The sequence below is a fragment of the Neoarius graeffei genome, chromosome 4 (assembly GCF_027579695.1).
Source record: "Neoarius graeffei isolate fNeoGra1 chromosome 4, fNeoGra1.pri, whole genome shotgun sequence".
NCBI classification, from domain to species: domain Eukaryota; kingdom Metazoa; phylum Chordata; class Actinopteri; order Siluriformes; family Ariidae; genus Neoarius; species Neoarius graeffei.
Window position 1 is genome coordinate 105,539,629 of NC_083572.1, and position 126,319 is coordinate 105,665,947.

General features: G+C 42.5%; 3 protein-coding genes across 3 annotated transcripts in view; all 3 read right to left on the bottom strand.

Annotated features, from left to right (window-relative positions):
- The window catches only part of col7a1 (collagen, type VII, alpha 1), a 519,627-nt gene extending 495,648 nt beyond the window's left edge, over positions 1-23,979 (bottom strand). The window contains exon 1 of the mRNA XM_060918496.1: positions 23,750-23,979. The gene's annotated coding sequence lies outside the window, so the exon portion shown is untranslated. The remainder of the gene's footprint in view (positions 1-23,749) is intronic.
- Positions 23,980-29,410: 5,431 nt separating this feature from the next.
- On the bottom strand, positions 29,411-31,291 carry LOC132884659 (zona pellucida sperm-binding protein 3-like). Its single transcript, XM_060918497.1, has 8 exons — positions 30,770-31,291; positions 30,566-30,681; positions 30,374-30,477; positions 30,131-30,308; positions 29,936-30,053; positions 29,774-29,859; positions 29,606-29,700; positions 29,411-29,478 (listed from the first exon to the last, which is right to left on the bottom strand). The coding sequence occupies exons 1-8, from the start codon at positions 31,289-31,291 to the stop codon at positions 29,411-29,413; spliced, it is 1,287 nt and encodes a 428-aa protein (XP_060774480.1).
- Positions 31,292-62,088: 30,797 nt separating this feature from the next.
- ttll3 (tubulin tyrosine ligase-like family, member 3) lies at positions 62,089-98,250 on the bottom strand. The gene is given in 13 exon segments (XM_060918499.1): positions 62,089-62,252; positions 62,255-62,771; positions 66,038-66,473; positions 74,734-74,977; positions 75,133-75,281; positions 84,020-84,212; positions 92,238-92,351; positions 92,435-92,549; positions 92,666-92,794; positions 95,279-95,334; positions 95,563-95,743; positions 98,037-98,140; positions 98,232-98,250. Coding segments are annotated over 13 exon segments (2,421 nt in total).
- Positions 98,251-126,319: the final 28,069 nt, after the last annotated feature.

Below are 126,319 nucleotides of genomic sequence, written 5' to 3' on the forward strand. Positions count from 1 at the left end.
TTAATTGTGCGACAATAATGATGTAAATGCCAGCGTGACGGACTCGTCCTCATCCTGTCGTCTTTCCGACTCTTCTCTACTCCACGTTGGTTTGAAGTCGTATGGAATAATCTCCATCACTGATGAAGCTGGCAAATCTTGAAATTAATCTAAATTGGAATGATATGGCGACCTGGCCGCTGTGTAAACAGTTTTCAAAATGGCGGCGCTGACACTTCACATTTGAAGTCTCGCGAAGATCGCGCCGATAAGTGACGCCTGCCGTGGACCAAACGCACTACATCCAACGTGGCTAAAAACCGAATAGGCCGATAAGGTTAATATGCTAATACGAGTCACGATATGAGGTTAATAAAACCAAAAACGCAAATAAATAACATGTTAATTAAGAAATAAAGCAAGTTTAAAAATGACATCAGTTACCCTTTAAATAATAGTTGAAGCAATGAAAAAATTACTTTATAAATGTCAGCAGTTTTGGAAATGAAAATTAGCACCAGCAGACCTCAATTTGTAAATCTATTTACAAATCATTTAATTTCCTAATTAAGAATAACTGGTGGTGTCTGTCCTGTTGCAGCTTCATAATAAATCGCTCATGTATGTGAGAGCATGTTCCAAATCTTGAAAATAAATATATTAATAAAAATGGTATAAATTAAGTAATGTCTTAAAACATTAAAATCTATTTTTTTGATCAGCAAGTAGCATTATTTTCCTAGTAAAAAGACAGTGGCGCGTTTCAGATTTGAAGGACTATATTAAAAAAAAAAGGCTTTCAAAAAATATATATCATGATGGGTTAGTCAGGGCTCGACATTAACTTTTAAACCCACTTGCCCTGGGGGGCACAGCAAACGGGGGTTCATTTCCACTTGCCCTGGGGGGGGCACAGCAAACGGGGGTTCATTTCCACTTGCCCCCCAATATTATCACCTGCCCCCTATTTTGCAAGTACTACTTTTTTTTAATTAGGAAAACCATAGAATAGTTGTGAATTGCAACATAAAATGAAGATCACACATTGAGTTGAAGTTTGGTTATTGATCAAGTTTATCATCAAGTTTGGTTATTGGTTACTTTTTACTTAACAATTTTATCCAAAATAGTTCTTTTTTCCCGCCTTAGTTAATTTATATCCATTTCGCATGCATGCAGCTGTTGTAAAGTTCAGTGTGTTTGTGTAGAACTCACTCTCTCTCTCTCTGACTGTAGAAATCTTAAAATAGAAATCTATAACAAAGTTTGTATGAAGAAAACAATAGGGTGCCAAGACTTTTAAACAGTACTGTGTTTGAGAATATTTATATATCTTGTTACATCATCCACTTCTAGGTTAAAAAAAAAAAAAGTATCGGTGCCAAACATAATGGTGATAAACGGACACGCCCAAAGTAAATGTGAAGTCACCGAGGCCTTTCCTGCAGCGGAACTGCAGATACCAGCGTTGTAGTCGAGTCACTAAGGCTACGTTTACACTAGACCGTATCTGTCTCGTTTTCTTCGCGGATGCACTGTCCGTTTACATTAACCCCCCTGAAAAAGCGGGGAAACGGGAATCCGCCAGCGTCCACGTATTCAATCTAGATCGTATCAGCTCCGGTGCTGTGTAAACATTGAGAATACGCGGATACGCTGTGCTGAGCTCTAGCTGGCGTCTCATTGGACAACGTCACTGTGACATCCACCTTCCTGATTCGCTGGCGTTGGTCATGTGACGCGACTGCTGAAAAACGGCGCAGACTTCCGCCTTGTATCACCTTTCATTAAAGAGTATAAAAGTATGAAAATACTGCAAATACTGATGCAAATACTGCCCATTGTGTAGTTATGATTGTCTTTAGGCTTGCCATCCTTCCACTTGCAAGTAATAAGTGATATGCGCTGGGATCACACACACAGCGGCTCAGTCCCGAATCACTGCTCGTGCGCTTCACTCGCGCGCTCTGTGAGCTGCGCAGGGCCGGAGTGCACACCCTCCAGAGGGCACTCGCTGTTCAGGGCGGAGTGATTTGGAGCGCAGGATGCCTGCGGAGCCGAGCGTATCCGCGTATTGGTGTTGCTGTGTGCACGGCTAACGGTTTTAGTGTAAACGCGAATCGTTTTAAGAACGTTAATCTGATGATCCGCTGATTCGACTTAATGTAAACGTAGCCTAAACCTCAAGCCCAGTTCCAGTCTCGAGTCCCTGGTGTTCAAGTCCAAGTCAAGTCCAGGTCATTCGAAAAAATTTCAGAGTCGAGTCCATGATCATGGGCGGCACGGTGGTGTAGTGGTTAGCGCTGTCGCCTCACAGCAAGAAGGTCCGGGTTCGAGCCCCGTGGCCGGCGAGGGCCTTTCTGTGCGGAGTTTGCATGTTCTCCCCGTGTCCGCGTGGGTTTCCTCCGGGTGCTCCGGTTTCCCCCACAGTCCAAAGACATGCAGGTTAGGTTAACTGGTGACTCTAAATTGACCGTAGGTGTGAATGTGAGTGTGAATGGTTGTCTGTGTCTATGTGTCAGCCCTGTGATGACCTGGAGACTTGTCCAGGGTGTACCCCGCCTTTCGCCCGTAGTCAGCTGGGATAGGCTCCAGCTTGCCTGCGACCCTGTAGAACAGGATAAAGCGGCTACAGATAATGAGATGAGATGAGTCCACGATTGATCCGAGTCCAAGACTCCACCCGCACCATGTGACGGTGTCTGTTTCAGTGCCATTAACATTAGTTTGTTCCTGAACATGCCGTATGAACAGGTGAACGTGCTTCTCTTTGTCAGGAAGTGCGAAGTATTCTGTCAAAGATGGTTGGGAGACAGATCTAAGTGCAGGAAGTGTGTTTATTAATACAAGTGAAGACGGTAAACAATCCAGAACGGCAGGCGAAATCGTAAAACAGTGAAACAGGCGATAGGTCGAGCGAGGCACAAACAGGTTACCGTAGACTCGGCAGGATCAAAGACGAGAAACAGGAAATCAGGGATCAGGAAACCAAACAAGGAAATAAGGCTCGGTAATGTGTCAGCAACGTAACTCAATACTTCACAAAGTAAGTGTGTTTTCACAGATTTTATATTGGTGCGCTGATTGCGCCTTAATCCTGCGCAGGTGCGAGTCGTTTACAGCGCACACGAGAGAGTCCACTTGGCAAACACACTGTCCAGAGTGCGCCCGAGAGTCTGATGCACGTGCGACACTCTTATACAAAATTAATAAAAAAATTTATGTTGATATAAATATCTTATGCCAAATTATTATGGCATGTTACAAAAAAATAAAGAAAAAAAAAATCAGTGTCCTTGTCTGCAATTTACAAGTCCGAGTCATCAGTGATCAAGTCCAAGTCAAGTCACGAGTCCCCCCCCCCAATCTGTCCCTCTGAGTTACATGTTGGTCCTGGGATTGAGATGCTGACCTCTTCTGCCCCTCGGACCTGCTTGATCCATCCTGGTGCCCTGTGTCTGGTCAGAGTTTTATCGCATCGCTCCTGTGGAGGACGGCCCCATGAGGACAGTTGAGGGTTATACCTGGAGGACGCTCTGGACTCTTACAGTAATGCTTTTATGGCTGAGGACTACAGTTGACTTGCTAACTTTAGGACTGCAGTTGTCATGAACAGTTTTGCACTCAAGTTTCCATCAATGAAGAGTTATAACATCAACGAAACTGACTTCATGTTAAAATTGTTAATGTTATAGTCATGCTGTCTGTTGTTGCCCAAATGAGGATGGATTCCCTTTTGAGTCTGGTTCCTCTCGAGGTTTCTTCCTCATGTCGTCTGAGGGAGTTTTTCCTTGCCACTGTCGCCACAGGCTTGCTCATTGGGGATAGATTAGGGACAAAATTAGCTCATGTTTTAAGTCGTTCAAATTCTGTAAAGCTGCTTTGTGACAATGTTTATTGTTAAAAGTGCTATACAAATAAACTTGACTTGAGTCCTAATCCTGGACTCGAGTACTACAAGCCTGGAAGTTACCATGCACAAGAAAGGGCTGGAGTTATTCTGACCAGAATTATTTACATTTATTGAAAATCACGTGAAAATCAGCTTCTCCCAGCTGACTATGGGCAAGAGACGGGGTACACCCTAGACAAGTCACCAGATCATCACAGGCCTGACACGTAGAGACGCAAACAACCATTCACACTCGGTCAATTTAGAGCCACCAATTATCCTAACCTGCATGTCTTTGGAGGAAACCCACACAGACACGGGGAGAACATGCAAACTCCACACAGAAAGGCACTCGTCAGCCGCTGGGCTCGAACCCAGAACCTTCTTGCTGTGAGGCAACAGTGCTAACCACTACACCACCGTGCCGCCCAATGAATATACAGAATCACTGCCATGATGAGGTTTTCTGTAAAGAGATGCTTATTATCCTTTAAGGAAGGAGTCTCTAGTTTCAGTAAGAGAGAAACCAGAGGCTGGTCAGTGAAAGATTGTCTATAGACAACTTGCAACCACATGATCAAAATGTGCTACATCATGAGCGTCCGCCATGATGGTGGATTTACAAAGCAACTAGAATGTCAGCCGCTGAAAGTGTGTCTGTAAATTCAGTATTGTTTTCTCAGTATCGCCATGATTTGAACAGTCAAGTGAAGATTCGATACAAAGAGAAGATAGATGTGTGTGGTTTTGACCCATATTATTTAAAAAAGTCAGATTTTTCTGAAGATAAGACGCTTCTACTGACCATCGAGTACCCAGATATCGCGTTCTATCTGGTTTGGCTGACTTCGTGGGTCGACAAATCTCAAATGAAGGCTTAGAAGTCCGTGGAAGCCTCTAACTTGGTCTCTGGATGGGTAAAGACCTTATTAATTACACCAATCAATGATGACAAAGCAGTTGTACTTGCAAGATTCAGTTAGGGCTTCTTTTGCGCTTAGTTTACGTCAATGTGTAAACAACAGACGAAGTGTGAAATTTTGACGTCTCTAGCTTTATAGCTCACAAATCACATTTCAATTTATTTCAGGTATAATTTTGCTGGCGCTTCTAGAAGCGAAATGGTAATACATGTGTTAAAATTATAACAACGAGCGAGTGAACCACGACAAGAGAACACTCATTTTATAGCAAAATTATAGCAACACGAAATAAAATTCTTCCACGATATTATCAAAAAAGCTTTGCAATTTCACCAGAGATAAAATGATCACTGCAAACACGAGCTGTTTTGGTTTTAGTCTCTGTTAGATCAGCCCTGCCGATGTTGTTCAGCCATGCTCGTCTCCTCTCCGTACTAAGCCTCAGAGTTTCCTCGCCCTCTTTCTGAATCATCACTGGGACTGATGATCAGCTGGAACAAAACAAAGATCCAAAGCCTAAGCAACTTTGAACTATCCCCAGCTACACCAGTAATCAGCACCCAGGAGGTGTAAGTGGTGGAGAAGTTCAGCTACCTTGGCAGCATCCTGACCTCCGACTGCAAAAGCACAGCAGACATCAGGACCCGCATTGGCCGGGCTACTGCAGCCATGGCAGCCCTTTCCACCATCTGGACCAACAGTCATCTCTCTCTCCACACCAAGATCAGACTGTACAACAGCCTGGTACTGTCGATCCTGTTGTACGGAGCAGAAGCCTGGACCCTGACAGCCACTCAAGAACGGCTCCTGGACGCCTTTGACAGCAAGCGTCTGCATAGGATACTGAGGCTCCAGTGGTACAACTTCACCTCGAATGCCACAGTACGCCAGCTGACCAACCAGCCACCAGTCTCCAGACTAATCCGATCAGCCCGCCTCCATTTCTTTGGCCACATAGCCAGAACACCACCACCTCTTGAGTTGGCCAACCTGATCAGGGAACCCGCCCCACGCCACTGGTCCCGCCCTAGAGGCAGACCCCGGACCAGGTGGTTTGACCAGCTTAAGGCAGACCTGAGAGAGGCCAGACTTAACCTCCGCACAGCCTGGCTCGCTGCTGAGAACAGAACAAACTGGAGGGTCATCTGCCGAGGTGCCACGCTCTCATGAGCCAGCAAGGATGAGTGATGAGACTTTCTGAATCGCGGATGGAATTCTAAAAAAATCAGAATGTGCCACTGTCACAAGTCCTGCTGTGACCACAACCATATACAGCACAAAGATATGGCAGAGCTAAAAGAACGCTTAAAGCAGCAGAAAAACAGAGTTGCGCACGCGTGACTATGTTTTGTATAGAATGTCACTTGACCCCGCATTTGTATATCCACCAACATGGCCGACATCCGGGTTTCTATTTTGCTTTGTCGGCACTTGCCAGTGGAGGATAAAAAATAGTGAACAGATTTGGATGAAATTTGGAGGAAAGGTAAACCATGGGCCAAAGAACAATTGATTAGATTTTGATGCATATCCGGATGTGTGTAGATCCGGAATTTCTTTTTTTGTCTTTTCCCAATGTAACTCAAAAAGTAATGAACAGATTTGGATGAAATTTGGTGGACAGCTTTAGTATTATCCTAGGCGCAGTTGATTTGATTTTGATGTTGATAATACAGTATGTGGCTTGGTGGAGAGATGGACTCTACCGAGTGCCCTTCTCGTTCCCTATTTAATGTTACACTCACAGAACAGAGAGCAGTAGAGCTACACTGAGTTTGTATAATTGTCTCAGGAACATAACATACAATATCATTGCTATAATAAACTATAATTTTTCGGGTTTGTTTAATTTACTTTCATTTCTTTGCCAACGTGATCACCTTATTATTATCTCCTCTTGTAGCACTCTAGAACCCAAGGTGTGTCTCACATCAGTCAGAGATCACCGCTACACCAGACCAACCCTTACACAAACGAATGAAGGAGGAAGCCATCGTCTCTTAATATCTTTCTAAACTGGTCTATACTGAGAATTCGCTCCAAATCCAAACCCTGTTAAAAAAAAACAGTCACAACAATCATGAGCTGAAATACAAAAATGAGTCCGCGAAGGCTTTCAGTCGTCTAATGTTTGGTTATTTTATTCAGTCTTGATACCAAGTTCAAACAGAGTGACAGTAAGCTGTATAAACATATATTCACTTCTCTCCAGGTGTGCTTCAATAACGTTACCTGAACAGCGCATGAGTGTGGCTTTAATATACGTCAAGGCATGTGGAACTGGAACACGTGGCAATATACTAATCACAATACTGTAGGTTGTGTTTTGTATTGTCCCGGAGGTGGAAAAAAAAAACAGGAGAAAAGGAGTGAAGCCAAACAAGGAAAAGAGGTGATGAAACCATTCAATTTCTTTCAATTACATTTTTTTTTAATATATCATTTTCTATATTTCTGTATAAATATGACCTAAAACATCAGATTTTCACACAAGTCCTAAAAGTAGATAAAAGAGAAACCAGCTAAACAAACGAGACAAAAATATTATACTTGGTCATTTATTTATTGAGGAAAATGATCCAATATTACATATCTGTGAATGGCAAAAGTATGTGAACCTTTGCTTTCAGTATCTGGTGTGACCCCCTTGTGCAGCAATAACTGCAACTAAACGTTTGCGGTAACTGTTGATCAGTCCTGCACACCGGCTTGGAGGAATTTTAGCCCATTCCTCCGTACAGAACAGCTTCAACTCTGGGATGTTGGTGGGTTTCCTCACATGAACTGCTCACTTCAGGTCCTTCCACAACATTTCAATTGGATTAAGGTCAGGACTTTGACTTGGCCATTCCAAAACATTATTTTATTCTTCTTTAATCATTCTTTGGTAGAATGACTTGTGTGCTTAGGGTCGTTGTCTTGCTGCATGACCCACCTTCTCTTGAGATTCAGTTCATGGACAGATGTCCTGACATTTTCCTTTAGAATTCGCTGGTATAATTCAGAATTCATTGTTCCATCAATGATGGCAAGCCGTCCTGGCCCAGATGCAGCAAAACAGGCCCAAACTATGATACTACCACCACCATGTTTCACAGATGGGATAAGGTTCTTATGCTGGAATGCAGGGTTTTCCTTTCTCCAAACATAGCACTTCTCATTTAAACCAAAAAGTTCCATTTTGGTCTCATCCGTCCACAAAACATTTTTCCAATAGCCGTCTGGCTTGTCCATATGATCTTCAGCAAACTGCAGATGAGCAGCAATGTTCTTTTTGGAGAGCAGTGGCTTTCTCCTCACAACCCTGCCATGCACACCATTGTTGTTCAGTGTTCTCCTGATGGTGGACTCATTAGCATTAGCCAATGTGAGAGAGGCCTTCAGTTGCTTAGAAGTTACCCTGGGGTTCTTTGTGACCTTGCCAACTATTACACACCTTGCTCTTGGACTGATCTTTGTTGGTCGACCACTCCTGGGGAGGGTAACAATGGCCTTGAATTTCCTCCGTTTGTACACAATCTGTCTGACTGTGGATTGGTGGAGTCCAAACTCTTTAGAGATGGTTTTGTGACCTTTTCCAGCCTAATGAGCATCAGCAACGCTTTTTCTGAGGTCCTCAGAAATCTCCTTTGTTCGTGCCATGATACACTTCCACAAACATGTGTTGTGAAGATCAGCCTTTGATAGATCCCTGTTCTTTAAATAAAACAGGGTGCCCACTCACACCTGATTGTCGTCCCATTGATTGAAAACACCTGACTCTAATTTCACCTTCAAATTAACTGCTAATCCTAGAGGTTCACATACTTTTTCCACTCACAGATATGTAATATTGGATCATTTTCCTCAATAAATAAATGACCAAGTATAATATTTTTGTCTCATTTGTTTAACTGGGTTCTCTTTATCTACTTTTAGGACTTGTGTGAAAATCTGATAATGTTTTATGTCATATTTATGCAGACATATAGAAAATTTTAAAGGGTTCACAAACTTTCAATCACCACTGTGTCTGTGTGTATATATTTATTATTGATAACTATTTAATTTGCAGATACACTTACAGACTGTAAAACTTCCAGGAATCACAGGTTGCTGCAGCTCAACCTGCAGCCTCGCATCAAACTAATCACTCTTTCCTAAATTTTCTGTCCAAGATGTCTTATCAGAGTTGATTTCTCCTCATGTGTTGCCAAAGTATCTGGGTCTGTCTCAGAAACTGGGTACTGTGGGGGTGGCCCACTAAATATACTCACAGTCAATAAACTATACGGTTTTGAATGGTGATGTTGGTTTTAGTTTGAAATAAAATGAAAGAAATAATACAGATAAAACTAAATCTTTGATGTGAATACTCTATTCAGAATTTGGCAAAAATTCTGCAAATTTGTTGAAAAATGGCGGCTTGATCTAGGACATGATAAACGGTCGACTACATCGCATTCCCTTAAAAAGGTTGTAGTCCACTGAAAAGTCTACAATTATCACTAATTGTATTTTAAGTTGTAACTTTATACACCTAAGGATTGGTGCGCTCACAGAATAATCATAACCGTAATAAAACATCATGCAAAATATTTCATCACCGTCGTAACTCCATTTTCCGCAAACCCAAAACCAATACGATCGTGTGTTTTGATCTAAACGGAAAGCCTCAGGGTCGAGGTCACGACCTCACCAAAAGTAGGAACTTAAAATCACTACGCCGTATAAAAATTTAGTTATAAATCTGCGATTTTGTTTTTTAAAACGAAAGCTGAAAGTTAGGTATAGAATATGTTTCTTACAGAATATGTTACGATGGTAGCTGGTCTTGTATGAATTTCTGAGCTATAAAATGAGTTGTGGTCTATTTTTTACCGTAGCGTGTTATTTGTGTGCGGGGAAGGACACACATTAACAATTTGCATGTGTAGAATGGAATTTTCCACTCCAACAGTTAGAAGTTGATCGTGCTTCCATTTGCGGTCTTTCTGTTACGCGGGTGATCTGTTCGGTGCTGGTACCTCGTATAGTGAAGGCTACATCAGGGGGCAGAGCCTTTTCTTACAAAGCCCCACTGTTATGGAACAGCCTTCCAAGTAATGTTCGGGAATCAGACACAGTCTCAGCATTTAAGTCTAGGCTGAAAACATATCTGTTTAGTCAAGCCTTTTGTTAATGGTGTTTATGAGGTAAAGGAGTAGATCTGGAGGGTCCTCAGACATAGAGTGTTTTGGTAAACTGGGATGTATGGATGCTGTCAGTCCCCACTCGCTTGCTCACTCGAGTTTGTTGACGGTGCAGTGGCTGGCTGCTTTATGTCCCGGGGCTCCCTCATGCCTGTGTTACCTTCTGGCTCTCTCCTTTTAGTTATGCTGTCATAGTTAGTTGCCGGAGTCCCCGCTTGTACTCGGTGCAATATGTATACTGTTCCTACTTATTCAGGTGACATTGGGCATACCTAACCACCTGTGTTTTCTTTCTCCCCCCCCCAAATCTGTCCCTCTGAGTTACATGGAGTCAACAGGAAATCTTTTGGTGGAGACGGTGGGGACCTCGACTGGCTATCGTAGCCTGCAGGGAATCGGCCGTCAGACATTCTGTCGCATGTCCCAGACCCGGTGAAATGTAACTGAATTGTCTTGGCCAGGCCTAAGGGTCCCATCTGCATCTCATCATTGCTGAGGAGTGTGCTCCCATCACCCAATCAAGCATCCAGCCAGAGCAGGTCATGATATATTTTTTACCATATTAACATGCCATTGTGCGTCATGCCTCATGTAAAGACTCTCGTCTCTGCGAGCCTACCACACAGATTTAATACTTGTCATTTTTAGGGCATACCTAACAACGTGTTTTCTCTCTCTCCCCCCCCCCCATCTGTCCCTCTGAGTTACATGTTTATCCTGGGATTGAGATGCTGGCCTCTTCTGCCCCTCGGACCTGCTTGATCCATCCTGGTGCCCTGTGTCTGGTCGGAGTTTTATCGCCCCACTCCTGTGAAGGACGGCCCCATGAGGACAGTTGAGGGTTATACCTGTTAAAACTGTTAATATTATAGTCAGGCTGTCTGTTGTTGCCCAAATGAGGATGGGTTCCCTTTTGAGTCTGGTTCCTCTCGAGGTTTCTTCCTCATGTCGTCTGAGGGAGTTTTTCCTTGCCACCGTCGCCACAGGCTTGCTCATTGGGGATAGATTAGGGATAAAATTAGCTCATGTTTTAAGTCGTTCAAATTCTGTAAAGCTGCTTTGCGACAATGTTTATTGTTAAAAGCGCTGTACAAATAAACTTGATTTGATTTGATTTGATTTGATTCGGGCGTTATCACTGAAAAGGTGAGTTTTGAGAGTTTTATTTTGTTTTAGTCTTGCAGTATAAGGCAATAGAATGTTTCTTTTTCATCTTACTTTCATATTTTGTAGTGTTTGCGTATTTTTGGCCAATATTTTGCAACCATGGTCAATTTAGATCGAACTTTTGATAGAATCTACGGCCAGTCATTTTGCCTCGCGCTCCGTCCGGTGCGGTAGTGATGTCCTGTTGCTTGCGCGCCACAGCAGAGACCCGCGCGACCTTCAGCCGGTACAGTCACTGTTCTTTTACCACCGCCGTTATTCTCATCTTTCCGGCGTGTTCTTGATTTTTCCATTGTGCCCCATTTTGCCATATCAAATACCCAAAATGTATCATATTATTCATATTTAAGTGAATAATCAAGTCAGTCATCATAACTTGGCATTTTTAACCCAAGCAATCAAAAAGAGGAAATTTATTCAATATTTTCACTCATCTGTGAAGGAGGGGCTTTAATTCTTCATGATGGAGTTATTTTATATGGAAATCAGTTTTACAAAAGCATTTGAATTGTAAATCAAAAAAAATTTCCACAGTGGAGGCCAGATAAAGCAAGATACCATCTTTATTCTTATTAAACATGACAAAATTGAGTGTTAGGTAAATGCAAAAAAAAATTGTAAAATTAGAAAATTTATTTTTTGACCATAATGTCCCAAACGAGAGACCAGTTTCTGAGACAGACCCATATACTTTTGGCACAATGTCTTGCAAACTGTGCTCTTTTTTCCCCTCAAAACCAACAGCCTCATTGACTCCAAAGTGTTTCCAAATGTCAGCTCATAAAAAACAAAACGTGTTCGTTTGAATTGAGACGACCTGACATTTCCCACTCTCGCTCAGACTTTGAACATAAACATGACTCTTAGAGAAGCAGTGCAAGTCTGCGCTTGTGAAATTTAAAAAAAAAAAAACATTTAAAAGGGCTGTTGATGATTATTTTCATAACCAGGTCTTTTGCAAGAAAGCATCGTGATGCATCATACGGTACAAATGATTATTACCATCACTACAAAACATGCAGCTTTGACAAATACACTCTGTGGTAAGACGATTCCACATCACCAGGACTGAAAAGCCACACTTTGCACATTCCTGTTTTCCCTGTTAAACACAGCGCCAAAACTCGGTTCATAATTCAAGCTGGATGGCCTTTCGATTTCATAAAATCGGTGGGATTTAGTTCGCTCTGAAATGTGGTCATTGTGACACGTTTATTTCTGTAATATCTCACAAAATGTCAGGTCATTCTATGGCTGGGAAGTTATTTAATTTGAGGGGATTAAAGCAAATAACATGCATGAAATCGCTCGCAGACAGAAGTCGTCCGCGTGCAAAGGTTTACCGTTAACCGTGCACGTACAGTTCCATCATTCTGTCGCTAAACGAACAGCTGATCACACCGAGGTGCTCGCTGAGCGCCAATATTTATTAGTTTGGTCCTGCGTTTCCTTTCCTTCGTATATAACATAACGTCTTTTCTTCTCGCTTTCTTTCCGCTACTGTAGATGGTCTTTCACGTTTCATTCGCACACTCAGGCCCTGTCCACACGGCTTTTATCGGATTCAGGTGAATCTGATAAAATTGTTTATCGTTTCGGCCTGGTGTCCACACGGCACCGGCGTTTTGGGTGCCCCACAACGATATTTTTTGAGAACGGGTTCCAGAGTGGAAAAATCTGGCAACGGCGCCGTTGCAAAGTCATCTGGATGAGTAGAACGGATTTGTTTACGATGACGTCACAACCACATGACTAGAACAAGCAGCACTCTCGCTGTTTTGTATGAACCACTGCATTGCGTTCACTTTTGTATACAGCTTTTCTTTTAAACAAACAAGTAACAACCATTTCTTGAATTTCTTTTTTTTATTGGATAAGACTGCTTTTCAAAATGTTCACACACAATAAGAAAATTAAGTTATATAAAACTATGCACACTAATAAAACTAATTTGTACACACGGAAGGCACGATTTCCTCGCGTAGTCGCAGCCATCTTCTTCTTCTTGTTGTGTGTTTGTTCCTGAGTGCTTCACGCCGGGTAGAAGAAGGGGTTTATGCGCATGCGTCCTACTTCTTCTATTATTCTGGTGTCTCCGATGGGACCGTCTTACAGCGCACCTAGAGGTGTGGCATGTGTATTGCATCATTTTCAGCAAGTGTTGCGTTGCCATATGTACCTGATATTTTACTGATCTGTTGCCCATGTGGATGCGATCTTTTTTTTAAATAAAATCTCATTGCCGTTGTCGTGTGGATGTAGCCTCACGTCCTCCATTTTTCTCTCCAGTTTCAAATTTGTATCCCACAATGCCTTGTGTGAACAGGGAAAGCCCACCACGTGATGTGATGCATGATGTAGTATCTTGAATTGAGTCATGGTGAAGCAGGAAAAAATAGCGGAGAATTTACGGCCACGTGGCTCTAAAGTCATTAATTGTTCTATTTAAAATAAATGAATAAATAAAATTGGAAGTCTGTGATTCAAATTCAGTAGTTTTTAGTCCACTAAACAAAAATAATTAGGTGTCGGGGATACTTCTTTTTATGACCTACACTCGAAAAATCTGAAAAGCCGTCTAGCTTTAACTAACAAGCTAAAATGGTGTTTAAACTTCAGGGGGCATCATGAGAAAATGTTCAAGTAACCAGAGTGAATTTAGTTAAATTATTAGTGAAAGTATACACAATACCTATATCTATGACAGGTCATGGAGGAGTTGTGTTGGATGTTTATCTACAAACAGAAGAATGTGCTCAACATGTTGAAATTTAGATCAGAGATTTTCATTTAATTTGTGCCATAGTGTGTTTATGAAAGAAATTTGTGTCATGCTGTTATTGGAAAATAATCAGTGAGAGAGTGATGTGATGAAGCAGATTTCCTGTTACTACCCTGACGTCAATTATTTTCAGATCACGTCATCATAAGTGTTTTATGCTTTTTATAGCTGCACGGTTATATAGGCGTGTAACAATATATTGTGTAATGATAAATCACAATACAAATTTATGACGGTTCCTAATCTTAAGACAATCCTGATTATACACAACTGAAGAAATTTTTCACTTACTTAGGATAATTCGATGTCTTTCTTAGCTGACATCTTGATCACATCTAACGCTTGGCATCTCTGGCCACTGCCGGATGGTGCACGTGACCTAGAAATCGGCTGGTCGCACGTATGGCTAAGTTGGTATGTCCCTACACCCTGATTAAGATTAGTAATCGATAATCAATAATACTAATCTTAAGATTAGTAAATCAACCAACTGGATGAAACTTTTCGAAAGTACAACCCTGATTCCAAAAAAGTTGGGACAAAGTACAAATAAAAACGGAATGCAATGATGTGGAAATTTCAAAATTCCATATTTTATTCAGAATAGAACATAGATGACACATCAAATTTTTGAACTGAGAAAATGTATCATTTAAAGAGAAAAATTAGGTGATTTTAAATTTCATGACAACAACACATCTCAAAAAAGTTGGGACAAGGACATGTTTACCACTGTGAGACATCCCCTTTTCTCTTTACAACAGTCTGTAAACGTCTGGGGACTGAGGAGACAAGTTGCTCAAGTTTAGGGATAGGAATGTTAACCCATTCTTGTCTAATGTAGGATTCTAGGTGCTCAACTGTCTTAGGTCTTTTTTGTCGTATCTTCCGTTTTATGATGCGCCAAATGTTTTCTATGGGTGAAAGATCTGGACTGCAGGCTGGCCAGTTCAGTATCCGGACCCTTCTTCTACGCAGCCATGATGCTGTAATTGATGCAGTATGTGGTTTGGCATTGTCATGTTGGAAAATGCAAGGTCTTCCCTGAAAGAGACGTCGTCTGGATGGGAGCATATGTTGCTCTAGAACCTGGATATACCTTTCAGCATTGATGGTGTCTTTCCAGATGTGTAAGCTGCCCATGCCACACGCACTAATGCAACCCCATACCATCAGAGATGCAGGCTTCTGAACTGAGCGCTGATAACAACTTGGGTCGTCCTTCTCCTCTTTAGTCCGAATGACACGGCGTCCCTGATTTCCATAAAGAACTTCAAATTTTGATTCGTCTGACCACAGAACAGTTTTCCACTTTTCCACAGTCCATTTTAAATGAGCCTTGGCCCAGAGAAGACGTCTGCGCTTCTGGATCATGTTTAGATACGGCTTCTTCTTTGAACTATAGAGTTTTAGCTGGCAACGGCGGATGGCACGGTGAATTGTGTTCACAGATAATGTTCTCTGGAAATATTCCTGAGCCCATTTTGTGATTTCCAACACAGAAGCATGCCTGCATTTGATGCAGTGCCGTCTAAGGGCCCGAAGATCACGGGCACCCAGTATGGTTTTCCGGCCTTGACCCTTACGCACAGAGATTCTTCCAGATTCTCTGAATCTTTTGATGATATTATGCACTGTAGATGATGATATGTTCAAACTCTTTGCAATTTTACACTGTCGAAGTCCTTTCTGATATTGCTCCACTACTTGTCGGCGCAGAATTAGGGGGATTGGTGATCCTCTTCCCATCTTTACTTCTGAGAGCCACTGCCACTCCAAGGTGCTCTTTTTATACCCAGTCATGTTAATGACCTATTGCCAATTGACCTAATGAGTTCCAATTTGGTCCTCCAGCTGCTCCTTTTTTGTACCTTTAACTTTTCCAGCCTCTTATTGCCCCTGTCCCAACTTTTTTGAAATGTGTTGCTGTCATGAAATTTCAAATGAGCCAATATTTGGCATGCAATTTCAAAATGTCTCACTTTTGACATTTGATATGTTGTCTATGTTCTATTGTGAATACAATATCAGTTTTTGAGATTTGTAAATTATTGCATTCCGTTTTTATTTACAATTTGTACTTTGTCCCAACTTTTTTGGAATCGGAGTTGTATGACAATTCCTGTTTGTCATTAACCTTTTCATTTTTAATTAAAAAAAAAAAGTTAATTATATTTTGCTCCAACCTTTAAAAATGTGGGTAAATAATGTTGCTTTTTTTTGGTAATAAAATTCTCTTTTTTTTTTAAATATTGAGTGGAAAATCGAATAAATCAACCTGATATTGTGAATCAAATTGAATCATGAATCAAGTGAATCGTTACAAGCCGACTGTTATACCTTTTTTTTTTTATTAAAGAATGACATACTTTTTACCCATGAAAATTTATATTTAAATGTTATGGGACGTCCATAAAACAGACAAGTTAGTTCCCAAAATCAAAGCTCGTCATGTTACAAATAATCTGCAACTATAAACTCCTCAGTCTTTAAAAATTAATTTTTTTTTCTTAAAGTTGCAAATTTAACTCCAAGTGTGTTTCCATTAACTTGCTAAACATGCAATTTGAAACTGCGCAATGAAAAGACATGAATTTCAAAAACCTCTCAAATATCGCAAAACAGGTTCCGACACTCGCATGAGGGTTTTTTTTTTTTAGATGAATTGACGAAGCAATATTTCCCAAACTTGAAACGGAAAAACATTTAAGTCATGTGGAAACAATCAAAATCACCATGGTGACACTCATTGGGTCTTGTAGATCCATCACCATCTTTATTCAGATTGACTACCTTGAGTGGAGAAAACCCAGTTTTAATCGCATAACAATCAGGCAATGGAAACACATTGTTGGCAAAACACAATTGTGTTTTGTCAACTTTTTTTTTTTTTTAAACTTGCTTCTATATTGCAGAAAACTGCAGTGGAAACCCACCTTCCGAGTCTGACACTGAAGACTCCTAACAAACTTTTAACAAGAAATCATATTGTTAATAATTAGAACAAGCACATTACAAAATGTCTCATCTCATCATCTCTAGCCGCTTTATCCTGTTCTACAGGGTCGCAGGCAAGCTGGAGCCTATCCCAGCTGACTATGGGCGAAAGGCGGGGTACATCCTGGACAAGTCGCCAGGTCATCACAGGGCTGACACAGACAACCATTCACACTCACATTCACACCTACGGTCAATTTAGAGTCACCAGTTAACCTAACCTGCATGCAGGGGTGATAGCGTTCTGGGGCCGCGCCGGATTTCCGTCGTACCGTGGCTGGGGAAAAAAAAAATCTAGTTCGCCCATTGTCCTGTGTCATTCTGAGATGCGCAGATAGACAGTAAAGGGAATTCACATAATATGGAACTAGTGGGAAAAAAGTGCCGTCACGGCACGAATTAGAACCTCAGGGTCTAATTCGTGCCGTGACGGCACTTTTTTCCCCACTAGTTCCATATCATGCGAATTCCCTTTACTGTCTATCTGCGCATCTCATTATGACACAGGACAATGGGCGAACTAGATTTTTTTTTTCCCCAGCTACGGTACGCCGGAAATCCGGCGCGGCGCCGGAACGCTATCACCCCTGTGCATGTCTTTGGACTGTGGGGGAAACCGGAGCACCCGGAGGAAACCCACGCGGACACGGGGAGAACATGCAAACTCCGCACAGAAAGGCCCTCGCCGGCCCCGGGGCTCGAACCCGGACCTTCTTGCTGTGAGGTGTCAGCGCTAACCACTACACCACCGTGCCGCCCCCATTACAAAATGTATAACAGATTATTCTCTCCACATTTCACTCTATGAGCAATCGCATGCTCTGATCGGCTCCTACTAGGATATCAGCTTATACAAGAGTAGAGAAAAACAAAATGGCAGAGTGCATAAAGTCAGATAACTCACGTTGTCAAGTATTTGAAAGGAATAGAAATAGCTAAAAGAATATTAGTTCTCCCCCCTCCCCCCAATATTTCTCCTGTTCCACACTCCAGCCCAGTTGGTGGCGGTAATGCACCTTTCAGTTGGTTTGCCAACAGCCAAAAAAACCCTAAAGAAGAAAATGGTGGCACGTGTTACTGAAAACAACCAAGAACAAAAAAAAAAAAAAAGGAAAAAAGCTAACAACATATGGAATGAAATATTTGATGGTAAGAACGCATCTTTTTAAAATTTTTTAAAGAATTATTACTACCTCCCCAGGATGGAGTCCACCAGGGGGCGAGGTATTGATTTTGGTTGGGTTTCAATGCATGTTTGTTTCTTTGTAAATGATATTACGGGAAAGCGGCTGGACCAATCTTCATGAAACGTTCAGGATAGATGGGCATTGGTCTCAAATAGAACCTCCAAAAGTTTGGGGTCATCCGGCCAAAGTCAAGGTCACGGTGACCAAAAAGGTTTTAAAAAAAAAAATTAAAAAAAAAAAAAGCTCTGAGCTCAGACTGCAATAGCACTGCCTCGGAAAGACTCCACCCACAAATACACTGAATCACTACCTGCCTCATTTGCATACACTGCTGTCATTGGATGGTTTCTTGGTTCTTTTACATATGCAAAGAAAGGGGTTTTGGCCACACCCCCTTTTAAACCCCATTGATAAAAACTTCCTCACCCTGTTGATTTATTATTATAAATATATGGACCAGACTAAAGAAAATCGCTTTCAGACGTGTTTATGCTCATTACAGAGGGAAAGTGCGTTCCACCGAGATTCCTACGGAAGCCGAGAGAGGCCCTTCATATAATCCTTTTTTTTTTTTTTTTATATTCACCTTGTTATCCCGAGATAACGACAATTAATTCAGGATCTTGAGAAAACAACAACCAATTCGAGATCTCGAGAAAACAAAACCGTTATTTCGAGATCTCGAGTAAACAGCTGAGAAATGGTTCATTCAGGTGCGCCAAGAGACTTGTGATATGCTGACTTTGGGGCTATTTCTCATTCTGTATAGACGCAACTTTGGTCATTAGAATGTCTGGAATACTCGATCACCTAATAAGGCAATATTTTGATCAGGGGTTGACACAGGGAGAGATTGCATTAAGTCTTTTAATAAGGGATCATTTCAAAATTAGTCCGCGGCACCTCTGCAGAAGACTGGCCCGGCTTCGTCTCTACCGACGGAGATACAGTGATCCAGCTGAGATCATGAAATAACGGTTTTGTTTTCTCGAGATCTCGAATTAGTTGTGTTGTTTTCTCGAGATCCTGAATTAATTATGTCGTTATCTCAGGATAACAAGGTGAATAAAAACAAATAGATTATATGAAGGGCCTCTCGCGGCTTCTGTAGATTCCACTGTCTATATTATTCTACTCTTACAGTTTTCAAAACTGAAACCTCCGAACCGAGGCTGACACACACACACACACACACACGGTCGCAGGGGACAACAGAATCAGAACCATGTTTACTGGCCGAGTATGTTCACACACAAGGTCAAGGTCACCAAAAAGGTCAAAATAGTTTTTTTCGCGATATCGTCCTTCTACCGGGCGAGGTTTGTTTTGCCTGGCAACACTTGTTATATCATTTTTCACAAATCACTCCTGTCATTTCGCTGGTTTGTTTGCATTCCAAGCGGAAATGATTGCTAGACGTTTTGTATAAAAGTTATTTCTCAAATTTGCAAAAAATAAAAATACTCTGTTTCTCAAAATCCAGTGAATGTGGATAGAATAAGACAGTTGTTCCAATCAATCTCGTTGTACCGTACATTGCTTATAGACAACTCTGTGCTACACGCCTCGTCAGCTATCAGCTCATGTACGACTCGATTTTGTAGAACCACCGTTCAGTATAAGCCTGTGATTTGAGCTGCAGCTACACTACCACCAGAGCCGCTGTTATAAAGAAAGCAACACCTTCTGACCAATCAGAATCCAACAGCGATGGAGAGGTTTAGATTTTTAAGGCTACTCTTAGCATGAAGTGATATTTCTTTCTTGCTTGGGTATATGGAAAATAAGACCTGATGGACTTATTTTGAACATGTTTTTTTCTTTAAAAAAAAAGTGCAGGAAGGTGTATATTAATTCATGTTTTTTTTTTTAAACTAATGTTTCTTAAAAAAAAAAAAAAATACAATCAGCTCGTATTAATGCTGCGAGTTATTTAGGTACCATAGTTGTAAAACAAACTGACTTGTCACTTTTTGTACACGGTGTTCACCTAAAACTTGCGTAGTAACTAAAGTATAAACAACGTTACGATGTTGCTTAAAAAGTGTAGCTCCACCCCCAGCTCTGAGCCTAACTCCACCCACTGCATAACTCTGATAAATGCTTAAAAAAGGGGAGGCAAGGGACAGGAAATGGCATAAAGTCCTGTGACCTATGAGCATATAATCGAGACTCCCACTCAAGGGCGGGGGCTTAGAGGTGCACCGCCCACCTCTCCACCCACCATGACGCCCATGCCTGAATGGGTATCGACTGTTTTTCTTTTTCTAAAAATGTCATAATGTAGAGAAATTCCAAATGGTTGACTCTATATTGACATCGGCCTTGCAAGGTTCTGGATGATTAACCAGTAGATGGTATTTTGAGCCAATTTCAACCCAATTTTTATTTTAAAAAATGCAATTTTATCCATATTAACACCAGCATTGATGCGTTTCACCACAGTACAATCATACCATTTAGTTTACATCTCAAAAAAAAAAAAAAAATTGTGTAGTAGAGCGACGGCTACAATTATCGACATCTTTACAGACTTACCAATAAAACAATTTTACAAAAGGTGAGTTTCAGTTCCAACAGTTATTGGTTAATTAATTACCCGGAAGACCCGCCTCACCCTTTGATCTTGTCGTCTGATGATGACAGCTCGTTACCTGAGATGGATTTTTTTTTTTTTTTTAGCACTTTCAGCAATTTTTTGGAAAACCGGGACATTATCATCGCAGGTAAGCATGGTGGAAAGATCATGGACATGTTTTTACTGATCAAATTCACTGACATTTCATGATCTCCTCATTGAAACCTACTTTGTTTCTTACTCTTTCATTTGACAGCCGACATTTTGTATCTAAACGGGCGTTTGAGAAGTCACGTGTGTGAGGTGTCGATAATAGTGATCACTTTCACCGGTGTCCACCATTATCGACACCCTGTGGAATTAAGGGACATTTACAACTGTTATGGATCGATCTTTGGGTAACATTGAAGTAGATGAAGTACTTAAAAAAAAAAACTAATAAAAGTGCTATGATTTACAATAATTTTTTTTCTGATTCATAACAGAATGGAATGTTTATAGAGTATCTGGAATCCGATTGCAATAAATAGAATTAGACCAGAATTAAATTCCTAACATGTAAAAAATTACATGCTTGAAATATTTAGATTTTTCTGTTCATTCAGAATTTTTTTTTTTTGCAGTTTGTTGTAAATAATCGACCACATATTACAATATCAGTAGACATTTTATATTTTGGTTTGAGGAATGAGATGCAACCTTTGACCTGGATGTTCATGTGGTTACAATATCAGTTGCTTGTTGATATTTATTGGTAAACGACAAAACTAGAAATTAATACAAACAACAACGAATGATTAACAAAATGTGATCTAGGAAAATACTTAGAAAGTGGAACAAAAAGACTTTCTGATGCAGGTTAAACATTATCAGTTCATTTGTTTACAAACGCTAATTACTTCATTTACATAAACACAGACATCCATATATTTATATAAAATATTTTTGTACTAAATATAAGTCGATGGAAAATTTTTAAATAAAAACTGTTGTTAACGTAATACCACATACCAATTATTTTTAATAAATAATCATCTGGGTGTCGAGAATTGTAGAACGGTGTCGATAACTGTGGACAAACGTGTCGATAATTAATTGTGGAACAGCATGTGTCATTATGATATACTGTATATTTATCTTTAAAAAAACAAACATTCTGTGGCTGGGAAGTTATTTAATTTGAGGAAATTAAAGCAAATAATGTGCGTGAAATCACTCGCTTCACACAGTCAAGCAGACAGAGGAAGTCCGTGTGCGCATGCGCAGGTTTACCTTCTTTTTTTGGGTTTTACGGCAGCTGGCATCCACAGTGTTGCATTACTGCCATCTACAGGTTTTCCTCTGACAGTTCCATCATTCTGTCGCTAACAAACAGCTGATCACACCGAGGTGCTCGCTGAGCGCCGATATTTATTAGTTTGGTACTGCGTTTCCTTTCCTTCATATATAACATTTTATTTTTTTCACGGTCCGGTTTCCATCAAATCCTGCGCTCTGATTGGCTGGCGAGCGGGTTCGTATCCTACAATACGGACCCCGGTTACGGACCCCTGGTGACTCGTTCGTTCACAACAACAACAAAACGTAGTAGCAATTTTTGTCAACATTTATTTTCACATTTCTCAGTATAATAGCATTAATTTTACAGCATGGATAGCGATAACAACAGTGTTCACAGCGAAAGCGAGTTTTACTACCCTGAGGAAGAAGAAATAAAAAAACATTTCAGGAGAAAGATAAAAACCTGTAACTGTTGCTAACGCCGAGCAAAAACATGGCTGAATCCTGAATGACTCAATTTTGTATAAATAGGGGACAACATAGGCGGCAAAATGTAGTTTTTCTCCTGCCATGGAAGTGCACTTGTATACCGAGGAGGAAGCCATTTGCATTACAGCCATGAATGAGGATTCAAAATGGCGGCTCGCCTTGGTTTTCCCTTTCGGGCGCTCTCGATTTCTGTTAGAATTTGGTAAAGAAAAAAATAAATATATTATTTACCAGCTTAAGGTCGGTCACGGTATTTCATGATACGGACTTCCCAGCTGGTAAATAACATTTCTTCTTGCTTTCTTTCCATGACTGTAGTCAGTCTTTCACGTTTCATTCGTACACTCATGTCCTCCATTTTTCTCTCCTGTTTCAAATTTGTATCCCACAATGCCTTGCGTGAACGGGGAAAGCCCACCACGTGATATCATGCATGATGTAATATCTTGTATTGGGTCATGATGAAGCAGGAAAAAAATAGCGGAGAATTTAGAGTCATGTGGCTTTAAATTCATTGTTCTTTTTAAAAAAAAAACCTAAAAATCGGAAGTCTGTGATTTGAATTCAGTAGCTTTCAGTCACTAAACAAAAATAATTGTATGTTGGGGAAAATTCTTTTTATGACCTAGACTTAAAACCTGAAAGGCAGTCCAGCTTTAAGGCGTTGAGAATTGTAGCCGCTGTTCTTTAATCGGACTGCTGAATGAAGTGCCACTGATACAGTAAGTATATCAAATCTGCACCTGAGTGAAAAGCTCAGCCAAGTTCATAAGTTTGAGAGTTTCTTTACGCCAGTTGGGAAAAAAAATGCTCAAACTGGTAGATGTTTTAGTGCTGGAAAAACTCCTAGAAAGGAGCTGCAGACCAGATGCGCAGCTTGTGAACAGGCAACTGCTTGGGGCCCCCGGAGAGTCGGGGCCCCGAGGGCTTCTTTTTTTTTAATTGTTCTTTACCATTGTATTTTCACATTTGGAATTTAAAAAAAGTTTGGTTTCATACATATTTCGTTGGTGTCAGATTATTTATAACATATGAACACTGGTCAGAAGGGCCCCCTGGAAATTTTTGCTTGGGGCCACAACAGACTCTAGAATCGCCTCTGCTGCAGACCATGGCTCCTAAAACTGCTCTCACAAATCAGTTTGTTAACTTTACCTGAACTCCAACTGCCCCTTTATTAACTCCAACACAGTAAACCTGTAATTAAAAAGGTGTGGAAACTACTTTTCTCAGATTCCTCAGAGTCTTCTGGCTTACATTTCACAAACTTTTCACTAAAGTGCCATTTTAATCTGGAACTTACCTGTGAAAAGGTGCAAAACTCAGCTCTCCTGAAGCATAATCCTGTCCCAAAGACCAGCTTCACTCACAGGTGAGCAGGACACTGGCTGGCTGGCTCACGTGCCCAGTAGCATCCAGGTAACCTTTTCCAAAAACTTTACAGCTTTATATAAACCAAGATTTGTGCAGCACTGTAGCTCGCTCCAGGACTGCAGTCCAGACTTGTCTGTGTGTCTGCAGCTAAAATTCTTGCTCTCCTCTTCTCCTTCCTTCTCCTCCTCCTTTTCCCCTTGTGGGATCATTTCTGCAACCCTAACCACATTGCCTGCATAAATTACACTTCAGCCAATCAGATGGCGAGAAACTTAATTCCCACCTTTTTCCTCACAGGTAAAGTTTCCCCTCAAAAAAAAAAGATGACAAATTCCTCACCTGGTAGCATTAGCTTACATTCATATCATGTGTGTTTCTTGGATGTTATTCACTTCAGACCAAAAAAAATCTCTGCAGTTTATGTGAAGGGTGTTTTTTTTTTTTTAAAGAATATTAACTCCATAATACAAGGAAATTATAATAAATCAATCTTTATTTTGTCATTTAAGTCACACCACCATGCCGCTGTTGAATTCTTGATTAAATTTTAACACACACCAAATCTAGGACAGCACGATGGCGTGTAGTGGTTGGTGCTGTCGCCTCACAGGAAGAAGGTCCAGGTTCGAGCCCCGTGGCCGGCAAGGGCCTTTCTGTGTGGAGTTTGCATGTTCTCCCCGTGTCCGCGTGGGTTTCCTCTGGGTGCTCCGGTTTCCCCCACAATCCAAAGACATGCAGGTTAGGTTAACTGGTGACTCTAAATTGACCGTAGGTGTGAGTGTGAATGGTTGTCTGTGTCTATGTGTCAGCCCTGTGATGACCTGGCGACTTGTCCAGGGTGTACCCCGCCTTTCACCCGTAGTCAGCTGGGATAGGCTCCAGCTTGCCTGTGACCCTGTAGAACAGGATAAAGCGGCTAGAGATGAGATACTAAATCCACTGCTTCCTTTAATGCATTCGTTTTACATCATTTTTACAGTTTGTAGGGTGGACACTGAGCATAGCCAGATTAAAAGACTTTGTGAGAAGAAATCGATGGGATGTTTATGGAAGGAGTCTCCAGCGTTAGTGCTTTGTAACAGAGGTCAAGCCATAACTGTCCTGGGAAAAGTCCTCAGGCCTGAGCATGTTGCTGTTTCTTGGTTCATGGTATTTCTCAATGCGTTTGTTAATTAAAAAAAATAAATAAAATCTGGTGAGAGAAAGACTGTTTATAGCTGCTATAACAACTTGTTTCAGTGTTAAACAACTACAAACGGATAAAAAGTGAGACCTGTTGTGCTTTAATTAATAGAAAAACCATAATCGTTGGCAAATTACTGTATTATAAGAGGACTAGGGTTCACTGTTATTGGAAAAGAATCAACACCTGAGTGGTAAAAGTAACTTTGCTTCATCACATCACCGTATCATGAATTTTTTTTTTGTAACCAATAATTGATACAGCCATAAGTAGCAATCATCAGGGTCCAAGCAGCTTACAGAAGTCACAAAGAAGGGTGGAATTTAAGTGTTAACAGCATAAGAGGGTCCAAGTAGGATGACAATTTTAAATTTCTATCATAAAAATAATTCTCCTGACAATTATATTTTGGTGGACTGAAAGCTCCTGCAATCAAATCTCAGACTTCCAATTTCTCTTGGTTTAAAAAAAAAAAAAAAAAGAATGAATTTACAGTAGATCCACATGGCCCTAAATTCTCTGCTATTTTTTTCCTGCTTCACCCTGACCCAATTCAAGATATTACAGTGGTGCTTGAGAGTTTGTGAACCCTTTAGAATTTTATACATTTCTGCATAAATGACCTAAAACATCAGATTTTCACACAAGTCTTAAAAGTAGATAAAGAGAACCCAACTAAACAAATGAGAAAATTATACTTGGTCATGTATTTAAGAAAAGTGATCCAATATTACATATCTGTGAGTGGCAAAAAGTATGCAAACCTTTGCTTTCAGTATCTGGTGTGACCCCCTTGTGCAGCAATAACTGCAACTAAACGTTTACGGTAACTGTTGATCAGTCCTGCACACCGGCTTGGAGGAATTTTAGCCCATTCCTCCATACAGAACAGCTTCAACTCTGGGATGTTGGTGGGTTTCCTCACATGAACTGCTCGCTTCAGGTCCTTCCACAACATTTCAATTGGATTAAGGTCAGGACTTTGACTTGGCCATTCCAAAGCATTAACTTGATTCTTCTTTAACCATTCTTTGGTAGAACGACTTGCATGCTTATGGCCGTTGTCTTGCTGCATGACCCACCTTCTCTTGAGATTCAGTTCATGGACAGATGTCCTGACATTTTCCTTTAGAATTTGTCGGTATAATTCAGAATTCATTGTTCCATCAATGATGGCAAGCCGTCCTGGCCCAGATGCAGCAAAACAGGCCCAAACCATGATACGACCACCACCATGTTTCACAGATGGGATAAGGTGGAATGCAGTATTTTCCTTCCTCTAAGCATAATGCTTCTCATTTAAACCAAAAAGTTTTAGTCTGGTCTCATCCATCCACAAAACATTTTTCCAATAGCCTTCTGGCTTGTCCACGCGATCTTTAGCAAACTGCAGACGAGCAGCAATATTCTTTTTGGAGAGCAGTGGCTTTCTCCTTGCAACCCTGCCATGCACACCATTGTTCAGTGTTCTCCTGATGGTGGACACGAACATTAGCCAATGTGAGAGAGGCCTTCAGTTGCTTAGAAGTTACCCTGGGGGCCTTTGTGACCTTGCCGACTATTACACACCTTGCTCTTGGAGTGGTCTTTGTTGGTCAACCACTCCTGGGGAGGGCAACAATGGTCTTGAATTTCCTCCATTTGTACACAATCTGTCTGACTGTGGATTAGTGGAGTCCAAACTCTAGAGATGGTTTTGTAACCTTTTCCAGCCTGATGAGCATCAACAATGCTTTTTCTGAGGTCCTCAGAAAGCTTTGTTCCTGCCATGATACACTTCCACAAACATGTGTTGTGAAGATCAGACTTGATAGATCCCTGTTCTTTAAATAAAACAGGGTGCCCACTCACACCTGATTTCAATCAGTGGGATGACAGACGCCTGACTAATTTCACCTTCAAATTAACTGCTAATCCTAGAGGTTCACATACTTTTGCCACTCACAGATATGTAATACTGGATCATTTTTCCTCAATAAAGTGACCAAGTATAATTTTGTCTCATTTGTTTAACTGGGTTCTCTTTATCTTTTACAACTCGTGTGAAAATCTGATGTTTTAGGACATATGTGCAGAAATAGAGATTCTAAGAAGAGTTCACAAACTTTCAAGCACCACTGTATATGTGGTGGGCTTTCCCTGTTCACACAAGGCATTGTGGGATACAAATGTGAAATGAGAGAAAAATGGAGGTGGTGAGCATGCGAATGAAGTGTGAGAGACCGACTACAGTAACAGAGTGAGAAAATGTGTTATGTTGCATAGGAAAGGAAACAGGATCAAACTAAAATATCAGTGGCCAGCAAGCACCATGCTGTGATCAGCTTAGTGACAAAATGATGTGCCCGTCAGGGCACAGTCAAAGGTAAGCCTGTAGATGGCAGTAATGCAACACTGGATGCCAGCTGCCATAAAATCCAAAAGGTAAACCTGCACATGGACTTCCTCCATCTTCTTGAAATTGCTTGCTTCATGCAGTCATGCACATTTGCTTGGGAATCCCCTAAACTAAATAACTTCCCCACCCCAGGGGGTCTGATATTTTGTGAGATATTACAGAAGTAAAGTCACAATGACCAAATTTCACCAATTTTATGAAATCAAAAGGCTGTCTAGCTTTAAGTGGTTCTTAAATTACGATGTTTGTAGTGCCCCCATGGCCAATTTCATGTACCTTCAAGGAATGTGATGCAAATAAATTGCTTTAAGTTCAATGCAATTTTAGCTTTTTCATCACAAGATATTGGACATAGTCAATAGAACACAAATTCCATTGGCTCATATCTGACATGGTTTTATGAATCAATTCTTTTTAAATCAGTGTAGCCTGCAGATAACATCCACCTAATTACATGCAAATTGGACAAGTAGTCAAGGACAAAGTTCAGATAAGTTATTGGGGGACCACACACAGGTCAGAGTCTCCAAAAACTCTGCAAGTTACATAACTGAGCACAGAGAGGCAAGTAGCACTTCTAAAAATTAGTAGATTACAGGCATTTAGCAGACACTTACCCACAGTAGCCTGGGGAGCAGTTGGGGATCAGGTCCCTTGTTTAAGGGACCTTCAGCCATTACTGCTGGTCCAAGGAATCAAACTGGTGACTTTTTGGTCCCAAAGCTGCCTCCCTGACCATTAAACCATAGCTTCTCCCAGTAAGTTTTTATTTTTGCAGAATAGGTGACATGATACATGACTGTCCCTAATTACCCTTGAATTTTAATACCACCTATGTAGCATTTACTCATCCCAAGTCTACAAAGCACAGGTGCATCAATAAGCATGACCAACAGGGTGGAGTTTATTACATCTTATGTTGCCCTGGCACAGACCTCTCAGCACCTACACCCTGGTGATGTATACTAACAAAACCCCTTTGAAGACACAAGGCTGATGTTTCAACATTGTAATGCTCAGTACAAGAGCTTAAGCCATCTGAACAGCCAACCTTCTGCTTTGTGAAAGGTTTCACAGAAAGAATTCATAAGCATTTCACTAGGAGAGAAGTGGAGCTTCCAGTGTGGGCTTTAAGAATTCAAGAACTAGTCATATGTACATTTGTGAAATTCCTCTCTGCATTTAACTCATTTGAAGCAGTGATCAGACAGATGAGCACATAACCAAAACAGCAGGTAGCCATGCTAACAGCTCCCAGGGAACAGTTGGGAGTTACAGTAGGTGCCTCACTCAAGGGCACCTCAGCCTAAGGGCCCCCCCCCCCCATGTTAACCTAAGAGCATGTCTGAACTGTGGGGGAAAGCAGAGCACCTTGAGGAAACCCATGCAAGCATCTTAAAAAGAAAGTCCATTTCAACATCCACAGCAACTATCCCAGGTAGACAAATTAGGTCACTAATAACAGGTGCCTTCAGTTACAGCCATAAGCATCAATTAGAAGCTTGCCATAGAAAGGAGTCCTCCGTATTAAACTTGACAGGTACTGCAAGAGTTAAAGCACACTAGGATTTAATACCGTAAGTGTGGGGAAAGGGGGTTGTTTTAATGTAGTATTCCTTCAAGTCTAGGAAACTGGGGAGAGCTGCCTTAAAGTTAAGACAGCTTCAAATACTCCAGAGAGCCATACATTTAACAGCCTTCCAATTAGCATTGGGACTGGCCCTCAGCCTAGGCTGAAAACAAGGGCACAGAGATGGTAATCTGGGCTGTCACACCTACCCACAGAAGGTAAGAACCAAGGTGCCTTCAGGAGCATTATCCCCATTAGTTATACCATCAGAGCCAAGGGGCAGGTTTGCATTCTGCTCACAATACAGGAGATTGCACCTAATCTGCTGGGGAGTGGGGAAGCTACCCACAGTTTTGTAGCTCTAGAAACCTACCCATAATCAGGCAAAAAGGATGCTAGAAATAAGGCAATTTGTAGATTTTTTTTTTTAATTTAAACATTAGACTACCAAGCCTTTTTCCAGAACCACAATTGGGCCAAGGCTAACTTCTTCCTCCAGCTGCAAGCCTGCAAATAGAGACAAGATGCAGGAATGGGGTCCAAAACCAAAGCCACACCATAAGTTGTGTACATAGGGCCAATTCAGGTCTGAAGACCTGAATTACTGGAAAGCCAACATGATCTTCCCAAATACCTTGTTCTGAGGACAGAGCACGTCCCTTCCTCATGCTTCCACAGCTGTTGTTGCAACAACTGCATACCTGGTTAGCACCATATACAGCAGTCCATCTATAGGAAAACAGTAATGCTTTAGTGGTCACAGCTCAGCAGCACTGTACAGGTCATGGTCACCACAACATACCTATTGTTAGAGAATGAACAAGCCTTGTGCTCAGCATCAGCAGGGGCAGATGCTGCTGTTGCCTTCAAGATGCATGCCATATATACCTTGTGAAACAATACTAGTTTAGCTACAGGATGGCAACATGCCTGCAATAATCATCCCTGTTTAGTCATTCCTTACAGAGCTACTGTTCCCTTGTTGAAATCTGAAGACTTCCAGCTGAAACCTCAGTATATCTGCTCGAGTTTGGGGCATGAAGCGGGAACTGGAATGCGTAAGCTTAGCATCAATCAGGCACCTGGAAGGAGTCACAGTTAGGAAGGAGCAGATCAGTTTAGAGGCTAAAACACAAACCCTCACAACAACTGCACTCACCCATGGTTATCCATGAAGTAATATCTTGGGACAGCATTTATGTCAGGGACAGGAATGGCCACACAGCTGTCTACGAGGACACGCAGGGGCACATGGTTGAATTGCAGTACTGAAGCCTCAATATTTATAAGCTCACCCAGATAGTACTGGTTGGATGGCCTTTGGAATGTCCAGTCATCTAGAACAAGAAACTTCATTAGTAAAGCTCACCCAAACAAGCTACAGCCAAACAATGATACAAACCCATCATGAGCTTCAAGGAGAAAACAAGTTGTTCCTCAGCAGTTTCAGCAGAAGCATATGGGATCCAAGCAGGTATGAGGCCACGGCTACTCACACTGTAGAGTCTGGAAAGCATGAGAACAAGGCCATCACAAATGACTACAGCCTCCCAAGTAAACCCAAACAGATTTATTGGTATGGAACAAGACCCACCTTGGATAGTGACACTCAATGAAAACCTTAGCACCAGCACGTCTGAGAAGTGGAGAGCCACTAGGCACTGGAGCAATACCAAGAGTGAAGATGTAGACCAGCTCATTTGCAGTCACCTGGGGGGGGGGAAGGAAGACCCAAGATGCAAAGCAATTGAGAACAAGCTTGAGGCAAGACTAAGGTACTTGGCAATAGAAGGCTTACAATCAACTTGCTGTTGCAGTCATGCAACGCAGATTCATAGATAAGGAATCGGGAAGAAGCATCCACCCCTTTGGCAGCACAGCCTCCCAATGTGAGAGCAGCAGCGTGGGTTACATCAGTGCCAAGCAGGTCTTTCATCACCTGTACATACACTGCAGTCTCATTGCACCTTGCTGTCACACCCTCAGAAAGAACAGGAGGAGGTGGTCCTACAAAGTGCACTGGGGCTGGTGTTGGGATTTGTGGTGCTACTGGAAAATGCCAAGTCAGTTTCTTCGCTGGTTGCTGAATTACTTGCAGAGCTTGGGCATCTAAAGGATTTTGGAGTTGTAGTCTAAATGGGGTTACCGTAGGGCTTCCAGCTTGGGAACCAATTTGAGTCCACTGAGAAGGCAACTCAGCATTCCTGTTAGTTTGAAGTCTAGTAGGAGTGTGGATATTTCCCCAGCGGTGCCATTGTGCTGTTGGCAAACCAGCTGTACAGAGTAGCAGCAAGCCAATGCCTATTTGGTTGAAACCCATTGCTATTAATAGACAACCACAAGCACACCAATACTACCAGAGCACTTCCTATTTATGCAATGATTTCATGCAGCGATTCAAGCTTCTGACCCTCTTGAGTTACTAATTAGGCTGCCTAGCAGATGGCAGCAATTAGAATTGTACTGCCACTTGCGTTTGATTGGACCAAGAGCTTAATTGTCTTAATTGTCTAGGACACATGACCTAGCAAAGCAAGTTGCCAAATGTAGAAATATAATTATTGTCCTTGAATGAAATGCCTTGTGTTGCCAGAGCACATTCATTGTAACTGTGCTTGTTTTAAAGAATACTTACTACGGAAGGCTTCTGGTTTGTGATAAGTCATATTCGTTGATCTGCACAATCTATATACACTCACTGTCCACTTTAATAGGAACACCTGTACACCTACATATTTTTTCAATTCAATTCAGTTTTATTTGTACAGTGCTTTTGACACTGTTCACATAGTAGCTTTACAGAAATATATAAACTCCAGATATAAAATTTCAGTTATCCCTAATGAGCAAACCAGAGATGAGGATGGCAAGGAAAAGCTCCCCAAGACAATATGAAGAAGAAACCTTGAGAAGAGCCAGACTCCAATGGGAACCCAGCCTCAGCTGGGTCACACCAGAGAGTGCGATTATAAATAATTTCTCTTCTATAACGACATAGCCAAAAAGTGCCATTGTGTAACTAGGAACTTATGAGCAACTTGTGAATATGAACATCAGAGACATTACTGAATTCTTTATAGTTTTAACATGAAGTCTATTTTGTTGAAGTTATCAGCTGTTTATTGATGGTGACTTGAGTGCAAGACTGTTCATGACAACTGTAGTCCTAAAGTTATTCTTTTCTTTGTAGTCCTAAACCATTGTTGCAAAATTGGAAGTGTCCAGAGTCATCTTCGAGATTTATCTTTAGACTGTTCATGTCAGGCCGTCCTCTACAGGAGCCAAGTGATGAGAACTCCAGCCAGAAGTAGGGCATCAAGATGGACCAGGCAGGTCCGAAGAGCAAGAGAGGCCAGCATCACTGGTATCTAAGGATTGATATGTAATGAGAGAGAGACACAGATTGTTAGGTATGCCTGTTGTCACCTAATGGTTAAGAACAGTGTACATTGCATGCTGAGTGCCAGCATCCATATATCCCAGTTTACCAACTTTACCAACTAAATTTTACCAACTACAACCCCGATTCCAAAACGGTGGGACAAAGTACAAATTGTAAATAAAAACGGAATGCAATGATGTGGAAGTTTCAAAATTCCATATTTTATTCAGAATAGAACACAGATGACATATCAAATGTTTAAACTGAGAAAATGTATCATTTAAAGAGAAAAATTAGGTGATTTTAAATTTCATGACGACAACACATCTCAAAAAAGTTGGGACAAGGCCATGTTTACCACTGTGAGTCATCCCCTTTTCTCTTTACAACAGTCTGTAAACGTCTGGGGACTGAGGAGACAAGTTGCTCAAGTTTAGGGATAGGAATGTTAACCCATTCTTGTCTAATGTAGGATTCTAGTTGCTCAACTGTCTTAGGTCTTTTTTGTCATATCTTCCGTTTTATGATGCGCCAAATGTTTTCTATGGGTGAAAGATCTGGACTGCAGGCTGGCCAGTTCAGTACCCGGACCCTTCTTCTACGCAGCCATGATGCTGTAATTGATGCAGTATGTGGTTTGGCATTGTCATGTTGGAAAATGCAAGGTCTTCCCTGAAAGAGACGTCGTCTGGATGGGAGCATATGTTGCTCTAGAACCTGGAGATACCTTTCAGCATTGATGGTGTCTTTCCAGATGTGCAAGCTGCCCATGCCACACGCACTAATGCAACCCCATACCATCAGAGATGCAGGCTTCTGAACCGAGCGCTGATAACAACTCAGGTCGTCCTTCTCCTCTTTAGTCCGAATGACACGGCGTCCCTGATTTCCATAAAGAACTTCAAATTTTGATTCGTCTGACCACAGAACAGTTTTCCACTTTGCCACAGTCCATTTTAAATGAGCCTTGGCCCAGAGAAGACGTCTGCGCTTCTGGATCATGTTTAGATACGGCTTCTTCTTTGAACTATAGAGTTTTAGCTGGCAACGGCGGATGGCATGGTGAATTATTGTTCACAGATAATGTTCTCTGGAAATATTCCTGAGCCCATTTTGTGATTTCCAATACAGAAGCATGGCTGTATGTGATGCAGTGCCATCTAAGGGCCCGAAGATCACGGGCACCCAGTATGGTTTTCCGGCCTTGACCCTTATGCACAGAGATTCTTCCAGATTCTCTGAATCTTTTGATGATATTATGCACTGTAGATGATGATATGTTCAAACTCTTTGCAATTTTACACTGTCGAACTCCTTTCTGATATTGCTCCACTATTTGTCGGTGCAGAATTAGGGGGATTGGTGATCCTCTTCCCATCTTTACTTCTGAGAGCCGCTGCCACTCCAAGATGCTCTTTTTATACCCAGTCATGTTAATGACCTATTGCCAATTGACCTAATGAGTTGCAATTTGGTCCTCCAGCTGTTCCTTTTTTGTACCTTTAACTTTTCCAGCCTCTTATTGCCCCTGTCCCAACTTTTTTGAGATGTGTTGCTGTCATGAAATTTCAAATGAGCCAATATTTGGCATGAAATTTCAAAATGTCTCACTATCGACATTTGATATGTTGTCTATGTTCTATTGGACCTTCTTCTTCGTTTCCGGTTGAGAGTACGCCGTGTGCGTTCTGGCTGCCGCTTCTCACCGGAGCTCTTATTTTATTTCTTTTACTATTTTTTTTCTTTCCTGTGTATTTGTGTAGTTTGGTGTTTGTTTGAGTGTTTTGTCCGCCGGTTGTGGTGTAGCTCCGGACCCAGTTTGGGGCGTCGGTTCCCTCCAGGCCTTGGTTCGCTGTGGGTGATGCCTGCACTCCCAGCTGTGGACTGCAGTGAGCCTGTTGCTCAATTTACATCATGGTTGTCCAGTGCTCTGTGCTTTAACACTTGGCGTGATGTTCCGAGCGATGTTGCTCGGTGGCGTCGCGGCGGCTGTGCAGGCGGTTTGGGACACACCAGCGCTCTGCGTGGCGGAGCTTCTCTGCTCGCTGTGTGGATCCATGACATGGTGTTCGAGCGATGTTGCTGACGGCGTCACGGCGGCGGTGCTGGAGATGTGGGACTTGTTTTCGTGCGCCTATTGGTGGGACTGTGGCTGCTACACCACAGGAATTACATCCTGATCCCTACTTGGTGGACTTTTTACTTTTTATTATATTTTTATTTATTTTTTCTTTCCTTGTCTATAATTGTAAAGCGTCCTTGGGTTTTTTGAAAGGCGCTATATAAATTTAACTTATTATTATTATTATTATTATTATTATTATTATTATTATTATTGTGAATATAATATCAGTTTTTGAGATTTGTAAATTATTGCATTCCGTTTTTATTTACAATTTGTACTTTGTCCCAACTTTTTTGGAATCGGGGTTGTAAATCTTTAGAGGCTTGAAAATTTTGTGAAGATTGAGCATTCACCACGGCAACTATTGACTGCTGTAATTTGATTGGCTGTTTGGTGGCCATTTTGATAAGCCAGCCAATTGGTGCTTTTGGACATTTAGGCAAATGGGACCAAGTATAAGTATTCCAAATATACAATTTTTAGCTTCAGACATTCTTGAGATATGGACATATGTCAGTTGTAGCGCCCCCTATGGACAAAATTTCATGAAATTTCCAAAGAATGTGGTACTGATACTGACTATCAAAGCTCATTGTTTTGATCATGACATCAGAAGTTATTGGCCATAGAGTTATTATGGGCCATGCCTTCAAATTTGATTCACATAACTTTGAAACGGATAGTCAAATCAAAATATTTTGGACAAGGTTTTGTCAAAATGATCTACAGATTATGTTTCCCAAATTTTGCGAGAATGGGATGAACGGCCACTGAGGAGTTAATTTTAATTTCACTATCATTTTTTGGAAGGAAAATTTGTGGAGGTGGAAACTGGTGCCAATGTGTCCATTAGATTCAGGAGCATCCAAGGAATCAGGGGGGAAAAATTTTGTTCTATCCAACACACTTCAAGAGATATGAGCAAAAATGTAAATACACTAAAGTCATACGGAGGCAATTACACTTTTCTGACAGATCTCTTCTCGTTCACAAACCTATATATCAAGTTTGATGCTCATACAACTTATAGGTTATGATACCTACATACTATTATGAAAGAAAAAGGAAGTTATAATAATAATAATAATAATAATAATAATAATTACAAAAGCAATAGGGGGCGGCATGGTGGTGTAGTGGTTAGCGCTGTCACCTCACAGCAAGAGGGTCCGGGTTTCTAGCCCCGTGGCTGGCGAGGGCCTTTCTGTGTGGAGTTTGCATGTTCTCCCCGTGTCCGCGTGGGTTTCCTCCGGGTGCTCCGGTTTCCCCCACAGTCCAAAGACATGCAGGTTAGGTTAACTGGTGACTCTTAATTGACCGTAGGTGTGAATGTGAGTGTGAATGGTTGTCTGTGTCTATGTGTCAGCCCTGTGATGACCTGGTGACTTGTCCAGGGTGTACCCCGCCTTTCGCCCGTAGTCAGCTGGGATAGGCTCCAGCTCGCCTGCGACCCTGTAGAACAGGATAAAGCGGCTAGAGATAATGAGATGAGATGAGAGATAAGATGAGATGAGAAAAGCAATAGGGTTCCAGAAGCTTCACTGCTTGGACCCCAAATGATAATAATGACAAATTATTAACAGTCAAAAGTTTGGACACACCTACTCATTCATAGTTTTTCTTTATGTTTACTAATTAAAAGTCACTTCATGTCTTAAAGTAATGATGGATGTCGTTTCTCTTTACTTAGTTGAGCGGTTCTTGGCATAATACATATGGATTACTACAGCTGTGGTGTTGAATAGGGCTATTTACTGTATTTATATTATTTACTATTTACTGTAGCCCTGTGATGACCTGGCGACTTGTCCAGGGTGTACCCCGCCTTTCGCCCATAGTCAGCTGGGATAGGCTCCAGCTTGCCTGCGACCCTGTAGAAGGATAAAGCGGCTAGAGATAATGAGATGAGATGAGACTATTTACTGTTTGATCTCAAATGCATTAAGAAGGCAAGAAACTCGTCGACTAATTAACTTTTGACAAGACACATTAGATTGTATGGTACAATCTACACCACTACAAGGTACAATCTACACTAATGTACTCCTTCGGGCTCATTATTGGACCTCAAGGTAATTATGTGTGCCTTTATAGGGTAAAAAAAGGTACATAATATATGTTCCTAAGCAGTATATAAAGGGTACAAATAAATACCTTAGAGCAGGGATGGGCAATTATTTTTTCCATGGGGCCACATGAGAAACAGAAAATTTTGTGGAGGGCCGGACCATAAGGCTGAACTAAATTCTGCATAATATTAATTGTATTTCTTTATATAAAGCAATAAATATCATTGTTTTTACAAGCTGCTAAGACTGGTAAGAGTATGGAAAAAACGAGGTTGCCTTACAAAAAATGTCATTTATTCAATCAAATTTCCCAAAACAATGGTTAACAAAATGTGAAGGTTTGTACCATTTTTTTTCAGTCACATTCACCCCAAAACACAATAAAGACATCACAATATTGTCTTTCTGCTCCAAATATCAAGCAAGATACATCATATTATAATAATGATGCCCACATTTGTAGTCTAATCACCTCATTTGGTGTTTTTTATTTGTTCAGTGAGAGAAATCTAGTCTCTGTTGGTCTTTAACGAGTGCATCAGAGTCAGGTTGAATGTCTGAGGTGGAGATGCGAAGCACAGCTGACAGATGATCATCAGTCCATTCGGTGTAGGTATCAGATCTACAGATCGGCTCGGGCTCCGGCGCCTGCTGGTGACGTCAAACTATGTGATTGGCTGGACCATTTGAAGGATGACGTACAAGTTTGTGGTTGGTCTGAACAAATTACGGAAGTAGTTATCGCGGGATTAGGTTTCGTGGGATTTCATGTCGTGTTCATGTCGCGCGCATTACGTTTTTGTTGAACACAACTTCAAAATAAAAGCAATGCACATTCAGTCCATGCATGAGGTAAAATTAGAAAATACGTTTATTTTGTAATTTCTAATTAATCTTACGCGGGCCGGTCAGAATGAACCAAAGGGCCGGATGTGGCCCGCGGGCCGGAAAATGCCCAGGTCTGCCTTAGAGGGTACTGTGCCAGTGACAAGCCATTGTACCCCTAAAGGTACAGTAATGTCCTTTATTTTCAAAGAGTGTACCTCATGACACTGGTTAAGATAATGCCAATAGTGTGCAAAGTATCATCAAGGTAAACACTGGATACTTTGAAGAATCTAAAATATCAAACATATTGTTTTTTAAACACCTTTTGTTTACCACACAATTCCATTTATGTTCCAGATGTTATCTCATACAGGGGTCGCAGGCAAGCTGGAGCCTATCCCAGCTGACTACGGGCGAAAGGCGGGGTACACCCTGGACAAGTCGCCAGGTCATCACAGGGCTGACACATAGACACAGACAACCATTCACACTCACATTCACACCTACGGTCAATTTAGAGTCACCAGTTAACCTAACCTGCATGTCTTTGGACTGTGGGGGAAACCGGAGCACCCGGAGGAAACCCACGCAGACAACATGCAAACTCCACACAGAAAGGCCCTTGCTGGCACAGGGCTCGAACCCGGACCTTCTTGCTGTGAGGCGAAAGCGCTAACCACTACATCACCGTGCCACCCCGGGCTTAGATGTCTGATTTAAATATTCCTAAATGTAACACTTAGAAGATATGTCTTGGGTATTTAAAAATACCTAGAAGATATGTCTAGGGTATTTAGCAATGCCTGGAAGACATATCTTGTTTCTCCTGATAGACGCCGGTGTCTATAATAGACATGCATGTTTTCTTGCATCCTCCATATACACTTCCTAGAAGACACTGAAGTATTATTTAAATACCCCAGTGTTTCATGTAAATACCCTAGACATGTCTTATATTTTTTACAATGTAGGGGTGTACAAACTTTTGACTGGTACTGGTAAATTTATTTCGATTAAAGGTTGGACTTTTCTCATTTTTTCAGTGTAAGATGAAGGTACTTCACTAAACAGTGGATTTTGTTCTAACCCTTTTTACTAATCTTTATGGTGGTGGGGAGGGGCAATAATCATGGCGGGCACCTAAAAGTTACCTTTATTCATAAATTGACAAGATAATTAATTGAAAATTATTAAAAGTATTTTTCACAAGCTTAACGATCCAAGAACTATGCTTAGATCTAATTTAAAAGGTCTGCTTTCATTAATTTAATTTAGAAAAAATAAGCATGTTTTGACAAAACATGTCCTAATTTTACCTTGAAATAAATCACACCTTTAAGCAACACTAGATAAACAGTAATGACTGTCTAATAATCTAAATTCATGTCCAAGTCATGAACAAACTTGGTGATCCATGAAACCCTATAGACTCCCTGTCTCTCACACACAGTTACACCTTTGCACCACACCCAAGTATCTGAACTCACCAGGAATCCAGGCCTGGAGGCCATTCGTCTCACGTGCAAGGCCTTTATCAGACTACTTAAGTTTTAACTCAACTAGTTTCAACATGTCTGTGCTACAAGGTGAAATGTCAATAAAGTTCTGCAAAATACTTAAGTGGAAAGTGTTTATCTGTCACTGAGAGAATATCTGGAAGAACAGATAACTTCCTGTCTGAGGGGCTGTTTAGGGTGTGAAGGTGGGAGGTAAAGGATAAGCTATTTTACGATCTATGTACCCATGTGGTGAAAATATGCAGAGAGGGTAGGACTGCCAAAATTCAACGTTTTACTAGCTGGGTCATATTATTATGTGCAACAATTCTGATTTAGGGGCGGCACGGTGGTGTAGTGGTTAGCGCTGTCGCCTCACAGCAAGAAGGTCCGGGTTCGAGCCCCGTAGCCGGCGAGGGCCTTTCTGTGCGGAGTTTGCATGTTCTCTGCGTGGGTGTGCTCCGGTTTCCCCCACAGTCCAAAGACATACAGGTTAGGTTAACTGGTGACTCTAAATTGACCGTAGGTGTGAATGGTTGTCTGTGTCTATGTGTCAGCCCTGTGATGACCTGGCGACTTGTCCAGAGTGTACCCCGCCTTTTGCCCGTAGTCAGCTGGGATAGGCTCCAGCTTGCCTGCGACCCTGTAGAACAGGATAAAGCAGCTACAGATAATGAGATGAGATGAGAATTCTGATTTACAGAATTTTTTTCTTCATCCATCCATCCATCCATCCATCCATCCATTATCCACTGCTGATCTGGGTCTGAGTCACGGGTCAGCAGTTTAAGCAGAGATATCCAGGCCTCCCTTTCTCCAGCCACTTCCTCTAGTCCTTCCAGAAGGATACCGAGGTGTTGCCAAGCCAACCGAGTGATGTAATCTCTCCAGCGTGTCCTGGGTTTGTCCTGAGGTCTCCTCCTGGTTGGACGTACCTGGAATATCTCACCTGGGATGCATCCAGGAAACCTTTATTACTACAATTTATTACTACTAAAGATTTTAAGCTTGGGTTAGTCATGATAGTCTCACCTCATCTCATTATCTCTAGCCGCTTTATCCTGTTCTACAGGGTCGCAGGCAAGCTGGAGCCTATCCCAGCTGACTATGGGCGAAAGGCGGGGTGTGCAGAAAATACTTATTATTTGTGTCATCAGAGTTAATAAATAAATAAATAACAATTTATCCCTGTCATATAAACTTTTTTTTTTTAAATCTCACAACAATACATATAGCCCTGCGATGACCTTGCGACTTGTCCAGGTTGTACCCCGCCTCTCACCCATAGTCAGTGGGATAGGATCCAGATTGCCTGCGACCCTGTAGAACAGGATAAGCAGCTACAGATAATGGATGGATGGATGGATGGATGGATGGATGGATGGATGGATGGATGGATGGAACAATACATATACTGCTCACGTATTGGCTAAATACTTAAATTAGTGTTTATAATGCACTTGCACTTGGGTAAGTGCTGTTATCAGAAATTATTATACATACAGGACACTTTTTCGATGGAATAAAAATGTGTTCTATTCCCTTCTAGCGGGTTTCATTCATTTGGTTTGATAGCATGCAATATTGTGAGCGTATCTCTTATCCTACGTGTATTACGGCACTCTCCCCAATGGAGAATAAGCTTGCAATATTGTTACAATGTTGTACGTTGTCAAGACAACATGACGTCACACGTTGGCGCTCATGTGAATATCCAATGACAAAACTTTTCTGCTGTGCATGCGCAGAGGCATTTCTTTGTCCGCTGGGAAAGAGAAAAGCCGAGGCTAATCCAGTGCTACTGTTAGGATTAGCTATGCTATAATTAAGCACTAAATAAACTGAAAACTGAAACTAAAGACATGTTGAACACCTGAAAGGCTACCAAAATTTCATTAGATATTCTTCAGGCATATTTACAAGAGAAAAACATACCAACGGACATTGAAAAACTGGAAAAGAGACACGTTGGAGACGTAAAACTTCCACGCTAGTGAGCGACTGTGACAATTTGTCAATAAACATGGCCGCGAGGCTTGTTTCGTTAAAACCAAAAGATTTTGAGAGAATTTTGGCTGCCAGGTCGCTCCGTTGTGTGTAGCTGTCGATGTTAATTTTAAAAGTAACTCAGTAAATTACACAGGGAAATGAATACTTAAAAGAGATACGCAGATCCTTTATTTTTAAATACATTTCTGAGTGGATAGTATCTCCATCCTTGACTCTTGTATGCTGCATAAATGGGAATAAAAAAACATATATTTTTGAGAGTTAAAATCGACCGCAAAGTTGGCATTCGAGCTGCCCCGCTGAGCCAGCCAGCCCTGAGTGCATGATGTCACAGCGGGAGTTGGTTTAAAGGCCAAGGCCTTTGACAGCTATAGACCAAAGCCAGACTCGGCAGGCGAGAGTGGTTGCAATGGCCTCTTCATTCGGATTTATTGGAGATTCTTCGGATTCCTCAGACAGTAATACATCTGACTGTGATAGTCCTGAAATTGGAGTGTGTGTACATGCTACTGCTGTACACGGAGAACCATATCAGTTCGAACCATCGGAAAGTGAATCCGATAGTAACACGTTGGCCATGGAGGCCCCCACCTTACGAAATAAAGCCAGAGAACAAAGCCGTCTAGAGAATTGGGTGGAATTGAACTGACAGTCTCATGTGACTCTCATTAAAACAAGATAGGTGTTATAACTTATGCAACATACATGTACCGTACATGCATGCATTTTCACTGATAAAACATAAAAGCCGAATTAAATAATCAGGTGAACTGAGACAATCACATTCTGAAGCAAATTAAATAATCTTATACCGGTAACTTAATTACACAATACAAGTTACATGTATTAATCTAAATGCAGGTAAACGAGCGTTGTTGTTTTGTATCCAAATGAGAGTCGCATCTTACCCGTCTGTGTTCTCGCTTCTTGAAGGCTGAGCTTGTGGCTGATTGTTTTGAAACAATCTGACTTTCAGTTCTTCATTCAGTTCTTCGTTCATTCACTTCTTCCACATAAGGGCGAGATATTGCTGCTGAGGCAAGCATATCCAGCGGAGACCTCTGACGACTGGTCCACTCATTCTCCATTTTCTCCATACTGAGTACTCCGTCATTACTGCTCGGCTCATGCTCTGGGAGAACTAGTGCAACTGAACTTACTTTCCTTTTCTTGTAGTTTTCTTTTCCTTTAATTGTTGGTACTGCACCCTCTTTCAATACGGGCTTAGAGCCAACGGTCCTCAACAGATCAGAGGTTTTGTACGAGTCATCAGTAAAATGTGCCTGTGAATTTCTCGCAAAACGCATCCAAATCTTTGCAGTTTGCACATGCAACGTAAATCCACCTTCTGTTGTGTTGCTGCACCCGCGAGCAACACATCTACGTGGCATGGTGATAAATTAGCTCAAAATGGAGGATCGAAGTTGCAGTCAGCTCTGTGTTTTAGTATAGCGGAAATGGCGATGAGACCGATAGACTTCCTGTGGTGACATCACAGATGTCAAGGTCATTCACTCAGACCGCTACCTATATGAATCGCTTTAATCGTAAAAATTACTATATTAGATTTATTGTTAATGCAACTCCATCTCCACCATAATTCTCCCAATATACCCTGGATCTCTCCTATGTACGTGTCCAAACCATCTCAATCTCACCTCTCTCACTTCGTCTCCAAGCCGTCCTACATGTCCTGTCCCTCGAATAGACTCATTTCTAATCTTGTCCAACCTTGTCACTCATCTCATCTCATGATCTCTAGCCGCTTTATCCTACAGGGTCACAGGCAAGCTGGAGCCTATCCCAGCTGACTACGGGCGAAAGGCGGGGTACACCCTGGACAAGTCGCCAGGTCATCACAGGGCTGACACATAGACACAGACAACCATTCACACTCACATTCACACCTACGGTCAATTTAGAGTCACCAGTTAACCTAACCTGCATGTCTTTGGACTGTGGGGGAAACCGGAGCACCCGGAGGAAACCCACGCGGACACGGGGAGAACATGCAAACTCCGCACAGAAAGGCCCTCGCTGGCCACGGGGCTCGAACCTGGACCTTCTTACTGTGAGGCGACAGTGCTAACAACTACACCACCGTGCCGCCCACCTTGTCACTCCAACTGAAAATTTCACCATCTTCAACTCTACTACCTCCAGGTAAGTTTTATGCTGGATGACCTTCTTAACGCAACCCTCCCCATTTATCCAGGCTTGGGACCAGCACTAAGAATGCACTGGTTATGCACATCTGCATTTAGTGGTGCCTGAGTAGGCAGCAATGAGGCAGATGTTGGTGTCGAAATCATAAATCATTAACCATGAAAGCAGAACGTAATGCTCTGATGTCATTCACATAGATGTGGTTTCTCAAGGGGATTCGTTCTACTCTCTCCATGCACTCACTTTTCATCAGTCTGCTTCCACAGATGAGTTATGAGGGCGGTTCAGGTGAGGAGTATACATGCTAAGTGAAAAATATTTCCTGGAATCTCAACCACTTCAAAAGAATTTTCCTGAGGGTTTATTGCCAACACCCATGCACTCAATTAAATCAGATCAAAGCCGGGGGAATGGAACAATTCATTAAAATACTGTATGTTTGCATAAAAGACAGGTAGCCCAAACAAGTCAGGAATAACTTACTCCATGTTGGGCTGTAACTGGAAAATAATCAACGTCTAGGTGGTGTGATGAAGTGGAGTTCTGTTTCCACTTTGAAGTTGATTATTTTCCTATAAAAGCATGTTCATTTTTCTTGGGAATAATAAAAAATATTAATTTATTAAAGAATGACACCACACTTTTTATCCATTTATAGTTACATTTAATGTTGTGAAACAAGTTAGTTCCTGTTATCACTTACATTTTAACAGCTGTAAACAGTCATTCCCTCATTTTCTCTTGAAGTTTCTAAGGCAAAAAAAAAAAGCCTCAATGAGGAGGCTGTAGCTCATACCAGCCACTGTTGTGTGTGAGTTTGAAATCGGATCAATCCCGTTGGAGGAGTAGCGATTTTTGTGAAATTGCATATGACCCCTGTGTACCGCATCCATGGCAGGTGGTGCCACCTGGTGAACAATTCTTGTTGGAATATGTCTTTAGAGTCTTCTGGGTGAGTTTTGGTGGTGTAGTAGTTAGCACTGTCGCCTCACAGTAAGAAGGTTCTGGGTTCGAGCCCTGTGGTCGGTGAGGGCCTTTCTGTGTGGAGTTTGCATATTCTCCCCGTGTCCGCGTGGGTTTCCTCCGGGTGCTCCGGTTTCCCCCCGCAGTCCAAAGACATGCAGGTTAGGTTAACTGGTGACTCTAAATTGATCGTAGGTGTGAATGGTTGTGTGTCTCTATGTGTCAGCCCTGCGATGACCTGGCGACTTGTCCAGGGTGTACCCCGCCTCTCACCCATAGTCAGCTGGGATAGGCTCCAGCTTGCCTGCAACGCTGCACAGGATAAGCAGTGATGGATGGATGGGTGAGTTTCAGTGAAAACATCCTAGCAGTTTACGAACAGTAGTGTTTGGTGTGATGAGTCACCCAAAATTTGTAAATGCCCAGAAAATGTTAAATATGACAGGTGGCGCCACCATCTTCACAACTTTTATAGATACCAACCTGGGGAACAGTCCATATGAGCTTGATCAAAATTTGATCACTCCTGTAGGAGGAGGAGGAGTGATTTTCGTGAAATTGCCCATGACCCCTCTGTCGCCTCATCCATGGTAGGTGGCGCCAACTGGTGAACAAGTCTTGTTGGAATATGTCTTTAGAGTCTTCTGGGTGAATTTCAGTGAAAACATCTGAGCAGTTTACGAAGAGTAGCATTTAATGTGATGAGTCACTCAAAAATTTCAGGTGCCCATAAAATCATAAATATGACAGGTGGCGCCACCATCCTGACAACTTTTATGCACACCCACCTGGGGAACATTGTGAGTTTAATCAAAATTTGATCAATCCTGTAGGAGGACGGACGACGATGACGGACAACGCGTGACCACATAAGCTAAAAACTAATTACTGTAACCGTAAAGCGCAACGTCTTCTGTCCTCTGATTGACAGAAAACTTAAAATTACAGCTTTACCTCAGTGCATTACAAAGCACTGACACTGGAGACTCCTTCCTTAGATGTTCAATAAACATCTCGTTACAAAAAGCAATATCAGTGATAACACACTGAGATTATACAGAGCATGAATGATCCATTACTATAGAAACGGTAACATGTTAGAAAGACTGCGTTAATATACTGCTGTGATTTACAGAGCTGCTAATGTAGAACATTAATCAACACCTTCTGACTGATCAGATCCTGGATTCAACAGAAATCTATCTATCTATCTATCTATCTATCTATCTATCTATCTATCTATCTACAACCCCGATTCCAAAAGAGTTGGGACAAAGTACAAATTGTAAATAAAAACGGAATGCAATGATGTGGAAGTTTCAAAATTCCATATTTTATTCAGAATAGAACATAGATGACATATCAAATGTTTAAACTGAGAAAATGTATCATTTAAAGAGAAAAATTAGGTGATTTTAAATTTCATGACAACAACACATCTCAAAAAAGTTGGGACAAGGCCATGTTTACCACTGTGAGACATCCCCTTTTCTCTTTACAACAGTCTGTAAACGTCTGGGGACTGAGGAGACAAGTTGCTCAAGTTTAGGGATAGGAATGTTAACCCATTCTTGTCTAATGTAGGATTCTAGTTGCTCAACTGTCTGAGGTCTTTTTTGTCGTATTTTCCGTTTTATGATGCGCCAAATGTTTTCTATGGGTGAAAGATCTGGACTGCAGGCTGGCCAGTTCAGTACCCGGACCCTTCTTCTACGCAGCCATGATGCTGTAATTGATGCAGTATGTGGTTTGGCATTGTCATGTTGGAAAATGCAAGGTCTTCCCTGAAAGAGACGTCGTCTGGATGGGAGCATATGATGCTCTAGAACCTGGATATACCTTTCAGCATTGATGGTGTCTTTCCAGATGTGTAAGCTGCCCATGCCACATGCACTAATGCAACCCCATACCATCAGAGATGCAGGCTTCTGAACTGAGCGCCGATAACAACTTGGGTCGTCCTTCTCTTTAGTCCGAATGACACGGCGTCCCTGATTTCCATAAAGAACTTCAAATTTTGATTCGTCTGACCACAGAACAGTTTTTCACTTTGCCACAGTCCATTTTAAATGAGCCTTGGCCCAGAGAAGACGTCTGCGCTTCTGGATCATGTTTCGATACGGCTTCTTCTTTGAACTATAGAGTTTTAGCTGGCAACGGTGGATGGCACGGTGAATTGTGTTCACAGATAATGTTCTCTGGAAATATTCCTGAGCCCATTTTGTGATTTCCAATACAGAAGCATGCCTGTATGTGATGCAGTGCCGTCTAAGGGCCCGAAGATCACGGGCACCCAGTATGGTTTTCCGGCCTTGACCCTTACGCACAGAGATTCTTCCAGATTCTCTGAATCTTTTGATGATATTATGCACTGTAGATGATGATATGTTCAAACTCTTTGCAATTTTACACTGTCGAACTCCTTTCTGATATTGCTCCACTATTTGTCGGTGCAGAATTAGGGGGATTGGTGATCCTCTTCCCATCTTTACTTCTGAGAGCCGCTGCCACTCCAAGATGCTCTTTTTATACCCAGTCATGTTAATGACCTATTGCCAATTGACCTAATGAGTTGCAATTTGGTCCTCCAGCTGTTCCTTTTTTGTACCTTTAACTTTTCCAGCCTCTTATTGCCCCTGTCCCAACTTTTTTGAGATGTGTTGCTGTCATGAAATTTCAAATGAGCCAATATTTGGCATGAAATTTCAAAATGTCTCACTTTCGACATTTGATATGTTGTCTATGTTCTATTGTGAATACAATATCAGCTTTTGAGATTTGTAAATTATTGCATTCCGTTTTTATTTACAATTTGTACTTTGTCCCAACTTTTTTGGAATCGGGTTTGTACCTATCTACTGTATCACACACACACACAGGTCAGGCTGTCATTCATCACTTGGATAGGGAGGTATTTGGAGGGTGTGTCTGAAGCTTAAGGGCTTATTTTCGACTCATTTACTCAAATTAGTTTTGCTCTTATATCCACCTTCTTCTCAGTGCTTCAGCCGACACTTTATTCCTGTTTGTCTGTTTTGAGGATTTACTGATCTGCTCTTCTGGATATATGTTCACTCTACAAGGCACTTGGATCGTCTTAAAACATCCTAAAACTCAGGGGAAATAAAGGAAGAGGAGACAGAGAGGAATGATCACAAATTCTGTTCTTTATTAGCAAAGGCACTGGAGAGACGTCTCCTCGCGCACACACACACACACACACACACACACACACACACACACACACACACACACACTGTATACACGCACGTGTAAGCTCCTGTCAAAAGGAAGGAAAAGACAAATCTCAGAACAAGGGATTAGAGAGTCATGAGAAGGAAAGAACACAAATACAGGAGAAAAAGCTCATAATGCTCTGTCTGTCACTCTCTCCCCTCTCCCTCTCTCTGTCTCCCCCTCCATCTCTCTCTCTCTCCCCCTCTCTCTCTGTCTCACTTCCCCCTGCCTGTCCGTCTGTCTGTCTGTCTGCCTGCCTGTCTCTATCTGTCTGTCTCTCTTCCCCTGTCTGTCTGTCTTCCCCTGTCTGTCTCTTTCTATCTGTCTGTCTCTCTCCCCCCTCTGTCTCTCTTTCTCTCTGTCTTTTTCTCTTCCCCCTCTGTCTGTCTGTCTGTCTCTCTCTTTCTCTCTATCTGTCTGTCTCTTTCTCTCTGTCTGTCTCTCTTCCCCATCTGTCTATTTGTCTCTGTCTGTCTGCCTGCCTGTGTCTCTCTTCCCCCTTTGTGTGTTTGTCTGTCTGCCTTCCTGTCTGTCTGTCTCTTTCTCTCTGTCTGTCTCTCTTCCCCCTCTGTCTGTCTGTTTGTCTCTGTCTGCCTGTCTGTCTCTCTCTTTCTCTCCATCTGTCTGTCTCTTTCTCTCTGTCTGTCTCTCTTCCCCCTCTCTCTATCTGTCTCTCTCTATAGAATGCTATAACTGCAACTACAAAAGTCATTGTTTTACCTTTTCGCTTCTTCCTGTCTCTGATGCAGAGCCTCATTCACTGTCTGTAGTCAATTATCACACAAGGGTGGCACAGTGGTGTAGTGGTTAGCGCTGTCGCCTCACAGCAAGAAGGTCCTGGGTTCGAGCCCCGTGGCCGGCGAGGGCCTTTCTGTGCGGAGTTTGCATGTTCTCCCCGTGTCCGCGTGGGTTTCCTCCGGGTGCTCCGGTTTCCCCCACAGTCCAAAGACATGCAGGTTAGGTTAACTGGTGACTCTAAATTGACCGTAGGTGTGAATGTGAGTGTGAATGGTTGTCTGTGTCTATGTGTCAGCCCTGTGATGACCTGGCGACTTGTCCAGGGTGTACCCCGCCTTTCGCCTGTAGTCAGCTGGGATAGGCTCCAGCTTTCCTGCAACCCTGTACAGGATAAGTGGCTATTTTCTGAAGTTTACAATGTCTTGCAAAAGTATTCATCCCCCTTGGTGTTTGTCCTGTTCTGTTGCATTAAAAGCTGGAATTAAAATGGATTTTTTTGGGGGGTTAGCACCATTTGATTTACACAACATGCCTACAGCTTTAAAGGTGAAAATTGTTTTATTGTGGCACAAGCAATAATTAATATGGAAAAAAAAATCAGAAATCTGGAGTGTGCATAAGTATTCACACCCCAAAGTCAATACTTTGTAGAGCCACCTTTTGCTGCAATTACAGCTGCAAGTCTCTTGGGGTGTGTCTCTATTAGCTGAGCACATCTAGCCACTGGGATTTTTGCCCATTCCTCAAGGCAAAACTGCTCCAACTCCTTCAAGTTAGATGGGTTGCGTTGGTGTACAGCAATCTGGTCTGGGCTTTGAATCGGATATTCCAAGACATTTAAATGTTTCACTTTAAACTACTTCAGTGCAGCTTTAGCAGTATGTTTAGAGTCACTGTCCTGCTGGAATGTCAACCTTCGTCCCAGTCTCAAACCTCTGGCCGATTCAAACAGGTTTTCCTCCAGAATTGCCCTGCATTTAGTGTCATCCATCTTTCCTTCAGTCCTGACCAGCTTTCTTGTCCCTGCAGATGAAAAACATCCCCACAGCACGATGCTGCCACCACCATGCTTCACTGTAGGAATGGTGTTCTCGGGGTGTTGGGATTGCACCACACATGGCATTTCCCATGATGGCCAAAAAGATCAATTTTAGTCTCATCTGACTAGAGAATCTTCTTCCATGTGTTTGGGGAGTCTGCCACATGCTGTTGGGCAAACACCAAATGTGTTTTCTTATTTTTTCTTTAAAGGGCTGATAACACGAACATGACTCTAAGCAATTTCTTAAATAAACTATACAACATGGCAAACATGTTAGATTTCTGTTATAATTACGTGAAAAGAAGCTGTTGTTACGCGAATATCCAACTTTTAATTGCACAGAGCAAGAAAACTGGGTCCGTGGCTCGCGGCCATGTTGTGACGTCAGCGGAAGAACACGCTGCGGTTCACTGGCTGTTCTACTCTGGTTCTACTCAATGGAAATGGCGCATGAAAACACCGGTGAACTCTCTAGTGCTAGCTCTTCCTCTTCTGGGAGTCTAGAATTGTGTTGATCTCTTCCGAATAGAATCTATGATAGTCTACCCTCTTTACCCTTTGCCTCTCGTTGCTAGACGGCAGTTACATGAAAGCCGCAAGCTTTCACAAGCAAATACATGACTGATATCACGCTGACTTTATGATTACATTTATGATTATCATGTAGAATCTATCGCTCTACGTACCTTTATCTTATGTCGTTTCACAACACATGTTCTGACAGGAGGACTGTCTTTGGATCCGGCATAGCTACCAGTAGACCCCCTCCGGAATACTGGCAGTGTTGCCAGATTGGGAGGTTTCCCGCCCAGTTGGGCGGTTTCAAGTGCATTTTGGTGGGTTTTGAACATATTTTGGGCTGGAAAACATCAGCAGTATCTGTTGCCAGAAACTGCTGAAGTTTTCCAGCCCAAAATATGTTCAAAACCCACCAAAAAATGCACTTGAAACCACCCAACTGGGTGGGAAACCTCCCAATCTGGCAACACTGTGTAGGCACTGCTGATGGTAGCAACACACGTTTGTGCTGAACTGAACACCCAAGAGATTTCTTTAAGCTGGGAAGGGTGTCAAAACAATCCAAATCGAAGTGTTCAGAGCACAAGACGGATGTTGGTGAGGGCTCCCACTTGTCACGAGTGCGCCTGACTTGCTTCACCCACTTCGCATGCAGCTCGGGATCTCTGGGAAACTTGAATAAACTTACCCCATCCTTGTGGGTTTTGGAGCAAAAGCCGGCAACACAACGCGAAGGCATAATAACTATATATATAATAATGTCTAATAAAAATACTAATAATGATAAACTGAACACCTGTCACATCAACAACAAACTGGTAAGTTAGGAGGAAGGTTCTTTCGCTGACGTCATATAGCTCCTCCTCCTCTTTCGTCTCCTGGGTGCTGCAGCCCCGTCAAATTTGCCCAAATAGCCGCGTTTTTTATCATAACTTGTAAAATAGGCGCCTTCGTGAATTAATATATGGATCATCGGGAATTACTTTTTATGTTATAAAACATCACCAAAGATGTCAAAAACGTGTCATCAGCACTTTAAGCAATGCCTTTTTTCTGGCCACTCTTCCATAAAGCCCCGCTCTGTGGAGTGTACGGTTTAAAATTGTCCTATGGACAGATACTCCCATCTCTGCTGTGGATCTTTGCAGCTCCTTCAGTGTTATCTTTGGTGTCTTTGTTGCATCTCTGATTAATGCCCTCCTTGCCCGGTCTGTGAGTTTTGGTGGGCGGGGCCTTCTCTTGTCAGGTTTGTAGTGGTGCCATATTCTTTCCATTTTGCTATAATGGATTTAATGGAGCTCCGTGGGATATTCAAAGTTTGGGATATTTTTTATAACCCAACCCTGATCTATACTTCTCCACAACTTTGTCTCTGACCTGTTTGGAGGCTCCTTGGTTTTCATGTTGCTTGCTTAGTAATGTTGCAGAGTCAGGGTCCTTCCAGAACAGGTTGATTTATACAGACATCATGTGACAGATCATGTGACACTTTGATTGCACACAGGTGGATCTTAATCAACTAATTATGTGACTTATGAAGTGAATTGGTTGGACCAGCTCTTATTTAGGGGTTTCATACGAAAGGGGGCGAATACTTATGCACACTCCTGATTTCTGGGGGGGTTCATCTTAATTATTGTTTGTGTCACAAACAACAATTTTCACCTTTAAAGTGGTCGGCATGTCGTGTAAATCAAATGATGCTCACCCTCCAAAAATCCATTTTAATTCCAGCTTGTAATGCAACAAAACAGGACAAACACCAAGGGGGATGAATACTTTCGCAAGGCACTGTACAAAAGGAGAAGTAACAGAGAATTTGTGAAGAAGTCTATTTCCAAATTAACGCCTGACAGAACAGCTCCTGTGTGATGATCGACTCCAGACACTAAATGGGTTTCTGCGTCAAAGACCGGAAGAAGAGAAAAAGTAAAACTGTGGGTGTTGAATCAGTCATTCTCGACAGTTCCTTTACAGGGATTGAAGTAAACAGACACAGGTGTATCTCTGTAAGGATCCTTTCCATGGTGTCAGACATTTCTAATAACATTATGAGTCTGTCAGTGGAGAAAACAGGTGGTTTACATTATTTTGAGATGAATGATTGTGCCGTGCGGCGGCACGGTGGTGTAGTGGTTAGCACTGTCGCCTCACTGCAAGAAGGTCCGGGTTCGAGCCCCGTGGCCGGCAAGGGCCTTTCTGTGCGGAGTTTGCATGTTCTCCCCGTGTCCGCGTGGGTTTCCTCCGGGTGCTCCGGTTTCCCCCACAGTCCAAAGACATGCAGGTTAGGTTAACTGGTGATTCTAAATTGAGCGTAGGTGTGAATGTGAGTGTGAATGGTTGTCTGTGTCTATGTGTCAGCCCTGTGATGACCTGGCGACTTGTCCAGGGTGTACCCCGCCTTTCGCCCGTAGTCAGCTGGGATAGGCTCCAGCTTGCCTGCGACCCTGTAGAACAGGATAAAGCGGCTACAGATAATGAGATGAGATGAGATGATTGCGCCATAGGAATACACTGTGGAGCTGTTTTGTGGTTTCTGGTTACAGTGTTCGAACTCAATACTGGACTGATTTCAATTATTTTTGCCTTGAGTGAATATTTGGACTCTAAGAAATAAGAAAACAGGGCCCAGGTTATAAAATCCCAGAGCTTTCCTTTAATTTTAGGCAAACAATGACAGAAGATAAAAGAATAAATCGGAAAAAAAACCACACATTCAAGCAAAACAATGGCACAATGATGGAAAAATGAAAAAAATGAAAAAAGAGGAACATAAAGACATGCAAAAAATCCCACAAGGAAAAAAGAAACAGCCTGGAAAGGAGAGAGAGAGCAAAAGAGATGAAAAACAGAAAGAAAAAAGATCAAGAAACAAACAAAGAAAGAAGAGAGCGTGTGAAGATGACTGCAGGCTTCGGAAATGTTTTTGTAACAACAAAGAGGAAAGTCTCAGCTCTCCCAAAGGCAGATACGGGATTAATGGAAGTTTAAAATGAAATCTCTGATATGTTATTACCGGCGGCATGGTGGTGTAGTGGTTAGCACTGTCGCCTCACAGCAAGAAGGTCCTGGGTTCGAGCTCCGGGGCTGGCGAGGGCCTTTCTGTGCGGAGTTTGCATGTTCTCCCCGTGTCCGCGTGGGTTTCCTCCGGGTGCTCCGGTTTCCCCCACAGTCCAAAGACATGCAGGTTAGGTTAACTGGTGACTCTAAATTGACCGTAGGTGTGAATGTGAGTGTGAATGGTTGTCTGTGTCTATGTGTCAGCCCTGTGATGACCTGGCGACTTGTCCAGGGTGTACCCCGCCTTTCGCCCGTAGTCAGCTGGGATAGGCTCCAGCTTGCCTGCGACCCTGTAGAAGGATAAAGCGGCTAGAGATAATGAGATGAGATGAGATGAGATGTTATTACCTCGCCCGGGACGGAGTCCACCAGGGGGCGAGGTACTGCTTTTGCTGGGGTTTGTTTGTTTCTTTGTTTTTCATTCATATTGCGGGAAAACGATTGGACCAATCTTCATGAAACTTTCAAGATAGATGGGCATTGGTCTCAAATAGAACCTCCAACATTTTGAGGGTCATCCGGTCAAGGTCAAGGTCACCAAAAAGGTCAACATTTTTTTTTTTGTTGATATCTTCCTTCATACTCATTCAGATGTGTTCTGATTGGCTGAGAGCAGTACGGTGTGTTCTGATTGGCTGAGAGCAGTATGGTGTGCGAATCAGAATCAGACCCATGTTTATTGTCCAAGTATGTTCACACACAAGGTTAAAATCAAGGTCAAGGTCACCAAAAAGGACAAAATAGTTTTTTCACGATATCTTCCTTTGTATTCATCATAAGGGCGAGGTTTGCTTTGCCTGGCAACACTTGTTGTATTATTGTTTTGTTATTTATGTTCATGTTGATGTTTATATTCAGTTTCTGTGAAACACACAATGCAAATCGAAACTCTGGTATTGAAATTCCTCTCATATACAGTACCGGTATCTCTACACAAACAGGACACTTTTAAAAGGTTTATAATTCATCATCATCATTTACTCATTAGAGACTTGACCTCCTGAGTCCGAGGAGTCTGACCACCCATAGTGGTCATGAATCCATTGTTTGAATCCAGAACGTTCCTTCGTCATTCTCAATAACTGTCCCTTGTCCATTCCAATGACTGATCAGGCTATTGATGCTTCCCTTGGTCTGCTGGAGGCACCAGGAACAGCATCTGGTTTTGTAAGGCAGAATTGTCCAGTCTAACGCAGTGGCCAAGCCACTCTAAATGTTGTTGCTCTTGATATTCCTTAATCGTCATTGTGCCAGTTAGTCTATATACAACCCCGATTCCAAAAAAGTTGGGACAAAGTACAAATTGTAAATAAAAACAGAATGCAATAATTTACAAATCTCAAAAACTGATATTGTATTCACAATAGAACATAGACAACATATCAAATGTCGAAAGTGAGACATTTTGAAATTTCATGCCAAATATTGGCTCATTTGAAATTTCATGACAGCAACACATCTCAAAAAAGTTGGGACAGGGGCAATAAGAGGCTGGAAAAGTTAAAGGTACAAAAAAGGAACAGCTGGAGGACCAAATTGCAACTCATTAGGTCAATTGGCAATAGGTCATTAACATGACTGGGTATAAAAAGAGCATCTTGGAGTGGCAGCGGCTCTCAGAAGTAAAGATGGGAAGAGGATCACCAATCCCCCTAATTCTGTGCCGACAAATAGTGGAGCAATATCAGAAAGGAGTTCGACAGTGTAAAATTGCAAAGAGTTTGAACATATCATCATCTACAGTGCATAATATCATCAAAAGATTCAGAGAATCTGGAAGAATCTCTGTGCGTAAGGGTCAAGGCCGGAAAACCATACTGGGTGCCCGTGATCTTCGGGCCCTTAGACGGCACTGCATCACATACAGGCATGCTTCTGTATTGGAAATCACAAAATGGGCTCAGGAATATTTCCAGAGAACATTATCTGTGAACACAATTCACCGTGCCATCCGCCGTTGCCAGCTAAAACTCTATAGTTCAAAGAAGAAGCCGTATCTAAACATGATCCAGAAGCGCAGACGTCTTCTCTGGGCCAAGGCTCATTTAAAATGGACTGTGGCAAAGTGGAAAACTGTTCTGTGGTCAGACGAATCAAAATTTGAAGTTCTTTATGGAAATCAGGGACGCTGTGTCATTCGGACTAAAGAGGAGAAGGACGACCCAAGTTGTTATCAGCGCTCGGTTCAGAAGCCTGCATCTCTGATGGTATGGGGTTGCATTAGTGCGTGTGGCATGGGCAGCTTACACATCTGGAAACATGTCTGTGAATTCCATTGATCACCTTAACGGGCAATCCATTGATCACCCTAACGACTCTCGAGGCTGTTCACATCCAGCCCCCAGTGACCCACACCAACAGGATGACTCAACGACACCTTAGATGAGCTTTTCATCTATGAGAGGATAAATACCTGATACTCCCTACTAGTCAGACAGAACTGAAGAAGCCTTTCGGATGAGAGGTGAAACGTCTTCAAGAATCTTCAAGCAAGTCCAGTTGCTCTCTTTTACCACCCACAGGTACACATCTGGAAAGACACCATCAATGCTGAAAGGTATATCCAGGTTCTAGAGCAACATATGCTCCCATCCAGACGACGTCTCTTTCAGGGAAGACCTTGCATTTTCCAACATGACAATGCCAAACCACATACTGCATCAATTACAGCATCATGGCTGCGTAGAAGAAGGGTCCAGGTACTGAACTGGCCAGCCTGCAGTCCAGATCTTTCACCCATAGAAAACATCTGGCGCATCATAAAACAGAAGATACGACAAAAAAGACCTAAGACAGTTGAGCAACTAGAATTCTACATTAGACAAGAATGGGTTAACATTCCTATCCCTAAACTTGAGCAACTTGTCTCCTCAGTCCCCAGACGTTTACAGACTGTTGTAAAGAGAAAAGGGGATGTCTCACAGTGGTAAACATGGCCTTGTCCCAACTTTTTTGAGATGTGGTGTTGTCATGAAATTTAAAATCACCTAATTTTTCTCTTTAAATTATACATTTTCTTAGTTTAAACATTTGATGTGTCATCTATGTTCTATTCTGAATAAAATATGAAATTTTGAAACTTCCACGTCATTGCATTCCATTTTTATTTACAATTTGTACTTTGTCCCAACTTTTTTGGAATCGGGGTTGTATGTCTGCACTGGAATACATGAAGGCATAGTCCCAATTCCCTGCTGCCCTCTCTGATTCAGACAGGTCGGTGGGTGGTGCATTGCGCCGTTTAAAGCCTCCACATACAATTTTTCAAAGGAAACGCACTCATTCGATCTCTAGCTCGTCCATAATGCCAATATTTAACTCCCACGTTACCGCATTGTCCATCAATCTCGATCTGATAAAGGCAACCATCTACTTCCCTCTTGTCTCCAGCTTCACTCAATGATCTGTGAGCACTCTTTTTCGTTCTGCAAATTTTCCAGCAGCTGATGCAATACGATGCTGAACAAATTTTTGGGGACCGAGAGAGGAAAATATTGCACCATGGTACTTGAATTCAGTGGTGTTAGTGATCTCATAGTCATGGAGCTTAACCAGACTTTTGGCTGTTGTATCGTCGCTGTTATCATTGAAGACCATCGTCTGTTTTCTTTTGGCTAAGCATGAGTCCGCACTTCTTGTAGACTTTTTCTGTTATTACCAGCCCAAGCTGTAGAGCCTCCTTAGCTTGAAAAATGAGGACCTTGTCATCGGCATAGAGAATGTTATAACATTATACCAATGAGGACCTTGAATTGTGTCAAATGGTTTATAATTCAGGGCAGCACAGTGGTGTAGTGGTTAGTGCTGTCGCCTCACAGCAAGAAAGTCCTGGGTTTGATCCCAGCGGCCGGCGAGAGCCTTTCTGTGTGGAGTTTGCATGTTCTCCCTGTGTCCACGTGGGTTTCCTCCGGGTGCTCCGGTTTCCCCCACAGTCCAAAGACATGCAGGTTAGGTTAACTGGTGACTCTAAATTGACCGTAGGTGTGAATGGCTGTCAGCCCTGCGATAACCTGGCGACTTGTCCAGGGTGTACCCCACCTCTCGCCCATAGTCAGCTGGGATAGGCTCCAGCTTGCCTGCGACCCTGTAGGACAGGATAAAGAGGCTAGAGATAATGAGATGAGATGAGGTTTATAATTCATGTGAAAGAGAACTGGATGTATTTTAGTGAATTCAATTTGTTCCAGTGTGTAGTGCTTTAAATAAACACACCTTTCCCTTCACACGGGAATGTGGATGTGTGGAGAATTTAAATTCAGAGTTTTTCCTTTTCTAAATCTCCAACATCCATCTACTCTCTATCACTCTCTCTCGCCTCCCTCTGGAGTCGCCCTCTAGTGGTCAGTGTGTGAACGTTGCATTTTAAAGTGCTCTTCCTCTCTGACAGGAAACTTTTTGCAGCCAGGTTTTGAGCCACTTTTATTGATTTATTTCTCCATTTTGATGTTTTTTTTTTACAGAAAACTCTTGATCTTAATGAATGTTTTCCTGGTTTTCTCATGTTGCATATGTGTTACGTACAAAACACAACAGATCCAAAAAACTGCATTTTGTGGAAAACAATGTTTTTGTTATTTTATTCCATTTGTCTATGTTTATTATATAAATATATTATATTTGATTAATTATACAGTACCAGTCAAAAGTTTAGGCATATTTTCTAATTCAATGTTTTTTTCTTTATTTTTATTTATTGAAAGTCACTTCATGTCTTAAAGCAGGGGTGGGCAAATATTTTTTCCATGGGGCCACATGAGAAACAGAAAATTTTGTGGAGGGCCGGACCAAAAGGCTGAACTAAATTCTGCATAATATTAAGTGTATTTCTTTTATATAAAGCAGTAGATAACATTGTTTTTACAAGCTGCTAAGACTGGTAAGAGTATGGAAAAAACGAGGTTGCCTTACAAAAAATGGCATTTATTCAATCAAATTTCCCAAAACAATGGTTAACAAAATGTGAACGTTTGTACCATTTTTTTTCAGTCACATTCAGCCCAAAACACAATAAAGACATCACAATATTGTCTTTCTACTCCAAATATCAAGCAAGATACATCATATTATAATAATGATGCCCACATTCGTAGTCTAATCACCTCATTTGGTGTTTTTCAGTTTTTTATTTGTTCAGTGAGAGAAATCTAGTCTCTGTTGGTCTTTAACGAGTGCATCAGAGTCAGGTTGAATGTCTGACGTGGAGATGTGAAGCACAGCTGACAGATGATCATCAGTCGATTCGGTGTAGGAGTCAGAGCTACAGATTGGCTCGGGCTCCGGTGCCTGCTGGTGACATCACGCTATGTGATTGGCTGGACCGTTTGAAGGATGACGTACAAGTTTGTGGTTGGTCTGGACAAATTACGGAAGTAGTTATCGCGGGATTAGGTTTCGTGGGATTTCATGTCGTGTTCATGTCGCGCGCATTGCGTTTTTGTTGAACACAACTTCAAAATAAAAGCAATGCACATTCAGTCCATGCATGAGGTAAAATTAGAAAATACGTTTATTTTGTAATTTCTAATTAACTTTACGCGGGCCGGTCAGAATGAACCAAAGGGCCGGATGTGGCCCGCGGGCCGTGAAATGCCCAGGCCTGTCTTAAAGTAATGATGGATGTCGTTTCTCTTTACTTAGGCCCTGTCCACATGGCAATGGATTCAGGTGAATCTGATAAAATTGTTTATCGTTTCCGCCTGGCGTCCACACGGCACCGGCGTTTTGGGTGCCCCGAAACGAAATTTTTTGAGAACGGGTTCCAGAGTGGAAAAATCTGGCAACGGCGGCATTGCGAAGTCGTCTGGATGAGTAGAACGGATTTGTTTACGATGACGTCACAACCACATGACTAGAACAAGCAGCACTCTTGCTGTTTTGTATGAACCACTGCATTGCGTTCACTTTTGTATACAGCTTTTCTTTTAAATAAACAAGTAACTGAACCATTTCTTGAATTTCTTTTTTTTTATTGGATAAGACTGCTTTTCAAAATGTTCACACACAATATAAAAAGTTATATAAATTATATAAAAATGCTTTTCAAAATGTTCACACACAATAAGAAAATTAAGTTATATAAAACTATGCACACTAATAAAACTAATTTGTACACACAGAAGGCACGATTTCCTCGCGTAGTCGCAGCCATCTTCTTCTTGTTGTTGTGTGTTTGTTCCTGAGTGCTTCACGCTAGGTAGAAGAAGGGGTTTATGCGCATGCGTCCTACTTCTTCTATTGTTCTGGTGTCTCCGATGGGACCGTCTTACAGCGCACGTAGAGGTGTGGCATGTGTATTGCATCGTTTTCAGCAAGCGTTGCGTTGCCATATGTACCTGATATTTTACTGATCCGTTGCCCATGTGGACGCGATATTTTTTTAAATAAAATCTCATTGCCGTTGTCGTGTGGATGTAGCCTTAGTTGAACAGTTCTTGATATATGTACGGATTACTACAGTTGTGGATGGAACAGGGCTATTTACTGTATTATTATTATTTACTATTTACTGTTTGATCTCAAACACATTAAGAAGGCAAGAAACTCGTCCGCTAATTACCTTTTGACGAGGCACACCTGTTAATTGAAAAGCATTCCAGGTGACGACCTCATGAAGCTGGTTAAGAGAATGCCAATAGTGTACAAAGCAGCATCAAGGTAAACACTGGATACATTGAAGAATCTAAATTATGAATAATTTAGGTTTTTTTAAACACTTTTTTGTTTTCGCACATAATTCCACGTTATTTCATAGTATTGATGTCTTCACTGTTGTTCTACAATGTAGAAAATAGTCAAGATACACAAAAACCTATGAATGAGTAGGGGTGTACAAACTTTTGACTTGTATTGTAATTGGCTATTTGGTTATTCATAGTAAGTTCTGTGTTGAAAATGCTATTATTGACCTTTCAAGCACACAGTACCTGAGCAAACTTCTGGTCCTTTATGACCCGCCATGCCTGCTTAGATTAAAAGGTGCAGGATACCTGCTGGTATCTTGAATAGTGAAGGCTACATCAGGGGGTGGAGCCTTTTCTTCCAAAGCCCCACAGTTATGGAACAGACTTTCAAGTAGTGTTTGGGACTCAGACACAGTCTCAGCGTTTAAACTCTCGGCTAAAAACATATTTGTTTGGTCAAGCCTTTTGTTAATAGATTTTGATTAGGTAAAGGAGTAGATCTAGAAGGTCCTCAGGCATAGAGTGTTTGGTAACTGGGATGTATGGATGCTGTCGCACCCCCCCACTCTCACACGTTCACTCAGGTTTGTTGATGGTGAAGTGGCTGCTGCTTTATGTCCCAGCGCTCCTTCATGATTGTGTTACCTTCTGGCTCTTCCTTTTAGTTATGCTATTATAGTTAGTCTTGCCGGAGTCCCAGGTTGCACTCTGCGCAAAATGTTTTCTCTCTCTCTCCCTTTCCCTTCCCCGTCTCTCCCTCTGTCAGTCTCTCTCTGTTGAGAAACCTAAACCCTGAGACACCAGTGATCCTGACCTCTTCTGCTCTTCAGACCTGCCTGATCCATCCTGATGCCCTACTTCTGGCTGGAGCCTCATCACATCGCTCCTGTAGAAGACAGCTCCAAGTTGCGCTTAGAAGATGGTTCTGGACACTGACAGTTTTACTACGATGGCTGAGGACTACAATCACCATGATAACTTTAGGACTGCAGTTGTCATGAACAGTTTTGCACCCAAGTCTCCATCAATGAATAGTTGATAACTTCAAGAAAACAGACTTCATGTTAAAACTGTATTGAATTTCCTGGTTACACAGTTATACTTTGTGACTACTGTATATAGCTTGGGTGGCCAACCCGCGGCTCGCGAGCCGCATGCGGCTCTTTGCCTGGTGTCATGCGGCTCTTACATTCATATCGAAGTTTGTGTTTGTGCTTTTTTTTATTTGCGTGTGCGCTTTGCTTGAGTTCAGTATGGTATTTTCGTCAAATGCATCTTCGCTTTGCTTGGGTATATTACGGTATTTTCAGGTCATGTCAAATGCGCATGTGCGTGAGATAATCGCTAAGTTTTTGGGCAAGGTGTATCTTGTGTCAAGTAGCCTCTCAAAATGGCAATGAAAAAATGCACAGCAAAACGAAAATATGAAGACGAACATAGGACATTTTTAACAGAGTGGGAGAGTTTATACTTTTTTGTTGAACGTAATGGCAAGCCATTCTGCCTTATATGTCAGTCGTCATTAGCTCATTTCAAAGCTTCCCGCCTCCCTGAATAAGCAAGGAGCCAGATATGCAACACTAATTGAAAACCTGCACGAAAGCTTTGTAACCCGGTTCCGTGATATACAACTGAAAAGGCCACAGATTACGTTCCTCGTCGACCCATTCAATGCGGAGATGGACTGTTTGAAAGCCCCGCTTGTCACAGATGAGGCTGCGGCTGAGTTGGAGATGATCGATCTTCGTGAGGAAGACCAACTGAAACCTGTTTTGAGGGAAGGCACCATTGAGTTTTGGAAAAGTGTGCCATTGGAAAAATACCCGAATGTGAAACGGGCTGCGCTTAAGATACTGTCAATGTTTGGGTCAACATACGTCTGCGAGTCTGTGTTCTCTACCATGAAACACGTGAAGTCAAAGCATCGTTCTGTTCTGACTGAAACCCATGTGAAAGAACTGCTTCGAGTGGCAACGACGGAATACAAGCCAGATTTGAAGAGGATTGTTCAAGGCAAGGAATGTCAGAAGTCCCACTAAGCAACATGCATAGTAAGTGCACACAATATTGATTGCTGTAAATGACTGGCCTGTGGTATTAGTACTGACTGAAGGAGTAAATTTCTCTCATGTTGGCGTGTGACATTTACTATTAATCTGGCTGAGCAGAGGTGCGTGAGCGTGTGCGTGTGTGTCTGTGAGGGAGAGCGAGGGGGGGCGATGTTCATGTGTATGGTGTGGCTTTTTTTTGGTAATGCCATGAGTCCCACTAAGCAGCATGCATAGTAAGTGCACACAATGTTCATTGTTAAAAATGACTGGCCTCAGCCTGTGGTCTTAGTACTGTAGGAGTAAATATGTTGGTGTGTGACATTTACTATTAATCTGGCTGAGCAGAGGTGTGTGTGTGTGTGTGTGAGAGAGAGAGAGAGAGAGAGAGAGGAAGGGATGGGTGATGTTCATGTGCCCATGTGTATGATGTGGCTCTTTGCGGTAACACAGTAAAAAATGTGGCTCTTGGTCTCCAACTGGTTGGCCACCCCTGGTATATAGGATACAGTTATAGAAGCGAGTTATTTATAATCACACTATCTGTTATCACCCAGATGAGGATGGGTTCCCTTTTGAGTCAGGTTCCTCTCAAGGTTTCTTCCTTGTGTCGTCTGAGGGAGTTTTTCCTCACGACTATCGCCTCAGGCTTGCTCATCAGGGATAAATACATTTATTAGGGATAAAATTAGCTCATGTTTAAAGTCTTTATTTTTCTGTGAAGCTGCTTTGCAACAACATCTTGTTAAACGCGCTATACAAATAAACGACTTGTTGAACACATCAGTGCGTTGTTGGTTGGTTGATGGATTTCCATGTGTCCTTTGTTTCTGTACCTCTCTGTGTTTTGCCGGTGAGGCAGTGAGAAGTACTGGTGTGTGCGTATGACTGGGTGAGACATGTCGACAGTGTGTGTGAGTTCTGGTGGCACCAGCTCTTGTGTGAGACTCCATGCTGTCGACAAATTATCTCCAGCGAGGGTTCGACTCGGTTCAGGGAGAGCAGGCGTCTCTGTGTCCTGTGAGTGTGTGTTGGCTCTGCGTGTACCTGTGTATGATGTGTGCATGTGTGTGAAGTGTGAAGGTGATGATAGTGAGAAGATTTAGGAAGAGGACCTAAGGAGGAGGGTAACGCTGGTCTCGGGCATCTTTTCGCCATCAGAGGTTGTAAAGTTAAAGATCTCTCCATTGTGACCTTTCGGGTGGGGACGGGTAGCCAGGTCCTCTTCTCCTGCTCCTCCTCCTCCTCCTCCTCCTCCTCACACTGGTTCTCCTTACCTGAAGGACGAGTGTGAGGTTGGAGAACACGTCGTGATTTGTGTAGAGATCCATAATAAGACCTGATGAATGTTTTAGCACGAGACGAATGTGGATGTCTGATTTGAGCTCCTTCCACCAGAAGGCTGATACCTAAATGCTGAGGAACCTCCACTGGTGCCTGGAGAAACATGAGGAGAACATATGGAACATGCTCTAAAATGCTTTAAAATGATACGGTTGGAATGCATTTGAGGATTAAATACAAAGCATATCATGTAGAAAACTGTTGCAAATATGTACATACACATTGCATGGATTTCTTTTCATTTAAACACACGTCATTTAAAAAAATAATAAAAACCACATGAATATCCAAACCAATGACTGTAAAAAAAAAAAAAAAAAGGATGTCGTGGTTCCATTGCCTTCTGTTTTAGAGAAATGAAGCCAAAATTCCTCTGCCATGTTGTCAAATTTGGAGACAGAGTCTGCGCTGTGGAGACGAGAGTCAAAGTCAGGTACACCTACTTATTTGGTAGGTCCCGCCCCCTTCTCCCAATACCAAGTTCCAGAACATCACCAAGACTGGCAACCACTTCATTCCCAAGTGTAGCCACGCCTTCTTATGATATAGTACAATAACATTTTAAAAATACAGGAAAATTAAAAAATGTACAGAGATCAGCATCAAGAAAATTAACTATGGTAACTATTCGAATTTACCGACTAGTGGCCTAGTGGTAGCGTGTCTGCCTCTCGATCGGGAGATCGGGAGTTCTATTCACGGTCGGGTCATACCAAAGACCATCATAAAAATGGTACCTACTATCATCTGGCAAGGCACGCTGCAATACAGATGTGCATGGGGAGTCAAACTCTCGTGGTTACCAGAGGACTAGCCCCCCACTGTAACCCTAGCTATGTAATAGGCGAGAGGCCGAGGGCTATGGAAACGGAGATCGGCGCCGCCCGATGCGCCACCATACAGGTTGGGCCTGGTTAGTACTTGAGTGGGAGACTGCCTAGGAATACCAGGTACTGTAAGTGGCGTGGGAAGGACTTTGATTTTGATTTGAACTATTCGAATTTGACACTGAAGATGGAAAGACAGTTTAGATGAGAAATGTGCAGGGAAACCATGGCCTTATGGTTAGAAAAGCAGCCTTGGGATCAAAAGGTTGCTCGTTCAAGTCCCTGGATCAGCAGGAAAGGCTGAAGTGCCCTTGAGCAAGGCATCTAACCCCCAATGGCTCCCCAGGCTGCCCTGGGTACGTTGTAAGTTGCTCTGGATGACAGCGGCTGATAAATGCCATTAATGTGATGGAAAATAGTCTATTTTGTTATTGAAAGACTTGGGATTGGGCAGAGCTACATATAATACTGTGGCCAGCCAGCAGGGGCGCCAGATGTGTGACGGCTTCGTTTTTTTAGAGACGTCACACTCTCCATGTTTTTTACAGTCACTGATCAAAACAATAAAATGGTGTTACAGATTATCCAATTACGTAAACCAGCAAAATTCTTTGTCATGTGATCATGGTTTTTAGCTCAAAGATCCTTAAAAAATTAAAGAAGGTCGCATGGAGAAAAGCACCGTATCCTGTCAGAGATTTATTTCTGTTCAGAGAAAAACTATTCAAACGTTTTAAAATGAGATAAATGAGTCTAAAAATAATCACAATCAACACCAAAAAAAAAATTATTGTTTTTATTCTATCCACATTCTCTGGATATGAGCAATCGCGCGCTCTGATTGGCTACTCTACTACTAGGATATCAGCTCATATACTATGAGTAGAGAAAAACAAAATGGTGGAGCGTGTTGCTGAACCAACTGAGGACGAAATAAAAACTCTACTTGAAAACAAAACCACAAAAAATACAAAAAAAGCAACGAAATATGGAATAAAAGTATTTGATGGTAAGAACGTATCTTTTTTTTAATTTTTCAAGAATTATTATTATTATTATTATCGCATTTTTCACAAATTGCTCCTGTCATTTAGCAGGTTTGTTTACATTCTAAGTGGAAATTATTTTGTCGGACATTTTGTATAAAGTTTTTATTTATCGAATTTGCAAAAAATTATAAAAATGCTTTGTTTCTCAAAATCCAGTGAATGTGGAGAATTCCACTCAATCTTGTCGTATATGGCTTATAGGCAACTCGGTGCCACGCTCCAAACTCCACTATGGCCAAGACCAAAGAGCTGTCAAAGGACACCAGAAACAAAATTGTAGACCTGCACCAGGCTGGGAAGACTGAATCTGCAATAGGTAAGCAGCTTGGTGTGAAGAAATCAATTGTGGGAGCAATTATTAGAAAATGGAAGACATACAAGACCACTGATAATCTCCCTCGACCTGGGGCTCCACACAAGATCTCACCCCGTGGGGTCAAAATGATCACAAGAATGGTGAGCAAAAATCCCAGAACCACACGGGGGACCTAGTGAATGACCTGCAGAGAGCTGGGACCAAAGTAACAAAGGCTACCATCAGTAACACACTACACCGCCAGGGACTCGAATCCTGCAGTGCCAGACGTGTCCCCCTGCTTAAGCCAGTACATGTCCAGGCCCGTCTGAAGTTTGGTAGAGAGCATTTGGATGATCCAGAAGGGGATTGGGAGAATGTCATATGGTCAGATGAAACCAAAATAGAACTTTTTGGTAAAAACTCAACATGTCGTGTTTGGAGGAGAAAGAATGCTGAGTTGCATCCAAAGAACACCATACCTACTGTGAAGCATGGGGGTGGAAACATCATGCTTTGGGGCTGTTTTCTGCAAAGGGACCAGGATGACTGATCCGTGTAAAGGAAAGAATGAATGGGGCCATGTATCGTGAGATTTTGAGTGAAAACCTCCTTCCATCAGCAAGGGCATTGAAGATGAAACGTGGCTGGGTCTTTCAGCATGACAATGATCCCAAACACACCACCCGGGCAACGAAGGAGTGGCTTCGTAAGAAGCATTTCAAGGTCCTGGAGTGGCCTAGCCAGTCTCCAGATCTCAACCCCATAGAAAATCTTTGGAGGGAGTTGAAAGTCCGTGTTGCCCAGCGACAGCCCCAAAACATCACTGCTCTAGAGGAGATCTGCATGGAGGAATGGGCCAAAATACCAGCAACAGTGTGTGAAAACCTTGTGAAGACTTACAAAAAACATTTGACCTCTGTCATTGCCAACAAAGGGTATATAACAAAGTATTGAGATGAACTTTTGTTATTGACCAAATACTTATTTTCCACCATAATTTGCAAATAAATTCTTTAAAAATCAGACAATGTGATTTTCTGGATTTTTTTTTCTCATTTTGTCTCTCATAGTTGAGGTATACCTATGATGAAAATTACAGGCCTCTCTCATCTTGTTAAGTGGGAGAACTTGCACAATTGGTGACTGACTAAATACTTTTTTGCCCCACTGTATGTCTGTAATCACCTGCTTGTATATGAGCTGGAAGCCTCCAATGTTGGTGTTGCGGTTGTGGCGTCGATCCAGCACCACACGCAGTGTGTCCTCCTGTACGGCAGGGCAGAGTCGGGCAGTGACGGCCGTAGAGCAGGCCATGGTGGGGCTGACGTTCACCTCCAGCAGCCAGGGGTGGAGGTCGCACCCCAGGATGAAGTCTGCTCCGTAGAGCTCGAAGCTGGCCTTACGTGGCTCCACGCTGTCCTGCGCCGTCAGGAGCGTCTGGATCACGGCCCGTCTCATGCCTGGAAGCACCACTTCCTCCCACAGATCACCACGCCCCGAGGCCGAGAGCCAGAAGCGGAACTCAGTACATGACCACATGCTCTCAGCAGGCAGCGATGGGTCACGACCTGCACTCGGCTGGAAATATTTCTGTATGGAGTTGTTGCAGAGATGGACAGAGCTGAGAGATAAGAAGGAAGGACAGAGAACATTTGCTTCAGGTTATCTCCAGCCTGTAAAGTAAACTGAAAATGCTATAACACCATGGGCAACTCGACCACACCCGCTCTGTATAATTTGTGACTTTCCCTTGTAGGGAAAAAGAGGCAGAGCCATTTTCCAGAAGACTGAAATGAAGAAACTAGTCAGATCCACTGCATGGTGACATCATGAATTGTGATAAACATTAAACCTGATACATTAAACTTAATACAACGAACAAAACTACATCTAAAAAAAATCTCATAAATTTTAAAGGATGATTTGCATGGAAAGAAATCGCTTTACTACACAAAATAACATTTCCTATTATAAGATTACAATAAACCAAAGACGAGATTAAACTTATTTATAGACATTTTGACTCATTTCCAGGGTTAGTACTCTTGTTCTATTCTTCTCATCTCATTATCTCTAGCTGCTTTATCCTGTTCTACAGGGTCGCAGGCAAGCTGGAGCCTATCCCAGCTGACTACGGGCAAAAGGTGGGGTACACCCTGGACAAGTCGCCAGGTCATCACAGGGCTGACACATAGACACAGACAACCATTCACACCTACGGTCAATTTAGAGTCACCAGTTAACCTAACCTGCATGTCTTTGGACTGTGGGGGAAACCGGAGCACCCGGAGGAAACCCACGCGGACACGGGGAGAACATGCAAACTCCACACAGAAAGGCCCTCGCCGGCCCCGGGGCTCGAACCCGGACCTTCTTGCTGTGAGGCGACAGCGCTAACCACTACACCACCGTGCCGCCTGTTCTATTCTTGTTTGATAATTTTTCATTTATTTCTTAAAAGAACCAAAATTATGTAGAAAGCTTGACATGATTGCAAATATCTAGAAATGGGTTCAATAATCATGTTTTTGGTTTCTTGTAATCTTATAATAGGAAATACCAAATAAATTTGAAAAAAAATTAAAGGAGATACGCAGATCCTTTATTTTTAAATACATTTCTGAGTGGATAGTATCTCCATCCTTTACTCTTGTATGCTGCATAAATGGGAATTTTTTTTTCAATACATTTTTGAGAGTTAAAATTGACCACAAAGTTGGCATTCGAGCTGCCCCGCTGAGCCAGCCAGCCCTGAGTGTGTGACGTCACAGCGGGAACCGGTTTTAAGGCTGAGACCTTTGACAGCTATAGACCAAAGCCAGACTCGGCAGGCGAGAGTAGTTGCAATGGCCTCTTCATTCAGATTTATTGGAGATTCTTCGGATTCCTCAGACAGTAATACATCTGACTGTGATAGTCCTGAAATTGGAGTGTGTGTACATGCTACTGCTGTACACGGAGAACCGTATCAGTTCAGACCATCGGAAAGTGAATCCGATAGTAACACGTCAGCCACGGAGGCCCCCACCTTACGAAATAAAGCCAGAGAACAAAGCCGTCTAGAGAATTGGATGGAATTGAACTGACAGTCTCATGTGACTCTCATTAAAACAAGATAGGTGTTATAACTTATGCAGCATACATGTACATGCATGCATTTTCACTGATAAAACGTAAAAGGCGAATTAAATAATCAGATGAACTGAGACAATCACATTCTGAAGCAAACTAAATAATCTTATACCGGTAACTTAATTACACAATACAAGTTACATGTATTAATCTAAATGCAGGTAAACGAGTGTTGTTGTTTTGTATCCAAATGAGAGTCGCATCTTACCCGTCTGTGTTCTCGCTTCTTGAAGGCCAAGCTTGTGGCCGATTGTTTTGAAACAATCTGACTTTCAGTTCTTCATTCATTCGCTTCTTCCACGTAAGGGTGAGATATTGCTGCTAAGGCAAGCATATCCAGCAAGGGGGGGAAAAAAAGCATATCAAGCGGAGAAATCTGACAGTTGGTCCACTCATTCTCCATTTTCTCCATACTGAGTACTCTGCCATTACTGCTCGGCTCACACTCTGGGAGAACTGGTGCAACTGAACTTACTTTCCTTTTCTTGTAGTTTTCTTTTCCTTAATTGTTGGTACTGCACCCTCTTTCAATACGGGCTCATAGCCAACGCTCCTCAACAGATCAGAGGTCTCGTACGAGTAAAATGTGCCTGTGAATTTCTCGCAAAATGCGTCCAAATCTTTGCAGTTTGAACATTCTTGGGCCATGAATGCAACATAAATCCACCTTCTGTTCTGTTGCTGCACCCGCCAGCAACATATCTACGTGGCATGGCGATAAATTAGCTCAAAATGGAGGATCGAAGTTGCAGTTAGCTCTGTGTTTTCGTATAGTGGAAATGGTGATGAGGCCGATAGCCTTCTTGCTGTAACATCAGAGATGTCAAGGTCATTCACTCAGACCGCTACCTATATGAATCATTTTAATCGTAAAAATTACTATATTAGATTTATTGTTAACGCTTGAAACTATTCCTATGCTATTCTTGAGGTCTCAAGGTATTTATCAACAAAAAGTGAGGCCATGGTTCTGCGTATCTCCTTTAAGATATTTTCAAATTTTTGCAGCGTTCTGGTGGGGAAATAAAACTACACAACTTCTCAGGATCATTATATCACTCATCTGTGATTTATCAAGGGTGCCAATAATTTTGGTGATGACTGTGTCTATGAGTATATTTATTGCATAAGGATGCAGACTTTCTTTTTCTCTCCTCCTGTGTAAAGACCACAAGTGGAGGCCATCCACATCAGATCTGCTTTAATACAAACAGATCTTCGATTAAGGTACGTGAATCTTTTCATCATGGCACACCTTCAGCCTGTTCAGTGTGCTGAGTGCAGGATGTTTAGTCATTCTTCCTCCGTTGCTAGCGATAGCTTTATTAGCTTTATTTGTGATAACTGCAGATTAGTTAGCTCTCTGACGGAGAAGATTACAGTACTAGAAGTGCGTGTCCAGGCTTTAGAGAAGGTCAGTGAGCATGAGAACAGTATAGTTTCTGTAGGGGAAAGTCTGGATGCCCTAGGTGGAGTTAGTAATCCCCCAACTCCGGCATTAGAGCCCTTACAGCGGGGCGAATGGGTGACAGCTCGGTGGCATAAGCGTAGAGCCAAAGCTACCGCTGAGGCTCGCCCACGGGAGCACCACTCCTCTCCGTGACACGTGTCGAACAGGTTTGCTCTCCTTAGTGATGCACCCGCTGAGAAACCTGAAAGAGCTCTGGTTATAGGGGACTCTATCATACGGCACGTGAAATTAGCTCAGCCTTTAGGGGCACCAGCAGCTTTAGTCAGGTGTATACCGGGAGCCAGGGTGCCAGACATAGCAAGCAATCTTATGGTCCTAGGCAAGCACAGGTTCTCAAAGATAGTTAGTTATCCATGCAGGAGCTAATGATATACGCCTTCGTCAGTCTGAGGTTACTAAGAGTAACTTTGTAGAGGTGTTTAAATTAGCGAAGGCAATGTCCGATGCTGTAGTATGCTCTGGCCCCATCCCAATGCGGTGTGGCGATGTAGCTTACAGCAGGTTATGGTTGCTGAACTGCTGGCTGTCCAGGTGGTGCTCTGAAAACAGTGTGGGCTTTATAGATAATTGGGCTAATTTTGAGGGCACTGCTGGCCTGTTAGGGCAGGACGGTATCCATCCCACTCGGGAAGGTGCTGCTCTCATTTCCTGCAGCATAGGTCATAGTCTCAGAACAGGTCTAGTTAATTTCTGACAATCCAGCCAAGGCCAGGGAGCAGACGAACAGGCTAAACCGACTGTCTGCTAGCTGCACAGAGTCGTCACTCAGGGTCCACTACATCGAGACTGTGTCTGTTCCCTGAGCTCAACAAAAAGGTAGAAATTTTCAGAGAGTTTGTTTCAGTAACCTAATCAATATAAAATTAGATCAGACTGACTGTACAGCCGCTGCCAGCACCTTTGATCTAAAGGTGGGGCTATTAAATATTAGATCTCTTACATCTAAAGCGCTAATGGTTAATGAACTCATTACTGCTCAGGAGTTTAATATACTTTGTTTAACTGAAACATGGATTAAGCCAAATGAATATATAGCATTAAATGAAGCGAGTCCTCCTGGATACAGTTATATACACCAGCCTCGTCTAACTGGCAGAGGAGGAGGCGTTGCGGTTATTTATAATGATTATCTAGGTGTAACACAAAAACCTGGTTATAAATTTAATACATTTGAAGTTCTTCATACTCATATAATGTATGTAGCCTCGAAAAATAAGTCTACCCAGTTAATTCCATTGCTTATTATTTACAGGCCCCCGGGGCCATATTCTGAGTTTCTTTCTGAATTTGCAGATTTTATCTCAGATCTGGTTATTTCCTTAGACAAAGCTTTAGTTATTGGAGATTTTAATATTCACTTCGATAACCCAGAAGACCCTTTAAAAACAGCGTTTGTGTCCATTTTAGATTCAGTAGGGATTAATCAGAATGTCATAGGACTGACCCATAACGGTGGTCACACCCTCGATCTAATACTAACATTCAGGTTAAACGTAGATAATACAGTATAGTCATACTTCCACAGTCTGAAGTTATCTCAGATCATTATCTCATCTCATTCAAACTATGTCTGAGTAATAATATATGCACTTCACCACGCTACTGTATTAAACGTATATTCACGTCAACGACTGCACAGAGCTTTATAAATGATCTCCCAGAGTTATCGACTTTGATTGGGTCACTGTCAGCCCCTGCAGAACTTGATCAGGCAACTGAATGCTTAGAGTCAACATTCCGCCATACTTTAGATAATGTAGCTCCTCTAAAAAGGAAAATGGTCAGAGACAAAAAAATTAGCACCCTGGTATAATGATGACACTCGCACATTAAAACAGACCACTCGAAAATTGGAATGTAAATGGCATCAAACAAAATTGGTAGTGTTCAAATTAGCGTGGAAGGAGAGCTTCCTGAAGTATAGAAAAGCTTTTAGTGCTGCTAGATCAACATATCTCTCCTCCTTAATAGAAGATAACAAAAATAATCCTAGATTCCTATTTAATACTGTAGCAAAATTAACCAGGAATAAGTCCACTATAGACACATGCACACCTGTAGTATGTAGTAGCAACGACTTCATGAATTTTTTTTAATGACAAAATTGAGAATATCCAACAAAAAATTCAAACTACTAATTTAAGGTCAGACAATGTAAGTGACCCTGTAGTTAACAATATAACTGTATCAGATCATCAGTTAGAATGTTTTACTCCCCTAAAAGAAACTGAATTACTTTCATTAATCTCGGCATCAAAAGCCTCAACTTGCGTACTAGATCCCTTACCTACACGTCTATTCAAACAGATAATACCTGAAGTAATTGAACTGCTTCTAAAATAATAAATTATTCTCTTATGATTGGCTATGTACCCAAATCCTTTAAATTAGCAGTTATCAAACCCCTGATTAAAAAACCTGACCTTGATCCCTGTCAGCTGTCCAATTATCAGCCAATATCAAACCTCCCCTTTATCTCCAAGATCCTTGAAAAAGCTGTGGCACAGCAGTTATGCTCATATTTACATAGGAATAACATCCATGAAATGTATCAGTCAGGATTTGGACCTCATCATAGCACAGAGACAGCACTGGTTAAAGTAGTAAACGACCTACTGTTGGCGTCTGATCAGGGCTGTGTCTCGCTACTTGTGTTGCTTGACCTTAGTGCAGCATTTGATACCATTGATCATTCCATTCTTCTGGATAGACTAGAAAATGTTGTGGGAGTTAAGGGAATGGCCCTCTCCTGGCTCAGGTCTTATCTAACTGATCGTTATCAGTATGTTGATATAAATGATGATATTTCTCGACGTACTGACGTAAAGTTTGGTGTTCCACAAGGTTCTGTCTTGGGTCCACTGCTTTTTTCTCTATACATGTTACCTCTGGGTGATATTATTCATAAACATTGTATTAGTTTCCACTGTTATGCTGATGACACACAGTTGTATGTCTCTGCAAAACCTGATGAGAGACACCAGCTTTATAGAATTGAGGAATGTGTTAAGGACATTAGACACTGGATGCTTATTAACTTCCTTCTGCTTAACTCTGACAAGACTGAAGTACTTGTATTGGGACCACATGCAGCTAGAAGTAAGTTTTCTGATTACACAGTGACTCTGGATGGCCTTTCTGTTTCTTCATGTGCAGCAGTAAAAGACCTCGGAGTGATTATTGACCCCAGTTTTTCATTCGAAACTCACATTGATAACATCACCCGGATAGCTTTCTTTCATCTCAGATATATTGCTAAGATAAGAAATTTAATGTCATTACATGACGCGGAAAAACTAGTCCATGCTTTCGTTACCTCCAGGTTGGATTACTGTAATGCCTTACTGTCTGGATGTTCCAATAAGTGCATAAACAAGCTCCAGCTAGTTCAAAATACAGCAGCAAGAGTCCTTACTAGAACTAGAAAATATGACCACATCACCCCTGTCTTATCCACACTGCATTGGCTCCCAATCAAATTTCGTATTGATTATAAAATGCTACTATTGACCCTTAAAGCACTAAATGGTCTCGCACCACAGTACCTGAGTGAACTTCTGCTCCTCTATGACCTGCCACACCTACTTAGATCAAAAGGTGCAGGCTATCTGCTGGTACCTCGTATAGTGAAGGCTACATCAGGGGGCAGAGCCTTTTCTTACAAAGCCCCACAGTTATGGAACAGCCTTCCAAGTAATGTTCGGGAATCAGACACAGTCTCAGCATTTAAGTCTAGGCTGAAAACATATCTGTTTAGTCAAGCCTTATGTTAATGGTGTTTATGAGGTAAAGGAGTAGATCTGGAGGGTCCTCAGACATAGAGTGTTTTGGTAAACTGGGATGTATGGATCCAGTCAGTCCCCACTCGCTTGCTCACTCGAGTTTGTTGACGGTGTAGTGGCTGCTGCTTTATGTCCCAGGGCTCCCTCATGCCTGTGTTACCTTCTGGCTCTCCCCTTTTAATTATGCTGTCATAGTTAGTTGCCGGAGTCCCTGCTTGTACTCAGTGCAATATGTATACTGTTCCTACTTATTCAGGTGACATTGGGCATACCTAACAACCTGTGTTTTCTTTCCCTCTCCCCCCCCCAAAATCTGTCCCTCTGAGTTACATGGAGTCAACAGGAAATCTTTTGGTGGAGAGGGTGGAGACCTCGACTGGCTATCATAGCCTGCAGGGAATCGGCCGTCAGACATTCTGTCGCATGTCCCAGACACGGTGAAATGTAACTGAATTGTCTTGGCCAGCCCTAAGGGTCCCATCTGCATCTCATCATTGCTGAGGAGTGTGCTCCCATCACCCAATCAAGCATCCAGCCAGAGCAGGTCATGATATATTTTACCATATTAACATGCCATTGTTGTGAATTATGCCTGATGTCAAGACTCTCGTCTCTGCGAGCCTACCACACAGACTTAATACTTGTCATTTTTAGGGCATACCTAACAACCTGTGTTTTCTCTCTCTCCCTCCCTCCCCCCCCAATCTGTCCCTCTGAGTTACATGTTGGTCCTGGGATTGAGATGCTGACCTCTTCTGCCCCTCGGACCTGCTTGATCCATCCTGGTGCCCTGTGTCTGGTTGGAGTTTTATCGCATCGCTCCTGTGGAGGACGGCCCCATGAGGACAGTTGAGGGTTACACCTGGAGGACGCTCTGGACTCTTACAGTAATGCTTTTATGGCTGAGGACTACAGTTGACTTGCTAACTTTAGGACTGCAGTTGTCATGAATAGTTTTGCACTCAAGTTTCCATCAATGAAGAGTTTATAACATCAACGAAACTGTCTTCATGTTAAAACTGTTCATGTTATAGTCATGCTGTCTGTTGTTGCCCAAATGAGGATGGGTTCCCTTTTGAGTCTGGTTCCTCTCGAGGTTTCTTCCTCATGTCGTCTGAGGGAGTTTTTCCTTGCCACTGTCGCCACAGGCTTGCTCATTGGGGATAGATTAGGGATAAAATTAGCTCATGTTTTAAGTCGTTCAAATTCTGTAAAGCTGCTTTGCGACAATGTTTATTGGTAAAAGCGCTATACAAATAAACTTGACTTGACTTGAGTTCAATTCTGAGATACAGTACAAGTGGATTGTCGTTTGTACCGATTTGCATTTCATGAAATAAAATTGGATTTAAAAAAAAATAAAACAGCTGTTATTTTATATGAGTACAGTGCTGTATGTAATTTTGGGACAGTTGAAGCATCGTGTGTGATTTTGCCCTTCGGTCAGCGTTAACGCTGTACATGCTGAGTGCTGAGCACGTGTCTTTCTCTCTCACCTATCCAGTCTGTGTGTGGAGTAGAGCTGGGTGGAGAAACGCAGGTAACACTCCCGGTAGAACCACACCGTGAGAGGGTTCCAGTCCGTCACCAGGAACCACTGGCGCAGGTCGAACTTAGTGCCGTAGACCAGCAGGGGGCGCTCCACGTACTTCTGCACCACCCACTTTCTGTCGTTAATCAGAGTCGGATCTCTGTCGACTAAACCCAGGATCTCATCTAGCCTGTTCATACACACTATACCTACAGCACACACACATCAAACTTATGACATGGTGATGTCACTTCCACACCTCCTACTGTACTCATTAGCATTAACACACACACATATACGCGTGCACACTCTCTTTCTCTCTCTCTCTCTCTCTCTCTCTCTGTCTCACTCTCTCTCAGCTCACCCCTGCCTCTTGATTTCGCCCCTGGTTTAATAATCCAGATATTATTGACTCCATCAGTCTCCAGCTGTGAACAGACCTTTCGCATTTGGGCTAGCATGGACTGACAGCGCTCTGCATACTCGCTACATCCCTCTAATATCATGCCATCACTAGAGACAAACAGGAAAGAGAGAAAAGACAGAATATTAAAAAAATGCACAAAACAGATTGAGCAGTCAGGTTTTCAACTGTTTTTTTTTTTGTCAGGAAAAACAGCTAGCCTCTGATGAGTTAAGATTATATAATTAATTGTACGGTCACATTTGTTTGTTTGGATGTATTTCAGTCAATTTAATCTGGAAGACTTACAGCAGTACTTTCTTGACAGAACTTGTTTATATCAGTGAAGATTCCAGAGCATAAAATAGTGCAATGTGGTGTTCCACAAAGTTCGGCTTTAGGGCCGCTATTGTTCTCCCTTCAAACATGTAATTCACAAAAAATAAGGTTGGCACAGCAACACAAAATAAAATGCATGGATGAATCAAAGAATTCTGATCTTAAAATCTGAGATCCTGATGTAGGGTACGACGTCTGTCCATGATAAAGTGGCTGATTTCAACTGAGAGGCTGCTGACTATCCTGTAAAACACTGGTTTATTCCTATGCAAGTGACATCTCTAAAATTGCATTTTTCACAGTTGCAGCTCATGGTCATAGATTTTGGTGGGGATGGGTGATATTAATAACAACACAATCTCAAGAAAAGTAAGTCGACAGGTTATCCTTTGGGGCAGTGGAAGTCCTGCCCCACTATTAGTGCTTGTTGTAGTCCCCAATTTTGACCATGAGCTGCAATAACTCGAGTTAAATGGGGCTGTTAGTGCACTGACTGTACACCATCTAGAAAGGTGAGAAATTCAATGGAATATCAGCTTTTATTCTATCCACATTCACTGGATATCAGCAATCGTGCACTCTGATTAGCTACTCTCCTCCTAGGATATCAGCTCATATACCATGAGTAGAGAAAAACAAAATGGTGAGTAGAGAAAAACAAAACCCCAAAAAATCCAAAAAAATGGAATAAAAGTATTTTATGGTAAGAACATCTCATCTCATTATCTCTAGCCGCTTTATCCTGTTCTACAGGGTCGCAGGCAAGCTGGAGCCTATCCCAGCTGACTACGGGCGAAAGGCGGGGTACACCCTGGACAAGTCGCCAGGTCATCACAGGGCTGACACATAGACACAGACAACCATTCACACTCACACCTATGGTCAATTTAGAGTCACCAGTTAACCTAACCTGCATGTCTTTGGACTGTGGGGGAAACCGGAGCACCCGGAGGAAACCCACGCGGACACGGGGAGAACATGCAAACTCCGCACAGAAAGGCCCTCGCCGGCCACGGGGCTCAAACCCGGACCTTCTTGCTGTGAGGCGACAGCGCTAAGGCCCCGGTCACACCGCCCGAACTTTGCTAGAGCGTTCCTTGAACGGTAGGGAGGGGGGGGCCGAATTTCGACAACGCTCGTCACCGCGCACAAAATGGGAAAAAAATCGAAAACACGGGCGTTGGCTTAGCGGTGCACCGCTGAAGCCGGCGTTGCTTTAGCGTTGGTTTAGCGGTAGCGAGCGTTGGTTTAGCGGTGACGCGAGCGTTGGTATAGCGGCGTTCTGCGCATGCGGGCTTTGGCTCGGCGGGGGTATAAAGTTGGTTTAGCGGCATACCGCTTGTGACTACGGAGCGGAACGGATCGTTTTGATACAAGTTCTGATAGATTTTTGATAGAAGCTCCACCATCAGCTTGTCATACAGTCCATGTTCAGGCTTTCTCAGTATCCACTGTCTGACCCACACAACTCTGTCTCTCCTTCTTCTCTCTCTTCTCCTTTTTTTTCTATAGTTAAAATTCTTATTACTGTTCTGTTGTCTGTATAGCTTTTCCCCTTTTTTCACTGTTGTTTAGTTGATCTTATTATCATATTTTTATCTATAAAAGTGTTTGTTATTAATATTATTATTTATATTACTTTATACTTTTTTATTATCATTCATATTACTTTATTTTTTGTTTATTGTTTGCTGTCAGTCAGATTATTTCTATTTTCATTATGTTTTTGCTGTCTTTTCCTTAATGTTATTATTATTTGCTATTATATTATCTTTATCATTATTTAAAAATCATTTAATATTTACTATTAATATATACAACATTTTACTTTATAATTGTTAGCCATAGGTACTAGTCATACTTTTTGAAATCAAATTTTATAATCAAATTCCAGTCTAGTCTATACAATGCATTTTCATTGTCTACTAGTCTAGTCAATTTAAGTCAATTTATTATTATTATTATTATTATTATTATTATTATTATTATTTTATTATTGTGGTTGTTATTATTATTATTATTATTATTATTATTTTCACCATTTACATAGTACAGTGAGTCAATATTAAGTCAAATCATAACGTTGCCATTGCTGTTTTACGTGTATTAATGGGACCACAATGGAAATAAGTGCTTGCGCTTTCTTGTGTAATCCTGATTGTATTTTGTACTTCATTTTACATTATGATCGAATAAAATCAAATCAAATCAAAAAATCTGTCAACAGCTTGTTGCAATCTGAGGAGGTTCTGATTGTGCTGCTGGACTAGTGCACCAATCATAGCAAGTCTCTCAGCATCCATGGTGATACAGTTTTACTGTAACTTTGAGCAAATTCGATATAGATGAGGTCTGAACTCAACGGCAGCTCGATTCCAAATGAGCTCCTGGTCCATTTCTCCCCGTATTTATAGCTAAAGTCTGGTCCCGCTCCGACACCTCTATACCAACGCCAAACCAAAGTTCATCGCCGCCATGGATAGCTGCTTCAACGCCCGACACCGTTCCAGCAACCCCGTGTCCGCTCGTAAAACGCTTACAACCGCTCCACTGAAGTTTGTGCAACGTTTAATCGCCGCCCGGGCAACGCTGGCGAAGCAGCGGTGGTCCAGCGTTCAAGATTTCTGCGTTGGCCTAGCGGACCCAAGCGTCCACGAACTTGCGTCTAGCGGTGCCAAACTTTGACTGGGCGTTGGTGGAGCGGGGCTGAACTTTGCCGGGGCGGAAAATTGCCCCCTCCTCACCGCTCGCAATATTTTGTGCAGCTCAAAACTTTCGGAGCGGTAGCAGAGCCCCTCGAGAAACATCAGCGGTGGCCGAGCGTATACGGCGTTGCTTTAACGGGGGCCAACGTTTGTTAACGGTGGTGAACGGTTACGAGCGGTGATGAATTTTTTTCACCGCTCCAGGAACGCTCCAGCAAAGTTCGGGCGGTGTGACCGGGGTCTAACCACTACACCACTGTGCCGCCTGGTAAGAACATCTTTTTTTATTTTTCAAGAATTATTATTATCACGGGTGGTGTAGTGGTTAGCGCTGTCGCCTCACAGCAAGAAGGTCTGGGTTCGAGCCCCGTGGCCGGCGAGGGCCTTTCTGTACGGAGTTTGCATGTTCTCCCCGTGTCCGCATGGGTTTCCTCCGGGCACTCCGGTTTCCCCCAAAGACATGCAGGTTAGGTTAACTGGTGACTCTAAATTGAGCGTAGGTGTGAATGTGAGTGTGAATGGTTGTCTGTGTCTATGTGTCAGCCCTGTGATGACCTGGCGACTTGTCCAGGGTGTACCCCGCCTTTCGCCCGTAGTCAGCTGGGATAGGCTCCAGCTTGCCTGCGACCCTGTAGAACAGGAAAAAGCGGCTAGAGATAATGAGATGAGTATTATTATCGCATTTTTCACAAATTGCTCCTGTCATTTCGCAGGTCTGTTTACATTCTAAGCGGAAATGATTTTGTCGGACATTTTATATAAAGGATTTTATTAATTGAATTTGCAAAAAATAAAAATGCTGCTTCTCAAAACCCAGTGAATGTGGATAGAATAAAACAGTCATTCCACTCAATCTCATCATCCATGGATTATAGCCAACTTGGTGCTAAGTGCCTCGTCGGCTATCAGCTCATGTACAACTTGATTTCATGGAATAACTGTTAAATATCTGATGAACAGCTGATATAAATGGTGGAACACGTGCCCCTATGGATGAGCCCCCACTATATTGTCGTTTAAGAAAGCTAGACAAAATAGTATAAACTGTAAACATATATGAAAAAAAGATAAACTACTTTTCTGTTGTAGTTGTAGCAGCAATATTCCGAAGTCGCAGTCATTTTTAACAACAAGATCTAAAAGAGCAGAGTTAGTAGGTAGAAAACTCTTGGTAGTCCTCGTCTGATCACGTATACTTGCGTTGGACCATTTCTTAAGTTGTATACATGATTGCTTAGGGCCTCTGTACCACCAGGGGGCACCATAATTTCTAAGATTAATATGCAAAACAACAGCATCAGCACCGCCACCTTACTATAATTTGGCAAAAGGTGAATGTACAGTGGTGCTTGAAAGTTTGTGAACCCTTTAGAATTTTCTATATTTCTACATAAATATGACCTAAAACATCATCAGATTTTCACACAAGTCCTAAAAGTAGATAAAGAGAACCCAGTTAAATAATAAGAAGAAACCTTTATTTGTCACATGCACACTTCAAGCACAGTGAAATTCATCCTCTGCATTTAACCCATCTGAAGCAGTGAACACACGCACCCAGAGCAGTAGGCAGCCACACTAGAGCACCCAGGGAGCAGTCAGGGGTTCGGTAACTTGCTCAAGGGCACTTCAGCCCAAGGCCACCCCATGGCCCTAACTGCATGTCTTTGGATTGTGGGGGAAACCTGAGCACCTGTAGGAAACCCACGCAGAAAACATGTAAACTCCACACAGAAAGGCCCTCGCTGGCCACTGGGTTCAAACCCAGAACCTTCTTGCTGTGAGGCAACCGTGCTAACCACTACACCACCGTGAATTCATTACCAGTTTGCATTCAGGTGTTTAAAATTAGTTTACTTCTTAAGAGGAAGTTGTTTGTTGAAGCAGCATGCCCTGAAGAAGGCTGTCTGTGCCGCTACATGTGGGTTGCTGCTCAGCTCATGTTTTCTGTATGAAATAGCCTTGTAAAATAAAGGCTTTTTTTTATATAGTTGGATATGAAGAGTGCCTTGGATTGCTTCTTTTTTCAAAGGTTTTTGCATTCACTATAGACCCCTTCGTATGTTTGTAAACAAACCGACCGTTGCCAGGATGCGCGCGTGGCCTGGACCCAGAAACAATGGCGCTGCCCATAGACCGGCATTATGAGCTGTCAGATTATGCCAAACAATTGTCGTTACAAGATCGAGAATGCTACATAAATAAGTTAACTCTAACAAGTGGACATCGCCTACCGGATCCGCATTTAATTAAAGAGTGGACGGACGATGTTAGTAAGTTCCCTGGTATACAATGGCCAGATATATACTCGTACCTTATTGACAAGACTTCAGTGTACACCCACGAAAAACTTCGTGCCTACAAGTCTTTAGACGCATATGATTATGTTATGTGCGGGCATGTACAACTTGATTAACAATGGGACATTCATATTCATTTTGTTTTAATCAAATTATGCCAGTGATGTGATGGCAATGTGGCTTTAGCTACAACAGCAAATACCAGCACTAAACAGCAATTTGCGGGAGGTAATGGCATGAAAGGAATGATAGTGTAAAGAGTGCAGCTAAGAGAAATCAGAGCTGCGTAAAAAGCGAGAAGCAGAGAGCAGAAATGAAACTGAACGGGGCAGGAGCTCGGTTAGAGCAGTCAACGTAAGTTGGCATTTAGAGTGAGGGCACACAATTTTACCTTTCCATCCTTGCTTTAAAATTGTGATTTTCGGCATACACAAATAATGATGGCACAAAATCTGGACTGCTTGAGTCAAGCGAGACCTCTCCTACAAACAAAACTGCATGCAAAGCTAAGTTAACATGCTAACAATATTCATTACATTGTGTAACTATGACCCAGCTAATCAGACAAACGTTACCAAAGTATTTTGCTACATCAATAAACGAAGACTAGAAAGAATAAAAAAAGAAAGATTTAATAAATAGCCTGATCTTACCTGTGATGAAGTGGGCGCTGCAAACCCGCGCATTTTTGATGGCGCTTTCATCCCAGTCTACACGTTTGATGGCTTGTAGCCATAGACGTCGGCGATTTTTTTGGAATGGGTGAGATCCTGCTGGAATTCTGAACATTTTAACCCCATCACTGCTACGATTCTGACACCCGACAACACAACAACTAGGCATTTCTGAGTCTTTTTTGGGTCCAGGCTGCGCGCGCAATTTCCGCTTACGTATGAATGACGTTTACTGCGAAGGGGTCTATACCAAAGAGCATCTTCAAGTTTTTAATTTTTAGTTTTTATCTCTATTTTCATCAATTCCTGAGCACTTTGGATTTTTTCTCATCTTATAAACATATTATACTTGGTCATTTATTTATTGAGGAAAATTATCCAATATTACATATCTGTGAGTGGAAAAAGTATGTGAACCTCTAGGATTAGCAGTTAATTTGAAGGTGAAATTAGAGTCAGGTGTTTTCAATCAATGGGATGACAATCAGGTGTGAGTGGGCGCCCTGTTTTATTTAAAGAACAGGGATCTATCAAAGTCTGATCTTCACAACACATGTTTGGGGAAGTGTATCCTGGCATGAACAAAGGAGATTTCTGAGGACCTCAGAAAAAGCATTGTTGATGCTCATCAGGCTGGAAAAGGTTATAAAACCATCTCTAAAGAGTTTGGACTCCACCAATCCACAGTCAGACAGATTGTGTACAAATGGAGGAAATTCAAGACCATTATTACCCTCCCCAGGAGTGGTCGACCAACAAAGATCACTCCAAGAGCAAGGCGTGTAATAGTCGACAAGGACCCCAGGGTAACTTCTAAGCAACTGAAGGCCTCTCTCACATTGGCTAATGTTAATGTTCATGAGTCCACCATCAGGAGAACACTGAACAACAATGGTGTGCAATGGCAGGGTTGCAAGGAGAAAGCCACTGCTCTCCAAAAAGAACATTGCTGCTCATCTGCAGTTTGCTAGAGATCACGTGGACAAGCCAGAAGGCTATTGGAAAAATGTTTTGTGGATGGATGAGACCAAAATACAACTTTTTGGTTTAAATGAGAAGCGTTATGTTTGGAGAAAGGAAAACACTGCACTCCAGCATAAGAACCTTATCCCATCTGTGAAACATGGTGGTGGTAGTATCATGGTTTGGGCCTGTTTTGCTGCATCTGGGCCAGGACGGCTTGCCATCATTGATGGAACAATGAATTCTGAATTATACCAGTGAATTCTAAAGGAAAATTTCAGGACATCTGTCCATGAACTGAATCTGAAGAGAAGGTGGGTCATGCAGCAAGACAACGACCCTAAGCACACAAGTCGTTCTACCAAAGAATGGTTAAAGAAGAATAAAGTTAATGTTTTGGAATGGCCAAGTCAAAGTCCTGACCTTAATCCAATTGAAATGTTGTGGAAGGACCTGAAGCGAGCAGCTCATGTGAGGAAACCCACCAACATCCCAGAGTTGAAGCTGTTCTGTATGGAGGAATGGGCTAAAATTCCTCCAAGCCGGTGTGCAGGACTGATCAACAGTTACCGCAAACGTTTAGTTGCAGTTATTGCTGCACAAGGGGGTCACACCAGATACTGAAAGCAAAGGTTCACATACTTTTGCCACTCACAGATTATATAATATTGGATCATTTTCCTCAATAAATAAATGACCAAGTATAATATTTTTTGTCTCATTTGTTTAACTGGGTTCTCTTTATCTACTTTTAGGACTTGTGTGAAAATCTGATGATGTTTTAGGTCATATTTATGCAGAAATATAGAAAATTCTAAAGGGTTCACAAACTTTCAATCACCACTGTATCAGGAATAACGCTCATGGTGTTAAACAGCCACCTGCTGTTTGATGCAGTTCTCTAATTAGCCAATCACTTGACAGCAGCACAATGCATCAAATCACACAGATACAAATCAAGAGCTTCAGTTAATGATCACAATGTTCAAACATCAGAATGGGAAAAACTGTGATCTCACAGGGAAGTGTGACTTTCTTTCACTGTGGCATGGGTGTTGGTTTGAGCCAGATGGTTTGAGTATTTCAGAAACTGCTGATCTCCTGGGGTTTTCACACACAACAGTCTCTACAGTTTACACAGAATGGTGCAAAAAACAAAAAAACATCAAGTGATTGAGCGACAGTTCTGTGGGTGGAAACAAACGCCTTGTTGATAAGAGAGGTCAGAGGAGAATGGCCAGATTGGTTAGAGCTTTTTTGCCAGGAAGGATATCATAACTCATAGCAACTCTTTACAACCGTGGTGAGCAGAAAAGCATCTCAGCATGCAACAGACAACAGAAGACCACATTGGGTTCCACTCCTGCAGCCAAGAACAGGAGACTTAGAATCAAGAGCAAGTTCCTATTAAAGTGGCCGGTGAGTGTATAGCTTTCTCATGTTGATGTAACCGAAATGGAACAAGTTAGTTGCTAATTAACTAGTTAGCTAGTTTCAGAGTAAGAAGTGTTAAGCTAACACACTTTACTGTTAGCGAGGACAACATTAGCCTTTTGACTCATCTAGGATAATGAAGTATTATTTCTATTCATTCTAGTGTGTAAAAAATAATATAATTGGTGTGAGTGGTGTCTATTCATTTGTCACTTAGCACCCGAAAATGGCTCTGGTGTTACTTCCTGTATACTATCTGTTTAGAAACATGCTAAAGCCTGTCATAAAGAAATCAGCAAGCTGCATTTGCAGAATATCTGATGTCATGTTCTGCATAATAATAATAATAATAATAATAATACATCTCTTATACTAAAAGAGTAATTACGGTAATTTGATAACAGTGTTGACTGTGATATTGGAGGCTCCTTACTGAATGACCAAGTAGTAGCTGTGGATAAAGTTTGTCCACTCTTGCTCTGAGAGAGTGGGCGGAGTTTCCAGAGAGATATCTATGTCGCAGTGTTCCCGGCTGTTTAGATATTCCTGACATGCACGCAGTGCCGTCTCGATTAATCCAACTCCAATCTTCTGCCTGGCTTTCAGTTTACGCTGCTTGCCCAGACCTACACACAGAGATGAAGAGAATCAGGATAGGGCGTGAGTTTGGACTGCTCAGGGTCAGTGTGTAGACACATGTGAAGCATCACTTCAGCAGATCGTGGTATGGGGAGTCACTGTGCTACTGGAATGGGGGAAAACTTGGGTTGGACTTCAGATGATTTTTGCTTGATGCTACGAAGAGAAATTAAGATGTGACACGACATCAATAAGGCCAGAAGTTGTTCATTTTTAAACTGGATCACTGATTTAGATAATCAGGGTCAGAGAGAGAGAGAGAGAGAGAGAGAGAGACTTGTCTATGTGACGTGAGTGACATCACAATTATTGATTAGCATTTACCCTTATGAATATACAACCCCAATTCCAAAAAAGTTGGGACAAAGTACAAATTGTAACTAAAAAGGGAATGCAATAATTTACAAATCTCAAAAACTGATATTGTATTCACAGTAGAACATAGACAACATATCAAATGTCGAAAGTGAGACATTTTGAAATTTCATGCCAAATATTGGCTCATTTGAAATTTCATGACAGCAACACATCTCAAAAAAGTTGGGACAGGGGCAATAAGAGGCTGGAAAAGTTAAAGGTACAAAAAAGGAACAGCTGGAGGACCAAATTGCAACTCATTAGGTCAATTGGCAATAGGTCATTAACATGACTGGGTATAAAAAGAGCATCTTGGAGTGGCAGCGGCTCTCAGAAGTAAAGATGGGAAAAAGATCACCAATCCCCCTAATTCTACACCGACAAATAGTGGAGCAATATCAGAAAGGAGTTCGACAGTGTAAAATTGCAAAGAGTTTGAACATATCATCATCTACAGTGCATAATATCATCAAAAGATTCAGAGAATCTGGAAGAATCTCTGTGCGTAAGGGTCAAGGCCGGAAAACCATACTGGGTGCCCGTGATCTTCGGGCCCTTAGACGGCACTGCATCACATACAGGCATGCTTCTGTATTGGAAATCACAAAATGGGCTCAGGAATATTTCCAGAGAACATTATCTGTGAACACAATTCACCGTGCCATCCGCTGTTGCCAGCTAAAACTCTATAGTTCAAAGAAGAAGCCGTATCTAAACGTGATCCAGAAGCGCAGACATCTTCTCCGGGCCAAGGCTCATTTAAAATCGACTGTGGCAAAGTGGAAAACTGTTCTGTGGTCAGACGAATCAAAATTTGAAGTTCTTTATGGAAATCAGGGACGCCGTGTCATTCGGACTAAAGAGGAGAAGGACGACCCAAGTTGTTATCAGCGCTCAGTTCAGAAGCCTGCATCTCTGATGGTATGGGGTTGCATTAGTGCGTGTGGCATGGGCAGCTTACACATCTGGAAAGACACCATCAGTGCTGAAAGGTATATCCAGGTTCTAGAGCAACATATGCTCCCATCCAGACGACGTCTCTTTCAGGGAAGACCTTGCATTTTCCAACATGACAATGCCAAACCACATACTGCATCAATTACAGCATCATGGCTGCGTAGAAGAAGGGTCCGGGTACTGAACTGGCCAGCCTGCAGTCCAGATCTTTCACCCATAGAAAACATTTGGCGCATCATAAAATGGAAGATACGACAAAAAAGACCTAAGACAGTTGAGCAACTAGAATCCTACATTAGACAAGAATGGGTTAACATTCCTATCCCTAAACTTGAGCAACTTGTCTCCTCAGTCCCCAGACGTTTACAGACTGTTGTAAAGAGAAAAGGGGATGTCTCACAGTGGTAAACATGGCCTTGTCCCAACTTTTTTGAGATGTGTTGTTGTCATGAAATTTAAAATCACCTAATTTTTCTCTTTAAATGATACATTTTCTCAGTTTAAACATTTGATATGTCATCTATGTTCTATTCTGAATAAAATATGGAATTTTGAAACTTCCACATCATTGCATTCCATTTTTATTTACAATTTGTACTTTGTCCCAACTTTTTTGGAATCGGGGTTGTACCCTTTAACCAATTAACACCGAGTTTTTGTTTTCATAATAAGACCTTCTAAATGCAAGTCAAAATGTCTCCTTTAGTTTTGCTAAATGGATTGAGGTCTTAAGCTAAGCTGCTTTATACAGTGAATATAAAAAGTATACACACTCCGTTAAAATGATCGGTTTTTCTGATGTAAAAAAATGAGACCACGATAAATAATTTCAAAACTTTTCCCACCTTTAATGTGACCCATAACCTGTACAATTCAATTGAAAAACAAACAAATCTGTTGGGGGGGGGGAACATAAAAAAAAAAACGTACAATAAGCTGGTTGCTTAAGTGTGCACACCCTTAAACTAATACTTTGTTGAAGCACCTTTGGATTTAATTACAGCATTCTGTCTTTTTGGGTCGGAGTCTATCAGCCTGCCACAGCTAGACTTGGCAATATTTGCCCACTCTTCCTTGCAAAAGCACTCCAAATCTGTCAGATTGCGAGGGCATCTCTTGCGCACAGCCCTCTTCAGGTCACCCCGCAGATTTTCAATTGGATTTAGGTCTGGGCTCTGGCTGGGCAGTTACAAAACTTTTTTGGGGTCATTATCATGGTGAAAGATGAAATTCCTCTTCATCTTCAGCTTTCTAGCAGACACCTGAAGGTTTTGGGCCAAAATTGACTGGTATTTAGAACTGTTCATAATTCCCTCACCTTGACTAAAGCCCCTGTTCCAGCTGAAGAAAAACAACCCCAAAACATGATGCTGCCACCACCATGCTTCACCGTGGGTATGGGGTTCTTTTGGTGATGCGCAGTGTTGTTTTTGCGCCATACCTTTTTGAATTGTGGCCAAAAAGTTCAACCTTGGTTTCATCAGACCATAACACATTTTCCCACATGCTTTTGGGAGAGTTGATGTAATTTTTTTGCAAAATTCAGCCAGGCCTGGATGTTTTTCTTTCACCCTACCTCATAGTCCAGACATATGGAGAATACGGGAGATTGTTGTCACATGTAGTACAGAACCAGTACTTGGCAGAAATTCCTGCAGCTCCTTCAGTGTTGCTGTAGGCCTCTCAGCAGCCTTCCTGACCAGTTTTCATCTTGTCTTTTCATCAATTTTGGAAGGACGTCCAGTTCTCGGTAATGTCACTGTTGTCCCATATTTTCTCCACTTCTTGATGACGGTCTTCACTGTGCTCCATGGTATATCTAATGCTGTGGAAATGCTTTTGTACCCTTCTCCTGACTGATACCTTTCAACAATGAGATCCCTTTGGTGCTTTGTAAGCTCTCTGTGAACCCTGGCTTTTGCTGGAGGAGGCAACTGAGTCTGAACTTTATTTGGGGTTAATCAGAGTCATTTTAACTGATGGCAGGTGCGAACCCAAAAAGACTGAATGCTGTAATTAAATCAAAAGGTGCTTCAACAAAGTATTAGTTTAAGGGTGTGCACACTTACGCAACCAGCTTATTGTACTTTTTTTATGGTTTTCCCCCTAACAGATTTGTTCGTTTTTCAATTGAATTATACAGGTTATAGGTCACATTAAAGGTGGGAAAAGTTTTGAAATTATTTATTGTGGTCTCATTTTTTTTTTTACATCAGAAAAACCGATCATTTTAACGGGGTGTGTATACTTTTTATATCCACTGTAGATCAGTGCAGCTTGAGTTAGCTAGTGATAACGTAGTGTTGTCTGATTAGCTAGGCTAATACAATATTAGCTATTTACTAGCTAAACTGTGATCCAAAACATGACTACCTTATCGGTAGCTAGGTAACATTAGCTAGATTTCACAGTTGCTAGCTTTAGTGTTTCAGCTAACACAATGCTAGCTATTTATTAGCTAAACGTTTGTGTCTTGTATGCACTGATTCTCAGGCTTTTCTTTTGTTTCTGGACATATTTTTGGTGTGGAAAAATACATGAAAGGCATCCATTCTTAAATTCTCATCTGGATACTGTGGACTTGTACCAAAGAGCTACTGCTGCTGTAGTCATAAAGACTGTCCTGTGTTCATCCCAGGACTCTTATTAATAATCTGCTCATATTGAACACCCTCAGTACTGTTTATATTTACTCTTCTACATCTGTATACTATAATGATTTACAGTCCCAGTTCCAAAAAAAGTTGGGACGCTGTGTAAACTGTAAATAAAAACAGAATGTGATAATTTGCAAATCATGGAAACCCTGTATTTCATTGAAAATGGTACAAAGACAACATATCAAATGTTGAAACTGAGAATTTTTATTGTTTTTTGAAAAATATACGCTCATTTTGAATTTGATGTCAGCAACACATTTCAGAAAAGTTGGGACAGGGGCGTGTTTACCACTGTGTTGCATCACCTCTACTTTTAACAACACTCGAAATGTTTGGGAACTGAGGAGACCAGTTGCTGTAGTTTTGAAATAGAAATGTTGTCCCATTCTTGCCTGATTTTTACAATTTCAGTTGTTCAACAGTTCAGGGTCCCCTTCGTTGCATTTTGCGCTTCATAATGCGCCAAATGTTTTAAACAGGAGACATGTCTGGATTGCAGGCAGGCCAGTTTAGCACCCTGATATTTTTACTATGAAGCCATGTTATTTTAATATGTTCAGAAAGCGGTTTGAAAGAAGGAAGGCCTTCCCTGAAAAAGATTTTGTCTGGATGGCAGCATATTGCTCTGAAACATGTAGATATCATTCAGCATTAATGATCAGGGCCGTCGACAGGGGGGGACAACCGGGTATTTTGTCCCGGGCCCAGGCATGAGGGGGGGCCCAGAACTGGTCTCTCATGAAGATGCCATTAATCATTCTGTTTCATTTCAAAATGTGTTGATTTGGGGGAGAAAAATGTGCTATATTTGCATTCAATGAATGATTTCTGGTTCTTTTGCCTTTATTGTCTTCGAAAATAGATTCAAGAACCCACCTACCACCCCTAATGCAGAAATGGTTTGGTCTTTGATTAAGGCGCCAAATAACATGGCACTATTCCATCATAACGCTTCGACAATAAGCGTGCGAGCCCGTTTGCCAACATGCACAAGTCAGGAGCAAAGAAAAGAAAAGAAAAGAGAAAAAGAGATGAAGAAGCCAAGAGCCTCAGGGGCTCACTGCATAGATATTTTAGAAAAGATTCAGATGATACAGCAGGTGGTGAAGGCAGTGGGGCAGCTGAGCCAGGTAAGACACAGATAACTTTTTTCCAGCCCCGTAATGTAACCCCAGCACGCGTGACGCGCCATTCATAATTATAAAGTAGGGGATAGCAGGGTACACTGAGTGAACACTGAAATGCACAGGGCATTGAATTATTTCATAAACATATTGGTTTAATAACACTGTGTTGCATATATCTCAATGAAGCAAAGAATAGCACATTGGCCCGCAATCATATCCAAATGTTTTAGGCACGCTTGCTGAGCTGCGCTGAGCTGGACTCTGGTTAGCTGAAAGCCCGTGGAACGCTGCCTCTTGTTAATTAAACCTTATTTTGTTGGAAATCATCCCGTGTAGATACGACGGCATGTGAAATTGCCAGCTAGATAGAGTTTAATGTAACGAATGGGCTATAAATGGGGTGTTTTGAGGTTAGTCTGTTGCAAAACATTAAACTTTCGCTTAGACTGGATACTCTTCAAACAATTCCCTTGCTCAAGTGAAAAATGATAGGCCTGTATGAAAAGCGCAATTAATGAAAGTAGCCTAATAAGCCCTAAATGAATAAAACAACCTCTGTTTTATTGTTGCTTACACGTTAAGATTTTGAAATCTTCTCGGTCCAGTTCTATATCCAGGGAACGTTGTAATCCTTTTGGTTTATCCGTAATAAACGTGTCAGCCCCCAGGTCAGATAGGCTAATGTTACGTGGTTGGGAGGGTGTCAATTTTTTTGTAACATTCTAAATCGAGTACAGAAAGGACGTTTATGAAAAACAAGACAAAAAAATACACTGAAAAACTCACTGTACACATCACTAGTGGTGATGCTTCTATGTTCAGATTTTGGGAAAGCCATAACTCCGTTCTCATTGAGGCCCAGTTCCATCCCGTAAACAATCATTTTGGTTTATCAACTACCTGCGCTCAAACATGTCACAGGAGAGGCTCAATGGGCTGGCTATGCTCTCTATAGAGCGCGAACTTGCAAAGAAGCTGGACTTCAATGACCTTATTGACGACTTTGCCACAGCAAAAGTCCGGCGCATTGCATTTCGCACCTGAATAGTTGCAGACTAAGGAAATGTTCAAACTGTAAATATGTTGAAATGTTGAAATAAAATGGTTGACTGTTATAATGGGCTTGGAATACCTGTTATTTAAGGGTTGGAGTGAATGGAGACTGTGAAAAGAGGGGTTGGGTGTGGGTGGTTGCTGTGTGGCGATGTGCGTGCGCGCGTATGTGTGTGTGGGGGGGGGGGCACTCAGATAATTTGGGGGGGGGGGGGGGGGGCACTCAGATTATTTTGTCCCGGGCCCAGCCAAAGCTGTCAACGGCCCTGTTAATGATGCCTTCCCAGATGTGCAAGCTACCCATGTCATGTGCACTAATGCACCCTCATACCATCACAGATGCTGGCTTTTGAACTGTGCGCTGATAACAAGCCGGATAATCCATCTCTTCTTTAGCCTGGAGGACATGAGGCCCATGATTTCTAAAAATAATTTCTATTTTTGATTCATCAGACCTCAGGACAATTTTCCACTTCGCCTCAGTCCATCATAAAAGAGCTCGGGCCCAGAGACGGTGGCAATGTTTCTGGATATTGTTTATATCTGGTTTTAACTTGCATTTGTGGATGCAGTAATGAAGTGTTTTCACAGACGGTGGTTTTCTGAAGTGTTCCTGAGCCCATACAGTGATTTCCACTACAGACACGTGTCTGCTTTTATACTGTAAGATCACAGGCATCCAAGGTCAGTTTTCAGCCTTGTCTCTTGCATACAGAGATTTCTCCAGATTCTCTGAATCTTTTAATGATATTATGTACCATAGATGATGTGATCCCCAAATTCTTTGCAATTTTACATTGAGAATGTTATGTTATTCTTAAACTGTTGCACTGTTTGCCCATGCAGTCTTTCACAGAGCGGTGAACCCCTCCCCATCTTCACTTCTGAGAGACGCCGCCTCTCCAGGATGCTCTTTTTATCCCCAATCATCTTACTGACCTGTTGCCAATTCACCAAATTAGTTTGTTTTAGCATTATACAACATTTTCAGTCTTTTGTTGCTCCTGTCCCAACTTTTCTGAAATGTGTTGCTGACATCAAATTCAAAATGAGTGTATATTTTTCAAAAAACAATAAAAATTCTCAGTTTCAACATTTGATATGTTGTCTTTGTACTATTTTCAATGAAATACAGGGTTTCTATGATTTGCAAATGATCACATTCTGTTTTTATTTATGTTTTACACAGTGTCCCAACTTTTTTGGAATTGGGGTTGGATAATCTGGTGTCGCCTGGAAGAGGATGGCATTCCTGTTGGAGTCTGGTTCCTCTCAAGGTTTCTTCATGAGTTTTTCATTTCCGCCATCACCTCCAGTTTGGTCATTTGAGATCTAAGGTAATCTACATCCGGCGGTCTGTATGGCTTCATTGTGACAAAGTGTCTTGTTAAAAGTAGTCTCATCTCATCTCATTATCTGTAGCCGCTTTATCCTGTTCTACAGGATCGCAGGCAAGCTGGAGCCTATCCCAGCTGACTACGGGCGAAAGGCGGGGTACACCCTGGACAAGTCGCCAGGTCATCACAGGGCTGACACATAGACACAGACAACCATTCACACTCACATTCACACCTACGGTCAATTTAGAGTCACCAGTTAACCTAACCTGCATGTCTTTGGACTGTGGGGGAAACCGGAGCACCCGGAGGAAACCCACGCGGACACGGGGAGAACATGCAAACTCCGCACAGGAAGGCCCTCGTCGGCCACAGGGCTCGAACCCGGACCTTCTTGCTGTGAGGCGACAGCGCTAACCACTACACCACCGTGCCGCCCTTAAAAGTAGTCTAAAATGGAATTATACTGCAGTTTCACCACGCTCTGTTCATGTGTGCAGTTTTGTTAGTGTGTGTCTTACCCTGCGGCTTTTTAACATGATTGATTTTGCCCGTTCTGTCATCCTCCACTTGCCCTTCAGCGCTCTCTACAACATACCGTAGCAGGCTTGTGCACGCAGTACGTCTAAAATCATCTGCAGGATGCAAAACAGAGTTTAATGACCTGCATTATGCTGAACTATGAGCACGGTGCATGTGTGTTCTCAGAGGTGCTGACCAGTGAACGCTTGCTTTTCATCCCCCGCTCCCAGCCGGTAGCAGCGTGGAAAGAATGTGTCAGGGTCTGTCGAGTCGTACCACTGCAGATTTCTCAAACTCATACACAAGCCCACCTGAGACAGAAAAACAGAGTCTGACTTTACAGACATGTCATAATAAATATCGTAGATGAGATCTAGCAGTGAATTTTATTCCTGACTGATGTATTAGAGAAGAACTGGACAGAAACCTTGGTGGCGAAGGCTCCTGCTTTTGCGTAGTGATTAGTCATCTGGTCTTTTTGCAAGGACAGATGGTCAACTGCGTCGCTCCTTGTAGTCCAGTAGAAATATGTCAATTCCTTTTGCACGAGACGAGACTAGGTGGTAAATAAAACAGATAAGACTGGCAATAAGAATTTTTTTTTATGTATTCATGTACATACTGGTTGTACTGCATGTGTGTGATTGTTTCAGAAAGACATACAAGAAGAACAGAAGACATCTTTACTCCAAGCTCAAGTTTTGAGTCAAGCAAGAAAACAAACACTGAGGACGAAGAGTCCTGTTAGTTGAACAAATACTGTATAAGGAGATTTATACGGTACTGATGTGTTGAGTCGAGAATATTTCATTGCCAATATTCCAACGGTGCTGTTGCTAAAATTAAAACATGTCTATTTTTGAAATGCTGTGACGTCTCATGTTTCTTTTTTTTTTTTTGCATTACTGAGAGTAATAAATCTATGGAAGGAGCATGAGATATGTTCTTTTTAATATAATCCAAAATGTAGTCTTAAAGTCCAAGTCCCTCCCATGCCAGGACCTGGTCTTCTCAGGCAATCTACCGTCCCAATACTAATCAGGCCCTTAAGGCACATTGGGTGGTGCTGATCTCCGCTTCTATAGCCCTCGGCCTCTTGCCTATACAGCTAGGGTTACAATAGGGGGCTGGTCCTTTGGTAACCGCAAGAGTTTGACTCCCCACTCACATCTGTATTGCAGCGTGGCTTGCCAGATGGCAGTAGGTACCATTTTTATGATGGTCTTTGGTATGACTTGACCACAACTCACAATCTCCTGATTGAGAGGCGGGCACGCTAACCACTAGGGCAGCTCATAGTCAAAATGCACTCTGGTCAACACTTTTTCTAGAAAAAAAAAAAATCTTCATGCATGAAAGCACCATCAGGATACCTAATAACTAACCAGAACTATTTTTTACTGTGTTGCTCTATTTTAGAAATCTGGATAAGGATAGTTATTTTAAGACTCTTTCATCCTCACACTGTTATTGTTACCTCTGCAAGCTTTGTTGGAGGAGGTTATGTTTTCACCTCTGTTTGTTTGTCTGTTCTCAATATAGCTCAAAACAGATTTGGATGAAATTCAGAGGAAAGTTGAGCCATGGGCCAAGGAACAATTGATTAAATTTTGATGCAATTCTGGATATGTATGTGGATCCAGGATTCAGTTACAGTATGTATGAGGGTACTTCAAAAAGTTCTCAGCCTCACCCAGAAAATGTCACAGGAGAAAGATTGTTCTTGCATTATTTTTCAACATAGTCTCCTTGAACTTCAATGCACTTGGTCCACCGATGTTCAAGCTTTGCTATCCCTTCAAGGAAGAAGGTCAAATCTTGATCCTCCAGATGCTCCTCAACAGTATGGATGACTTCATCATTACTCTGAAAATGGTGACCACACGAGTGGGATTTCAGTTTGGGAAACAGATAGAAGTCAGATGGTGCCAGGTCGGGTGAGTATGGTGCATGGGGCAACAGTTAAAAGCCATATTTAGCTGCTTCTGCCACTGCCCCCTCTTCTCCCAACCCAAAGATGGCCAAGGTCACGGTCTCAGACGGAAAGGTCATGGCATCCATTTTCTAGGATGCACAAGGCATGTTACTGGTGGATTATCTCCCAAAGGGCCACACCGTCACTGGACAATGCTACGCCGATCTGCTGACATGCCTGCATGAGAACATCAAGAAGAAGAGTCCAGGAATACTGACCAGAGGGATCTTGTTCCATCAGGACAGTGCTCCAGCCTACACGTCAGTTGTAGCGATGGCAAAAATCCATGACTGTGGCTTCCAACTCATCCATCATCTGCCATACTCACCAGAGCCTCTGACTTCCACCTGTTCCTGAACCTGAAAAAGGATCTGGCCAGACAACGCTACGCCACGAATGAGGAGGTCATGAAGGCTGTGGACGCCCACCTTGGGGCCTAAAGTAAGGACTTCTACTCCAGCGAGATCCAGGCAGCCCAACATCGGTGGAAGAAGTCTGTTGACTTGAAGAGAGATTATGTTGAAAAATAAAGCATTAAAAGATTTCTATTGGCTATCATTTCCTGGAGGCTCAAAATTTATCAGCCACCCCTTGTAAGTCTTTATAGTATACAGTTATGCCCCAAAATGTGAGTTACACCCCTTGTTTCTGGGTGAGGCTGAGAACTTTTTGAAGTACCCTCATATGTGGATCCAGGATTTTTTTGGCTTTTCCCAATGTAACTCAAAAAGTAGTGAATGGATTTGGATGAAATTTGGTGGACAGCTTTAGTATTATCCTAGGATCAAGTGATTTGATTTTGATGTTGATAATATGTGGCTTGGTGGAGGTATGAACTCTACTCTATCGAGTGCCTTTTTAGTTTTGAGTGTAATAATTCTAGCTTAACTTTATTGTAGTAAGTCACGTATTTTAATTTATTGACAGATTAAACAACTGCCCGTAGACTTCTATTATAAATGAATTTGCATGGAAACTTGCAGAAATTGGAGGATAAAGGAAGGAACAGTAGGTTATTTAGAGGTATGTGGTGTTAATGAAAGGCTTATCTCCTCCGAAGCTCACCATAAGGTTGTAGATGTCATCAGCACCGTCCTCCTGGTCTCCATCCTGTCCTCGGTCTGTATGTAGACAGAGATAAATAGGACATAGCGATGACATATTTATTCTCTCCAGGGAGACTGATCTGTATCTCTGATATCTTGGCTGAACTGTGTGGTGTCATGTTCACAGTCTTAAACCATCATTACAAAGTCATGAATTAATAAAAAGTTAATCTGATGGACCTGAGGATTGCATACGATAACAACACTTTAGATACACAGCTCCAGATTTTCAGACTGTCTAGCCAAATAACCTGTTACCATCATCATTGCTGCTGTCAGTTTCTTCCGTCGCCTCAGCCTCTTGGTCTCCATGACGATGACACAATGTGGTGTGGCGAGGCAGCCGACGCTCTACCCAGCCTCTGGCCCTGAGGGCCGCGCGAATCACAGGGTACGGCCCCTGCACTGAGAACACCTTCTTTTCCTGCGTCATCATAACAGAGCATGACCTTCATGACACCTTCCAGTCTCATCACACGTCATGTGATATTTCTGTGATAACTGTTTATTCATTATGACTACTTTAAAAGTATACAAGATCATAGACAAGCAGGATTTTGTACTGAACACAGCTAGACCACTGTTCATTAAGTAACTATTATGGGCGTGGTGTTTTCGGAAAATCATCCACATTGTGGTGGTGTAATGCGGCCTGTCTCCGTATTTTCCAGCATCTATTCTGTTTCTGAGAAACCGCAAAGCGTAAACTCATCTACAGCTTTCCTTCTGACTGTTACACAAAAAAAAAATTATACCCAACATATTCGTACTACTACAACATATACACTCACCGGCCACTTTATTAGGAAGACACATACATCCACCTGCTGTTTGATGCAGTTCTCTAATCAGCTGATCCCTTAACAGCAGCACGATGCATCAAATCATACAGATACAAATCAAGAGCTTCAGTTAATGTTCACAATGTTCAAACATCAGAATAGGAAAAACTGTGATCTCAAAGAGTGACTTTCACTGTGGTATGGGTGTTGGTTTGAGCCAGATGGACTGGTTTGAGTATTTCAGAAACTGCTGATCTCCTGGGGTTTTCACACACAACAGTCTCTAGAGTTTACACAGAATGGTGCGAAAAACAAGAAACACTGAGTGAGTGAGCGACAGTTCTGTGGGTGGAAACGAACGCCTTGTTGATAAGAGAGGTCAGAGGAAAATGGACAGATTGGTTCGAGCTGCCAGGAAGAAAATAGTAACTCATATAATCACTCTTTACAACCGTGGTGAGAAGAAAAGCATCTCAGCATGCAACAGCAGAAGAACACATTGGGTTCCAGTCCTGCAGCCAAGAACAGGGATCTTAGAATCAAGAACAAGTTCCTATTAAAGTAGCCGGTGAGAGTGTATATATATATTTTTTTCTTTTTTCTATCCACAGTCACTGGATATGAGCAACCGTGTGCTCTGATTGGCTACTTTCCTACTAGGATATCAGCTCATATACTGTGAGTAGAGAAAAGCAAAATGGTGGAGCGTGTTGCAGAACCAACCGAGGACGAAATAAAAACTCTACTCGAAAACAAAACCCCAAAAATTGTGATCAAGTATTTAAAAGAAACAGAAATAGCTGAAAGAATGTAGCCTCCCCCCAAATCTCCTGTTCCACACTCCAGCCCAGTCGGTCGGTGGCGGTAATGCACCTTTAAGTTGGTTTATCAGCTGTCAGAAAACCCTAAAGAGAAGAAGAAGAAGAAGAAGAAAACCCAAAAACTACAAAAAAAACATCAAAATATGGAATAAAAGTATTTGATGGTAAGAACGTATTGTTTTATTTTTCAAGAATTATTATTATTATCATCTCATCTCATCTCATTATCTCTAGCCGCTTTATCCTGTTCTACAGGGTCGCAGGCAAGCTGGAGCCTATCCCAGCTAACTACGGGCGAAAGGCGGGGTACACCCTGGACAAGTCGCCAGGTCATCACAGGGCTGACACATAGACACAGACAACCATTCACACTCACATTCACACCTACGCTCAATTTAGAGTCACCAGTTAACCTAACCTGCATGTCTTTGGACTGTGGGGGAAACCGGAGCACCCGGAGGAAACCCACGCGGACACGGGGAGAACATGCAAACTCCACACAGAAAGGCCCTTGCCGGCCACGGGGCTCGAACCCGGACCTTCTTGCTGTGAGGCGACAGCGCTAACCACTACACCACCGTGCCGCCCACTTTGCAGAAAATAAAAATTAAAACGTCATTTCTCAAAATCCAGTGACTGTGAATAGAATCTCATCTCATCTCATTATCTCTAGCCGCTTTATCCTTCTACAGGGTCGCAGGCAAGCTGGAGCCTATCCCAGCTGACTACGGGCGAAAGGCGGGGTACACCCTGGACAAGTCGCCAGGTCATCACAGACTGTGGATAGAATGAAACAGTTATTCCACTCAATCTCATCGTACATGGATTATAGACAACTCAGTGCTATGCGTCTCGTCGGCTATCAGCTCGTGTACGACTCGATTTCATGGAATAACTGTTTATATATATATATATATATATATATATATATATATATATATATATATAAAAGTTTATTCTTAAAAATCTGACACTTGTTTTAGCTGTGAGGAACATTTATGTTAGCTGGTTAATTTTCAACCCCAAAAATGTCCAGAATGTTGCCCATCCAGGGAACAGGATTTTGACAGAACACAGTGAGCACATTATGTAATTATAAACAAAAGGCACTGACCTTTACAGCCTTGGCCACTAGAGCTTTGGCTGTTCTCAGTTGGTCAATGTGTATCACAGGAAAACTTATACGAGTGCGTCGTACCCTGGCCTGCTGAGGCGACCCTATCTCAAACACACACACACACATTTTATAAATGCACACATTTGCATGTAGTGTGTACAGTGTGCTTACAGTTATGTGTGTGTGTGTTACCTGGTGTATGCTGCTGCATGCTCTCATTCTGACAGTCGTCTGCATCAGTATTCAATTCTGTATAAATAAACAGCATGTCAGAGTACAAATTATATATCATCTATTACACATACGTATATCGTATGGACAAGTCATGTGAACGGGAGGTTTTTACTTTCATGTCGATGTGTGATGAGTGAGCGGTTAGATACGAAAGCCAACACATTCATTCACATGAACATACAATAGTCATTCACGCATCCTTAGTAACTGCCTGGTCAGGGTTTCAGTGGTTTAAATGAATGAAGCTACTGTCTGGTTATATTTTGGGAAAGAGTACCAGCTAAATTTGTTCAGAAATATCACAGGCAGGTAAAAAAAATATGGTGTAATCCATTGTACAAGTTCCAAATGGATTTTCCAGACTTCTGATCGAAATGTGTTACAGTACTTCGGCTACGAAAAAGAGCCAAAGTCTGAGGAAAGTTTGTATGGCTAGTCTTTGAATTCATTCATCCATCCATCCATCTTCTACCGCTTATCCGGATCCAGGTCGCGGGGGTAGCAGCCTTAGCAGAGCAGCCCAGACTTCCCTCTCCCCGGCCACCTCCACCAGCTCTTCCGGGGGAATACCGAGGCGTTCCCAGGCCAGCCAAGATATGTAATCTCTCCAGCGTGTCCTGGGTCTGCCCTGGGGTCTCCTCCCAGTGGGGCATGCCTAGAAAACCTCCCTTGGGAGGCATCCAAGGGGCATCCTAACAAGGTGCCCAAACCACCTCAACTGACTCCTTTCGATGTGGAGGAGCAGCGGTTCTACTCCAAGTCTCTCCCAAATGACCAAGCTTCTCACCCTTCTCTAAGGGAGAGCCCAGCCACCCTGTGGTGAAAACTCATTTCTACCACTTGTATCTGTGATCTCATTCTTTCGGATACTACCCATAGCTCGTGACCATAGGTGAGAGTGGGAACGTAGATGGACCAGTAAATTGAGAGCTTTGCCTTTTGGCTCAGCTCTCTCTTTACCACAACAGATCGGTTTAGCATCCGCATCACTGCTGACGCTGCCCCGATCCTTCTGTCCAACTCCCGCTCCCCCTTACCCTCACTTGTGAATAAAACCCCGAGATACTTAAACTCCTCCACTTTAGGTAGCAACTCCCCCCTGACTTGGAGTAGGCACTCCACCTGTTTCCGGCTGAGCGCCATGGCCACGGACTTGGAGGTGCTGATTCTCATCCCAGCTGTTTCGAACTTGGCTGCAAACCATCCCAGCGCATGCTGTAAGTCACAGATTGATGCAGCCAACAGGACCACATCATCCACAAAAAGCAGAGACATGATCCTGATGCCACCAAACCAGACACCCTCCTCCCCTTGGCTGCACCAAGAAATTCTGTCCATAAAAGTTATGAACAGAACCAGTGACAAAGGACAGCCTTGGCGGAGTCCAACATGCACCGGGAACAAGTCTGACTTACTGCCGGCAATGCAAACCAAACTCCTGCTCCGGTCATACAGGAACCGAATGGCCTGCAGTAGTGGGCCCTGAACCACATACTCCCAAAGCATCCCCCACAGGGCACCACGAGGGACATGGTTGTAAGCCTTCTCCAGGTCCACAAAACACATGTAGACCGATTGGGCAAACTCCCATGCACCCTCCAGTACCCTTGCAAGGGTAAAGAGCTGGTCCAGTGTTCCATGACCAGGACGAAAACCGCATTGTTCCTCCTGAATCCGAGGTTCGACTATCGACTGGACTCTCCTCTCGAGCACCTCAACATAGGCTTTCCCAGGGAGGCTGAGAAGTGTGATCCACCTATAGTTGGAACACACTCTCCAGTGTTCCAACTACAGGAACTATAGCGCGCCATACTGGGGGGCTACCAATAGCCCCACCCCTGCCCAGTGCCGCTCACCCTTGGCAACTCCAGCATAGAAGAGAGTCCAACCCCTCTCCAGGAAATTGGTTCCAGAGCCCAAGCTATGCGTTGAGGTGAGCCCAACTATATCTAGTCGGTACCGCTCAACCTCATGCATAAGCTCAGGCTCCTTTCCCACCAGAGAGGTGACATTCCATGTCCCAAAAGCCAGTTTTGTCAGCTGGGGATCAGTACGCCAGGGCCTCCGCCTTTGGCTGCCACCCGATCCACAGTGCACTGGACCCTTACGGCACCTCCTGCGGATGATGGGTCCACAGGAGAGTGGTTCCGTGTTGCTCATTCGGGCTGGGCCTGGCCGGGCCCCACGGATATAGGCCTGACTAACAGGCGTTCGCCAACGAGCCCCTCCCCCAGGTCTGGCTCCAGGGTTGGGCCCCGGTATCCCTGGTCCAGGTGAGGGTACTCGGATACCTGTTTTTTCTTTCATAAGGGTCCTTTTTGAACCGCTCTTCGTCTGATCTCTCATCTAGGACCTGTTTACCTTGGGAGACCCTACCAGGGGCAATTGCCCCGACAACATAGCTCCTAGAATCCCTGAGGCACTCAAACCCCTCCACCACATTAAGGTGGCGATTCAAGGAGTGAGAGTGTCTTTGAATTCAATAAACATATAAAGAAGCTCTCTATGAATTATTTTGTGTCATGAAAAGTAATAGGGCGGCACGGTGGTGTAGTGGTTAGCGCTGTCGCCTCACAGCAAGAAGGTCCTGGGTTCGAGCCCCGTGGCCGGCGAGGGCCTTTCTGTGTGGAGTTTGCATGTTCTCCCCGTGTCCGCGTGGGTTTCCTCCGGGTGCTCCGGTTTCCCCCACAGTCCAAAGACATGCAGGTTAGGTTAACTGGTGACTCTAAATTGACCGTAGGTGTGAATGTGAGTGTGAATGGTTGTCTGTGTCTATGTGTCAGCCCTGTGATGACCTGGCGACTTGTCCAGGGTGTACCCCGCCTTTCGCCCGTAGTCAGCTGGGATAGGCTCCAGCTTGCCTGCGACCCTGTAGAAGGATAAAGCGGCTAGAGATAATGAATGAATGAATGAATGAATGAATGAATGAAAAGTAATATGGCCAAAAGTACAGTATGTGAACAGCTGACTCAAATTGTCACCACAAAGTTGTACAGAATGTCTTTGTATGCTTTAGCATTACAATTTCCCTTCACTGGAATTAAGAAGCACAAACCTGTGCCAGCATGACAATGCTCCTGTGCATAAAGCACCCTCCATGAAGACATGTTCTGAAGACAAGCCTGAAGTGGAAGAACTTGAGTGTCCTGACTGAACTCAACCCCACTGAACACCTTTGGGATGAACATCAGTACGTCCTCACACAACATCAGTGCCTGATCTCACTAATACCCTTGTGGCTGAATGGGCAAATCCCCACAGCCACACCCTAAAATCTAGTGGAAAGCTTTCCCAGAAGGGTGGAGCTTATTATAATAGGAAATGAGGAAGAAATTGATACTGTATTAATACTCATGGATTTGGAATGAGAGGTTACATGGTGAGGTGTCCGTATACTGTTCATACATCCACTTTTGGCCATAGTATAGTGTAAGTTGGGACATCAGGAGTGTTTATTATGTCAGAGAATTCGGGCCAGGTGGATGTTGGAATTCTGAGTTTCACTGCACTTTTCCACGTCAGATGTTAGGGGTTTTCCGAGATCCAAGAACAATGGATTGAGGCATAAGTGTGTACGTATAAGACAGGAATAAGAAAACATATCCACACCCATCTCTGGTTTGTAATCTCAATTACAAACTGGAGTGATGAAGCTGAGGTTGAGGAATGATCAGAGCATTATTATGTGATACTGATTTTTTTCTTTTTTTTCTGATGTGGCAGCAATACGCTTCCGTACCATATATAAAGGATATTAAAAAGTTGCATAAGGATATGAAGTTTATCTTCAACTGGTGAATGTATATTTCACAAGTGAGGGAAGTGAAAATATTTTCAACACAAGAAGATATACTTCATATCTTTGCGCCACCATGTAATGTTTATATTATATGGAACCCCCACCCAAAAAAAAAAAAAATAAATAAAATTTAAATAAACCAACAACAACAACAACAACAAAAATGCAATTTAATCAAAAGAATTTTAATTTTGAACCAGTTCACCATTTTGACAACATGCATCTAGTCAGCGGAAAAACACTGGGAGTGACATCATTGGAGTGAAATATCAGGAATTATTCTATCCACATTCACTGGATATGAGCAATTGCGTGCTCTGATTGGCTTCTCTACTACTAGGATATCAGTTCATATACCATGAGTAGAGAAAAACAAAATTGCGGAACGTGTTGCTGAACCAACCGAGCATGAAATAAAAACTCTACTCAAAATAAATCCAAAAAAAATACAAAAAAAAGCAACAAAGTATGGAATAAAAGTACTTTTTTTCTTCAAGAAGTATTATTATTGCATTTTTCACAAATTGCTCCTGTCATTTTGCCAGTTTGTTTACATTCTAAGCAGAAATGATTTTGTCGGATGTTTTGCATAAAGTTTTTATTTATCGAATTTGCAAAAAATAAAAATGCTCTGTTTCTCAAAATCCAGTGAATGTGGATAGAATAAAACAGTTATTCCACTCAATCTCGTCGTACATGGATTATAGACAACTCAGTTCTACGCACCTCGTCGGCTATCAGCTCATGTACGACTCGATTTCGTAGAATAACTGTTAAATACTGTATGTCACTCAGCTCCGTGATGGTTTTTTTTATAAGAAAAATGCGAGTTTTTCAACACGAGAAGATAAACTTCATATTTTCAAATCAACATTTGATTTTCTTTTTATTATATCGACACACTCGCAAACAAAAAGTCCCCAAATTTATCAAAACCATTCATCGATTTCCTTACGAGTGACAGACAGAGATTTGTCACAGTTTTGGTTCTCCGTGTCCCGGATGGAGCTCGGATGAAAAATACGAGTGGTGTATTTCCCAGTAAAACACTCGTGTCCATGCAATATATTGTAAATTCTGGGTCAAAAACACTTAAGGGTTTTTTTTCCCCAAAATGACCAGATGGTGAGAGATCGTGTTTTTCTTGTGGTTTACAAATTTTAAAATGTTTGTTAAAAATGTAGGTGTGTCCCTACATGAGGATTAATTTCATTTCATTCCTTCTTGAGAATGGAACGAGTCAGGTTTTGGTTAAACTGACATTTTGCTATCGCTTTACCAGCATAGTGTGTTCATACAGTTCATATGGTACAAGGTTTGAGCTAGGTACAGTGCTCAGCATAAAAGAGTGCACCCCCTTTGAAAAGTAACATTTTAAACAATATCTCATTGAACACAAACAATTTCCAAAATGTTGACAAGACAAAGTTTAATAAAACATCTGTTTAACTTATAACGTGAAAGTAAGGTTAATAATATAACTTAGATTACACATTTTTTCAGTTTTACTCAAATTAGGGTGGTGCAAAAATGAGTACACATCACAAGAAAAACTACATCATCTAGTACTTTGTACGGCCTCCATGATTTTTAATGACGGCACCAAGTCTTCTAGGCATGGAATGAACAAGTTGGCGACATTTTGCAACATCAATCTTTTTCCATTCTTCAACAACGACCTCTTTTTAGTGACTGGATGCTGGATGGAGAGTGATGCTCAACTTGTCTCTTCAGAATTCACCATAGATGTTCGATTGGGTTCAGATCAGGAGACATACTTGGCCACTGAATCACTTTCACCCTGTTCTTCTTCACAAATCCAACAGTGGCCTTAGATGTGTGTTTAGTCATGTTGGAAAAGCGCACGACGACCAAGGGCACGGAGTGATGGTAGCGTCTTCTCTTTCAGTATAGAGCAATACATCTGTGAATTCATGATGCCATCAATGAAATGCAGCTCCACGACACCAGCAGCACTCATGCAGCCCCACATAAGGACACTGCCACCACCATGTTTCACTGTAGGCACCAGGCATTTTTCTTTGTATTCCTCCCCTTTGCGACACCATACAGTTTTGAAGCCATCAATTCCAAAAACATTGATCTTGGTCTCATCACTCCAGAGTATAGAGTCCCAGTAGTCTTCATCTTTGTCAGCATGGGCCCTGGCAAACTCTAGGCGGGCTTTTTTGTGCCTGGGCTTTAGGAAAGGCTTCTTTCGTGGACGGCATCCATGCATGCCATTCCTCTGCAGTGTACGCCGTATTGTGTCACGGGAAATAGTCACCCCAGTTTGGCTTTCTACTTCTTTAGATAACTGGAGTGAACTTGCATGCTGATTTTCTTCAACCCTTCTCATCAGAAGACGCTCCTGTCGAGGTGTTAACTTCCGTGGATGACCTGGACGTCTCTGTGAGATGGTTGCAGTTCCATCTTTCTTAAATTTTTGTACCACTTTTGCTACTTGATAAGTAAAGCTTTGCTGATCTTCTTGTAGCCTTCACCTTTGTGATGTCAAGAAATTATTTTCTTTGGGGAATTCTGAAGAGACAAGTTGAGCATCACTCTCCATCCAGCATCCAGTCACTAAAAGAGGTCATTGTTGAAGAATGGAAAAAGATTGATGCTGCAAAATGTCGCCAACTTGTTCATTCCATGCCTAGAAGACTTGGTGCTGTCATTAAAAATCATGGAGACCATACAAAGTACTAGATGTAGTAGTTTTTGTTGTGATGTGTACTCATTTTTGCACCACCCTAATTTGAGTAAAACTGAAAAAATGTGTAATCTAAGTTATATTATTAACCCTACTTTCACGTTATAAGTTAAACAGATGTCTTTTCAACATTTTGGAAATTGTTTGTGTTCATTGAGATATTGTTTAAAATGTTACTTTTCAGGGTGGCACGGTGGTGTAGTGGTTAGCGTTGTCGCCTCACAGCAAGAAGGTCCTGGGTTCAAGCCCCGTGGCCGGCGAGGGCCTTTCTGTGCGGAGTTTGCATGTTCTCCCCGTGTCCACGTGGGTTTCCTCCGGGTGCTCCGGTTTCCCCCACAGTCCAAAGACATGCAGGTTAGGTTAACTGGTGACTCTAAATTGACCGTAGGTGTGAATGTGAGTGTGAATGGTTGTCTGTGTCTATGTGTCAGCCCTGTGATGACCTGGCGACTTGTCCAGGGTGTACCCCGCCTTTCGCCCGTAGTCAGCTGGGATAGGCTCCAGCTTGCCTGCGACCCTGTAGAAGGATAAAGCGGCTAGAGATGATGAGATGAGATGAAAATTCTCATTTGTAGGTACGCGCAGATCTCCGATCTAGCGGCCGCCATTTTGTTCCATTCCCAGTGTGACCGCGTTCTGAGGAGCGCCGATGGGTATCCCCTAAGAAATCACGTTTCGGATTGGTCAAAAGCACGGAAATCCGGGGATTCCCATTTAATGACGTAGTTTAGTACCCGGTTGATGAGCAGAGGCAGTCTTGTTCGCTTCCATTGAAGATTTCTCCACTTTATCAGGCATTGAAAATTTTGTGTGGGCGGCACGGTGGTGTAGTGGTTAGCGCTGTCGCCTCACAGCAAGAAGGTCCTGGGTTCAAGCCCCGTGGCCGGCGAGGGCCTTTCTGTGCGGAGTTTGCATGTTCTCCCCGTGTCCGCGTGGGTTTCCTCCGGGTGCTCCGGTTTCCCCCACAGTCCAAAGACATGCAGGTTAGGTTAACTGGTGACTCTAAATTGACCGTAGGTGTGAATGTGAGTGTGAATGGTTGTCTGTGTCTATGTGTCAGCCCTGTGATGACCTGGCGACTTGTCCAGGGTGAACCCCGCCTTTCACCCGTAGTCAGCTGGGATAGGCTCCAGCTTGCCTGCGTCCCTGTAGAAGGATAAAGCGGCTAGAGATAATGAATGAATGAATGAATTAATTAATTAAAATTTTGTCCGATTTCAACAAAGTGAAACTACCGTTTATCGATTTTGGACATATTTGAAAGGTAGGTGGTCTCTTAGTATTATGTTTAATCTTTCTTGTCAGTAAGTTTGATGGTGATTGGTTCGTTAAAACTTGGTTTTCTGTCAGCCTCAAAATGCATACTGCTCACGCTCATCCCCGTCTGCCTCTGCCATATTGAAATCGTTGGAAATTTGTCCATGTTCCATCGGCATTTTCTCTAATTAAAATATGATAAACTGCAAATAAACTGGGCCAGTATCCTTCATCAATACCTAAAGACATTATAAATTCGCATATTTTGAATGATCATGGTCTAGGGGACCTGATGATTACAGATTTAGAACGTGTTCTGCAAGCTGTCCACTGGTGCTGAATATGCGAGTTCAGGTCACGTGATCACTTTCCCAGTCGCTCATTGGCTGATCTCGTTTGTTTGGTAAACAAACTGCACGTTTCTCATATGTAATTGTTGATTGAAATGGTTTTGGTAGTTAAAATCGGTATATTCACTGAAATGTCAAATTGGTCATGAGACTTCATTAATGCAAAGTGAAATAAATTATTATAATTAATTTTTTTCTGATTCAGCATGCCTCCCAAAAAGAAAAAGACATGGTTTCGTAGTCCGGAGGAAAAACCTGGGATTGCAAAGCAGCATCTCCTGGATGTGTTTGCTCAGTTGCCTGTGCAGAGTACCTCCTTCTTAAATGGACATGTTCTCTTCTTGTTTGTCTTAGAATGTAAGAGCAGTCGGGCCATGACAGAAAGAAAACTTTACAAATTAATTGATCAGTCATCAATGGACGCCACGCAACGCAGTCGATTATCATCACACTTGAAGGTTGAGATACAGAAACTCGTTGATAAAACATTGGGCAAATTCAAGTGCCTCTCCAATGCAGAGCAGTTCAGGAAATTTAGTTCCATATGCCAGCAGTTGTTTTGTTTAACCCTTCAGTCAGATAATCAAGATCAACCAGTACTTCCAGAGACTCAATCATCAGGTGCAGATCAGTCTGATGGGAGGGAATTACTGGTGCCAGTGAATCCAAGTGTGATTGTGCAACTACCTGCTCCATCTCCAATAAAAACCAGACAGCTATCCAAATGCATGAGGTGTAAATCAATTCGCAAGGATATGGTTATCCTTCGTGGGAAAATGGAGCACATGCAGAAAACCATTCGGTGTGATACATCTTTGATTTCATGTGCTAAGAAGTATAAGAAAGTATCAATTAAAAGACTTAACCAAACACTGAAAAGAAAAGAGGCTCAATTAGTTCGGGTCAAAGAAAAACTTAATAGTAGTGATCTTGCCGATGAGCTTAGATCTGCCCGGGGAAGTGTTAGTACACTGAAGAAAAAGAACAAAAAAATGAAGAAGTACCACAAGGAAGCCAGGAGAAAAGCACTTGACTTTTCATCGCCAAGTCCAACTGGAGAGAATGATGAAGGCATGATTCTAGATCTAGTGGGAAAGCTTCATGACTTGGAAAATGAAAAATGTATTCTTGAGGAAAAAGTTGATGATTTGATGGAGGGTGTTCTTGAAACCAAGTCTGACCAGAAATCTTACTCTGCAGACATGAGGATGATGGTATTTGATGCATTGGTGAATCAAGTGCCTACAAATTGTGTCCCGAAGTTAATAGAGAACTTCGCTCGCCGTTGCAAGGTGAAACTTGAAGCAATACCGCATAGATCTACAGTAGAATCTATGGCGAGAGAACTTGGTGTGATCAGTGAATACCAAGCAGCGGAGGCTTTGCTTTCCAGTGAGGATTCCACTTTAGGCTTTGATGCCACAACGCAAGAACACGTTCATGTTAACGAGATTCACTTCACTACCGAAGAAAGTTGTTACTCCATTGCAATTGATGAACTTCCCGGAGGAACGGCTGAGGACTATGCTACTCATGTCACTGATTCTATTGATAATTTGGCTAATGTTTACTCCTATTTTGAATCACAGGATTTTCAGGGAACAAGAAGTAAACTAATTCAGAATGTCACCAATACGTTAACAGATCGCTGTGCGGCAAATCATGCAGCAATAAGGATAGTGAATTCAGCATGGAATAAAACCTTGACAGAACTTAACTGCCACCTGCATCCACTAGACTCAGTGGCCACAAAAGTCCGGGCTTCATTGAAAACGTATGAAAGAAATGGTAATATTCCAAAGAAGATTCTGGGGTCAGATTGTCTTGCTGGTGACCTGGTCGTACAAATCAACAAACTGCGTTATAAAAACAGTAAGGGCGATCCAAAGGGATTTGTGATCTTTTTGGAAGCGAATGGTTTACCCCGGGGCGGCACGGTGGTGTAGTGGTTAGCGCTGTCGCCTCACAGCAAGAAGGTCCTGGGTTCGAGCCCCGGGGACGGCGAGGGCCTTTCTGTGTGGAGTTTGCATGTTCTCCCCGTGTCCGCGTGGGTTTCCTCCGGGTGCTCCGGTTTCCCCCACAGTCCAAAGACATGCAGGTTAGGTTAACTGGTGACTCTAAATTGAGCGTAGGTGTGAATGTGAGTGTGAATGGTTGTCTGTGTCTATGTGTCAGCCCTGTGATGACCTGGCGACTTGTCCAGGGTGTACCCCGCCTTTCGCCCGTAGTCAGCTGGGATAGGCTCCAGCTTGCCTGCGACCCTGTAGAAGGATAAAGCGGCTAGAGATAATGAGATGAATGAATGAGATGGTTTACCCCGTGGTCTGCTGCCCCGTTACCGTGGCAATCGCCTCCATATATTTTTCCATATTTGTGGCACCCTAGTGCAGTACCATTCACTTTTTGCAGAACTGTTCCAGAAGGGGACCTCTTGTGGTGGACTACGGTCAAGTATTACAGCAGACTTCTCACTGGAAACTGCTCATGTAGAGATGCAGGTTGTTGGCTTAATAGGAAAGTTGTTGACTGGGCCTTGGATGGCTCGATTCTACACATCAGCTGCTACCGAAATTAACCACATTGATGGTATTTCTTGTGTGAAGATTGTCATTTCGGAACTGAAAGACCAGGAGCGCGAACCTCGAGGCACCTTGACACGATGTACGGATTTTTTTGGAAACGACTTGTCCATGGCTGATGGAACTCTTCTCCAGTTGAGGGAGTCTCCCAAGGATAAAGATGTATTTGACGACATGATGAGGAATTGCCTCCAAGCTATCATTGATGTTCTACGAAAACAATATAAGAAATACTTAGAAATTGACATTACGGAACAATTACAGAAGGAGACCAAGTCAGCACGTTCACATAATATAGATAGCGAGCAAATGATGGGCATGTTTAGTGCTGCACAAAAAAAGGCACCAGCAGCAACACTTTGCTACATTTCATCCAAACTTAGAGCTCAGAAGAATGGAACTGTTGAATATCTCGATTCTCTTGATGAGGGAAAGCGTTGTAGACTATTGAAAATGGCTGTAAGCTTTGGCAAGAAGCAGAGAATCAGAAGAAGAAAAAGGATGAAAGATCTGATGGTTGAACTTTCAAAGCGGCAGGCTGACAAAGGACAAGAACGGGATAGTGCAGCCAGAAAGAAATTGGAAAAGAGACTAAAATCCATGGACATCAGTCTAATTCCAGAAGAGTTTCCACAGCTCAGTGAGGACAAGCAAGAGAACTTGATTGATTTGCTAAGTGGGAAGGCCATAGGGAGGGATATTGGACATTTGTGGTATGAAGAGGGAGAGCTGGTTTTGTACAAGGGGAGGATTAAGAAAGTTGTTGGAAGAGGTAAGAGGAAAGTGTACGAGGTTGGATACTCTGTCTCTGGGACAACAGTGGACGATGATGAGGTGGACTATGAAATGAGTTTTTCTTCTCTGGCAGCTGACTTTATTATGGATGATCTCACAATGTAAGCCTAGTGCTTACAATGTTACATAATGATAATTCATGGATTAGGATACAGAAATGTAGAGGACATTCTTTGCAATATAATTATAATTATCGGGAATATAATTATCGATAGGGGCGGCACGGTGGTGTAGTGGTTAGCGCTGTCGCCTCACAGCAAGAAGGTCCTGGGTTCGAGCCCCGTGGCCGGCGAGGGCCTTTCTGTGTGGAGTTTGCATGTTCTCCCCGTGTCCGCGTGGGTTTCCTCCGGGTGCTCCGGTTTCCCCCACAGTCCAAAGACATGCAGGTTAGGTTAACTGGTGACTCTAAATTGACCGTAGGTGTGAATGTGAGTGTGAATGGTTGTCTGTGTCTATGTGTCAGCCCTGTGATGACCTGGCGACTTGTCCAGGGTGTACCCCGCCTTTCGCCCGTAGTCAGCTGGGATAGGCTCCAGCTTGCCTGCGACCCTGTAAAAGGATAAAGCGGCTAGAGATAATGAGATGAGAGATGAGATAATTATCGATGAAAAAGGACTGTCATGAACGATGCAGAGGTGAGACTACATGAACATGTACAGGTAATTGGTTAATAGCTTTAATTATTGATTACTAATTAATAATAATATTGGTTGCATTTTCCTTCAATTTTCAGTGTTTTAGTACTCTAATATCTGTTTTTATTGCATTTTGGAGACCCAAGTTTTCACAGACTCGAAGAAGGATTTTTCCCACGGTGTTTATTTCAGATGAACCGACTAATTACCCTAATTACTGATTCTAATTAGGGGTTAATTACCATAATACTAACTTAAATTTTCTTTTTCCTTTAATGGCATAGAAACATAGTCAGAAATCGTCTATTTGGGACACGCTTGCTCTATTGTTTTACTGTTAATTGAGAGAAACAAAAGGGATGCCACTTAGGAATCTTTAAATTTCCATAACTTCCTTAATATTGAACCTATTCCTATGAGCTAGGTGTCATTTTGAAGGTCTTTTCCAGCTCTATCTTACTATTTCCTCAAAACAGCCATATGAGTGTTTTGAAATTTTTGGTCACATACCTATCATTTGGTGAAGAGGTTTGGTTTGAGTGATCAGATCACGGAGAGTTTCCAAAACACACCTGACCCCGTTCACACCTGTACCTGTGATTGGATGTTACCTGAGACAGGTATTACACCAAGGCAAGTCTCACACAATGGGAGCATCAGTGTGGAACAGGACAGGGGAATGAGACACTGCATGTCCACAGATCCATGTGCAACATCACACCATCAATCATTCAATACAGAACCCAAGGTTTATCCTGAATCTGCAAGACAGAACATCTGCACTCTGCTCTGGCTGCTCACATGTGGCAAGATGTAAACAATCACAACCACACAGGCGGGTCACGTGATGGATGATCACGTGCTTTCCCCTTTAAACTCCTGATTGTTGTTTATGCAGAAAGACCTCTGTGTGAGTTATCCGCACTGATCTTACTCACCATTCATTCCCGGATCAACGATCCCTTCATCCAGGATCCACCTTTTCTTCTTCTTCTTCTTCTTCTTCTTCTTCTTCACTGCTCTGAGCTTCAGACTAGGTTGTCAAGCGTTCCCATAGCAACGGTTTCCCCAGCAACAAGGACGTCACTCCATTTCAACTCATGTGTCACAATGGCGACTCGCTCGAACTTCTGGAAATGTCTTTTCTTTCTCCACAGGCGAAACAATAACGAATCTGAAATGCCTGTTGATATTATTTCAGCTTTTATACTACACTGTAAACTGTGTGAAAGTCATCATTTCCCTCAACACTGATTCATTCTCCAGTGATTCACTACAAGAATCATTTTCTAAACGATTCTTTAAATCTGTCGTACACATTTGTACTTTTTTTTTTTTTTTTTAGTTTGACAGACAACCCCGATTCCAAAAAAGTTGGGACAAAGTACAAATTGTAAATAAAAACGGAATGCAATGATGTGGAAGTTTCAAAATTCCATATTTTATTCAGAATAGAACATAGATGACATATCAAATGTTTAAACTGAGAAAATGTATCATTTAAAGAGAAAAATGAGGTGATTTTAAATTTCATGACAACAACACATCTCAAAAAAGTTGGGACAAGGCCATGTTTCCCACTGTGAGACATCCCCTTTTCTCTTTACAACAGTCTGTAAACGTCTGGGGACTGAGGAGACAAGTTGCTCAAGTTTAGGGATAGGAATGTTAACCCATTCTTGTCTAATGTAGGATTCTAGTTGCTCAACTGTCTTAGGTCTTTTTTGTCGTATCTTCCGTTTTATGATGCGCCAAATGTTTTCTATGGGTGAAAGATCTGGACTGCAGGCTGGCAAGTTCAGTACCCGGACCCTTCTTCTACGCAGCCATGATGCTGTAATTGATGCAGTATGTGGTTTGGCATTGTCATGTTGGAAAATGCAAGGTCTTCCCTGAAAGAGACGTCGTCTGGATGGGAGCATATGTTGCTCTAGAACCTGGATATACCTTTCAGCATTGATGGTGTCTTTCCAGATGTGTAAGCTGCCCATGCCACACGCACTAATGCAACCCCATACCATCAGAGATGCAGGCTTCTGAACTGAGCGCTGATAACAACTCGGGTCGTCCTTCTCCTCTTTAGTCCGAATGACACGGCGTCCCTGATTTCCATAAAGAACTTCAAATTTTGATTCGTCTGACCACAGAACAGTTTTCCACTTTGCCACAGTCCATTTTAAATGAGCCTTGGCCCAGAGAAGACGTCTGCGCTTCTGGATCATGTTTAGATACGGCTTCTTCTTTGAACTATAGAGTTTTAGCTGGCAACGGCGGATGGCACGGTGAATTGTGTTCACAGATAATGTTCTCTGGAAATATTCCTGAGCCCATTTTGTGATTTCCAATACAGAAGCATGCCTGTATGTGATGCAGTGCCGTCTAAGGGCCCGAAGATCACGGGCACCCAGTATGGTTTTCTGGCCTTGACCCTTACGCACAGAGATTCTTCCAGATTCTCTGAATCTTTTGATGATATGCACTGTAGATGATGATATGTTCAAACTCTTTGCAATTTTACACTGTCGAACTCATCTCATCTCATCTCATTATTTGTAGCCGCTTTATCCTGTTCTACAGGGTCGCAGGCGGGCTGGAGCCTATCCCAGCTGGCTATGGGCGAAAGGCGGGGTACACCCTGGACAAGTCGCCAGGTACTGTCGAACTCCTTTCTGATATTGCTCCACTATATGTCGGCGCTGAATTAGGGGGATTGGTGATCCTCTTCCCATCTTTACTTCTGAGAGACGCTGCCACTCCAAGATGCTCTTTTTATACCTAGTCATGTTAATGACCTATTGCCAATTGACCTAATGAGTTGCAGTTTGGTCCTCCAGCTGTTCCTTTTTTGTACCTTTAACTTTTCCAGCCTCTTATTGCCCCTGTCCCAACTTTTTTGAGATGTGTTGCTGTCACGAAATTTCAAATGAGCCAATATTTGGCATGAAATTTCAAAATGTCTCACTTTCGACATTTGATATGTTGTCTATGTTCTATTGTGAATACAATATCAGCTTTTGAGATTTGTAAATTATTGCATTCCATTTTTATTTACAATTTGTACTTTGTCCCAACTTTTTTGGAATCAGTGTTGTACTGTATTATATAGCACACTATAAAGCATGTACAAGTCTTTTTTTTTGTTTTTTTAAGCAAAATCTGGAGCACTGAGTCATTTCGACTCCCAGTGACTCACAAAAGTATTCTTGTTACTGATTCGATTAATTTGATTCACTGTGCTACAAGGATTTCCTTCCATCCATCCATCCATCCATCCATTCATCCATCCATTATCTCTAGCCGCTTTATCCTGTTCTACAGGGTCGCAGGCAAGCTGGAGCCTATCCCAGCTGACTACGGGCGAAAGGCAGGGTACACCCTGGACAAGTCGCCAGGTCATCACAGGGCTGACACATAGACACAGACAACCATTCACACTCACATTCACACCTACGGTCAATTTAGAGTTACCAGTTAACCTAACCTGCATGTCTTTGGACTGTCGGGGAAACCGGAGCACCTGGAGGAAACCCACGCGGACACGGGGAGAACATGCAAACTCCGCACAGAAAGGCCCTCGCCGGCCGCTGGGCTCGAACCCGGACCTTCTTGCTGTGAGGTGACAGCGCTAACCATTATACACAGGATTTGAATTTGTTTATTTTACGATTCATTAGGGTTATAGTACACATTGTGTTTTCTTTGTTTTATAGCAGCATAAATGTTTTAAAACTGCGAGTTGGCCTAGTGGTTAGCGTGTCCGCCTCTCAATCACGAGTTCTACTCACGGTCAGGTCATAGCAAAGACCATCATAAAAAATGGTACCTACTGCCGTCTGGCAAGGCACGCTGCAATACAGGTGCGAGTGGGGAGTCAAACTCTCGCGGTTACCAGAGGACCCGCCCCCCACTGTAACCCTAGCTATGTAATAGGCAACAGGCCGAGGGCTACGGAAATGGGATCGGCGCCGCCCTGTGCACCACATGGCATGGGAAGGACTTTTGATGATTGATTTGATAAATGTTTTAAAAGCCATTATTTCTTGCTGCATGTAGTTTAGAGCATTGAGTCGTTTCGGATTTAGCCCCCAAACTGATGCGCAAAGTGATTCTTATTACTGATTCGATTCATTTGGTTCACTGTACTATAAGAAGAAGAAACCTTTATTTGTCACATGCACACTGAAGAACAGTGAGATTCATCCTCTGCATTTAACCCATCTGAAGCAGTGAACACACGTACAGACACACACACAGAGCAGTGGGCGGCCACACTACAGCACCCAGAGAGCAGTCAGGGGTTAGGCACCTTGCCCAAGGGCACTTCAGCCCAAGGCCACCCCATGTATAGTGGTGCATGAAAGTTTGTGAACCCTTTAGAATTTTCTATATTTCTGCATAAATATGACCTAAAACAACATCAGATTTTCACACAAGTCCTAAAAGTAGATAAAGAGAACCCAGTTAAACAAATGAGACAAAAATATTATACTTGGTCATTTATTTATTGAGGAAAATGATCCAATATTACATATCTGTGAGTGGCAAAAGTATGTGAACCTTTGCTTTCAGTATCTGGTGTGACCCCCTTGTGCAGCAATAACTGCAACTAAACGTTTGCGGTAACTGTTGATCAGTCCTGCACACCGGCTTGGAGGAATTTTAGCCCGTTCCTCCGTACAGAACAGCTTCAACTCTGGGATGTTGTTGGGTTTCCTCACATGCACTGCTCGCTTCAGGTCCTTCCACAACATTTTGATTGGATTAAGGTCAGGACTTTGACTTGGCCATTCCAAAACATTAACTTTATTCTTCTTCAACCATTCTTTGGTAGAACGACTTGTGTGCTTAGGGTCGTTGTCTTGCTGCATGACCCACCTTCTCTTGAGATTCAGTTCATGGACAGATATCCTGACATTTTCCTTTACAATTCGCTGGTATAATTCAGAATTCATTGTTCCATCAATGATGGCAAGCCGTCCTGGCCCAGATGCAGCAAAACAGGCCCAAACCATGATACTACCACCACCATGTTTCACAGATGGGATAAGGTTCTTATGCTGGAATGCAGTGTTTTCCTTTCTCCAAACATGATGTTTCTCATTTAAACCAAAAAGTTGTATTTTGGTCTCATCCATCCACAAAACATTTTTCCAATAGCCTTCTGGCTTGTCCACGTGATCTTTAGCAAACTGCAGATGGGCAGCAATGTTCTTTTTGGAGAGCAGTGGCTTTCTCCTTGCAACCCTGCCATGCACACCATTGTTGTTCAGTGTTCTCCTGATGGTGGACTCATGAACATTAACATTAGCCAATGTGAGAGAGGCCTTCGGTTGCTTAGGAGTTACCCTGGGGTCCTTTGTGACCTCACCGACTATTACACACCTTGCTCTTGGAGTAATCTTTGTTGGTCGACCACTCCTGGGGAGGGTAATAATGGTCTTGAATTTCCTTCATTTGTACACATTCTGTCTGACTGTGGATTGGTGGAGTCCAAACTCTTTAGAGATGGCTTTGTAACCTTTTCCAGCCTGATGAGCATCAACAACGCTTTTTCTGAGGTCCTCAGAAATCTCCTTTGTTCGTGCCATGATACACTTCCACAAACATGTGTTGTGAAGATCAGACTTTGATAGATTCCTGTTCTTTAAATAAAACAGGGTGCCCACTCACACCTGATTGTCATCCCATTGATTGGAAACACCTGACTCTAATTTCACCTTCAAATTAACTGCTAATCCTAGAGGTTCACATACTTTTGCCACTCACAGATATGTAATATTGGATCATTTTCCTCAATAAATAAATGACCAAGGATAATATTTTTTGTCTCATTTGTTTAACTGGGTTCTCTTTATCTACTTTAAGGACTTGTGTGAAAATCTGATGATGTTTTAGGTCATATTTATGCAGAAATATAGAAAAGTCTAAAGGGTTCACAAACTTTCAAGCACCACTGTAAGCCTAAATGCATGTCTTTGAACTGTGGGGGAAACCCACGCAGACACGGGGAGAACATGCAAACTCCACACAGAAAGGCCCTCGCCGGCCACGGGGCTCGAACCCTTCTTGCTGTGAGGTGACAGTGCTAACCACTACACCACCGTGCTGCCTTGAAGGACTTGAATTAATTTACTTTATGATTCGTTGGGTTATAGTACATATTTATTATGTTTTCTTTCTTTTTAATACCTTTTATAGCAGCATAAATGTTTCAAAATCCATTATTTCTTGCTGCATATAGCTTAGAGTTTTGAGTCATTTCGGATTTAGCCCCAAAGCGATGCGGAAAGTGATTCTTATTACTGATTCGATTAATTTAGTTCACTGCACTATCGGGATTGAAATCATTTACTCAATGGTTTGTTAAGTTTCTAGTACACATTTACACATTTCTGTGTTTTTATACATATTATAGTTGTATAAAGGTTGTAAAAGTCCTTATTTAATGTGACACATGGCTAGAGTGTGGAATCATTTTGGATTCTAACCTGAAAGTGATGCTCAAAATGATTCTTATTAATGATTTGTAGCTTTTCCTAGGTGTGGGTGGAGCACAGAGGACGGCAGGACAGAGATCAGGTTCAACAAATAGTTTTATTGCTCCACTTTTCAGGGAACACAATATGTTTAACACAGACACACGCACACACACACATCAGGTGTCTGGTTCGGGAGAGATCTCCTCTGCTCTCGCTCTCCCTCCCTAAATAGGGCGCGGTCCCTGGGAAGACACACAAACAGGTTAATTGCTCTCAGGTGAAGTGATTCTGCCACTTACCTTCCCTGACTCCGCCCTCCTGTCACAGACCGGAGCTTGACCACGCCCCCGCTGCCACATGATTCAATTCATGTCTGTGAAGGTTCTCAGTCATCCAGGTCCTAGTAAACCATTGGTGCTAAAGAAGGCAACTGGACTTGCTTGAAATTCTTGAAGACATTTCACCTCTCATCCGAAAGGCTTCTTCAGTTCTGTCTGAATAGTGGGGGGTTCCAGGTATTTATCCTCTAGTGGACCAAAAGCAACCCTAAGGAGAGTTGTTGAGGTCACATGGGTCGTTGAGTCATTCTGTAGGTGTAGGTCCCTGGGGGCCGGGTGTGAACGGTATTAGCAGCCTAGAGGGTCATTAGGGTGATCTGTCGGTCATTGGCTTTCTTTGCCATGATGTAAGTCATTGAAGTCAGTTGAGTTTTGGTGTGGATGTGTATTCAGTTTTCTGGGAAGTGTACCAAGGACTGCATTGTAGGTGGCTGATAAATGGTGTCTCAGACCACCTCCTCTATTCAGTGATGGATGTTCCAGGTTGGACAGTGGACAGAGCTGGAGAGCACATCACCAGGTCCAAATTTCTAACCATACTGGACTTCTACACTGAGGAGCAGCAGGAAGGCCCCAACAATCATCAGGGATCCAGCCACCACAGCCATGGACGGTTTGTCCTACTACCAGGACATACTGGAGTATCCAGTCCAGAACCAGCAAGCTCAGAGACAGCTTTTATCCTTAAGGCATCAAGATACTGAAGTCCATCATTAGTAAAGGTATCAGACTGGACATTAAGCATTGTTTACAGATAAGAAGAAGAAGAAACCTTTATTTGTCACATGTACACTTCAAGCACAGTGAAATTCATCCTCTGCATTTAACCCATCTGAAGCAGTGAACACACACACACACACACACACACACACACCCAGAGCAGTGGGCAGCTCCACCAGAGCACCCGGGGAGCAGTCAGGGGTTCGGTACCTTGCTCAAGGGCACTTCACCCCAAGGCCACCCCACGTTAACCTAACCTGCATGTCTTTGGACTGTGAGGGAAACCAGAGCACCCTGAGGAAACCCATGCAGACACGGGGAGAACATGCAAACTCCACACAGAAAGGCCCTCGCCGGCCACTGGGCTTGAACCCAGAACCTTCTTGCTGTGAGGTGACAGTGATCACAGATCACAAAACTTTTACACTTTATTCACTTTGCAGCTTATTATTCAACTGGCCCACATTTTTTATTTCATTTATATACCGAAGAGTTCATAAGTGGTGACAAAGTCTCAGATCAAACCTTGGTCTAGTATTTCAAGCTAAGAGTCGGCTATGGCGGCACAGTGGTGTAGTGGTTAGCGCTGTCGCCTCACAGCAAGAAGGTCCGGGTTCGAGCCCTGTGGCCGGCGAGGGCCTTTCTGTGTGGAGTTTGCATGTTCTCCCCGTGTCCGCATGGGTTTCCTCCGGGTGCTCCGGTTTCCCCCACAGTCCAAAGACATGCAGGTTAGGTTAACTGGTGACTCTAAATTGACCGTAGGTGTGAATGTGAGTGTGAATGGTTGTCTGTGTCTATGTGTCAGCCCTGTGATGACCTGGCGACTTGTCCAGGGTGTACCCCGCCTTTTGCCCGTAGTCAGCTGGGATAGGCTCCAGCTTGCCTGCGACCCTGTAGAAGGGTAAAGCAGCTACAGATAATGAGATGAGAATGGGATGAGTCGGCTATCTGGACCTGTTTTACTGAGTAAAATATTAAAACCTTGAAAGAATTAGTTTGAGACATGAGAGAGGTTAACAATAGTAAAATGATATGCTTATTGTACATTTTTAAGATCATGGTTTAGATTTCCTTGAGCTCCGTGTAAATGATCTGCATTATTCAGTCCTACACCTGTGAAATAAACAAATAAACGCCTGACTCACCTGGTGGCAGGTTTGCACTAGATGGCGCCAGTGACTGGCACTGAGCTCCACTGATTCCTACTGAATCTTTACTGATCATTCTGAATAACCAGAGTACATATGTTCAGTTCACACTATTTCACTCATCAGGATTGAAACTGGGATTAATTTAATATGGGTTTAATTTAGAGCTCACTCAGACAGCCACAAGTTATTATATAAAAGGCTAATAATCTATCTATCTATCCATCCGTCCATCCATTATTGAGACTGATTATACATCAGGGTTATGGGGAAGCTGCAGCCAATGCCAACTGACCTAACTGACCTCTCTCTCACTCTCTCTCTCTCTTCATATCTAACTTCTCCATTTCTTTAATTTCCTTCATCTCTCATCTCATTTCTTTCATTCACTCTATTTATCTCATCTCATCTCATTATCTCTAGCCGCTTTATCCTGTTCTACAGGGTTGCAGGCAAGCTGGAGCCTATCCCAGCTGACTGCGGGCGAAAGGCGGGGTACACCCTGGACAAGTCGCCAGGTCATCACAGGGCTGACACATAGACACAGACAACCATTCACACTCACACCTACGGTCAATTTAGAGTCACCAGTTAACCTAACCTGCATGTCTTTGGACTGTGGGGGAAACCGGAGCACCCGGAGGAAACCCACGCGGACACGGGGAGAACATGCAAACTCCGCACAGAAAGGCCCTCGCCGGCCACGGGGCTCGAACCCGGACCTTCTTGCTGTGAGGCGACAGCGCTAACCACTACACCACTGTGCCACCCCTCTATTTATCTATCTATTTTTATTTATTTATTTATTTCTCCCCATGCGGCATGGTGGTGTAGTGGTTAGCGCTGTCGCCTCACAGCAAGAAGGTCCAGGTTCGAGCCCCGTGGCCGGCGAGGGCCTTTCTGTGTGGAGTTTACATGTTCTCCCCATGTCCGCGTGGGTTTCCTCCGGGTGCTCCGGTTTCCCCCACAGTCCAAAGACATGCAGGTTAGGTTAACTGGTGACTCTAAATTGACCGTAGGTGTGAATGTGAGTGTGAATGGTTGTCTGTGTCTATGTGTCAGCCCTGTGATGACCTGGCGACTTGTCCAGGGTGTACCCCGCCTTTCGCCTGTAGTCAGCTGGGATAGGCTCCAGCTTGCCTGCGACCCTGTAGAACAGGATGAAGCGGCTAGAGATAATGAGATGAGATTTCTCCTCATGCTTGTCTTTATTAACTCCCATCTCTATCTATATTTCTTTCTCTCTACACTCTAAACTGGCTCTCTCTCTTTAATAAGTTGGGATTATATTGTGTTTTATTTAATATATTAGTGCATTGGTCTATTTATTGGTTGTTTTTGGATGCCTGGACTGTCAATCAATCAATCAATAAATATTAACTGACGGATGGATTCTCCTGTCGATTTGACAGATGAGTAGGCAGACGAGTCATTTGCCGAGGCGGGTCCTCATGTGGGAATGAAGACCGATTTTGGATGCACATGAATGGCCACAGATGCTGCAGGGGAAGGAATAGACAGAGGTGGAGCGCTGTTTCCTCCTCGCTTTCTTCTCATGAATAGCAGCTGCTCTGTTGGCTTCAAAGGCCCTAGTGCCTAATGTGTACTGGTTTCTCCAAAGAGCTTTGTCATGGGCAATTGCTTCCCAGGAGTTGACGTCAATGTTGCAGCTCCTAAGGCTTGCCTTCAGATTGTTCCTGTATCTTTTAAGGGGTCTTCCCTGGTTGTGATGCCCTTGCTTCAGTTGTCCGTACAGCAGCATCTTTGGGATTCTGTTGTCTTCCATGCACACAATGTGTCCTGTCCATCTTAGCTGGCACTTGACGATCAAGCACTCAATGCTGGGGAGGCCGCACTTCTTCAGGACCTGCAAGTTGGATACTCTATCCTGCCACTTGATGCTGCAGATATTCCACAGACATTGTTGATGAAACTGCTCCAGTAGCTGGATGTGCCGGCGGTAGGTGGTCCTGGTCTCACAGCAGTAGAGAAATGTGCTCAGCACCATGGCTTTGTACATGGCAATCTTGGTGGAGAGGAGGATGCCGTGGTCTTGTCAAAGTCTCTTGGTCAGTTGGCCGAAGGCCACACTTGCCTTTCCAATGCGCTGCATCACCTCAGCGTCCAGAGATCCACTGCTCGTAACGGTGCTACCCAGGTAGCAGAACTTGTCCACAGTCTTGATCTCTGCGTTGTTAATGACGATGGGAGGAGGTGGCAGCCTGTGATGGTGAAGGCTGGAACATGGCTTCAGTCTTTTCCAGGCTGATCGTGAGCCCGAATCGTCCGCAGGCAGCTGCAAAGCGATCCATTATGTACTGCATGTCCTCATGGGAGTGTGCACCCAGTGCGCAGTCGTCTATGAAGAGGAACTCACGTACGATGGCCTCAAACACTTTGGTCTTGGTTTGGAGTCTTCGCAGGTTAAAGAGTTTCCCATGTGTGCGAAACTGAATGTACTTTGGCTAGTCAGACACAAGGTACACCACCACTCTTGCCAGAGCAATTGGGGGTTAGGTGCCTTGCTCAAGAACACTTCAGCCAGTCCTGCTGGTCCAGGGAATCAAACCAGTGACCTTTTGGTCCCAAAGCTGCTTCTCTGACCATTAGGCTATGGCTTCCCCCATGGCATTTATATCATACCAAAGAAATATATCTATTATATCAAGGAAAGTAAACTCTCTCTCTCTCTCTCTTGTTCTTGGAATCTTTTTTTTTCTAAATTATATTTTATGTTGTACAGTGTGTCTTTTCTTTTCACCTGTCTGGTAACTTGCTGCTGTAACAAAACAATTTCCCAGCTTGGGATCAATCAATCTCTTCATCCCCTCTCACTCACTCACTCACTCTCTTTCTCTCACTTGACCCCCTCACGTTACCCCTCTCTCTTTCTCTATCTTTTTCTCACTTTATCCCTCCCTCACTCATTCTCTCACTTGACCCCCTCACTTTACACCTCCTCTTATTCTTGCACTTTATCACCTCTCTCACACTTTACCCCCTCTCTTTTTCTTTTTATCTTTTTCTCACTTCATCCCCCCTCACAGTTTACGTCCCGCACCACCTCTCTCTCATTATTTCATCGTCTTCTCGAGTAAGTAAGGGTTAATAAAATCAAGTAAAGTGAACTAATATGGAGTTCAAATGAAAGTGTGTTGTCATAAACACCTTCAATACACACATTGTTGAAGGATTCACAGTGACATCAACTGAAGAAGAAGTCTTTATTTGTCACACATGCATCAGCAATGAGCACACACACTTAGCCAGAGCAGCAGGCAGCTAGGCTACAGTGCCCGGGGAGCAGTTAGGAGTTAGATGCCTTGCTCAAGACCAAGGCTGTCCCATGTTAACCTAACCACATGTCTTTGGGGGACACCAGAGCACCTGGAGGAAACCCACACAGACACGGGGAGAACATGCAAACTCCATACAGATAGGCCCCCGTCAGCTACTGGGCTCGAACCCAGAACCTTCTTGCTGTGAGGCAACAGTGCTAACCACTACACCACCGTGCCACAGATACAGTGGATGGAGATTAGACTGAATAATGTGGGAGAACTCCTGTAAACACTGACTCAGAGCAGAAACTCATATTCAAATCACTGAAGGTTGCTTTATTACCTCTGTAAGCTCTCACACACCCTACACAAATATGTAGACCAGTACATTTTCATATTCAAATCCCATCCTCTGTGTATGTCCACATGAGACCTGCACTGAGCACTGAAATGCATTTGAAGATTTATTTACCCACTGTAAAATTTGGGTCGGATTAAAGGTCTTATTTACATTTGTATGTGTAAATTGATCATTTTTCAACATTATAAGAAATTGTGCACTTCATGATAAAAAAACAGGGTGCTAATGCATGTCAGGGAAAAATCTTGTTATTTTTATAAGGTTCATTTGCTGGATTTTGCTCTTAATTGTGTAAGGCTGTGATCACACTACAGCTCGTGATGCTTTGCGATGGGTTATAGATGATAATGAGGTGTTTGGTGGCGATGCTTCCTCGGGCTTCAGGAAGTATTCCCACACCTATCTGTGAGTATTCACAGATGAAAACAGTGCCACCTAATGACCCGAACCCATAACTACATCATCGCTTGTTTACCGCAATGCATTATGGGCAATACCCGGGGTCAGCTCCACTGTATTGCTTATTTTTGCCTTTGTTAAACACTGCATTGTTCTGTCTAACTGGTTTTAACCATGACTAAAGTGAATTGCTGTGTGCCTTACTGTCTCCACAACAAAGAGAACACCTCATGTGAGCTTTTATCAGCTGCCAGTCGAGAAGAAGAGAAGAAAGAAATGGATAAGTTTAATCCACAACAAAAACCTTCGAACTGAATTGAAATGGACACCTGTTTGTAGCTTACATTTCTCTGGTGGGAAAAAGACATACTTAAACTGTGACCCAGCAATATTTCCATGGTCTGCGGAATGACCTTCGGTTATAGAAGATTATAACAATCGACCCTGTTCATCGTCTGAAACTAGCGATATTCCAAAGCCTGTAAAACAAAGAAGTGTTCTTTGGCCTTTGCCTCTCAACATACTGAAGCACTTGGCAGCCAAACGAGCCTGTTGGACCGATAAAACTCCCAAACCACCAAGGGTTCTCTTTCAGGTCTGTATAATGTTCAGTGTACCTCAATAGCAGCATTTATTGAAGAAAATGCATTTATACTGAACATGACATGGCAGATCAGCGGGTTTCCAAAGATTGTTTTATTTTTGTAATAACATCAACAGAGTTATAACATCAACAAAATTGACTTCATGTTAAAACTATTAATGTTATAATCATGTTGTCTGTTGTCACCCAAATGAGGATGGGTTCCCTTTTGAGTCTGGTTCCTCTCGAGGTTTCTTCCTCATGACGTCTGAGGGAGTTTTTCCTTGTCATCGTCACCAAAGGCGTGCTCAATAGGGACAGATGAGGGATAAAATTAGCTCATGTTTAAAGTCATTCAAATTCTGTAAAGTTGCTTTGCAACAATGTCTATTGTTAAAAGTGCTATAGAAATAAACTTGACTTGACTTGTAATGTTTCCTGATATCAGGAATTATTTGCCCACGATTCCCCCCACGAGAGCACTGCTGCTCTGCGCCAAGTCCTGATATTCAGATCGATTTGTTTTCTTGAAAAAGTTTCACTGGTGCAATATCTCTCTAGTGCTCTGCCGTATTAAGGCAGGCCCAGCCTTATAGTAGGTCTCTTGTTAATGCCAGTCTCTTTACTCTTGTGTAAGAACGGCCATCCTTGATACGATCTAGCATCCCTGTTCTTCGTCTCCCAGGAGGCCTCTTTCCTACCATACGGCCTTCCATGACTTTGACCAGCAGGTCCTCATGCTGAAGTGTGTGTCCAAACCAGGCTCTTTGCCTCTTGTTGATTGTGTATATAATTGCACGGTCTTCTCTGGCACGCCTGAGTACCTCCTCATTACTGAGCCTGTCTGACCAGACAATGTTCAGTACTTGTTTCCACATCCACATTTCACAGCTCTCCAGCCTGCATATCTTGTCCTTACATAGTGACCATGTTTCACACCTGTATGTAAGGGTACTCCAGATAAAAGCTTTGATGATGCACTTCTTCAAACTGAAGTTGAAGTTCTTGGACATCAACTCTTTTCTACTTGAGAAGGCATCCTTAGCTCCAGCTATCCTTGATCTGACCTCCCTTTCGCAATAACCATATTCAGTTAGAATACTTCCAAGGTAGTTGAACTGCGTCACCTGTTTTAACTTCTTGCCCTCAAGATGGATCTCAAATTGTTCACCAGACCTTTTACTAATCTTCATGATCTTTGTTTTCTTCAGGTTGATCCTCATACTATACTGCATGGCAGTAGCCATCATTTGATCCATCATGTGTTGTAGCCCCTCAGCAGAACTAGCTACCATCACCTGGTCATCTACATACCTGACTGGCTTGATGATCTGGCCACCAACGCAAATACCTTCCTCTATATCCGATAAAGCCTCTCTGAGCATCGCTTCTCCCTGTTCTTCGTCTTTCCTACTATATGGTGCAATATACGTCCTCAGAAATAAGACATTCTGAGATTTGATGATGTTGTTGTACAGTGTGGTAGACTCGGTCTGGACTCTTACCTTCTCACCAAGCTTGATTTGGATTCCGATTTTCCTCCTGTAAACCCTCGACATTTTAGCCACCTCTTTAAATCACAAATTTCATTGTCTTCCACAACAGAGCATGGCAAAATCGCTCCTCTCATGTCGCTCTCACGTAAAATTAATCTAGCATGTGTCATATCACTCAACTACCAACCCCAGCTATCCCCCACAATGCATTGTGGTAAACAAGTGATGACATACAGTAGTTATGCTTGGGGGCTATTTCAATGCATGCACTGAAATTTTTTGTGACATTTTTGGCCACTCACAAGGTGGAGACCCACCAAAAAAACAACTTGCGAAGCTCGGAGAACATTCGCCGTGCATTGCACGATTGGTGGCGATGTGACCAATTTTTCATCACCAAGTATTTACAAATTAAACCCATTGTGAGCTGTAGTGTGACTGTAGCCTAACAGGGGTGAGACATTTGGCATGGAATTAGCAAAATGCCGTTAACTAACATCCATGCCATTAAGACATGAAGGACCTCCTAGGCTAATGATCGACATAAATGTATCTCCTTCCTCCTTCCTAGTCTGGAGCTTGTGGGTCCAATCTCCCAATCGCACAACAATACAGCTCATCTATGCTGAGGCCTTCCTCAAAGTCCAACTCCTACGCCATCATTGTGTGGAAGTGGAAATCCTGGGCAATATTCCCAGTAGGCTAACAGGAGCTCTGGTGAAGCCAATCAGCCCATAATGGATCAAACTGATTACGACAACGACATGCTTTGAAAACTCAAATGTATTTATTTCAATTAATAATTTATGCTCAAGCTTCATCTCATGTTTGAAACATCCTTGTTTGGAATAATGTGTTTTTGTTTCCTGAATATATCCACCCCAGTGCATCGAACATTCCACAAGCTTCATCATTGCGAATTTCCTGAAGGTCATGTGAAGATGAAAAGGAAGTCAGTGACTGAATACAGTGGTGCTTGAAAGTTTGTGAACCCTTTATAATTTTCTATATTTCTGCATAAATATGACCTAAAACATCAGAGTTTCATACAAGTCCTAAAAGTAGATAAAGAGAACCCAGTTAAACAAATGAGACAAAAAAAATTATACT

Excerpts from the sequence above, each read along its gene's own strand:
- LOC132884659 (XM_060918497.1), bottom strand. The coding sequence starts at position 31,291 with ATGGGTTTCAACCAAATAGGCATTGGCTTGCTGCTACTCTGTACAGCT. Across the intron at positions 30,054-30,130 it reads TACTTCATGGATAACCATGG|GTGCCTGATTGATGCTAAGC; the intron begins GTGAGTGCAGTT and ends GACTCCTTCCAG. Across the intron at positions 29,479-29,605 it reads TGCTCTGTCCTCAGAACAAG|GCTTGCAGCTGGAGGAAGAA; the intron begins GTATTTGGGAAG and ends CTCTATTTGCAG.